General features: G+C 31.4%; 18 protein-coding genes across 24 annotated transcripts; 11 read left to right on the top strand and 7 right to left on the bottom strand.

Annotated features, from left to right (window-relative positions):
* The first annotated feature begins 116 nt into the window (after positions 1–116).
* Positions 117–896, top strand: LOC101214414 (disease resistance response protein 206). The gene has a single exon (XM_004146491.3). The coding sequence runs from the start codon at positions 212–214 to the stop codon at positions 770–772; it is 561 nt and encodes a 186-aa protein (XP_004146539.1). The 5' UTR covers positions 117–211; the 3' UTR covers positions 773–896.
* Positions 897–3,937: 3,041 nt separating this feature from the next.
* LOC101214174 (ubiquinone biosynthesis monooxygenase COQ6, mitochondrial) lies at positions 3,938–11,757 on the bottom strand. 2 transcript variants are annotated; one of them, XM_011654894.2, is made up of 10 exons: positions 11,637–11,757; positions 9,455–9,566; positions 9,228–9,327; positions 8,446–8,589; positions 8,096–8,154; positions 7,254–7,321; positions 7,124–7,181; positions 6,553–6,726; positions 5,865–6,464; positions 3,938–4,393 (listed from the first exon to the last, which is right to left on the bottom strand). In XM_011654894.2, the coding sequence occupies exons 1-10, from the start codon at positions 11,642–11,644 to the stop codon at positions 4,178–4,180; spliced, it is 1,539 nt and encodes a 512-aa protein (XP_011653196.1). In that variant the 5' UTR covers positions 11,645–11,757; the 3' UTR covers positions 3,938–4,177. The 2 variants fall into 2 exon arrangements, with proteins under 2 accessions (XP_011653196.1, XP_004146538.1); XM_004146490.3 differs by having other exon boundaries at positions 7,124–7,175.
* A 2,696-nt stretch (positions 11,758–14,453) lies between these two features.
* On the top strand, positions 14,454–18,894 carry CDPK5 (calcium-dependent protein kinase 3-like; the record flags this gene model as incomplete). The annotated part of the gene is given in 8 exon segments (NM_001280785.1): positions 14,454–15,100; positions 15,652–15,795; positions 16,447–16,599; positions 16,780–16,895; positions 17,356–17,523; positions 17,627–17,754; positions 17,860–17,959; positions 18,474–18,894. Coding segments are annotated over 8 exon segments (1,540 nt in total), but the record flags the coding sequence as incomplete, so codon positions are not given.
* Positions 18,895–20,871: 1,977 nt separating this feature from the next.
* On the top strand, positions 20,872–27,083 carry LOC101213686. Its single transcript, XM_004146488.3, has 16 exons — positions 20,872–21,540; positions 22,384–22,505; positions 22,722–22,810; positions 22,927–22,962; positions 23,072–23,168; positions 23,339–23,381; positions 23,549–23,649; positions 23,855–23,919; positions 24,013–24,509; positions 24,581–24,668; positions 24,743–24,868; positions 24,949–25,517; positions 25,632–25,770; positions 25,865–25,933; positions 26,046–26,171; positions 26,611–27,083. The coding sequence occupies exons 1-16, from the start codon at positions 21,326–21,328 to the stop codon at positions 26,722–26,724; spliced, it is 2,496 nt and encodes an 831-aa protein (XP_004146536.1). The 5' UTR covers positions 20,872–21,325; the 3' UTR covers positions 26,725–27,083.
* A 7,518-nt stretch (positions 27,084–34,601) lies between these two features.
* On the top strand, positions 34,602–36,918 carry LOC101222734 (probable membrane-associated kinase regulator 2). The gene is made up of 2 exons (XM_004146526.3): positions 34,602–36,321; positions 36,423–36,918. The coding sequence occupies exons 1-2, from the start codon at positions 35,043–35,045 to the stop codon at positions 36,506–36,508; spliced, it is 1,365 nt and encodes a 454-aa protein (XP_004146574.3). The 5' UTR covers positions 34,602–35,042; the 3' UTR covers positions 36,509–36,918.
* Positions 36,919–40,471: 3,553 nt separating this feature from the next.
* LOC101222495 (respiratory burst oxidase homolog protein A) lies at positions 40,472–50,446 on the bottom strand. 2 transcript variants are annotated; one of them, XM_004146525.3, is made up of 14 exons: positions 49,406–50,443; positions 49,126–49,288; positions 48,020–48,068; positions 47,122–47,235; positions 44,383–44,805; positions 43,678–44,061; positions 43,471–43,566; positions 43,206–43,321; positions 42,567–42,734; positions 42,311–42,467; positions 41,978–42,163; positions 41,751–41,879; positions 41,494–41,572; positions 40,472–41,408 (listed from the first exon to the last, which is right to left on the bottom strand). In XM_004146525.3, the coding sequence occupies exons 1-14, from the start codon at positions 50,073–50,075 to the stop codon at positions 41,299–41,301; spliced, it is 2,844 nt and encodes a 947-aa protein (XP_004146573.1). In that variant the 5' UTR covers positions 50,076–50,443; the 3' UTR covers positions 40,472–41,298. The 2 variants fall into 2 exon arrangements, 1 of the variants encoding a protein (XP_004146573.1); XR_004216122.1 differs by lacking the exon at positions 40,472–41,408 and having other exon boundaries at positions 41,553–41,572; positions 41,751–41,904; positions 49,406–50,446.
* Positions 50,447–57,945: 7,499 nt separating this feature from the next.
* Positions 57,946–59,038, top strand: LOC101213452 (protein LURP-one-related 17). Its single transcript, XM_004146487.3, has 2 exons — positions 57,946–58,332; positions 58,460–59,038. The coding sequence occupies exons 1-2, from the start codon at positions 58,066–58,068 to the stop codon at positions 58,844–58,846; spliced, it is 654 nt and encodes a 217-aa protein (XP_004146535.1). The 5' UTR covers positions 57,946–58,065; the 3' UTR covers positions 58,847–59,038.
* Positions 59,039–61,837: 2,799 nt separating this feature from the next.
* Positions 61,838–67,838, bottom strand: LOC101222259. The gene is made up of 7 exons (XM_011654893.2): positions 67,401–67,838; positions 66,083–66,394; positions 65,246–65,392; positions 64,134–64,483; positions 63,257–63,779; positions 63,113–63,145; positions 61,838–62,694 (listed from the first exon to the last, which is right to left on the bottom strand). Exons 1-7 carry the CDS (start codon positions 67,576–67,578, stop codon positions 62,159–62,161), a joined length of 2,079 nt encoding a protein of 692 aa, XP_011653195.1. The 5' UTR covers positions 67,579–67,838; the 3' UTR covers positions 61,838–62,158.
* Positions 67,839–69,126: 1,288 nt separating this feature from the next.
* On the top strand, positions 69,127–80,833 carry LOC101221785. Of its 3 annotated transcripts, XM_031884032.1 has the most exons (10): positions 69,376–69,432; positions 69,748–69,832; positions 69,936–72,426; positions 72,515–72,618; positions 73,005–73,074; positions 74,786–75,592; positions 75,944–76,146; positions 78,029–78,152; positions 79,514–79,723; positions 80,112–80,833. In XM_031884032.1, the coding sequence occupies exons 3-10, from the start codon at positions 70,234–70,236 to the stop codon at positions 80,253–80,255; spliced, it is 3,855 nt and encodes a 1,284-aa protein (XP_031739892.1). In that variant the 5' UTR covers positions 69,376–69,432; positions 69,748–69,832; positions 69,936–70,233; the 3' UTR covers positions 80,256–80,833. The 3 variants fall into 3 exon arrangements, 2 of the variants coding, with proteins under 2 accessions (XP_011653193.1, XP_031739892.1); XM_011654891.2 differs by having other exon boundaries at positions 69,131–69,432; positions 69,748–72,426; XR_004216019.1 differs by lacking the exons at positions 79,514–79,723; positions 80,112–80,833 and having other exon boundaries at positions 69,127–69,432; positions 69,748–72,426; positions 75,936–76,146.
* Positions 80,834–80,974: 141 nt separating this feature from the next.
* On the bottom strand, positions 80,975–82,946 carry LOC101221558 (probable WRKY transcription factor 24). The gene is made up of 2 exons (XM_011654890.2): positions 82,492–82,946; positions 80,975–81,358 (listed from the first exon to the last, which is right to left on the bottom strand). The coding sequence occupies exons 1-2, from the start codon at positions 82,914–82,916 to the stop codon at positions 81,181–81,183; spliced, it is 603 nt and encodes a 200-aa protein (XP_011653192.1). The 5' UTR covers positions 82,917–82,946; the 3' UTR covers positions 80,975–81,180.
* Positions 82,947–86,533: 3,587 nt separating this feature from the next.
* Positions 86,534–87,861, bottom strand: WRKY26 (WRKY transcription factor 22-like). The gene is made up of 2 exons (NM_001280603.1): positions 87,503–87,861; positions 86,534–86,984 (listed from the first exon to the last, which is right to left on the bottom strand). Exons 1-2 carry the CDS (start codon positions 87,859–87,861, stop codon positions 86,534–86,536), a joined length of 810 nt encoding a protein of 269 aa, NP_001267532.1.
* Positions 87,862–96,332: 8,471 nt separating this feature from the next.
* On the top strand, positions 96,333–101,078 carry LOC101212970 (2-C-methyl-D-erythritol 2,4-cyclodiphosphate synthase, chloroplastic). Its single transcript, XM_004146485.3, has 3 exons — positions 96,333–96,771; positions 97,385–97,515; positions 100,549–101,078. The coding sequence occupies exons 1-3, from the start codon at positions 96,435–96,437 to the stop codon at positions 100,780–100,782; spliced, it is 702 nt and encodes a 233-aa protein (XP_004146533.1). The 5' UTR covers positions 96,333–96,434; the 3' UTR covers positions 100,783–101,078.
* Positions 101,079–111,662: 10,584 nt separating this feature from the next.
* Positions 111,663–114,200, top strand: CS-ACS2 (1-aminocyclopropane-1-carboxylate synthase-like). Its single transcript, NM_001280660.1, is given in 5 exon segments — positions 111,663–111,907; positions 111,996–112,127; positions 112,237–112,397; positions 112,623–113,214; positions 113,310–114,200. Coding segments are annotated over 5 exon segments (1,470 nt in total). The 5' UTR covers positions 111,663–111,724; the 3' UTR covers positions 113,712–114,200.
* A 4,403-nt stretch (positions 114,201–118,603) lies between these two features.
* Positions 118,604–119,793, bottom strand: LOC105435346 (heavy metal-associated isoprenylated plant protein 39). The gene is made up of 3 exons (XM_011656038.2): positions 119,625–119,793; positions 119,303–119,378; positions 118,604–119,139 (listed from the first exon to the last, which is right to left on the bottom strand). Exons 1-3 carry the CDS (start codon positions 119,631–119,633, stop codon positions 118,883–118,885), a joined length of 342 nt encoding a protein of 113 aa, XP_011654340.1. The 5' UTR covers positions 119,634–119,793; the 3' UTR covers positions 118,604–118,882.
* Positions 119,794–123,582: 3,789 nt separating this feature from the next.
* Positions 123,583–125,269, bottom strand: LOC101212488. Its single transcript, XM_004146483.3, has one exon. It carries the CDS (start codon positions 125,195–125,197, stop codon positions 123,986–123,988), a length of 1,212 nt encoding a protein of 403 aa, XP_004146531.1. The 5' UTR covers positions 125,198–125,269; the 3' UTR covers positions 123,583–123,985.
* Positions 125,270–130,442: 5,173 nt separating this feature from the next.
* LOC101212088 (40S ribosomal protein S10-1) lies at positions 130,443–132,823 on the top strand. The gene is made up of 5 exons (XM_004146481.3): positions 130,443–130,602; positions 130,846–130,894; positions 131,004–131,283; positions 131,474–131,609; positions 132,416–132,823. Exons 1-5 carry the CDS (start codon positions 130,600–130,602, stop codon positions 132,494–132,496), a joined length of 549 nt encoding a protein of 182 aa, XP_004146529.1. The 5' UTR covers positions 130,443–130,599; the 3' UTR covers positions 132,497–132,823.
* A 968-nt stretch (positions 132,824–133,791) lies between these two features.
* Positions 133,792–136,702, top strand: LOC101211845 (general transcription factor IIE subunit 2). Its single transcript, XM_011654889.2, has 5 exons — positions 133,792–134,036; positions 134,167–134,458; positions 135,023–135,154; positions 135,278–135,394; positions 136,116–136,702. The coding sequence occupies exons 2-5, from the start codon at positions 134,201–134,203 to the stop codon at positions 136,440–136,442; spliced, it is 834 nt and encodes a 277-aa protein (XP_011653191.1). The 5' UTR covers positions 133,792–134,036; positions 134,167–134,200; the 3' UTR covers positions 136,443–136,702.
* A 439-nt stretch (positions 136,703–137,141) lies between these two features.
* LOC101221322 (stress-response A/B barrel domain-containing protein UP3) lies at positions 137,142–140,908 on the top strand. Of its 3 annotated transcripts, none has more exons than XM_011654888.2 (11): positions 137,142–137,440; positions 137,528–137,636; positions 137,738–137,865; positions 137,953–138,092; positions 138,203–138,271; positions 139,051–139,189; positions 139,396–139,458; positions 139,542–139,585; positions 139,955–140,056; positions 140,142–140,178; positions 140,498–140,908. In XM_011654888.2, the coding sequence occupies exons 1-9, from the start codon at positions 137,356–137,358 to the stop codon at positions 140,039–140,041; spliced, it is 864 nt and encodes a 287-aa protein (XP_011653190.1). In that variant the 5' UTR covers positions 137,142–137,355; the 3' UTR covers positions 140,042–140,056; positions 140,142–140,178; positions 140,498–140,908. The 3 variants fall into 3 exon arrangements, with proteins under 3 accessions (XP_011653190.1, XP_011653186.1, XP_011653188.1); XM_011654884.2 differs by having other exon boundaries at positions 140,142–140,183; XM_011654886.2 differs by having other exon boundaries at positions 139,955–140,178.
* Positions 140,909–142,344: the final 1,436 nt, after the last annotated feature.

The following is a 142,344-nucleotide window of genomic DNA, read 5'->3' as shown; positions in this document are numbered from 1 at the left end:
CAAATGTGACACAAAAATTCTTCAATCTCTCTTAATTATTCTTTGTTTTTCTTTTCACTTCTATTCCAAGTTAACATTAGACCCCTCCATTTTTCTTTTTAACATTAAAAAATCTCAACTATTCTCCTTCTATAAGAACATGAACCAACCCAATCAAAAATTTTCAAATCCCATTCCCCCCAACAATTAATTCCTTCCCTTTTCAACAAATATGTCTCTCAAATCCCCCATTTCCAATCTCTTCTTCTTCGTCTTCCTCCTCTTAATCACTTTCTCCGTCGCCAGTAAACACCGCTTTCGTCGCCCCTGCCGCCACCTAGTCTTCTACTTCCACGACATCATCTTCAACGGACACAACGCAAAGAACGCAACCTCAGCCATCGTCGGAGCTCCAGCATGGGGAAACTTGACGGTTCTAGCTGCACAGAACCACTTCGGTAATGTGGTGGTGTTCGACGATCCGATTACACTTGACAACAACCTGCACTCGCCGCCAGTGGGACGGGCGCAGGGATTCTACATTTACGACAAGAAGGATATCTTCACAGCTTGGCTTGGATTTTCGTTTGTGTTTAACTCGACGGAACATAGAGGGAGTTTGAACTTTGCGGGGGCGGATCCGTTGATGAATAAGACGAGAGATATTTCGGTGATCGGAGGGACGGGGGATTTCTTCATGGCGAGAGGAATTGCGACTCTGTCAACGGATTCGTTGGAAGGGGAAGTTTATTTTAGGCTTCGGACGGATATTAAATTGTATGAATGTTGGTGATTTTTATTCTTCGTTTTTCTTTGCTAAGTCTTTTTCTTCGAAATCCCAACCTGTTTGCTTTTATTTTTCATGAAAAATAAAATGCAATGCAATAAATTTGAGTGGATGAGCCTTTAATTTCTTACTTTTATATTTCTATTTCGTACTTATATTTTGTGTGTGTATGTGTGTTTCTTTCTAATTTAATATTTTACTACATGAATAAAAAGAAATAAAATATTTTCGAAAAATAGCTCTCTGCTTGACGAATAATTTATGTTAATGCTAAATTATGGTCAATGAACATGAGCGTGAAGGTGTGATATGTGGTTGAAGATAGATGAAATTGACGTACAAAGATTAGAAGGTTTGCAGATGGGTGCGTTGTACATCACACCTAAAACACAAGTCAAATGCATAGCACAAGACCACCTACCTTAACCTTGCCTCCCCCATTTAGTTGCATAAATGGCAAAAAGGCATAAAATAATACTGCATATGTATATTGTATAAAAACAAAATAATTGCATATATACCACGTAAAAAATAGTGAATATCATTTATAGTTGTTACCAATTGTTATCGATGATAATTTATCACCATTAATTTTTTTTTCTTAAATTGAAAGTTATCATTGGTAGCAATTCATAGTTATGTACATGTCTATCATTGATAGCTGCTATCATTGATAGTTGCTATCAATGATAGCTTTCAATTTGAGAAATGTGTTATCAATTGCTATCATTAATATCTTCTACTATTAGCGATGTTGCTATCAATTAGTATTTCCGATAGCTACTGTAAGTAGTTTTTCTACATTGCTATCAACATAAAATGATATCACTAACATTATCTATCAATGATTGCGTTAGAAGGATATTGCCGATAGCAATTAAAAATGATATATCATCATAAGAATATTTTTTTTATAAGTGATATCTCCTTGGTAAACATATCAATTTTGAATTGATGAGGTTTAATTAGACTATCAACCAATATTTTTTCTATCTACTATCAATGATATTCATTTATTGTTATCAGTGATAGCAATAGAAGAATATCATTGATAGCATCTATAAGCAATATTCGTAATAGACTACTTTATATCAAGGTAATGCTACTATAAAGTAATATAGTATAGTGGTTGTTTGTTTTTAGCATAAATGGACAAAGAAAATAGATCAGGTTAGCATGTTATCCACAATAGCTTTGAATTAATAATAACATATTATCCATATGATAACTTCTATCTTTGATAGTATAAATGAAATTGGAATATTTGCAACTTTTGTTGAAATCAGTTATTGTTATCATTTAGAAATTTAAAGTTCAAGTTATCAGTAATAAACTCATAAAAAAGATATAGACATATTAGACTTGATGTCATTGATAGAAGTTATCACGGATAGCATGATATCAATGATAGTAGAAGAGGAAGGAAACTAAAGGGAAAAATCGAGAATCTTAAAAAACTTACAATATGATCGTTAAAAAATTGTCGTTTTTGCAAATATGTTCCTTGTGCTATATGTTATATTTATTTTCTAATTATGTGCTATTTGATGCAATTTTCCTTCTATTTATAGGGTCCTCCCTTTTATTTTCTAATTATGTGCTATTTGATGCAATTTTCCTTCTATTTATAGGGTCCTCCCTTTCATATTCCTATTAGATTTTCATCATTCGCTATCCACATCAACATTTGGGATCCAAACCCTCCTCAACATAAGGCTTGACCTCGTCATGGCCGAGGGCAACCCTTCTGGTATAGGCCTCAACCCATCTCTTCTGCCTTGTTGTAGTTGTGGCTCACTCTACTGATCTGAGCTTCGACCTGTCCCTTTTATCTTTGTTATGGCCTTGTGATATAGAACTATCCTAAACAATTAATTTGTTATGTATTTATTCATTAATTTGGAATTACTTTCGATTCGTAGAATGTTTCTTTTGAATATTCGGAGATTAAATAAGCATTACCATTAAATTTATAAATTTAATTAACAAACTTTTGTCATAACTCTTTCACGCGATCTCATTTAAACCAAATTAAAAGCATACGCATAAATTAGAAAAAAACTATAGTGTAAAAACACTAGAAAATATTATATATTAAAGTCTTGGAAACTTGTTATATTAAATATCCAAAATTATGTTGAATTTTCTACAAAGTTTTCTTCAACAAAATGTTCTATGAATCTTAGGATTAATTTTGAACATTAGGATATAAATTTTGGAAATACACTTAACATTATAAATTAATTAGTAGCAACTAATTTTGTATAGATAAGAAATAAGTTGGATCAACTACTCAACATGAAAGACATAAAGAAGAACTATTCTTAGAACTTTCCACTGCTAAAAAATCAGCGTCACCATAAAAATGAATATTTTTGAACATATAGACCCTGGAGGCAATAAAGAAAATTAGACTAGAATTTACAATGAACAGAAGATGATAGAGAAAATTAAGTATCACATTAGATAAATATTTTGAGTTGTAATATCAAAGCGATGCTCTTTAGATTCAAATTCTATCTTGCAAATGCAATTAAATCACATATAATGCTTTAAGCTCGGTTTGGAAATATTTTTTCAAGTTATTATTTTAAAAAATAAGTTGTTTTTGGAAACCATACATTTGAAAAATATATTAAATAAGTTGATCTAATATAAATACTTGATATCAACTTTTATTAAATTGAACTTTGAGTACTTAATGGTTAATTTCTCCCTAATTTGTGTATGAAAAACTCTAGTCAATACCTACCAACCAATTTCAATCACCCCACCAACGACCAACCTTTAACCACGCACATCCGACTGCCAATTTCATCAGTCTACCTTCGAAAACCACATGACAAACAATAAACTCACTCTTTCAATCTTGTGTAGGTTTTTTCGTGCTACACCAACATTATCATTGCATTCCATTGGAATTCTAGTCAATTGCTTGATGTTAGTGAGGCAATTGAATGCTTCCACTTTTAAATAAAAGATTGCTACATTCGAATAATCTATCAGTTGTCAATCTGATTGACAACAATAGACTACCATTACTAATTGAAAACAATAGACTACTGTATAGTATATTTGATTTTCCATATCTTCCTATTTTTGCACTTTAATATAATTTTCCTTTGAATTATTGTTTTAATGTAGAAATAATAATTATTAATATTTCAGGTATTTGTACTTAAGAAAAATAATCAAATCAAAGTTTCCAACTCTCAAACTTCTTAACATTCATACTTGGCAAACAATTACGAAGCCTCATGATGCAAACACATAAGAAATTTCTCTACAAAGAACGAATTTTATTCCAAAGCATTACAGGGGAAAAAAACTATTTCATTTTGGCATGAGAATTTGTATGTTGCTATCTACAAAATTGCCATTCTTTTTTTTTCTTTTTTTTTTCATTTCCCCTCAAGTGAAGAGAGGGAGCCTCTGATCTCCCGACGCATATGAAATAATACTCTTTTTGAGAGGAGAAATATAGTTAGCCCCATGAAAAGCAGCAGCACGTAAGATGTTGAGAGGTCCAAAATCCACAGAATAGGCCTTCTGAAACCCATCCAGAATAGCCATCATAGCAATATTGGCAGGTTTTCTCTCTGCTTCATATTTCTTCATCAATGTCACCTGCACAAAATCAGTTAAGCAAATTCGAATTAGAGAACCACTGAAAATGATGCCCTGTCTGACAACCATTTTATTTCTGTTTTGTTTATGAATAGTATAATTTTCTTCATTCTAGAAGTAGTCTATAGAAAAGAATAAAATGAAACTAAAACAAAATCGTCGTCGAACGAAAACGACTGTTTGTGAGGTTCTAATGAATCAAATGTCAACTGACTTTTTCTTCAATTCTGTTGGAGGGTCGAGTGCCTTGCAACTCTTCACTAACAGAAAACTTCAGGAAATGGACATATGCATCATCCCTTAAGTTTAAAGATGAAGGAACTTCTTTACCAAATATTTTGGGTGGTCAAAATGGATTGGCTTGTGATTAAAAAGGCAAGATGAAAACTTATATGCCTCTGAAGGCTTTCTGTTCAAATTTTGATACTGATACCCACTTTCAAGAAACATAAACTAACCTGAAAGCTCAGATTTGTATACATGTGATTGTATAACAATCACTTTCATGCCTCAAACTATACGTTTGATTACTGTTGTTATCATGTATAACAAACAAAAAATATGAATTTTTCAAGAATCTTGTATTACAAGGATTTCATAAACATTGTGTAAACGTCAAAAACTGTTCTCAGAGAAGTGCAACTTGTCAGTTGTCACATCAAATTACCACTATTCTTTAAGTGTAAGGATTAAGAGAATTTTTTTAGCAATTGATAAGTTTGAGGATGTTAGACGAACTTAAGTTTTTGGGTCAATTAGTGACTTAAAGAGAAGGCACTACTAAAACTTCTGAAACTTTAAGGATCAAATTGAAAATAATCGTATGCATGTTAGTTGGTACAAAGGGTATAATTTGGATCTAAAGGCCCACTCCCACATATATATGTCTGATGACAACTAATGATTGTGGCTTAGACAAGCTACTGTACAAACTCCCATGTGACAATGAAAAACTTGATTGGTAGGAGATGTAAATAAACTTCATATTGTGTTAGACACCCAATCCAGAAGGTTTGTTTATTCAAGGAAGGAAAAAAAGGGAGTTGTTCGGTATTTCTAACATTTAGAAGTGTTGGGTTTAGTTGGTTTCATTGTTAAATTGTTTTAGAATTAGGGTGTTGTAACTAGCTCCTTCACTTAGTTATGTAGCTTTGGTTTGTATGTTGTGTTTTTCATAAGAACTGGAGTTCTAGTATTCGGATAGGTCTAGGATATTTTGGGAAAGAAGGATGATCCGAATTGATCTTCAATGTAAGTTGTCAAATTACTACCTATCACAATGGTAAAAGAAACGTATTTGATACAAGGATCAGATGCTGATCTAGAAGAAAGAAATCTAATAGAAAATCGTATCAGAAAATATATCAAAGAAAATCACGCTCAGTACTATAACTTGGGAGCAAGAATTTACAACGGCTAGGACTATGAACAAAAGAATATTAAGACAGAATATAAAAGAAAAATACCGCACCTCTCCAATGTCGGATCCAAGCGCAACTCCTTCAGCAATTACTTTAGAAAGTGAATGGGCATCTCCAAAACCTAAATTAACACCTTGACCAGCCAAAGGATGAACAGTGTGTGCTGCATCACCAATCAAAACCACACGCTTGGAAGCATAGTTCTTGGCGTGATTCAAAGACAATGGGAAGACCATTCTTTCGGATGCTAACTTGACCACCTTTGGAGGGACTTCAAATCCTTCATCTACTGATAGAGTGACATCCGGTTTCAGCCATGAAAAAAAGTTTTGACTTCCAAATATGCTGGAATTTGGAGGAGGACCGTAACTGGAATCCAAAGCAGAATTCACGTCCTTCACAAAATCATCCTGATCCATTGACTTGCGGTCTGTGGCCTCTTGTGGGTTCATAGTCCAAACTATATTACTATAGTTATCCCCAATTGGTAAAAGTGCAATTGGTCCAGAAGGCAAAAATCGTTGCCACGCACAACGGTTTTCCTGTGTGTGCTCCACTGTACAGATAACTGCATTCTGGGAGTAATTCCATCCAGTTGTTTTAAACCCAGCTAACTCTCTAACACGTGACTTGGATCCATCTGCACCAACCTGCAACAAAACTCAGAAAAAAAATTTGATATTTGCCCAGCAACTTTCCTAAAATTCAAAGCATTTCCTTCCTACAAAAGACAATTACCACTAATTTTGCATATAAACTGCTGCCATCACTCAGGTCCAATTTTGCTAAATGACCTGGATCATTCAATGTTGTCTTCGAAGATATGTTAGCGGCCACTGTCGGCGAACCACTTGGGTGTAAGTCCATTGAGGTTAATCTGGAAGAGTATATTGTTGTTTGAGCATCTGTACACTGTTGAAATTTAGATACTCAGCATCTGAAGAATCCAAAGGTAACATGGATAGAGGGGATAACGACATGATGATTGTTATTATTCAAAATCGAGGTATTTTAGAATTTTAAAATATTACCATCTGGTATTGTGTTGAAGTATAATACTGAAATAAATTGAAATCAGTTGTGGTGTGGCTTAACTTTCTGTGATAAAATCTTGTCAAACGATATCTCTTAGTATTGCTCGAGAATATTAAACTCTCTCTTAGCATCTGACTACTCTGACGAACCTTTCCTCTTTATACAAATGAATTATAGTGAAAAATTTAAGCACAACAGACCACTGAACTCAACAAGCAACTCAAGAGATTGGAAAGTCCATTGATCAGCATAGGAAGTTAACAGTGTATGATACCTGTACGCGCGATAACAAGGAACTTTGAAGCACTTTGTTCTCCACCACGCAGCTGTAACTAAAGCCAAATGAGTGTCACCTCCAATAACTATTTAATTGAGTTGCTTTCAATTTGAATGCAGGTGCTTACCCTAAAAATTCTTTATTAACATCTCTTGCATGGTACTTTGTGTAACCTAAGCCTGTATAGTCCCAAACCTAAAAAAGATTGAAAGATGATAGGATAGTTCCAATTAATTTTCTTATCATGAAAAATTCCCAGGCTTAATTATATGTATTACGTTAGCAGAATATAACATATTTCCATCAAGTTAATACTCAGAAAGCAAAGTAGTTATATATGAATGACAAAGTTAGAAAGCACAGAACCAATCCAAGAAGGTCGTGAAATATTGTTCATGTCTGCTGCTTATAAAATATCATTCCAAACAGGATTTTAGAATTAAAAACTGCCTAAAGATGATAGTAATAGACCAAAAATCCTACAATGTTGCCTCCAAGCTCCAACCACTAATGGTTGGTTAGTGAGCTGGTGGGACGTGCTTAGTAAGGTTAAGAAGGCCGAAGAGAAAGTTGTTTGGTTGTGTGTGTGTGTGTTGGTCTCTGTTTACAATGAAAACTTTTTTCTTGTAGTTTGAGGAGTTAGCTTCAATGGAAAAGTGCTGTTTTCTATTGAATTTTTGCTGTCTTTGAGTTTGATTGAGTTTCTCAGACCTGTGAGTCTCACCTGACACCAACCTTCTTCTAGAATGTATACAAGCGCCACACACACAACATCCAAATTGCAATTATTAAAGCAAAAGAAGGGATGAGATATTGATTTTAATAAAAATCACTAAATACCTTTCAACAGTGACTTGAGTGAAATTAGCAACTACAAGGGAGATGGAGCTACTGATAAAAAAAGTATTTAAACAATATAGTCCTTTAATTAGAATTTCAAATGGATTCTTTACAAATTACAGTCTATACCTGCATCTTGTCAAAGTATGCATGCCGTTGTTCTTCAACATATTTCCATGCATCAATGTCTGGACAACGAGAATTCTGTTATTTCAATCCAATACTGTTTTTAATTATGAAGAAAATGAAAGCTAAACCAACTTTCTGTGTCAGCTTCAATGTTAAAGGACAATAAATGATGCATAATGGTGGTGTAGTACAGTGGTACAACAAAAAATATGAAATAAAAATGATATGCTTTCAGACTTTCTGACAAAGTTAGCCCAGATAACAGTGTTATTCAATAATTAAGATTGATTCTAATGGAAAGAGCCCAATACAACTTTAGAATATGTATAATAACTTCATAAATTCACTACCTCTGAAGAAAGATATAGTTGCAGGAGTCACCGTGCTCACTCTTGGATCGGGAGGACTGCCCTTCTTAATGCTGGCTCCACCCTTTAAAGCTGGATTGCTGTCAATAATGGCAATAGTCAACTGCTTAGTCAATGGCATGCTTGCTGCAAATACAGAACAACAGTGAGACCAAATTAGAGAGTAACATCAGTACATCAGGATTCATGATTGAAAATGTAAGACACGTTGTTATGAGGGATTAGTTGAGGTGTGTGCAAACTAGCCTAGACACTCACATATATCATAAAAGAGAGTATTGTTGATACGTAGTCCAATTTTAATTGCATTACTTAAAAGTTGAAATTGCAAGACGAAGAGGATTCACCACATATATAAAGTCTAGGTTTTTCTTTTTTTAATGAAATCAAACAACTTTCATTGAGAAAGAATGAAAGAATACAAGGGCATAAAAAAAAAACCAGCTTGCCAAAACACCCCAACTAAAAGAAGGGGGACCAACTAAGAAAAATCTTACCAATGGAATAATTACAAAGAACTTTGAAATCTAGATAATCTAAGATAATCAGAAAATTATAACAGAACACACAGAAAAACAACAGAAGAAAAGCATTTGACACCAACCTACATTAATAACTCACGGTATCCAAAAAGAAAAAGGAACTATTAGAACAATTCTGTCATCCACAGTACAACATTCTAAGCGTGAAGACATGAAAAGTGAGTGCTTTCTGTATCTGCACGGTAAGAATTGCAGAAATTATTCATCCAAACAACCGCCTACCTAAGGAGCATGCTAAGGCCATGCCAACCATGCCGCCTCCAACTATAGCAATGTCATGTTGAGGAAAGTTATCTACGGAACCTGGCTTCTCCCCTTGTACCTGAGATTTGGGTGCATCAAATATATGAATATTCTCATGGAATTAACATATTGAAAATTGAAGTCACTCGTCTGGGAATAATTAAATCAATATTACTCATTTATCAGATGTAGTATTAGAGTATTACATAGCTATGGTTTCCATTGGATCCAGAAACTTTAGCAGCTGAATCAGAGCAGAAGTTTTTCCATCGAGTCTTCATTCCAAAGACATTAATAGTAAGGTTTCTTCTAATTAACCTGTTCCAGCACATACTATATCAAACTATAATCAAAAGTTACTACAGTGGTTTTTAAAGCTCAAGGGGCAACAAAGCGCAATAGTCTTCTGCGGCTTAAGTGCAAGGCGCAAAAACAAAAGGCGCTACGGAACTCCATTGAGTTTTGTGAGGTGCACTATATATAACAATATTACATAAGAAAGAGAAAGCGTGGTTGGAGTGGGAATATGGAGGGGGGAAAATAAGGAATTTTGTATCTAAGCTTAGTGAAGTTTATATTTTTGGTTAATAACGAAGGAAGAACCAAAATTATTATTATTTTTTCAACATATTGAAAAATCTCAAGGCTCAGGTATTTGGGCCTTAAGGCTTCACATAAAGAGTGCACAGAATGCGAGCTTTAATTTATGTGCCTTACCTTTTCAAGACTAGGTGCCAAACTTGTGCCTAGGCCTAGGCTAAACACTAGACACAACAAAACAATAAATGATAAGTGATAGCCAATTATATAATATGACAAAAGGTTTGTTAGTGAGCCATCCAAAATTTTGTCAGCACAGAATTTTCTTCTTCGTGTAGACATAGTTCAAATTTCTCCTCAACCTCCACCTCCAGCTTCTAGCATTAGGTTCAGATAGTTCTTGGTAAACGAAACTTGATCTCAGTAAATCTCAAGCAAGATGCTTTTACATACTGTTGCACCTCTAATAACACAAGAGGTGTTAGGTAGTGAGATAGTTAGCAACAAGGAGTCTATATCAGTGGCTGCCATTTTCCAACGCACTAAGCTCCTTTCTAGCATCAATATGAAGTCCTTCAAGTTTAAATTTTCTTTGTTCTTTTTATCTCTCTCTCTCAACTTTTCATCTTGAAACTGCCTTGTTTACAAATCTAAACGATTTCTATAAGCTTTCCTTTCTCTACACAATCCCTTTACTGTTTGACTTCAGGCTATTAAGTATCTTTTGTTGCCTAGTAGACATTGACTATTCTTCTTGAATTGCTTGCCAGAAATCCTCAGTCTTTCTCAGGATACCTAGTTCACAGATTATATCATTCACCATATGGATTGTAAGGGGGCTGTTTTAAGTTAACTGCTCTTTCAGTAAAAAATAACAACCTAAACTAAAACAAACTTGAGTTTCAGAATGCCACTTCAAGTGATTTTCTGCACCAAAATTTGAATCAAAATCACTATGAGAATCAGAGAACTTTACATTATTTTAGAGTTTTCCAAGACAGCCCTTCAAAATGTACACGATCAGGATTATCACTTGCCAGTATTTCTAAAAGATTTTGATCAGGATCATCACCTTCCAACAAATTGCTGTCGCACATAAACTAAAATGATTTCAAGCAGGTACTTCCCCAAAGTTGCTTTGCCCACAATTATCCATAAGAGATACATATTGGTTTTGTGTGATATTCCAACAAAAATTTGTTGAAAGGATGAAGAAGGAAGGGCTCTTGAAAAGTTGAGCGACATCTCTATGACTCTATCCAATTCACAGCCATTAAGACATAGATAAAATGGCCATTTTCTGCTTTCCATTCACATATTGGACCTTCAAAATCTTATTGGTTACCACCCAACTCAACACATAGCCCTCTTCCAATGGAAAATCAAAACGAATCATTTCTTCCAAACAAGGCAAATAACCCTACAGACGCAAAGAGGAAATATTGGGAATATCAAAAGAGTTGATCACCCATTACAAAAGCCAATGCATGGATACCAGAATTTAATTCATCTACATTTTTTGAGTCCTAGGATGGAGGGTAGAGAGAAGCTGCCAAATGATAGTAAAACTGGGTGTAGCCGTGGATTGCCAACAGGAGCATTTAGTGGGGTAGATCGAAATGAAATCAATTGAAGGCTTTTGAATGAAAATTTTTTACACACTACCAATTGGGTTGCATTATTGATCGTTGGGCACATTTTTTAACCGAACTTCAATGAGTTGGCAACCATGAGAACTTTGGAATAATACAAACAAAGGTCAGGTGTAATAACAGGATGATGTCAAAGCACGAAAATCCATATTTCCTTCAGTTAAAGCAGAGTGGAAGAAGAAGAAGAGTGACATACCTGTTCATTCTTACTCTTTGCAGACGCTAAAGAAGAAGAGGAAGAAGGCACACGCAGAGAGAATTCTCCCCCACTATTTCGGCAAATTGCCCAATATAGTCCCCTTTTCGTTTGGAAAAATAGACCATTTTGAAAACAATTGTTCTTTTGACCCTTTATAAAACTAAACTACAACTAAATTTTAAATTGTTCTTTTTACATTTAAATTTAAAAAGATGCATTTTTTAAATATAAAAATATTATAAGTACTATTAATATATGTATTGATGTTCATTCGTGTACTTAGTAATCATAATCAAATATCAATTTTTTGATAATCCAACACTTATGTTATATGTCTATAAGAGATTCACTTTTAGTCCACTCATGCTCGCCAAATTGCATAATGACATTTCGTGGGTTTGTAAGTATATAATATCAATGAAAGTTACGTGAAAGAGGGAGAAAGTGGAAATATATATATATATTTTTTCATTTATTTCATTTCTTTATATTATATATGATATTTTAATATTATATTTTTCATTTCCATATTCTATTTGGGTCCCATTTTCACGACAATACAAATATTTTATTATAATGATATATTTAAAATTATATTATATTTTATAACAATTTTATCATTTATCATTTTTTATTTCAAAATAACTTTATTCCTTCTCTTTTTTTGTTTACACTTGTGTGCATTTTTTCGATTATAATTTTTTTTCTTTTTTTGTATTTTATGCATTGTTTTAAAATATATAGTTAATCTTTATTTACAAAATTTAAAATATGACATTTTTTATCTTTTGATATTTATTTGATTTGAATTGCTATATTAGTAAAGAAGTTGGTCATTTGTTGTATATGACCAGACTTCTAAATATTTAAAATTGAGAAAATACAACTAAAATTATTTTGTATTCTAAAATACCAAACAAAATTTATTGTCAGTAACTCTCAAAAGAAATGACAAAGGACGATTTTATGAATCCAAGTTAAAATTAAATAGTAAAACAAATATTATCTTCTTAGCCAATCTTCAAGCTTTGATTTAAAGTAACGATAGATGTTTAGTTTGTTTTTCAAGATCATTTTGCCTATTTATTTGAAGTTTGTTTTAATATTTTTTTGTAAATAAGAAGTTTAATATAAGGGGAGAAAATAGCAAAAAAAATAAAAATAAAAATTATGTTTATAATATAAGTCAATATACTTGAAAAAAAACAAATATAATACATGGAAAATTTTAATTTGAAAGCAAATAATAATATGTTTATAATCTAAGTCTCCTATTCTTTTAAATATAAATTTACTTTGTTGATCAAATTTGTATGTTTAAAAGTTATTGTATTTTCCCCCCTAAATTTTAGCTGTATGATTTTTTAATTAAGACCACAAATTAAATCATCTATGTTATTTTGTGTATGCATTTCATACCTACATGAAAAGAAGAATATGTTGGATGGGTGACCACCCTATGAATAGTCACATTTTCTATGTGCATCAATTAGTCCTCATCACATCAACACCAATTGCACGTATATTAGATGATACTTGATTTAAAAATTCATAAATATAATTTGTGATTTACATTTATGAAAGTCATATCTATTTTCTTTTCAATAGACACCTACACTCAAAAAAAAAAAAAAATTATTCTTATCAACCGTGTAACGTAAGGATTTGTAAAAATAAAAGGGTAAAAATATAGACAAATCATCTCTTATTGTCATTTTCACGCATAGAATATTATATAGTAAACTAAGTAAATAAATATGAATATTAACAAATGAATGCAAATACCTTGTTATCAAAATGTCTTGGAATGCCATGAAATCTTATCCAATTATATTGGTTATTCTTCTTTCTACCAAGGATCAAATGAAAAAAAAAAAAAAAAAAAAACTCTCCATTGAAAAATATAATCAAATGGAAATTGCTAATAGAAAAACAAAAAAGGCATATCTAAAAAAACAAACAACAATCAAATCAAATGAGTGACTGTAACACTTTCTAAAACATTTTGTTTATCAACACATACACAATGTAATTCAAGAAATTTCTCACATTTCATCCTATATAAAAATTACAAGATCATTAACATTTTCTTCAAAAAAGAAATCGTTCAAGTGCTTAAATACAAAAAAGGTGTTTGGATGAAAGAGTTTGATTGATGAGGTGGGAAAGATTTAACCGAATGGACATAATAAAGGGCAAAATGAGAATTGTAAAAGGTTCTATTGGCAAAAAAAAAGAAGAAAAAAAAAAGGAAGAAAAGGATTCTTTTTTTGAAAATTTTGTTTAGAGCAAAATGGAAATTGTAAAATGGTATAAAAGAGGGATTTGAATCCAAGACATTTGTGTTTGTAGACAGACCGATGTTAAGCTGAGCTCACAAACAAATTCTTCCTTATCAACCCTTTTAAGGGTAAAGATGAGAGAGTGTTGCGTAGTTATTATTTGGTCGATTAATAATATATAGTTAATAGTTAAGAAATAAGGGAATATAGAAAATTAATTTCAATAATATGGAAAATAGTTTATATTTTAGAAATGTTGATTAGTTTGTGTATTTATGAGAATTTGTGTAGAATGTGGTTTAAAGTAATGTAGAAACACTATTGAACGGAGTTCATACATAGAACACAACAGTGTGGAAGGCCGTTATCGTCATTTCACAGCTCAAACCATTAGCTGAAGTCTCTCAATTCCGACAAAGACTTGTTCAACGACTTCACTTCATCTCTCACATGCTTCTTCATCTCACTTCCATTTCATCCATTACAAAATGGGAAACTGTAGTGGCCTGCCGGCTGGCCGAACCTCCACCGCCCACCCCCTCGATCACTCCGACGCCCACCACCGACCTCCCTCTAACGGCGTCATCAAAGTTCTCCCACCCGATTCCGACCCTTCTCTTCCACCGCCCCTGCCCAAACAACTTCCCACCTCCTCCGCCCCGCCCGCCCTTGGCCGCGTTCTGGCTCGTCCCTTTTCCGACGTCCGCTCCTTTTACTCCTTCCGCGGCGAACTGGGTCGTGGCCAATTTGGTGTTACTTACTTAGTAACACACAAGGAAACGAAACAGGATTTTGCTTGTAAATCAATCGCTACTAGAAAATTGATTGATCAGGACGATGTTGAAGATGTTCGTCGTGAGGTTCAGATTATGCATCATCTTACTGGCCACCCTCACATTGTTGAACTTAAAGAAGTTCATGAAGACCGGCATTATGTCAATTTGATTATGGAGCTTTGCGCCGGCGGTGAGTTGTTCGATCGGATTATTGCTAAAGGCCACTATTCTGAATGCACCGCAGCCTCCCTTTGCCGCCAGATTGTGACGGTAGTTCATAATTGTCACTCCATGGGAGTTATGCACAGAGACTTGAAGCCCGAGAACTTCTTGTTTCTCAGTGCTGATGAGAATTCACCTCTCAAAGCTACGGATTTTGGGCTTTCCGTCTTCTTCAAACCAGGTCTTTGTGAATCTTTTTACTCTGATTTTTTCCTTGTTCTTCCATTCTTCAGCTAAAATTTTATAGGATCAGAAGTCAACTCAATTTCCTGAGTGGGTTAATTGGATATTTAAGTTGCTTTAACTGTTCAGGTTGATGGGTTGGATCTAAAATGAAAGAACAGATTAACAAAAATTTAATCCTCAATTTAATAGTATGTATGTCAATTGTTTTCTGTCAAGTCCTCTATTGTTTGTCTTTATAGAACCATAATGCTAAGTTTAGGACGCCGTTAAAAAATTTTGGACTAAATTTATCAGTTAACCTTGAAAACATATACGGTCTATTTCGGAAAACGTAGAAATTATATCCTGATCATTACATTTCATGACAAGAAAACAGAATTACGTGCATCCAAAATTTATAGATACTTCGTAAAGATGATAATAAATTCTGTTTTTTCACTTTAGATCTTTCAGCTGTGAACTGTGAGAGGTTATCAATTATTGAACATGATGAAAATCATTGGTGATGATTGGTTTGAGTATGACATTTTGCTTGCTAGGAAACAGGTGATGTTTTTAAAGATCTAGTTGGAAGTGCATACTACGTAGCTCCAGAAGTTCTTCGACGAAGATATGGTCCTGAGGCGGATGTTTGGAGTGCTGGTGTCATACTATACATTCTACTCAGTGGAGTTCCTCCTTTCTGGGCAGGTTCCTCACCATGTCTCTTTTTCAAGTCTGAACATCAAGTAATTTTTTGGTGTTTATGTTATTTGAAAAAAATATTTGGTTTCTCTATCTTATCCTAATAGTTCAAGGAAAATATTTCTATATCTTCTGTTGACTACCGAAAAGTTTTTGACTAGAAGGTGAGAGAAATGCAAAAAAGAAGAGTAAAAAGTGATATTTTAGCTGTTTTATAAATAAAGGAAAATAAAAAGAAAAAGGTTAAACCATTTCAGCGGTGGTTAATAGGAAGGTATTTGCTGACTGGTGTGTAGGTAAGTTCTTTTTCCCGATTCAATAGACGATGACTTTGAATCATACATTTGATAGATTTTAATAAAGAATGATCTTACTTTAACAGGATCTGTTCGGTAGGTTGTGAATCTGTGTATTTGGGATAGTTTTTAATAAAGAAGAGAGAAGGCCCTTTTTAGTGAAAGAAAAGTACTAAGCTATTAACTTACTCAATTCTAAGAGACCTGCAAAAAGTTCTCCAAATGGGATGAATAAACAAACAGTTGTGATTAGAGTAGGATTTTTAGGATGTTCCAATATTTTTTTGCATAATATCAGTTGTTGATCCCATGTTCCCTGGGTTTCTTATCCTCAAAAAAATTTGGTTTGATTCATTTACAGAGAATGATCAAGGTATTTTTGATGCTGTTCTTCGGGGACATATTGACTTCTCATCAGATCCTTGGCCTTCCATATCCAGTGGTGCCAAAGATCTGATAAGAAAACTCTTGCATTCTGATCCTAAAGAGCGATTATCCGCCATTGAAGCCCTAAGTAAGTTTCCATCTTCAAGAAAGTAGCCACATAGCCCCAGCAAATGTAACTGAAATATGAAACTATAATAATTAAGTTGCACCTTGATGAAGGCAATAAAAATGTATGCTTTAAATAAACATGGGTATTTTTTTTTTCTGTGATGCCTAACTACTGATATTCAAATGTTGTAATATGCAGATCATCCATGGATGAAAGAAGATGGGGAAGCTTCTGACAAGCCTCTTGATATTGCTGTTTTGACTAGAATGAAACAGTTTAGAGCAATGAACAAACTCAAGAAAGTAGCTCTTAAGGTGAGAAAATTTTCCATCATGACATCAGTTAAAGAGTTAATTTTTCTATAAACAAAATTTTTATATGAGAAAACTAGTGAAGGAGGAGCTCTCCATCTCCTGAGGTAAAAATTTGTTCTTCCGCCTTCATGAAAAACTGTTCTAAAAGGTTTGAGAGTTCAATAAGGCACTGGTGTTTGCCCTTCTTGTTGCTGAAAGATTGTAAGAAAAGGTAAAAATGAGTAAATTGCTATGAATCGACAAACAAATAAAACAGAAAACGTCATTCACACATAAAGATTTACATGTTTACTATTTGTATGTTAGCTATGTCCATGGGCAACGAGACCTTGTGCTTGGTCATTCAATGTGCTAAATAACATATACAAGACATTCTAATATAAATAATAATAATGATATAATATTTAAAACTGCAAGTACTGCAGGGACATATTTTGAAATGTTATTGCATTTGCTATAGGTGATTGCTGAAAATCTTTCTGAAGAAGAGATTGTGGGACTAAAGGAGATGTTCAAGTCGATGGATACCGATAATAGTGGAACTATCACTTTTGAGGAGTTAAAGGCCGGTCTTCCTAAGCTGGGTACAAAGCTTTCTGAGTCTGAAGTGAGGCAGCTGATGGAAGCGGTAAGCTTCCTATGGATATTTTTCTGCTCTCAAATCAACTTACTCTGTATTTCTCAATTTTTTTTTGTCATTTCAACATCACAATCTTCTTTGTATTTTCCAGGCAGATGTGGATGGAAATGGGTCGATCGACTACATCGAGTTCATTACTGCTACTATGCACATGAACAGAGTAGAAAGAGAGGATCACTTATTTAAAGCTTTTGAGTACTTTGACAAAGACAAGAGCGGGTAATCTATGCTGCTTATTCCAGTCTATGATTTTTGCCTGGAGTTCATATGCTGTTTCCATACATATACGTCATGTTAACTTTGCTATTTCATGCTCTCATTTAGATATATCACAATGGAGGAGTTGGAGACTGCCCTTAAGAAGTACAATATGGGTGATGAAACAACAATAAAGGAGATCATTGCAGAAGTTGACACTGATAATGTACTGTTTCTTCTTTCTCAATTGCATTTTTCTTGGTTTATAGCTTATTGGTCTCTACAACATAGTCATACCAGCAGAAATAAGAGTTTATAATGTGAAAATGGTTATGATAGTTTAACACTAAATCATCTTTCATCAGCATTTCCTTTATTTTCTAATATAGCAATGTAGAGAGGCTAGTTTGGACCGATTTTCTAATTGCTTAGAAAGAATATATTCCACTTAAAAAGTTGTTCAAATAGCCCTCAAGTGTCACCTATATCATAATTGGCCAAGTTGTATGGTAGACGATTGAGATATCAACTCATGCATTGATGGAACTTCCTTCAAGTGATGGTGAGGGTGAGCTTAATTTTTCTATCGCATAGCATGTACGGATACTCCATGGAAGATGGAAATGTTCCTAGAAAAGAAACTTGTTTCATATCATAGTCAGGTCCCAAACAACATCAAAATTTTCAGATGATGCTTTGTTCTCTTGTGAATGAACTGTTTCTGATTGCTTTCACACCAGGACGGACGCATAAACTACGATGAATTCGTTGCAATGATGAGGAAAGGCAATCAGGAATTGACGACAACCAGACGGCAAAAATGAAGCTGAGTTCCTCTATATATTGTCTGCTTGATTTTATGTGCTTCTTTGGCTGTTTCTTTGTTCAATTTGAGTTGAGCCACCTGAAGAGAGAGAGATTGGATGTTCTGGTTGCCTCATGATTCCATCCAAATGGCTGCACTCAAACAGGAAAAATGAGCTTTCCTTTGCCCCGATATACTAAAAATTTCAACTATTCTGACCTTGTTGTTATCTGTTTGATTATTGGTTATAAATTGAGTGTATTTATAGAAGATAATGTTTTTGAGAGTGTGGAAATGTATTCGTTTGTCTGTAATCCACCAAATGACCAGAAATAAATATGATGCTTTGTAAAGTTCAAAATATGTGTTCTCATCTTTAGTTATTGAAAAAATAAACAACTTTATTATTTTTTATTTTTAATGATAAAGCTGAAAAGAAAAAGATAAGTTATCAAAAGGTATGCTAACTGCAAAGTCTGATTGCTTTGAGTTTCAAAAACAAAGGCAGTGGCAGGGAATTTGGCAACTTGGCCATTTGTGATGCAATAAGTGCCTGCATTTTCGTTTTAAAATTTTGGTACCACGATTACCATATTCTCTAAAAATCTATCCTCATAATATTATAAGAATATGATATTCCTTTTCCTCGTAATATCGTTGGAGCATAGTATGTATAGACTGAAATTCACACAACTTATCTTGTTTAAGAGTGGGTTATATCTCATTTTTAAAACTACGTTGACATGATAACTAATTAATAAAATTAGTTATAGTACAATCGTAGTATTAACTACTTTCATTCATTATTTAACGTTTCACTAAATGATTTATTCATTTATTTGTGTGAATCTCACCTCACTTTTAAAGTACTTTTGTGGTAAGCAATAAATAGAGATGGTATTAAAAATAATTTTTAAATACTACTTTCGTGGTAAGCAAATAAGGGAGATAGTATATAAAACTATAAATTTTCTTCTATTACATTAGACAGTATAATTTTCATAATTTTCTTGTGGATCTCACCTCCCATCATTAATTCTCAAGTGAGCAATACCTTAGGTACATTGTAAGATGTATAACTTCTTTTACACTCTACACTCATCCTAAACAATTTTTGAAAAATAAATAAGGTAAAATTGTCATGCAGTAATTTATGATAGGATAGGAGCTTTTTTTTTTTATAGAAAAGAAGGTGATGCCCTATTTGGCAAGTAGTTAATGGAAGAAGATATAAAAGTTTTCTTTCTCCTCTAAAATCATATGCACATTTTTCCATAAGTCTCTGTTTTCTCTTTTTCTTTTCCCCCATTTATGGATCTCAAAATTTGTTCCACTTGATTATATAAAAATAGCAATGACCGTGAGAATAAATAATTAGAAAATGAAAAGAAACAGTAAAATATTATGAACTACAGTGACAAATTATCATTCATATCTATCAAGTTACAAAATATTATTTGGATAGTGGTCAGTTTCAAACTACTCTAAAATGGTAGTAATATTTTTTTATATTTTATAAATATTTTAAAATAATTACTTTAGATATCAATTTTTAGATTTTAAAATAATTATTTATAAATATAGTGAAATCTATTATATTACTGAAATGTTTTTACAAATTTTATTAAATTTATAATTTTTAAAAATATCTTTATATATTCAAATAGATATTGAGAGAAGTCTACCAATTTTTCTCATTAGAAAGGTTATTTATTTAAAATGTTATATTTTCAAATATCGGAAGGGAAGGAGTTGTAAGTGAATTATGTTTGGAAAAGTGTGCAAAATAGTGTCCTACGTGGGTTATGTGGGCCCTCTTTTTGTTCACAGTAGGCCCAACTTGCAATTACCTCATTTTACTTCTTTTTCTCTTGTAAGACAAAATTTACATAATGCCTAAACATTTTAACTCATTTAAATTTAAATGTATCAGTCAAACACCGACCTAAGAAAGCTACATTCTCAGGTGATTGTTGTAAATGTCTCGTAAGCCCAAGACTCTTCTGTTATTTGTGAGATTGAAGGTCGTGGAAGTTAAAAAATAGGTGGTCTTTCCCCAGTTGTTGTTGAAAGCTTAACGTATAGATGCCTTGTATTACAGTGGTGTTAAAGATTGTGAGAGTTAGATTGGACGACTCGTATGATTCCTTCTATCTGCACAAGACGCAAGTAGTGGTTTGATCCACGAAAGTGTAATTGGAAGGAAATGGCATGAAGGGTGATTAGGGTAGGATCCAATTACAAACATATACGAAGTTAAAAAAAAGCTTAGGGTATACAAATGAATGGGTATGTCGGTTTACATATTATAAATAAAAAAGAAAAGTATAGTGAAATTAAAAGCTTAAGGAAAGGTTAGAGCTTATCTGAATGACACAACATTTCGGCGGAAAGTTAAAGAGAGAGGGAGAAGGGTGAGGTAGGGAGCGTGAAAGCGCGTGAGAATAGTGAACGAGTTCCCTCCAAAAGAAAGAAAAGAAAAAGAGGAAAAACCGTCTGTGCCGATTCTTACAACCGTCAACACAATGCCACGTAAGTACTCCAAAAAAAGAAAAACCCGCACTCCGATGTCCAAGCCTTAAAAAACTAGACCCATCCATTTAACACAAACGCACAAATATGAAATCAAATCTCCTCCGCCCCTCCGCCGCCGTCACTTCATCAGATCCGCTTCTACCGCTACCGCTTGTATTTATATAAGAAAAAAGGAACACACAAGAGAGAGTTTTATGTTCATCCCCTGTTAAACAGATCCATCAAACCACCAAAACAAAGGAAATTAATATAATGGAGCAGAAGGGTTTGTTGCTGTCGGCGTTGAGTGTGGGAGTCGGAGTTGGGGTAGGGCTCGGACTAGCCACCGGACAAAGCGTGAAGCAATGGTCCACCTCTCATTCATCAAATCTAATCACCGCTGATAAATTGGAACAGGAAATGCTTAAACACATTGTTGATGGCCGTGAAAGCAAAGTCACTTTTGATGATTTCCCTTATTATCTCAGGTTCTTAATTTCTCTCTCTTTTCTCCCTTTCTAACTGTCATATATAAACACATCTTTTCATTTATTATTTTAAATATTAAATTAGTCATATCTTTCCCAGTGATTTTGAATATGACTATAACTGATGTTAATTAACAATATTAAATGTTCTTATTTTCATTTCTCAAATCTTGCAACCTTATCATTTCCCATGATTCAATATATGAAAGGTTAACTAAACAAATTATCAACGTAGAGGAATATATTCCTCTTTTTGTTTAAGAAAAACAAAACTTCGAGTAATATATTTAAATTTTGACCAAAAATATTTTCGAGTATGTGAATATATTTATAATTACATATTTAAGATAGTAGGTTGAAGATTTATTACACTTTTTTTTTTTTTTTAAATTTAGCACAATTGTTTCCATCACAAAACTTCTTAAAATTTTTTTAATTACATCAAAATATCAAGATCTATCAAGTAGATATAGATTGTAGTAAATAGAATGATATATTTCTATACTTTACACGTCAATTTACATGAATATGTTTCAATTATTACAATAATTTCAATCTTTTTATTTTAATTATAAGAAAAATCGTAGGTACATAATTGATATTTTTTAAAAGAAAGATGTAATGAGTGAGAATGTTTTTGTTTTATATATTTAGAAGAATCATAAAAATTAGAATATCGAGAAAATATTTAGAAATATGTAATGAATTTTGTTTTGTGGAAGTCAGTTAATTTTTTCTATTTTCGAAAAAGCTCTTCTTTTATTTATTTATTTAGAGAATTTATTGATTTATTTATTATATGTGAATATATTTCAAAAATTGGGAAATTGTTGTTATGAACAGTGAACAAACACGAGTTCTATTGACAAGTGCTGCATATGTGCATTTGAAACATGCTGAAGTTTCTAAGTTCACTCGAAACCTTTCTCCAGCGAGTCGAGCCATCTTACTCTCCGGACCTGCTGGTTTCATTTCTCTTTCCATTTTTCCCCTTTTCAATTACCTTACATATGTAATTAACCAGCAATACTCGAATGCATCTCACAAAACACAAATATGTGTGTTGCACAAAGATTAATTAGTATAGCTCCAGAATATGCACCAAGTACTTTTCTTTTTGAGCAAAACAGTTTCCAGTTAATTTATTTGTTTTTGTTTTTGTTTTTTTTCTTTTCTTGAAGAACTCTACCAGCAAATGCTTGCCAAGGCATTGGCTCACTATTTTGAGGCTAAACTATTGCTTTTAGATATAACTGACTTTTCTCTAAAGGTGAAATTTCTTACTTTTTCATCCCAAGTTCTATTTTTTGCTTTTAAAAGAAATATATATTTTTTCGTTGATTTTTCTTCTTTCAAATTACTAACTAAATTATTTTGTAATTTCAGATTCAGAGCAAATATGGTACTTCAGTCAAGGAATCTGTAAGAGGCTTTTCTAAATCTAAACTTAAAAATATGTGATTTTTTTTTTCTTTGGTGTTTCTTAATGCAATTAAATCTCTGATCCCTTTTTGTTCAATACTATTTGAAGTGTTTTAAAAGGTCTACTTCAGAGTCAACATTGGAGAGATTATCTGGCTTATTTGGATCATTTTCAATGCTTCCATCCAGGGAAGACCAAAAAATAGGTTGGTTTTTTTAGATTAGATTTAGTTTACATTGGGAAAGTAAATGTTTCTAATTAATCATCGATATGCATCCAAGTTCTATTGTTTATAAAACGACCATATCGTCGATCACCTTTCTCCATCATTACGATATTATGGTAACCAGCATGCATTCGTTCATACCGTTGCAGGTTCATTGCGAAGGCAACGTAGTGGTGTGGAACTTGCATCGTGGTATGAAGAAAGCAAATGTCTTACTAATGGATCGTAGTATATCATGTGGATTTACTGTATTAATTACTTAATTTCTTATAGTTGATCCAGTTTATGTTGACGGATGAGTTTAGTTGTTACAGAAGAAGGGATCTCTTGTAATATATCTAGTGCTTCAACTTTTGTAGGGGAAACGAAGGATCTTCCGTTCTTCCAAAACTTCGAAGAAATGCCTCGGCTGCTGCTAACATTAATAACCTTGCTTCACAATGCAATGTTGACAAATCGGGTATGCTAATCGAATCTTCATGATTAGTGATTGGGAAACTTAAACAACTCAAACGAGTCTATGAATACTTGCCCCATGATTTTTAAATTCCTTAAATCGATTCTTTTATCATTGGCTGCTGAAGATGTTTTGCCACTCTTTCTTTGCTTGTAGAATCTGCTTTTGTTCCGATTTATCTAATTAGTTTAAGTTTTATTGTTTGCAGCTTCCCTTAAGCACATGAGCAGCTGGGCTTTTGAGGAGAAACTTCTTGTGCAGTCTTTGTATAAGGTAACAATGAGTTGCATTATTCTTGACATATTGAATTAAAGTTTTGATATGATCTTCTCTAAGAACTCAAGTTATTTTATTATTTGTTTTCAGGTTCTTCTATACGTGTCGAAAGCAAATCCCATTGTTTTATATCTTCGTGATGTAGATAGGTTTTTATCCAAGTCAAATAGGGTGTATAACTTGTTCCATAAAATGCTACAAAAATTGTCTGGATCAATTTTGATTCTTGGTTCGCGTACTATCGATTCGAGCAATGATTATATGGAGGTGGATGAGAGGCTCTCTGCTCTTTTTCCTTATAATATCGAGATTAGACCACCCGAAGATGAATCTCATCATGTCAGTTGGAAGTCTCAATTGGAAGAGGATATGAAGTCGATCAAGGTTCAGGATAACCGAAACCATATCATGGAAGTTCTTTCAGATAATGATCTTGACTGCGACGATCTCGATTCGATCTGTGTTGGTGATACCTTGGCTCTCAGTAACTACATAGAAGAGATTGTGGTGTCTGCAATTTCTTATCATCTAATGAATAGCAAGGACGCTGAATACAGAAACGGAAAACTGATTATTTCGAGCAAGAGGTGAGATCCATCCTTTGTGTTCGAGTTCTAATTGTTGATTATAAGTACTCATAGTTTTAGCTATTGAGCAGTTTGTCCCATGGACTGGGCATATTCCAGGCAGGAAAATCCACTAGCAAAAATAGTGTACAGCTTGAAGCACAAACTGGAGCTTCAAAGGTTAATTATTTTAGTTTGACCTTTTTGTGCGCCTTGCCACTCTTTTATTGAGTACTTTAACTTGTTCTCCATAGGACTCGGGAGCAGTGAAATCTGAAGCAAAAGCTGATACCGCAGCTGCTGAAATCAGAAGTGAAACAGCACCTGTAGCTGCGGCAAAAATCGATGGAGAGACGGCTGCTCCAGCTGTAAAAGCCCCAGTAAGTCTCTTCTTTTAATCCTTCTGCTGACTCTATGAATGGCATTGCTGATGTTTGTATTACAATCACATGTCACGTAGGAAGTTCCACCAGATAACGAGTTTGAGAAACGCATTAGGCCAGAGGTCATACCTGCGAATGAGATTGGTGTTACATTTTCTGACATTGGTGCGATGGAGGAAATAAAAGATTCTCTTCAAGAACTAGTAATGCTTCCTCTTCGAAGGCCGGATTTATTTCTTGGAGGGCTTTTGAAGCCTTGCAGAGGCATATTGTTGTTTGGACCTCCTGGAACTGGAAAGACTATGTTAGCTAAGGCCATAGCAAAAGAAGCTGGAGCAAGCTTCATTAATGTATCAATGTCTACCATAACTTCCAAATGGTTTGGCGAAGACGAGAAGAATGTTCGGGCTTTATTCACACTGGCAGCTAAAGTCTCTCCCACCATCATATTTGTAGACGAGGTAGATAGTATGCTTGGGCAGCGAACAAGAGTCGGTGAGCATGAGGCAATGAGGAAGATAAAGAATGAGTTCATGGCTCATTGGGATGGACTCTTGACGAAGCCAGGGGAGCGTGTACTTGTTCTTGCAGCAACAAATAGGCCATTTGACCTCGATGAGGCCATCATACGGCGTTTTGAGAGAAGGTATCTGCTCTTATGATTCGCCCCATGTGCATATCCCTGGCTGTCCAAAATGTTCAGAGGATTTTTGGATCAACCTTAGTTTAATTCTAATAAAAACCAAACTCTTATGAACAGAATAATGGTGGGGTTGCCATCAGCAGAAAATAGAGAAATGATATTGACAACTCTCTTGGGGAAAGAAAAGGTGGAAGAAGGGCTAGACAAGAAGGAGCTGGCCACAATGACAGAAGGGTATAGTGGAAGTGATCTCAAGGTTTGTTTTCATAACTAATCATTCAGATTTCAGTTTTTGGACCACCTTAAAAGCCTTAATAATTTCTTGATTTATACATTACTTTTGAAACCAGAACTTCTGTATGACGGCTGCATATCGACCTGTTCGAGAACTAATACAGCAAGAAAGACTAAAGGATGTGGTAAGTATGAGGGAATCAGTTGAGGCATATTTAAATCTCCTTTCATTTTCTTTGCATTCAAGTAAAGATTCAGGACAAACCCCTTTTTATTGTCCGTTTTCTTGCATTGAAGGAGAAAAAACGAAGAGCTGCCGAAGGACAGAATAAGACAGGGGATGGAGCTGGAGAAAGCAAAGAAGAAAGAGTAATCACCCTCAGGGCACTAAATATGGAGGATTTCAAACTAGCAAAGAATCAGGTAATATAACTTATCTCGTTTTTTACCACATTCCTTTACATTACATCTTTTCTCAAATCCACCAAAAAAATTATTTTCTTTGCTTCCATATTTCTTGAGTACCTTTTATGTTGTCACGCCTGCAAATCCATATACAACTACCTTCATTTGAGTAAAAAATTGACATTTATTGCTTGTTTGTTCGAACTTCTTAGCCATAGGAAGAGACCAAACCAATTTGTCGATATACACACACTTGTATTGGGGCGAGCTTGACTCACAAACTATCAAGAAGTACCAATCCTTTTGCTAGTACTGTTCCAATATTTGTTCAAACAAAAGACAGCAAAAAGAAAACAAACCAACGACATGAATCTAGTTGCACAAGTTGCCCGAAAAACAACCTTTAAATTCACCAAAAGACTGCTTTAACGAGATCATTTAACATGTTGGTTTGCAGGTTGCAGCAAGTTTTGCAGCAGAAGGAGCGATGATGAGTGAATTGAGGCAATGGAATGAGTTATATGGGGAAGGAGGATCTAGAAAGAAGCAACAGTTAACTTATTTCCTGTGAGCTTAAGCCATCGATATCATAACATACATATGTTACAATAATATGGCTATAATATTTTCAATTAATGAGAAGCACATGAAGGTTTTCTTGCAAGTCTTATTAGGGTTCTTTTTCTTTTTTCCATGTGAGGAAGCTGTGTTTGTGTAAATATATATGAGGGTAAGTGTTTGTATGAAATATTTGAATGTTTGATTTGTTGTTCCATTTCTATGGAGCTATGTTGTGTGGGGGATTAAATTACATAGGCAGCTAGTTTCTTTGAATGGGCTGGTGCTGATCTGACAGCAAAAAAGAAAAACAGTCTATTTTTGTTTTTGTTTTTGTTTTGAATTCATTATCTTGCTATATTTTGTATCAAATTGTTTCTCTACTCCTTTCTGTCATCTATTTTCTTTTGGTTGGTTTACATACATTGTTGTCCTGGTCGCTTACACATGGAAAAGGGAAATAAAGATCTTAGGTTAAAGGACAAAAATATCTTAGTGGATGGTTGTCGTAGTTGTTGATAGGAGTGTAAGCGGTTTGGTTCGGTTCCATTTTCTTCAAAATTGGAATCGAACTGATTATTTGGGAAAGGAGTTTTAGAAACAAAGTTGAACCGGTTTTAATGAGAAACCGCTCATATCGAACCATTCAGATCAACATTTTGGTCGGCTTGGTCTCAATTTACCAAATAAATGTAGGGGTACGTGCATGTAAGATGAAAAATAGCCCAGTGGATTGCTTCTTCTGTAGTAGATTATAGTTGTGTTATCATATCATACTTTGAGAATTGTATGATTAACGACAACTTGAACACTGGGTTATTTGTTAAAAAAGAAAAAAGATGCAGTAATAGTTAAAAGAGGAATCTTACATTTTTTTTCTCTCTACCTTTTTCTTCTTTCTTTTGATATCAAACAAGTGAGATAATGAACTTAAATTGAAGGGAAGCAAGTACTGAATACATAAGGTAAATAAATATGTTAATTAGTGGGAAGGATAGATATGATGAATTGAAGGTAAATATACAATATATAATGCTACCTTTAAAGCTATGAATTACAATAAGAAAAAGATGTATTTGAAAGAATCCCACTCTTATTGTGGCAATATAATAAGAAAAGAAAGGTTTGATTGTTTGATTAAATCTCCAAATAAGACAAAAGGAGTTGAAAAAAAAGTTACAAAGAAGACTAATTAATTGTATTGATAATAAGAAAGGAAGAAAAATTGTGATTCCCACTAAAAATGCCAAAAATTGTGATTACCAACATCATTTTGTCTCTATTGCTCAAAATATTGTACCTCTCCATGGTCCCACTCAAAACTAAAGCATCTTTTCTACATACTTCAAATTAATAAACATCTAAATATTAACTTACACAAATTCATTTTTTTCACTCTCATTTTTAATACCTCTTTATTATTTTCAATAAAAAAATATTGAAAATTTGACAAAATATTTATCATTTCTAGAAAAATTGAAATGTAATAAATTCTCTAAAGTTCTTAGTTCTATTGTAGAACATTTTATCTTTTTACGTGAATGATGAGTAAGGATCCATTTAAAATATATCTAAGTCTTATCCTTTTGTATTATCCAATGGATAGATACGAGAGTGATGTATACGAGCTTAGTTTTTATAAAAAGTTAAAAACAAAAGGATCAACGCTTACCCAAAGTAAATGTTGATTTTTGGTTTTTAGGTTTTGCAATTTAAGCTTATAAAGTCTAAATTTTCATGGTATATTGTTCCTATTCTACTAATATTTTTTTAAAAATCAAATCAAAATTTAAAAACATTAATTCTATATCATATGAAAATCTATAATACAAAATAAGAAATTGAATGAATGAAATGAAATGGCATGAAATATATTTTTCCTACATCATTTTTTTGTATCAATTATACAATTGTGATTTTTCTCACATTTTGTCGTTTTAAAAGAAAAGGAAAGGAAAGGAAAAAGAAAAGTTGTGAAGTGTTGAAGTGAAGATGTTTTGTTTGGGTATTTCACTTTTCGGCTACTTTTATATATTTTGTGCTTTCGGCGGCTCTACATTTGCATTGGAGTTTTCCTCACTCTTCCCTTCCCTTTTCTCATTTTTCAATCTAAAAATAAATCACACATCCCACCACACACCATGGTAATAATAATAAACCACCAAATCCTTCAAATTATTCCTAAAATATAATAAAATTTTAAATTCTATCTATACAATTTAGGATATAAGTTTTAAGTGTTTACTAATAATATACTTAAACTTTGGTTATATTTTGATTTATTTTTATATGCTCTCTATGAATAAATAAAGTATTATTGGTTAATGGATTTTAATTTAAAGAGACAACTGTTGGAGTCCATATATTTTCCTACCGAGTTCCTCCTCATTCTAGAATTCTAATTTTCTAATTTCATTTGCCTCAAAAGAGAAACTAATTTCATTAGTAATTCCTCTGTTGAATGGTTCTTGCAGATTCTCTCAAATATAGGTTTACTTTGGAAATGGTTGGAATTTTCTTATTTTACTCTAAACAAAATGAACGAAGAGAAGAATTTTGTTCTTAGTTTTAGATTGAGCTGCCTTGATCACCATTATGAAAACTGTGTCAGAATGTATGAATATATTATACTCTTTATTCTCAATGTTGTGGTGTATTCTTTTATTATTATTATTATTATTAATTGATGTTGTAAATTAATTAATATATTCATACAAGTTTTAAAGTTTAATATTTACTTTTTGGCAATGAAAATCAGTGGCAACAAACTTAATTAATTAATTAATTAATTATATACCTTGTTAATATAAAGATGGATTACATAAATTGATAGTATAAAAGAGAGTTTGGGAATATTGTATTGAATTTGATGGGGGTGAGATTTTTGCAATTATTGGGCCATTGAGAAAAGAGCTCTCCTTTGACTCTCTTTTGAACATTTTTATTTATACATTTTTAAGTGATTTTTGTTTTTTTATATTATTCATTTCTCATCATCATATTACCTACAATCAAATCAATCAACTAAAGTGGATGCTTCTCCCTTTAATTTCTTTCTTTTCTTTTATTTATCTCATTTTTACCAATAAAAAAATTAGTTTTTTTTAATATAAATTAAGAGTGGGAAGATTTAATTAAGTTTTCAACTTCAAAACCTTGAAATTTTCATCATTTTTTCAAATAATAATAATAATAATAATAACCCAACTTCTTCCTCAATGGGTTTAAAATGCATTCTCAAATATGTTTAACTAAAAAAAAATGGTTCTTTTGAGATGTAAATTTTTATAAAATCATTTAAAATAAAGAGTTTTTTTTAACTAAATTGCTGAAGACAAACTAAAATTTATATATACAACACAATTTCTTGTTTTATTTTCCTTTTATTTAAGAAAACTAGATTAAAGTTGAATTTTGATTTTAAAAACTTGATGGTTGAATATATATACATCCTCCATTTAGTTTCTATACTTTGCTTTTTTAAGAGCTTGGTTATGTTCTAGCACGAATCAGTAGATGTTTTTTTCTAAAGTGATATATTTTTTATAACGAAACACTTAAAAATAATTTATTGGTTACACATTCTGAATTTTATTTGAAGGGGATTATTGAGAAAAACATGACAAAAAACTTCTCTCAAATTAAGAGAATAGTGTAGTATTTAAGATGATGTATGTGATGTGAATGATGACATTATTTATTTTTAATAAAGACATTATTGAATTTATTGTTAAATAAAAAAGAAGAAAGGAAAAGAAAAAAAAAATCGATATTCCTAAAATTATATATTTAAGAAACGAAAAAGATCCGACAATGGGTGGATATAAAAGAGATATGTTTTGAACTTTATGATCCCAATCAAGGAACCAATTTAACTCTAATTAACATTCTTTTACCCTTAAACTTACTTTCCTTCTTCTTCTTCTTCTTCTTCTTTTCTCGAGGCTTTCTCCAATTAATGGCTCAATCACCTAAAATTAACCCCATCCAATATAAATATTTTTAATAATTTTATCAAGAATATAAGAGTTATAATGTATCATATAACCAATTAACTCTTATATGACTAAATTATTGAATTACTTAGTATATACTAATATTGAAATTTGAACTTGAAAAGGGGAGATGTATATGTTCTATAATAATACCCCTATTTATTATTATTAGTATTTGCTGTTATTTAAAAATAATGTGAACTTGATTTAGGGTTCATCCTTCCTTTCCTTTTTTTTTAAAAAAAATCACACATTAATTACTATTAATATGGGCCATAGAGAATTTTGTTGGATTATATATCATTTTGTTTGCCCCCACATGACTTGTTTTGGTTTCATTTCTTCTAATACAAGTCAACTCTTTTTTTTTTTTGTTTATTTGAACAATAGTATATAATAATTAAGTACAAGCCATTTTTCTTTTCTTCTATCAAATGTTTTTATAATGTGTCACTGTATCATTTCCATGCTGAAAGTATATATTATTAGAGAACCTAATATATATATATATATTTTTTTAAAAAAAGCATATATTAATATGGGTTTTTTTTAGTAAATATAATGTTTATTTTTGTATATTGCAAAACCATAATCCTTAGTCGGACCTTCAGAAGGGATGGAGTAAGAATTCTTTCCTAATTAACTTCTTATTGGGTTTGATCATTTATATTTAGACTTTTTTAAAAAAAACATTAACACTTTATGTAGATTTTATTTGATTAAAAAGATGAAAATCAGAAAAATGAATTGAATTTTTGAAAAAGGAAAAAGACAAGAACAGAAAAAAAGAAACATTGAAGGTCCAAGTTCCCATCTTTATCCAACATATGTTATGATATATTAATTTGGAGTATGTGTTTATTTCATTAATTTTAAAAACAAATAATTTACATTGACATTTGAACATAAGGTCACCATGACAACACAAAACAAATCTATGTTTGGGACAATGACAACTAATGGTGCCCACTTCTACATATATATATTTCCATCAACAAATTCAATTGTTACTATTATTAAAATCCATTTTGTATGGTGGTGGTTAAGCTAAGCAGTTCAATTTCTTTAAAATTCTTGTTCAAAATAAAATCAAACAAATTAGAAATCTATATTAGGGAAGACTAATTAAACATCTTATTTGAAGCAACACATATAAACTCGTGTGTTAAATTTTGTGAAGTCAGAGAAAGGTTTTAATTTGGATGAGGAGGATTGTTTACTAAATAAAACATTTGAAATAGAAAAAGAATAAAGAAGGATATAGTATTATGATGATATTTTTGGAAGTGTAATATCATGAATAAGTCAGAAATGGAGGTCTAGGTGTAGATTGGGATTGGAATGTAGTAATACATAGAAAAAGAAAAGGAGAAAAAATTGGGGAATTTTATGGGTAATGTATTATATGTTTGAGAAATGAATGAGAATGGGATGCGATGTGTAACGTGTAATGTGAGGCCGACCTTCGGAGGCCCATTTAAGATTCGGACGGTGTCGTTTTAGAACGGGGCCACACCAATCATATTTATTATTTATTTATTTGTTTATAAGGGTGATGATGGACCACTCTCTCTATTATTTATTTATTTGTTTATAAGCTTTCCTATTTAAATTATTACTATATATATGTATATATTATTTATTAGATCTAAGTGTTCTAATCTTTGAATTTTGCATTTTGATAAGTTGTGTTAAAGTTTTAGTTTTAACAAGAGAAGTTCAAATTTGTAGTTGATTGAGATCATGGGGTATAAGCTGGTTTTTTATTGTTTATTTTAAAGAATGTAAAGGAAAAAAGAAGTAGAAAGAGAGTGCAAGAAAAGAGGAGTAAAAAGGGAATGACAGTGGGATATTGATAGAGTTAAGAAAGGAAAAAAAAGTTTTAACTTTTTTTTTATATATATAATAATAAAAAAAGAGACAAAAAGGGGTGACTTTCATAGTTTAAAATTTAAATTAGAGAGTGTGATGAGTGATGAGTTCATCTGTATATTATATGGGTAAACCACAATTGAGCTTTTGTTCTTCCAATACCCATAAATCTCTTCATCACATTATATTTTTTTTTTTTCCAAATAGATTTTGGAGTGGTTTGTTTTACTTTTTCTATTTTAGAAAAAAAATCCCATTTAAAAAAATTATTTATTTTCTTTTCCTCTTTGTTGGATTTTAACTAAAATAAACTGATGTATTTTAGTATAACATTATTGGTATTATAACTGTTAGTAAGTGATAATTATTGATATATATATATATTCTCTAAAGTTAAGTATACCCTATAGCATCGTTGCATTAAGAGTAATTGTATTAACGGTGGGCTAACAAAATATAGCTCAACTCATTAATGCATTATTATGGTCCAACATTGGAGTCTCTTCATCTACTAATGTCATACTCAAAATAACAAAAAAAAAAAAACAATATTAACGTCACCAAATCACAATGTGATTCTTTTTCAAATTTATAGAAAAATCATCAAAATGAAAGTGACTGCATATGAAAATCAACATTAAGTAAACACAATGAATACTTTCAAAGTTAAATACCTATTAGACAATTCTAAGAGTTCACAAATCAAATAAAACCGAACTTAGAGATGTATAGACTAAATGTATAATTGAGAGTAACAACTGATGTATATAAAGAAAAAACACATTAATATTTGAAGAGAAGTATTGTGTTGGGGTATCAATAGTCTCTTACAAAGAGATGTATTATTGCCTTCATTTTAGGAGAAATTCCTCAGCTACTTTCTTCAGAACATTATTAACTTACCACCATAGAAGAGCAAAGAGAAACAAGAAAAAGACACTGATAACCCTAACCTAGAAATAGAAGTTTGCTTTTGAAAATGGGTCTGAAAGGGGAAGTTAAAATTGACAAATTAATGAGATAGAGAGTTGACATCTCTCCACCAATTTATTTTATTTACCCCAATAATTCCCATATACAGTTTGGGAGTTGTGAATCAACAATGAAAGTTAAAAAGTTGTGAAAAAGAAAGAAATCAAACAACTTCTTTATTCTTTTACCATTTAAGAAAATGACAAATTATAAAAACCATGCCTAAAATAGGGCATTTACTTTAATATACACTCATAATTTGCTTTCTTGTATTAAGCCGTCAAAGTTATTGTTCCAATCTTCAAATTGAACTTTTAAATTTACATAATAGTGTGTGTATATATAAATAAAGGCCAAAATTGTAACCAATTCAATTCATTCAGTTTTAAGTTTCAATCTGAAAAAAAAAAAGAGTTTTAAGTTTGAGTGTGTACATGAAACATAGAAAAATACCTTTTATCTAGGTTATATATAATGTACTAATCCTTTTAGTTTTGTTTAATTTTAGTTGTTGTACTTCCAAATTTGGTTAATTTTGGTCTTTACTTTTCAAAATAATAGTTTTAGGTTTTGGTTATTGATCTTATGGAAAAATGACCATATTAAACTCGTCATTTTTACTTCGTATTTTTAAGAGATTAAAATTGTCATTTTTAAAAGTTTAAAACAAAAATGAATTAATGTTAAAAGTATAAAGATCAAAATAAACATTTTGAAAATACAATACTAAAAGCAATCAAAATTGAAAGAATATGAAAAGTGAGCATAGTAGTAACCAAAATTAAAAGAATATGAAAAGTGAGCATAGTAAAAAAGAGGTAAGACGTAAGGGTAGTATTTAAATCAAAGCAACACAGTAAAAAAAGTAAGAGAGAAGGGTAGTATTTAAATAAAAGCAAATACAATTATAAGTAAAGACTCCAATAAACCAATTTAATGTTCAAACCAGTGCTGTCATTATTGTTTTTTTAAGAATAAGAGTACTTCTAGAAATGTTTTTTTTCTCATATATAAATGAGGGAGAAAAAGAGAGAGAAAAGAGTTGTTTTAGTAAAGTTTTGAATAATACTTCTTCTTCCTTCTTTCTCCCTCCCTCTCTCTCTCTCTCTTTGTGTGTCACAGTGTTTTGTAGTTCTGACGCGAGGACTGGGCTCTCCACATGACTACTCTGCAAACCACGTATTGAAGAAGAGAAGATGGACAAAATAAACCCAAAAGATCTTCTCTTTCTTCTTCTTCTCCTTCTCTCTCTTCTTTGGTAAAAATTAAAAAAAAAAAGGGTCTTTGTTAAGTCTGTCACTCACTCCCCATTTTCAGTTCTGCAAAGTCCAACAGCCATTACCATCTCGTCGTCCTTCTCCTGAAACCTACCCTGACTCAGCTCTTTCTCAAAGTGTCCTCTTTTTTTCTCCTATCTTTACCTTCTCTTTTTTCTTCTTCTTTTTCTAAAAAAAAATCTCTTCCCCATTCCTCTATTCTGGCTCTCCCAACCATGGAAAGCTTCAGCTTGCTCAAATATTGGAGAGGTGGCGGCGGCACCGGTGCTACTGCCGCCGCTGATTTTGCTTTTAATAGCAACTCTTCTACTTCTGCCACAGCTACTGTTGTCACTGCTGTTCCGCGGAAAGAGGTGGATACGGATGAGGAGGAGAATGATAGTGATGATGGACCGTTTTTTGATTTGGAGTTTGCTGTTCCTGACGAGGACGAGGGTCGAAAACAGGGAAGAAACTGTATTGATGGAAGTGAAGAAGAAGAAGAAGAAGAAGAAGAAAATGATGATGATGATGATGATGAAGAAGATGAAGATGGAGATGGGGATGAGAGAGAGTTTAACTTCACGCTCTCATCTGGCTCTAGCAATGAACATTCCGATGCCAATCTCACGTTTTCTCCTTCTGATGACTTGTTTTTCAAAGGAAAGCTTGTTCCAGTTGAAGCTTCCTCCAACGGCGGTTCTGAACCAAACGTCAGGCCGCAACTTCGTGTCACATTGTTGAAATCAGCAGCTAAGTTTAGGGTCTTCATGTCGGGGTTGAAGAAATCGAAATCCAACGTGGAAAAGAAAACAGAGACGGATGGATCTGTTGAAGAGACGGCTAAAAGTGAGACAAAAGAAGAGACGACGGAAAACCCATTGGTGATAAACGAAAACCAACCGGAAAAAGATCAGAATCAGGCTAAAAATAAGTTTTTTGCTGTGAAATTTAAGGTCGAGGAAGTTCCGATCATGTCTCTGTTTACTAGAGACAACAGTTCAAGAGGGTCCGGAGTAACAACCAACAACAAACCCCAGAAACAAACCTCCGATGAATCAACTCCGGAGGAAAATCGTTTCTCAAAAGACGTATTAATGCAAAAGTACTTGAAGATGGTGAAGCCTCTGTACATTCGGGTTTCAAGAAGATACGGCGAGAAGTTCAAACTATCCGGACAGCTTATTTTGGGTGCAGCTGGAGCCAAGTCAAGTGCGCCGCCGTCTATAGCGGCGCCACCCACCTCCCCGTCGGCGGAGAAGTCCCTGGTAGAGACAGAAGCTGTCCAAGTGAAACCACCAACGACTACGACCAACAACAGCAAAGGCAGGAACATGCCAGCCAAGCTAAGAGTGGTTTGTAAGCATTTGGGAAAAAGTCGGTCAGCTTCCTCCGCCGTAGCGGCGGCGCCACCGGGGGTAGCACCGTCGAGAAGAGACGATTCGCTTCTGCAGCAACAAGACGGAATCCAAAGCGCCATTCTCCATTGCAAGAGATCCTTCAACGCTTCTCGAGGTAAAAAAAAGAAAAACAACTGTTCACTCCTCTGTTACAAGTATTAAAAGTTAAACCAATTTTGTTCAACTTCATTAATTGATCATCTCTTTCAATGACAGGTTCAGAGTCTTCCTTATTATCAAGGTCAGTAAGCGACACTCTGCGTGAGAAACCTTCAGATTTAACAGAAAAAGCCATTGGTTGAAGGTAAAGAACACAATGTTCAGATCGAACCAAGAGAAAAATTTCAAGCCAAACAGAAACGGCGGGAAAATTTTTGGTCAATATCCTGAATATTTCTCTCGTTTTTACATATATATATATATATATATAGATCTTTGTGTAGTATATGTAAATGTGCAGGTGTTAGGTTAGAGGATCGAATTTCTGGGGTGGGTTTGGCTTCTAAGTAAAAAGGTTCAATCTTTCCAATGAAGGGAAAAAGAAGAAACATTGGTTGTATGTGTTTTTTTTTGTAATCAGTAAAAAGTATTTAGGAACTGATACATACAAACCAAGAACAGTTGCCCCCAAGTATGTGATTTTTCCTTTGCCTAACCCCAAAATGAAACTTAGAAACCACTGAACTCAAGTGGGTGCTACGAAATTATGTTACTTTTTTTGGCTTTTTAGATTGGTAAAGGATGTGGGACTCTTAACTAGGCTGTTCTCTGAGGCAAAAATGGTGTCTTTAGTGGTCAGAGAAGTGGGGAAAAGTGAGTTTTACTTGAACAGTGAAAATGAGTTTCTTTTTTTTTTCTTTATTTTTTTTAAGGTCTAGAGAAAGAAGAGAGATGCGTTATCCTTTTTCCTCTCTCCATCTCTTGTTTTATTCAATGGGTTATGGTCTAAAAGTAAGAACAAAGGGAAGCATGTGGGGGTTTATTGAATACCTTTATGGAGGTTAATGATGATGGGTCTCCATATTCATGAATCAGTCGAAATCTTCAGCTAAAGTTTTTAAAAATATTAGAGTGTTTATAGATTCAATTCTGTCTTTTCAAGACCCAAGGTTTTGATTTGGTCCCATGAAAATCGCTGCCTCTTGGGATGCCTCTCTCGTTCCTTCCATACCAAATTGTTGTCATGTTGTCCATATTATGGTTCCTTTTTTTCTTTCTTTTTAATTCATCATCTTTTGAAGTACATATAATCGTATTATTGTCTTAATGGATTGTGGAGAATTTTTCCAACAAAGGGTTTGGACCTTTCTGACTTAGTTTTTTTTTCTCCTATTTTTTAAAATACTAATTTATCCATCTTCCCACCCTCTAAGCTCTATGTCCCAAAAAAATTCATGCTTTGGTTCATTTTTATTACTTTACTCTTGAATTGTTCACTTTAGTCCTAAACCTTACAAAAAACTGTCCATCTTGATCTCAATTTTAAAGAGATTTATTTGCAAAAGGATGACTTTTTAAAAGTGGAGAGACCAAAACAAACATTTTGTAAGTACAGAAACTAAACTTAACATGTATGAACCCAAATGAACGTTGTTAGTTTAAAAGTATATAGATGCAAAATAAACTAAAGTAAATGTTCATAAAATTGGATTTTAAATTATATGGGAAAGTTAAAATCTTCATCATTTATTAGAAGGAGAAGAGTTCAAGTGGGTATTTTTCAGTTGACTGAAGGAAGGAAGGCACAAACTTCCAAAATATCATGAGTAAAGATGATTCAGATACTCCTTTTAATCGTAGTAATGGTCTCCTTTTTCAAACAGTTGGCTCAGAATATGGCTTTTCTACCTCTCTTTCCTTGTCTGTGTTTCCACTCCAGTGAAAAATAATTCCCAACTTGATGAGGTGTAGAGGGCATAGGCATCATGTGACACATTTATTTTTGGACATCTTTGTAGTATATAGACAAGGGTATTTTTCACATCTAAATTTGCCTGTTTTCTATTTTCCATTACTATCCTTTTTTGTTTTGTTTTGCTTCGTCAGAGAGGGAGACAAAGAGATTAGGCAGATGATTAATTGTAATAGTAATGTCTCCTACATGTGCAGCTACAGATGTTGACCACCACTTCTTCCCTTCTACATATAAATTAATTCATCATATATTAGAAATGGAATTGCGGGTTTCTTTCTTTCGACTAGGATTTCTTTGAGTCATGTGACAATTTGGAACTTTTATTTTTGTTTTAGATTTGTATAATTTTATTTGGGTTATTGTTACATGTGTGTGTCTAGATCTAGGGGAAAGGAAACCTCTTGTCTCTATCCTTTTTGTCTTGTGATTCTCCTAGAATTTTAAATGAGGATGAGAGAAACAACTTTAGTATATTTATTGGGAGGATCTTGAATAGCTTTTGATTTGAGTTGTTTTAATGGAGATCTTTTTACTTTAGATTTAGAACATTTTTATATTGAGTTCATATAGGCTGTGGATATATTTTCCAAAGACTTTAGACTTATTAATTCAATGAACCCACTTCATTCGTGATGATAAAAAAAGTCTAGGGCAGGAGTATTATGAAGAACCTAAAATTGGTTGATTAAATAGGATAATCAGATTTAAACTGATTAACACATCAGACTTCTTCAGCTGGTATTTATTAATGTATAAAGGCTTTTAGTGGAATATGCAACTCATGCATTCTCCATTGCCAAATGGCAATCATTATTCAAAGTCAAAAGTTGTTTCTAATCATCCTCATTACAAGTTTGAATGTTCTATTCACACGGAAATTATCCACTAACTACAGTGACTTCCGGAATGATACAAATGGTCTAACAAATTACTTAATTATTATTTAAGTGGCCGTTTAGAGCGATGATTATACAAGACTATGACAACTACCCCGGTTAAAGTAGATATTAATTAAAAATCTTCTATTAGCTTTAGTAAATACTATTTCTAACCTCTCAACTTGCTACTGTATTTACTATTTGCTACAAATTTTACTATTTATTATTATTTTTATTCATTGCTACAATGTTTACTATTTTATTCTCAAACTAAAATATGCACCATAAACACATACTATTATAATTCAAACTAAAATAATCTACACAAATAAACACATACTATAATATAGCTTAAACTAAAATAATTTATACCTTAAATACAAACGGTTATAACTCAAATACAAACTGTTATAACTCAACTACAGTCAAATACACTTCTTACCTAAACATCCCTTAAATGACTAACAAAACTAGGGTCATTTTGGAAATGACCCAAAAAGTTTACCCCAAACATCCAATAAAAGACTAACAAACTTGAGTAACTGTGAAAATGACCCTGAAAAGTTTTAAGTTTAAGCCTACATAAATGACCAATTTTCTAAAATGCTTTTCCCGCTTCTTCTGAACCCACGGATGTCATCTGTACTCTTCATCTTCATCCCCCTATATTCTTTATCTTGTTTTTCCTTCTCCTAGTGAATATAAAATCTAGCATAGACTGCGATTTATTCATTCTAAATTACAAAAAAGGAAACGAATACTTAGAAGTGAGAACCCTCCTGACTGGGAAGGAAGACTGCTGGTGGCTGGGAAGGAATCCAATCCTTCTTGACCAACCATTTGTCTTCCTGTTGTTCCATCTCAAACAAGAAGACTGCTTACTTCCCAATTGGAATTATTAACACAAAAATGTATGAAAATTTGCTTGCCCAAAGCAAGGCCCAAAGCCCAAACGTATAATCTAAAACTTTTCAGATCATTTTCAACAATTACTCAACTAACTCAATATATTACCCTTGTAGTTTCACAACTAATGATATGACAAGTAATGCATCTAATCCTTTTTTTTTTTTTTTTTCTCTTTGTAACATAAGTAGTTTTCCCTTAATAATTAGTCTTAAATTTATGAATGTTTTCCCTCAAGGTTTTTCTATCAAAATCTTAGTGTAGTGTGAAAAATAGACCTAAAGAAGATAATGTGGCTCTGCAGTGACATACCACAACGCTTGCCATGCTTCAAGATCTTAACACTTCTCTTCATTCTTTCTGCTTTAGTCCTCCAGTCCCAACTTTGACATTTTCTAGAAAAAGTAGATATAGTATAAGATATGACATTGACAGGAATGCATATCACCACGATCCTTTTTCCATAATATTTTTTGCGCATCAGCGTTGGGCCGTTGGCTTTGGCAGGAAATTTTGACTACGGGTATTAAGCAAGCAAAGTAGTAAAGTAGACGTATAACATGATCTTAAATCAGAGAACCACAAAAAGCATAACCATAGGTTCAATGACTATAAGATTAGAAGTATACAATAATTTAAAAGGAAAACTGTACTTTTATGGGATGCTCACATGGCATTCAAGGAATAATTATAGTAACAAAATCTGCCCCTCTAAATATACAAGAAAGAATGGTCCAAAAATAATTATAAAAACATTGAAGTATAGCTATTATTCACAGATATATTGGTAGGCAGGAAACCGAAGTTGCTGGTGTTGTGAACTTCTCCATCAAAGTATATAAGAACTTCTTTTACCCATTAGAAGAGAAGACTATAAGCTACCTTCTTACTCCCACTTTCAGAAATCCATTTAATCCCCCATCCACAAGTCAGAATGGTTCCCTTTTGTAACCTCTTTTATAAAATTCCAAATGCTCAAAATATTTACCACAATTTGGTGATCTTCTTTCTCCTATGTAATTGTATTGTATCATCGGTTCAGCACTAGGTTAATCATATATACAATGCAGAACCTCGGCCTGTTTAAATTTCCTAATCTATTAAACCATAATGTTTATTTGTGATTGTGAGTGGGCAAATATGGCTAAATCTTCAAAGTCACTTGATATAACTCAACTCCTTCTGTTTTCTTTTTTTTTTCCCTCTCTGCTTTCCTATCTAGTCTCTACAAGTTATCGATGCTATTTATTTTATTTATGTTTTTTTTTCCATCTTGAGGACTTCTACGATGTTAATGAAGAAAATTTTAATCTGGAGATATTTTTGAGATAAGAATGGAGGACTATGAACGAGGTTGAAAGGAAGGAAAGGATGCATCAAAACCAAACTTATCTTAAAAATGCTCCTTATGAAAATCTAACTTTGCTGAACCCTTTTGGTTAATCTCATGGCAGAGCTCACCAAGTTCTTTGGCCAAAACTGGAGCTCCGCAATAGAAGACACCTAGTAGAAAATGTCAAAACCACAATAAAAGAGGGTAAGATTTCATTAATAAGTTTGTACTGTTATATAGTTTAAATCAACCAACCTATCCTGGCACCACAGTGCTTGGAAGTGATTTTGCTGAGAACTTTCTTCCAGTTGGGCCTCGCAAAGTGGGTTCGCACCTGCATTGGAGCCAATAAAAGCTTTAATATGGGGATGTGAGTCAAAGACCAATATGGCTACAAAATTTGTAAGCCAATATAGTACTTAAGATTCCTCGCTATTTTTTCCAAGGTTTGTTGGTTGCATATTTGGCATAATTTTCAAATCTGACATGTAGTTTTATAACAATAATTTTACCCTGGTGCCAGATACAATATCTACTCCATTCTTAGCATGATTGAGGGCTTGAACCATGGTAATGAGAGTTGAACGAGCGTCTCCTTCCTCATACACACTAGTCAGATAGTTATGCATCTCAATTAACCCCTAAAACTCAAAACAATTGAAATTCCTAATTAATAGTCATGGGATGCAATCCAATTGCAAGAGTATATTACACCTAAGGAAATAAAGACATGAAATACCCTTTGATCCAGCTCGGAGATTTCATTCATAACGCCTTTGAACCAGTCAAAGGAGCCCTGCTCTCTAGTTACCCAATAAAAGTAGGCATTTGTGGTCTTCAGATTAGTCTTTCTTTTAGGAGCGTGACAATCTTTGTCCAGATAATTGATGTCTCCAGAGCTACTGATATCAGTAGGTGAATCCAGCTGAGAAAATTAAAGTGTATAAGCGTATTTGTATTGTTCTTTTCAAATTACTGAGATTTTGACAAAGTAATTCATCAATCATCCAAAAGAACCAGAAAGACAAGAAAATGTCTCTCGAGTTCAAAATACAGCAGCACAAGTCACCACCTGCTCCTCCACTTTCACGATGTTATTCAACAAATCCTTCAAAATGCTGATGAAAGGTGTAGCCCCAATGCCTAAGCCAACAAGTAGTAGCACATCATATTTATGGTAGTCCTGTGCTGGGGCACCGTATGGTCCATCTATTGAAAGCTTTGGCAAACTGAGATGGGCAGAGCAAATTTCCACCATTAACATGAAGGAAACGCAGTATGCTAAAATGAGGTTTAAGAAAGGTATAACATAAGGAAAAACATTAAACCTTTTAGTTGTAGTTTCATCCGCTCTTAGAAGGCCACTCTTGCCGGGGACGGAAGGCTCACAAACCTCGGAGAAAACCCTTTTAAGCTCTTGGGTCCAATCACCAAGCTGCCGTACATGGATGCTAAGGTAGTCATCTCCAGGAGCCGAGGTAATTGAAAATGGATGCCTGCATGCAAAGTTTAGCATTTGATGGTGACTTAAAGTGAAAAAAGGCACCTTATTTGAATTTAACAAATTATTATAACTCATTGAACTTAGAAAGGGGTTGTTCTTTTTCTTAAGAATTAATAATAGGGCATTGACCCATAAATGATCTAGGATCCATTAGTTAAACTGTGGTAGTAACATATTCTTTGGGCTCATCGTCAAAACTAAGATTTACTTTATCGTTTTAAACATCTGATTTGTTTCTTCCTGAAACAGACATTTTGCAGAGGTATATAGAGATTGATAGAAACAAATGCAATCTAGAAGAAATTGAGAATGAGAAGTGAAGTCAATATGGAGGATATGTGTCAGTTTATCTATTCCTGTGAAACAAAATTCTTTTGAGGTACTTATTTTGTATTTAGCATACTAAAGCATACATTGGAAGCTTACTCAAAAGCAAGTGATAGCAAATTTAATCTTTCATTACCATTCAAAGGGAGAAACTGCAGGACACTGAACAAACATGTACTGTCCACTTTTGTAATGAAATTGGGGCGGCTTGAACATTTGCAACTTGAGAACATTTCCAGGATAAATGGCAACCTAAATGTATCACAAAGGAACGATAATCGATGGGAAAGCCAAGCATCTCAGTGATAATTGATAAACCAGAAATACATTAGTAGAGATATGGACTAAATATAAAACCAATAGTTCTTATTGTTGAATTTTATTTCTTAATTCAAATTAACCTTTTGGATTTGAACACTATATGATCCAGAGCGGAAGAATCTCAGGATCCTCTCTCCAGCATACAGCAAAACTGGAACAGCAATATACATCCATGTCTGAAATCATGAAATTAGTTTGTGTTAAGAAGCCCTTTAATCTAAAATAACGTGATAGAGGACTTAGTTTAGAGACATTAGCAAAAGCTATAGAAAACCATAACTGATTACCGTCATAAGATACCATCTGTGCACGAGATACAGGAACAGGCCATGAATGATGAGCAATATGTAAACAAGAATGAATAAGTGGTGTGAATACCAGAAGGCATTGTATCCAGTGAGCCTATCAAAGGGGTGGGGTAGCTTAATGAGGTTTCTCCGAAACCATCGTGTTGCAAGTATGAAAGCTATTGCCATGAAGATCACCATTAAGATTCCCGTAACACCTTCACACCCTTTAACAAGGTCCATATAGCTGGGCTTATTCTTACCAAAGTCATCCATTACATACGCATAGTCAGCATCGGATGATTTTAGCAGCCTTGGAAAATCACATGCAAGATGGTTTCCAGCATGGAGAATGATACCAACTATAATAGCCACCGCAATTATCTACATATAAGTCAACCAAATGATGAATGAAGTGTTACTATTATTTTCTTAAAAAGAAAATCAAATTTCTAGGGGAACCTGTGAGGACTTTATGAACATTATTCGAAGAGTTTAGATATTTAGGCCAAATAAGAAAAATCAATCCAAATAATCACAAAACACTAATTAATCTTAAACTAACAATTAAACTAGATATTAACTAAAACATACTAATCATTAAATAATTCTCATCAAATACTATAGTTGATATTGATGCTTTTGAAACTAAGATGAGTGGACTAAAATCAAGCAATGATGAGAACGCCTTGGGTCAGCGTGTACCTTGTGAAAATTGATGTTGTCATCAAAAGGTACGTAGTAACCTATTTTGGTTTTCCTTAGCCAAGTAATAGTATTTCTACAAACTGGCAAAAGAATGAGTGCCATGTTGAACTTCAAGGTCTCAGCCGCACCCTTTGCCGTGGTGAGACAGTATCCCATAATTTTGAAGGCGTTTTTATTTCTGTACTGAAAAAACTTCCATATGAAAAGCCCAACCATGACCATAATCCAAAGTGTCAAAACCCAAATTCGCTTCCAATTCTCTCGCAGAAAATAAAGTACTTTGGTGCCAAGTCTTTTAATTGAGCTTCTTTGTCTAATGCCCTGTAGGTTCTGGCTCAAGGCTTGGCTGGTAAAGCTTAAGGCACGACTGTAGTTCATGTATGTGTCCTTTTGCAGCAGAAGTGTCTCCAATTGCCATAGCTGAAACATTGTTCAACAGAAGTAACAAATCAGTAGTTAAAACCATGTCCAATGTTCTTGTTAGGCTACTAGCTACTACATGAGCAAATTTTCACAATTTCCCCCAAAGATGAGCTCTATTTTACCAAAAATCAGTGGGAGATTTGATTTTCATCCCTATATGTTTTACTAAAAAGAGAAAAAAGGAATATGAATAAGTGGAACATAAGTATCCTTATCAAAAAAAAAAGAATAAGTGGAACATAAGTAAAAAAAATATTTTGGAGTAAAACGTTGCATGAGCGCTTTTATTTAAAATTGACAATATCATAACTACGGATTTTCTTCCCACTTTTTATAAAAAAACAGTTATCAGTTTGTTCATATTTTATTATATCGTATCGTTATGTAGCAGCTTCTAAAAATTGAAAGGAACCATGTTCTATAAATATAGACTTGTCCACTATATTTTCTAGGTAATTGGTCGATGTATATAACTTTTAGAAGGGTATGTTTGAGCTTGCATTTCCACTTGTTTTCGCAGTGCAACAATTTGCAGTGAAAAACTATTCCAACTATTTCACCTCGTGGCGAACTCGTGGCAAAGGGTGTATAGTATGTCAATTGAAATTTCAATCTAACTCCATTAGGAGTTGGGTTGATTTTGTTCTTGAGTTAGATTAAGTTGAACATTGAATTAGACCAAGTCTTAGATTGAATTAATATTTTTTTTTAATTGACCCAACTAACTCCAACTACATACTTATTAAAATATTTATAACAATTTTGTTTTGTTCAATTTATTTTCTTTTTTAATTTTGTTTGTGTTAAAACTTATAATAAATATTTGGTATTTACCATTCGAATTTAATAACATTTAAGTTATTCTTGGAGTGATACACATAAATATAAATACTTTAGATTAATAAAAAAAAAACAATAAACCAATAACCAATCCGAATTTAACCATCCAAATTTCTCAAAACTTTCTCAAACTCAATCTTACCTAGGTATACTCTTTTTAAACTATTTTTCTTTTATAAAAAAAAAATGTTAAATAGTCTAGAAAAACGAATAAGACAAAAATAAATAAGATAGGGTATATGAGTATGAAATAATTAAACTAGATTTAGTCGGTATTTGTCATATGATTCTCTAATCCCCAGAAACTGAATGTATTAGACGTGGTGTAGTGGAAGCACGGTACTAACCTCTAACGTCTACCCACTAGCCACACACAACCCACAATAATGGAGATATGTATCATACTATTATGATATTTTATCAAATCATATGTCCCTTAGTCAATTTGTTACAACAATCCGTTTATAAAATCTAAATATCAACCCATTTGGCCATCAAACCCCAAAACCCAAAAAAATGAATAGTTCAACCACCACAAACATGCTGATAGATATTAATATTTCAGTTATTTTTATTTGAAGGTGTCCAATCTAATTCCAAGCAACCTTACCAAATGAAAATGGAAAACCCTTTTCTTTTTGCACGATTAAAAATGCAATTAAAAACATGATTAGGTTAATAATTACATTAGAAGTAAGATCGTTATCCACAAGTTTCTCTATTTGTTATTGTTTTTCTTTTAAGAAACTTTCAACTTAAAGACTAATTAAGTTATATATATATATATAATATATATATATATATAAAAGACAAATTAAGTATGGATTTTAAAAAAATAGACTAACTAAATACTATACTTTTAAGAAATAAATTGTCAAGCAACTTGTTCAAACATATCATCTAAAAATTCAAAATTTTAACTTTCATCCATTACATACGATAATCTGGTTGAACTAAAAAAGATTATTTTCTTGACACTTAAGACTTAGTATTAATTATAATTGTATCGATATATTAATTTAGAAAAGTTTAACATCAAGGGTTAATCGGTTGAAATTACATGTGTTGAAAACAAGTAAAATTTTAAAAACTAAAAAATTAGGTTTATTTTGGTAACTATTTGATTTTTAAAATTTTTTTGTTTTTAAAAGTTATTAATAGAATATGTATATTTTAAATTCTCCAAACATTTTAAAGAAAAACAAGGGAAGAAACTTTTTATTTTATTTTGAAATTTATATAAAAACCCAATTTTCTTTAAACTGAAGGTTAGAACTCGAAAGAAAATAAACTAAGAAATAAAATGGTTATAATCAACCTAAATGTTACCTACTTTCTCAAAAATCTATTTATGTTTTCAAATCTGCTATGAAAAAAATATGGAAGATATAATAAAAATTCACATGCTATCAATTGGGGGTTAATGATATAATTTTGTTTTTACTGTGCGGTAGATAAAATGAGAGAACAGACCTCAATATAACCTAGTCTTTCTGGGTCTAATTCTTCCATGATTAAGGCTGCATATTCCTCTGCTTGTTCCTTAAGTCTTGACAGCTTGTTGGCTGACGCACTTAGCATGATAATCTACCAATATCCCAGGAAATACAAAGTTAGACAAATTAAATTAAAAACAAATTATTGTTATCGGTAAGATAATTAAACATATGTATATTCAACTCCTAATTAAATCATCATAATTATGAAACCATTATAATTATAAACACAGAGAATAATAGAATATTAGGGTCAATACAAATGTCACGTCTGACAAATTATTATAAGTGTTAGAAAATTATATCTCTCAGAGTTGAAGATGCCCATTTCTCCTACTTCACAATTCTTCGAGAAACCGTGGCGACAGAATTCCAAGAAAAAATAAAAGTCATAACAGTAGAGTACTAACTCTTGTTTAATTGATTTAATTCTATTATTTTAGACGAATGTCAATGGAAATTTACTTTATAATATTAGGGACTTTAATAATAGCTATACCGAATCCCACCAACCAAGGAGTCACTTTTGGTTTATCTTTTAGTTGAAGTTGGTATCCAAAATGTTAATAATATCGTTGAAATTTCGACCAATGAGAGCTGGCCATTTCATAAATAATATACAAGCTGCTCTATTAAAAATGATATCATTTTCCCCTTTTGTGTAGGTTAAAAGTAAATGAAATATTTGAATTTTTCTTCCTAATCTAATCATATGCATATGCATGTATAGTTTTATTAATATATACAGAAAAAAAAAAAGAAGAAAAACAGGGCTTTGGTTTATAAGTCACTTTTTAATTGCCTAAAATTCTATATCAGCATCATAATCCATTAGAGTGCTTGGAGAAGTAGTTAAGCAATAGAATTTTTTTTACCTCTTTTACTTCTTCTTCCGTGACATGGCCATCTTCGTTCTTATCGACCCTGAAATGTATAAATATTTAAGATGACTAATTCAAGGTGTTTAACTAAAAAAGTAACCTACTAAAAAAATACTAAAAACAGTAATCATGAATATATTTCTTTGATGAATATAGTCAAATTATAAAAAATACTCATTAATTTTGAATTTTGAGATATGTTCTTTTTTTTTTTTTTTTTTTTTGAATTGATGAATAAAAATAGATACTATAAATAGATATAATTTACAACATGTAAATCAATTTGGCAAACTGTGTAAAACTTGATTTTCTGAAAAAGATGTGATAAATGAAATCTGAAATCTGTAAGAGTTGATATAGACAAAGGTAACAATGACCTTCATTTTTATACAACTAAAACTGAGTTGTATAAAACTTATACCGTCTGTTTTTCAAATTTTATTTTCATTAGCACAGCCGGCATGCTAATATTATTTATGCCCTTTAATTTAATTAAAAACACACCAACGATGTTTTTGAAATAATTTCAGTTTTCAAAAGTTAAATGGTAGATGAATAATAGTTCTTTAATAAACGGTTCAAATATACTAAAATATTAACTTATACAACATTAATATAATTTTTTTTCAAACATAGTAAAATTTAGACTATCACCATCTATATTACTAACGAAAGTCTACCAATCATATAAATTTTAGAAAAATTATTTTAAATGATAAAATTTGAATGTAATAAAATATTACTATTTATTTTGTGATATTTTGGTATAATTTGTAAATATAAATATATTTTTGTGTTTGTTTTAGTGTATGTACTATTGTTGTTAGTTTTATAAGCATAGTAGTTAAAAGAGAAATGGTATTATAGTGATGTAACTTTTGTTTTTATATTACGAAAAAATAGAAATTGTTGAAAAATGATTCGTTAGAAATTAGTAAACAAATCGATGTGCTAACTGCCAGACTGCTACGAAGCTAATATACTTTTTTCTACAGATCATTCTAATTAAGGGGAGAATAAAATATTCCGATCATTCTTCGAAAAAAGGAAATGGCGATCATAATTAGTATGCTATGATTCTATATATGAGTATTACTTACATGTCGAAGAAGATCTGAAGCCTGGAATCAAAACTTTGATCTGTAATTTGCAACCAGAACTCAAACAAATCGTCTCTACTAATTTGATCCGAGTTATTGAGTCTTCGTCTCCGACTTAGAGCATCGAACAACTCCAGAGCAAACTCTTTTGAATCCTTCATTCCTTTAATTCAAATCAAAACCAAAAAAAAAAAAAAAAACGAAATCAATTGAAATTTTCTCCAAAATATATACTGAAATTATTAGTAGCTGTGTTGACGGCCAAGTTTAAAGTTTATACCTATGCATTGCGCGAAATCGGCGCGGCTGAGAAATCCGTCCTTGGCAAGCTTATTGAAATTGCTCTCAAGTTCACTATACGAATCGACGCCAGTCGTTTTGTTTTTTTTGCTTATGAATCTTAATCCATATAAAGCCTTCTCGGCCCCGGAACGAGTTCGATCAAGCTTTGCTCGTTGCCTTCTCAAATCTCTAGCAGCTAATGCCGAATCCATTCCGTTTTGCTCTGCTCCAACACCACCGTTCGAGTTCACGGTTGAAGATGACGCGGGGAATGCTTTCGACACATGGCTCCGGCTCCATGAGAATTTCCTCAATTCGGTCTTCAATTCGTGAGAGAAATGCTTCGCCTTAGCTCTGGCTTCCACCTTGAGTTCATGAGAGAACTGCCGAAACCGATGCGAAGAACTCCGCTTAACCGAGGTAGATCTAGAAGTCGAAGGGGAAGTTAAGGCCGGCGTTGCAGAACCACCGGAGACGCCATCGTCGATATTGATTATAGTGGCTGGTTCAACACTTCGAAGCACAACCGTGTTGTTTTCTTGTACATCAAGCGTCACCTCCACAAACTCCTCCGTCAGGTTGCTGAACTGTGATCCGAAAATCATCGTGTCAAGCTGTGTAATATCGTCCGATCCCCATCGGCACTCCTGCTCTGGAGTCGTGGTCATTGATTAATTATCAAGCAGACCGAAAATGTACGACAGTGTGTCTGCAGGCCGCGTTGGTGATCACACGAAACTAATTAATCATCAACAGCTGAAGAAGCTAGCTAAGGCTCCGGTTGGCGTCGTGGTGAAGCTTTGTGGGTGGAGTTGGAGAGAAATTTGGCGCTTCCGAAATGTGAACGGAGAAGACAAAGATTTGATGCAACCAAAAAGTATTTGTACCTAATCTTGCATAAACGGAGAGATCGTGGATATGAGCTCCTCTTTATTCCTTTTTTTTTTTTAATCTTTGCATAAACGGAGAGATCGTGGATATGAGCTGCTCTTATTATTATTATTTTTAATTTACCATTTTACCCTTGATTTCGACTCCTTCCATTCTCTTCTATTATTTTATGCATCACACTAAAGTTATGTATAGGCGGAGAAATATATTGTTCTTCTTTTTTTATTAAAGAATGATTAGCTACACTTCAATTATAAATTAAAACTAATTAAAATTTTCTTCCTCCCCACGTAATACATGAAGTTGGTGGAAATACTTTCATACATCTCCACCCCAATTCAAAACTATACAAAAATATTTATAAAATGCAGTAAAATTTCATATTCTATCAATGCAAAAATACTAATAGAACTACCATTCGTGTCATCAATATCATTAGTAAATTTTAAAAAAAATATCGTTAATAAATTCTAAATTTTCTTTTAATTATTTTAATTCACTTTGAAAATGTTCCTTTCTTTCTTTTATCTAAAACCACTTGTAGTAGGGTAGTTGACTTATTTATATGTCTATGCATGTTTATTTTTCAAAACAATTATTAATATTAAAACAAAATATAATAAATAGATATGTTTTGGAAATTTTTTAAAATAAGGATACAATTTCACAAACTATTTATACTTTATAGAATAAAACCTCTCAACATTAAAAAAATTTACCATGTATGAAGTGTAAATATTTTGTCAAGTATAATGTTACATTTTTTTACAATGTTTCTATATTTTTAGATAAATTAAAGTTTCTATAAGTAAAATTAAACTAAGTTAACGTGTGTATATTTTATATATATTAAATAAAATATATCAAAAGTTTTGATGTATTAATATTTACTTTAACAATTTCTATCTTAAAATGGAGTTATCTCGACATATTGTAAAAGTTATACTGGCCAGGAAAAGCATAATCCTGTACTCTAAGCTAGAGGTAATGTTAAAAGAAAGTGTCCCATGTGGGTTTCATGTCACAAAGAGGAACATTATTTTAAAGAGTTAGATAAATATAGCCTACTTACCTAACTAATTTTAGAACCACTTGCATTGTAGAATTTAATCGCCTAATCCATAGTTCTAATTAAAAGGAGAACTATACTATATATTGAAGTTTATATCAACTTTCAAATTCATTTGGGAGAAAAGTTTATGTTATATATTATTGTGATGAAATAATAATCCATAAGATTTTAATATTATGGCTATTGAAGAATGAAACTCTCATTTACTAACAACTTATTGAGAATCTCATCAACAATATACACATGACTGACTGTTACTCATTATTCTCAAAACATTTACATATAAATTTACTTATAGTACTTTCTTCCTAAAGTTATAGTTTAGGTTTTATGTATTTAAAGTTTAAATTTTAGTTCTTGTTATCCAACCATATAGGTTAAATTTTAACATTCTTCAAACTCCAAGAATGTAGCTCATATAAGACGAGAAATAGGATAAGAACAACAAAGAAAATCCATCACTAATAGACTCGAAGATAATTACATAAAGTTTTTCTTATGTAATTTAATGTATTATATTGTATATTCTTATTGGTATTATTGTATCCTCAAAGGCCCAATAAAAAGGAGTGTTATGGACTTAGGTTCTTGTTGGGCTCTTATCTTATTATGGCCCAACTTTGTTTTTCATATGGATTCATTTTAATTTATCTTCACACACACAATATTATTTTCAATGTAACAAAACTCTATAGTAGTTCTCATTTATTAGTTTGAAATTTTTAATTATTGGAATGTAATTTCAAGATTGAATTTTACAAGTCTTTTTTTAGTACGGTTTTCATTAGTCAAATTAGCATATATGTGGTTGAATTTGATTAGTAACGACTTGACTTAATTTTATTACTATACTCTTGTTGCTTATGATAATGGTGTCAATTTGATGTATTCAAAGTAGTCGAGACTTTTGATTAAACCAAATAGTTTATTGTTCTGCTCTCCACTCTAGTCCCGTGGTATTGGTCAATCCATAAAGAACCTATCAATTTTTTCTTGAGATTAACTTGTGGTAAAGTAACGAAATGGAGTTGTTGAATTGGATTCAATTTTAGTTGAATGAATTAAAATGATGGCAAGAAAACACTAATGGAAAGATTGTTGGGTTAAAATTATCAATAAGAAAAATAGGTTGCTAAAGATTTGTTTTAGTTTACTTTTGATTTACTATTCACTCGAGTTTTCTTTCTAATTTGTTGTCTACCCTTTATCAATATTTTTAGAAAACCATTTTTGAAAGCTATCAAAAATTAGCCTATTCAACCATGGTAGATACAAACTATTGTAAAAATAAAATAAAATAAACTTAAATTTCAAAAATAAAAAAAATGAAAGGGTTATCCAAACGCATACTTTTTTCACCCAAAGTTTAAATACTAATTAGCCAACACATTCTTAATAAATTGAACAAAAGTAAGGTATTAGACCAAATACAATTAATCTTTTAACAAATCACTTGTTTTATTTTCTGGTGACCATGATCTACATCTTAAAAAAAGGAACACTTCCTCGATGCAAAATACCACGATATAATAAATTTCTTTAAATATTATTTTAAATATCAATAAAATAAAGCCGTTCGTTGTGAAGTTTTGGTTTAATCTTCTAAGATGCGTCGTTTTTTCTCCATTTAATATTGATTTTCACTTATTTTGATATTTATTCATAATTCAAGCTTACAATTAACTAAGTGAAAGAGAGCTTTTAGATATTATATTAAATTTGTTTAAAATTTTGGATTGAATGAATGAGATAGGATAAATGTAAATTTAATATAATATGTAAGGATAGTGTAGAGATAGTAATTAACTCTTATTTAGCTAATTTACATATTCTTTAACTATATTTTAGTATCTTTAAAATCCATCTAATTCAATAGTGATGTTTGTCCATATGGGTTATCTTTCCTAAATTAATTTGAAGGTATACATTTTTTTAACATTACATTTTGTCTTTAAAAAATTACACCTACTAGATGTAGGGACTATTTAATATAAATAGAGGAGGGAGAGGAGTAAACCTTACTAGATGTTTTTCTTCAATTAACCTATAAATATCTCAACTAATATGGTTGACTAATAATAGATATGGTACCTTCATATAAAAAGTTAATTAAAACATTACATCGTCAATATATATTATTCTTTATTTTAATAAAAAAATATATTTTCTTCTTTTCTTCTCCATTTATAATTTGACCAAAACAACCAACCAGATTGCCATTATATTCATAGTCAAGCTTTGGTAATTCAAACGTCGAAGTCAAGATTTGGACATCCACATTTTTTTAGAAAAAAAAATTAAATATAAGATGTAGAAAAAAGATTATAGTTACGTTAAGTTAAATCAATGTTTTAATATTAGACCATTTTAGTGAAAAAATTGTTAGCTAGTTTAAAAAATTTAGATGAATATTGTGTTAAAATTTAGCACAAAAGGAATTACACTATTCATGTTTCAAGAAAGAAAACTTTTATTAAAAAAGAAGAAAGATAAACACTTATTCAGAGAGAAACTCTTTTATTCTTGAGACACTTGCTCATTTTTGGGCCTAGGTTTCTCTCTAAATTCTTGCTTTTCTTTCTTCCTCTCTTTGCTTGTTTGGTTCACAAATCGAGTCACACTTCATTAGATCCTTGGTGTCTAAACAAAAAGTCCTTTCTAGATTATTCTTGAATTGTATTTATTTCATTTATATTATTAACCTAAAAAAAGGTAAGATATTTTTATAGATTTTAATTTTTTTGAGATATTTATTTGCATTCTTCACCTAGGCAGTTAATTATATATTTATAATACATAGTAGACACTTAATCAAGAACCTTTTAGAATATAGTTAGGGTTGTAGTTTAGTTAAACAAATGTATCTTTAACTTACACGATCAATCATATAGTCTAGAAAGCTAAATTTTGATGATGTTTTGGTATGTCAACTAAACTGTGGACTACTTCAAGAATGGTTTAACAAATAATTTTCAAATACCCCACTACTAATTAAAAAGAAAACTCAACCTTTTATGCATATATTCAAAAGGAATAGCATAAATTTAGAATAAGTTGAGTAAGCCGAAATGTCACCTTAGTTTTTGTCCACAAAACAGATATTTATTGAAAATGGTTTTTGAGAAAAGCAAGCAACAAACCAGTATAGAGACAGCAAGACCGTATATATCGTTGTGAATTAAAAGACAAATCCAATTAGAAATTCATCTCCATCAGTAATGAGAATCAACATCATCTGCAATAACCCAACAAGCTATTATCGTTGATTATGGTGACAAAATTGGATTTTCTCCTACAACCTATGAATAGAATATCTTCCACCACAAATTTTACTAAACATCAAAATTGGTTATTGCAGCAACAGAAAAGAAAGACTGAATATCTATTTTAAAGATTTATTAATAGCAAATAACTTTTTTTAAAAGAAAAGATTAATTATAAACTACTTAAAAATCTAAAATAGACTTATAAAAGTAGAGAGAAATTAAAATGATGACCTCGAAAGAATATATATTAAAAGAGATGATGAGTGTTAATATGAATGAAGTACTACAGCCATAGGCCCACATGCATGCGTGCATGCAATTTTCTCGGCGGGCAACCGACCATGCCAATTTGCTTATAGAAGAGTTTAAATTCCCCACGTCAAACAAATATTTATTAGGAAAAGTAATTTACTTTTCCCTTTTAATTACAATTTGTTATAAATCTTAGTAGGTGAAATGAGTTTGCTTCTCCAATCTATAAGAAACATTAATTGTTCTTTTTTATATTATTTTAAAAAAATGATTTAGAGGTAAAAAAATGATTTAGAGGTATTAAATTAAAAAAGATTTATAACTTTTTTAGATTAGCAAAACCAAATTTCAATATAGTGTAAAAACATATGAAATATTGTGAGATTTTAAACCTTTTTTCTCTTTTCTTTTTGTTATTATTAAAGTGGGATTACTAAATGTAATAATGAGAAACAATAATAAGTTACCAAAAGTAGAAGACAAAAAGGGGATAAGTGAATAGAAAATGAGAAGTTGTACATGTTTGAATTAAAAATATGGAAGAGAGATCTTTGTATATATACTATGTTTGATTGGCTTACTTTTTTTGCACAAATGATTGACTCTGATATAAGAATAATATTGAATGTCATTCTTCATAAAATATCTAAATTCTTATTATAAATTTGTGGTACAAAACATTACGAGTGTTAAAATACGAAAAATAGTCCACATTTATAAATGATATGTATCTATTAAGTTCATGATGTGCAATAAGTCTACATATTAATTAATTAACAAATTTTTTTGGTAAAATATTATTTGAACTTAATAAATATTATTTGAATATTTTTTTTGGTGAAATATTATTTGAATATTCTAGGGGTTGTTTTGAAAAATAAGAATATAATCATATTACTAAAAATAAAATAAAAAATGTTGAACACGAGAATGAAATCACGAACAATTAAAAAAAATGTTAAGATTTATATTATAAATCAAAATGAAACACTCAATTATATATTTTGTGATCATAAGTATAGAACTTACGACTCAATTATATATTTCATCATTCTATATTCGAGTGATCTTATCTTATTAAACAGCAAATCAATCGTATCATTGATATTTCAAACATAATATAAATAAAAATATTTTCCTTAATTATGTATCTGATCAATCAGTAAATTAAAGTGCTTTTAATCTTTATCATCGTGAAGGAAGGCTTTTCTTTGTACTAGGAACTTACAAAGATTAATTCCATGCAATCAGCGGAATGACTTTTTTGCTTCTTTAATTGATTCACAAAATCAATACCAATAGATAGAGGAGAAACAGAATCTTAAAAAACAAATCTGTGCACGAATAAATAATATTTGAAATAAAATAATAACTTCAAATCCTCAACAATAATATCTTTACCACGATGATTTTGAGAAAGAAAATCTTAACAAATATTTAGAAACGAAAATCATACACATGGTATTTGATAAGTAATGGAAATGAGAGGAAATGGATTGAAATCAAACAAACAGTACTAATCAATGAATATCCAAATTGATTTAAAATTTTGAAAGAAAAGTCCAATGTAGAAAAAATGAGGAAGGGGACAGGAAAACCCACCCACCGTGTTAAGCAAAATAATGAATTTTGAATTTTGAAGAAGGAAAAAAGAAAAAAGAAACCACGTGGTGTATGGGGACACGTGTTCACTTGTTGTAGAGATTACCCATAAACGTGGCTCATTATTACTCACTAACTATAAATTAAAGAGGAATATATTATTATGATCAATCTTTTCTTCATATGCATAATTAAAATGATCATTTCTCTTTGATTCTTTTTCACAAATAAAATAAATCTATTTTATTTTTTATGTCATATTTATGAATGAGTAAAGAAACATTTACTCTTAAATTTTAGAAGTCGAATTACTTAAAATACTAAAATCAAGGAGACAATGATGCTAACTTTTGATTTTAATCTTCTTATCTTTCTTTATATAAATAATTTTTTTGAACTTGAAATTTATGAGTTTAGTTATAAAAAAAAAAAAGAAATTGATAATTGATTTGTTCACAGGCATGTGACGACCCAAGAATAGACTATCATCTTGAAAATAATATGGTTTTTTTCTTCTCAAGTGTCTACCTGTCTACATCAAAGGAAGTATATTATGAGTTTCAGTCAGTCTTACCAATTATAGCAATGCGTGTTATAAATGGGTTTGGACCTTTCTATTATTTTGAAAAAAATTAAACATGTTTAGGAAATGACATATGGGGTATGCACATTTTTAATACATTGTATATTCATTGTATTGGATAATTTTGTGGATGGCAAAGACAATGTTCTATGTAGATTTATCGAGATTGGTTGGACTTTTAAAGCAAATCTTATGCTTAAAGAACTATGCATGAAAAGCATGTAAGAGCCTAGACATAAGAAGACTCAAATGGCATAAATCTAGAGAGCCTAGACATGAGAAACCTAACCCTAGAAGGCCGACATGCAAAAGGGGTAGGAGGCTAGAGAAGCTAATTACTAGGAGCTTTCTGAACCTCGGTGATAATATGAAAAATTTTGGTAGAATAAAATCTTTTTCCCACCGTCTCTATTTATTATATGTCACATCAACATACTTTTCAAATATGATATAATTTATTAACATCGAGTATTTATGAAGACAAATTTTAAAGTACAATACTTAAAATAACTCAAAGTTAACATACAAAATGATTATTTGAAAATATAAGAATGTAAATGTACAAACATAACATAAATTTATATTAAGAATTTGATTACTTACTATTTTGTGAAATTCTTCTATGATAATTAACATGATCTTTTTTTTTATATTAAATCAATTCGATCTCATCCCTAGTTTGATCCATCCTTAATTAAATTAGAGATTTCTAGCTCGATTTGATCGGGTCCACTCACAGATTTTTGCCAACCCTAGTTCGGAAGTCAATAAATAAATAAATAAAAACAATAAATGTATAGTTCAAAATAATAACTTTAGAAAAATCGTGTGGAGCCTACTCTAGTGAGGCAGAGTCATCGTTTTCACTTTTCATGGAGTATCGAAGCTCCGTCCGACAATGAGAGTCTATAAATATCTTCTTAGTTCTTCTTCCACCACTAAACAATCTTCATTTTTTTAGAACAATTCCTCTTTCAATTGAACAAATCAAGATGCTCTTCTTCAAATCTTCATCCGGAGCAGTGCACCAAGAATCCCAGCTGCCCCCGGAGGAGCTCAAGGAAACCTGCGCCGTTTCTGGCTCACCTGTCTCACTGACGGTGTGGAGGAAGTCACTCCTACTCTCCTGCAACGGCTTCACAGTGATCGATCGTAACGGAAACATCGTATACAGAGTCGACAATTACACCGGACGACCAGAGGAAATGATTCTGATGGACGGCCTCGGAAAATCCGTCCTCACAATGTGCCGTTCCAAGGTCAGTCAACAAATTTCCCTCCCGATTCTTCTTATCTCCGATGAAATTGATCTAACTGCTTTGATTTTGATTGTAATTTAAAACAAAATTGGATTATTCTAATTTGTGAATGTTTTTGGTTAATCAGAAGCTAGGATTAGGGGAAAACTGGTGCGTATACGAAGGGGAAGTAGAAGGAAAAACTAAGGGAAGAAAGAACAAACCAATATGTCGAGTGAAGAAGAACATAAACATACTACATGTGGATCCGAATAGGAAAGTACTAGCGCATGTATACGATTACAGAATATCGAAGAAGAAGTACGCGTATAGCGTGGAAGGTTCATACGGAGAGCGATCGTGCAAGGTATTGGATGGTGCGTCGAGGAGAGTGGTGGCGGAGGTGAGGAGGAAGGAGGCGGTGAAGGGCGGGGTTTGTTTTGGGGGGGAGGTATTCGTTCTGGTGATTGTTCCTGGTTTTGATTGTGGATTAGCGATGGCTTTGGTTTTACTTTTGGATCAAATGTTCTCTTAGAATTTGAATTCGGTTCTTCTTCTTGTTCTTAATTAATTGGTGTCCTTCTCCATAGTCCATAATTTCTGGAAAGGGATTTTTAATTTTTTTTTTCAAAATCCTTTTCTTTAAAATATTTGAGTGTACAAAATTGGTTTGTTGAAGAACAGAGTAGACGTAATAACATTTGCTTTTGTGTTTGTCTGTCTTTCATTCTCAATCCCAAATTTTTGGCTAAACTTTGTTAGATTCGTAATCAACGGTCAATATACTGGTGTGTATATATATTGAAATATCGCCAATCTCGTGGAGCAAATTTTTATACATTTTCGTATTTTCTTTAAATATTCATTAATACGTCCAAATTTCTATTTTGATTTGGAAACTTTAAAATAAAAAAAATCTTACTTTGGTCTTTATTAGAATTTAAATTTTTCTAACTAGGTATTAGATTATTTGTTATATTAATTATACCTATAAATTAATGATCAATAAATCTCGTCAATTTCTTCTATATGTTAACACATAAATATAATCAACACAATTTAAATAAATTTAAATTAAAAACATTTTGATTTTACGTATGACAAGGTAAAATATACTAGAAAAATAAAATAAGTATAATGTAGATATAAAATAAGCTTACAAAATTGCATATAAATATTTTCACGATGAATCGCATCTGAAAAAGTAGAAAAAATTGAGAGGAAGGGAAAAAAAGGACTCAATGAATCACAAAAGATCCCAAACTTGAAGCACTGAACAAACTTGTATGTGAATGCATCTTGAGCATATTAGTTGAGAAAGTGAAGAACGAGGGTAATGCTAAAGAACAGTCACATCAAAGTCTTGAAGATAATTACTTCTTAAGTTTTATGATAAAATGTCAATTTATCACATAGCATTTAATTAAAAAGTTAAAATAATTAACTTATGATAAAATGTCAATTTATCACATAGCATTTAATTAAAAAGTTAAAATAATTGCTAAAGAACAGTCATATCAAAGTCTTGAAGATAATTACTTCTTAAGTTTTATGATAAAATGCCAATTTATCACATACCATTTAATTAAAAAGTTAAAATCTTAAATTATTTCTTGATTATCTTATTTGATATGCTAACCATCCAAGTATAGGAGTCACTTTATTATTTCATTAGAGAATTAAAAAATTCTTAACAATAGTAAATAAAATACACATATTTTAAAAATTTAAGAAATAAAACAAACGTTTTTAGAAATTTCAAGGCCAAAATAGAATTTAAACCTAATTTATATTATAATATTTAGTGATATATTCATAAATTGAATTATTGATATTTAATTTTCATCCCCTTTTCTAACTACTTTAGAAAATATGATCCGATTATTTTCAAGTAACATAATATCACTTGGTATTGTTTTAAGTTAAATGTAAATAGCATAAAGTTAAAAGGGAGTTTGAGCTCGAGAGGTCTATATTAAATCTATCGATGTTTGTGTATACTTTGTATCAATATAAATATAGATAGTAATATATCATAATTTATCATAGATAAATTATAATATTTTTCTATATTTATAAATGTTTTTCAAAAGTTTTGAAACTCGCTAATGTCTCGATAAGGATACCTTCTTTGGTCATTATACTATTGTTGTATTTGAATATCTATTTGTATACTCCAAACTTTATCAACAACGTATTCACTTTTATAATATATATATATATATTACTCTTATCTATTATTCTATTTTTAATTGTCACATTTAATTATTGATTTATACTTTATAGGTTTTAATTTATAACTATTTAAATAAATAAATGATAATTTATATGTTTGAAATTTAGAGGTTATATAATTTTAAACATAAGTTTATCGATTACTATTCATGCATGATCTTAGAATTAAGGGTGAATTGTTAATGAAAATTCAAAAGCTTAATTAAGTTAAATTATAAAATTTAATTTAGTAATGAGTATATTCCATTACCATACAACTTTTCTACCAAGGACGTTTTTGTCTGGATTTGATTATAGAACTTTGTAGACATAAAACTAAAGCTTAAATTTTGATATATAAATAAATAAAAGGTTACATTGAAGTTTGAGCCCAATCTTTTTATTTTGTCACTTCAGAAATTTTGTCCATGCATTTCCATCAAATATTAAAAACTTAAATAAATGCATCAATGTTGTCAACCATATTAATTAGCCTAACAAATTATCGCATTAATGTGTAAAGAGATCATCAATTTTATTTTGTTACTATCTACTGATTTAATTAATGTTGGAAATCAAATCAATTCAATTTGATACTTTCAAATAAATTGTGCACGTTATCTCCATCCCAACTAATTTTACGTAATAAACACCAAATTTATAATAAAAATCATACCTATGTAGTTCCAAACTTCAAGTTTGATGTCTAAACGTTGGCTCAGAAGTTGTGAAATTTTAATAATATAAAACCACAAGCATCTGTGTCCACTAGATCTAATTCAATAATATAATTTGTAATTTAGGCAATGAATGGAATGAGCAATTTTTAATCATATCTACAAATATGCCAAATATAACAATCAGACCTAAAAATTAGTAAATATAATACAACAAAATACAATTTTTTTTAATGTAAACATGGTAAAATTTAAATTCATATGATTAACAAGAGCCTATCAACAGTGATAGAATCTATCATGGTTTAGACTTTTCTATATTAATAATTTAATAAAATCTCGCTAATAATACATTCAACTATGTTGGTTTCCAACAACAAGGTTTCTTGTCTTCCCTGAATTTCATAGAGAAAGAGGACAAACTTGGTGATAACAATTAAAAAAATACACTAAGTGACAATGACAACTATGAGAAGAGCAGTCTGTTGTCGTCTATGTTGCCTCCATTGCTTTAGCCATCTCTTCGGCACTAAAAAACAGAAACAACTCGAACTTTCTCGTCCTATTAAATAGATGTGACAATACTAGAAAAGAAAAAGAAGGAAGAAAAATATTGGTTGAAAGGACAAATAAGGAAAGCAAATAGTTCCGAATAGTAATAAGAACTAAGAATTTCTATTGCGTCGTTAAATACTTTTCACACAGTAGCATAAGGAATTTGCTACTGCGTTCTGGAATGAAGTTGATGTTACAACAATTAGAAAGCGTGTCACTTTTTATGACGGACAGTTACAATACAACCTATCAATCAACCACTTACAACAATATTATGTACACCCAACCAACCGACCAACCATTTTAGTCACTACTACACACTATAGAGCAGTGATTCTAATTTAATAAAACATCATTTTGTTGGGCATGGATATAAAAACTAGAGTTTTATTCATCAGAATCTAACCTGTTCCTCCTCCTCCTCTTTTCCAATCCATAAGCATTAACTTTCGCGTCTTTTGTTGTCCGTCGCCAGCTTTGCACAAAAGAGTTGTTGCTGGAGGAGGCATCATTGACGACTGTTTCACAGTACCCACGGTTGACTGTTTAGTGTCTGAAACTGAATCTTTAATGAATTTACTGGGCGAAGATCTACTTGATCTGGGTGTAGACCAATTTAATGGTCCTCTTCTACAATTTGTTTGCGCAATGTTGTCTCTTCTGTTTTCTGTTGTTGTTCCTAGCTTTGGCTTCTTCAAGGGATGTGGGGTTTGATGGCCCTCGTTCTTGAATGGATTATTGGACCATAATCTGTATATAGTCGGCTTGGTATATAATTCTTCTGTTTCCTCTGATTTCAACTTGCGAGCTTTCATGGACTTTTGTGAAGGCTTTTTTGGCCACCTTACTATCCCATCTATGTTTTGCCTCAATGAAGCAGAAGTTGCAATATCGCATAGCGTTTGAGCAGCTGCCATTACTCTTGGACAATGCTGCTCTGTAGAGAAGCAATATCAGCAACAGAAGACCAAAAAGAAAAAGAAAGAAAAAAAATCTAAAGGAGTTGAATTTCTTAAGCGATAAAAATCAGTCATTAAGAGATAAAAGAGGGACACAATGCGAATTTCTTAAGAGACCACTGGCAAGTCATCAACAGATAGAGTTTTAACTTTACTTTTTAAAATTTAATGGATCTTAACTGCTAACTTTATAGAAAAATCAAGAATAAGATTTAAATAATTCAAAGAAGTAAAATCAGGAGATCGATAAGAAAATACACAGCATTCAAAGGGCTCCCATATTTATTCCATAATTAATATTAAAGCTAAGAAAGATGTGCACTCAAGTCTTAGTCTCAGCCACGGCAATCAAACATACAAAGGTACCACAACAGATAGGATAGTTGAAACTCATACCATTTGCCTCATGATTGATCTTCCCTCGTGATTCTGTATGTAGACCAAAAGCCACTTAAGTAAAATGAATAAAAATAGCAGAATGGTTCGAAGGAGAATATTGATTTCAATTACGCACAAAAATGCCTTCCGTTAAATCCTTACCGACAAGCACAGAGGAAGTTTTCGAACAAGTTGCAGAAGACAGGGAATCCCATCCACATTGATTATGATTAACAGATACAAAGGACCCTCCATCTTTAGAACCAACAACTCTCATTGTTGAAGGAAACAAATTGTGGTTAAACGTCAATGATTCCAAGTCTTTCGTAAAACAATCAGTAGTAGCACTGGGGATATTGGAAAAGTTACCAACTCGCCACCACCTACCCGGACATGTCGTCCTATTTGCAGAAAGCTTGGATGAATCAGAACTTGCTTTAGAGTGCCCATTAAAAGAATGTGACCATGGAAATGGTTGCAACATCGCTCGACGAAATTGTTGCTTTGCTGAACGTAAATCTGTTGCATTCTTTGATGGTACAGACGATTTACTGGCATCCTGGAGCAAAGATTCCAAGTCCTTTGGTAGAGGAAGGCCCAATTTCACAAACATGTCATCAGGTTTATGCAATTCAAAATCAAGCGCATTGGCCAAAGGTTCCGAATTGCTGCAGGCATCTTGCACCTTCATGGAAAGAACAAAAAGAAATTTAGGTCTAAATATGCACGTAATTATGGGAAAAGAATTCCGTAATTTATATTAAAATTCAGAGCACTAGTGGGAATCCTCTCAATAAAGATTTGACACTTTTGTCACAGCAATTACCACGTCGAATAGAATCAGCAAAAACAGATTCCATCAGGTGGTAGACAGATCTCAAATAACTAAAGAGATGGCAAAACAGTTTGGAGCAACTTAGTAAAAATATATGGTCAGCATACAGATCATAAAGTTCAAATCAACAAACATAATGGTACTGTGTATATATACAGGTACAGCTGACAGAAGAGAGAATCAGTCAAATTCTTACTGACTGACCTTGTTTAACGAGGGTGAATCTGTTGCCCAACTTGCACTAGTTCCTTTTGCATCAAAATTTGCCCGTTCTTCCATGCTTGAAACTGAACTAACTAAACTTGTGGATGGTTTGCTGTTAGAACAACTCTCTGACTCTGGCATATTTTGTGGGTGGACAGGCAGTGGGAGCTGAAGAACAGAACAAGCTTTTCTAATTGACTGCAGAAAACATTCATTTACATTTGTGTCTTTTCTACCTTTGTCTTTACTTAAATTAGCACAGTCATAACTACCATCAAGAAGACCATTCAATGGTGGATCATCTGTAAGCTTTGTAAAATCATGAACATCCGATTTCAGCCCATATAATCCTGTATTAAATTTCAGGAGTTCCATAAGTGATTGTATGCTGTGTATTGTAAAGCAAGGCACAGAAACGTGAAAACAAAAGAGAAACTTTATTATAAATCATTTATGAAATAGTGGCTTGTTTCTTTAAAAGTGTCGTAATTGTAAGCCGTAACAATTGATGGATTTAAGCAGACAAACTCCTTGCAAAACTGAAAATAAGGTACAGGTATGACCTAGAGTTATGGAAGAAAAAAACGATCAAAGAAAGGTTTCATGGGATGCAACTCATTTTTATAGAGCAAGATATACTCAAACTACAACTCTTGTTGGAAGACAAAAAAAAGGTGCTTTAAGAGAGTTACATCCTATAATGTCATTAGATAGGTGGCCAGTTGCAATCTGAGGAGTTGCATACAAATGGCTTATTACAAAGGCTATTCATGTGATTATAGCTATCCAGGGATATCTTAATTAAAAGTATAAACTAACTCGTATCTTTACAAAAATTCAAAAAATATATTCAAGTGACATGCAAACAAACATGTACTCAACAGAACTAGAACTGTCCTGAGTTGATTACACTTGAGTTTTAAGTCTGTGACAATAATGAAAATTTTCCTATCAACAAATGAAGACTATATTTACAATTGCAATTTAAAACATCTGCATTATCCAGTCGAGACCGTCTTCAATACATGTTAAAAGCTACTCAAAAGACCATATAACCAAATAATGCAAGTTTCTGAGCAAATTAATTAATAATTCATATGACATCATCATACCAGAAAAACTGCTCCCTGGTGCAGCTGAGCCATTTCCAGCATTTGTAGAAAGTGACTCCAATTTTGTCTTCAATGATACTTTGAGATTTCTCTTATCACCCCGCTTGCTGCTTAGGCTACTTTTTTGTTTCAGCAATTGAGTTTTCTCTGTTTTTTTATTTTGGTTATATCAGTAAACTAGCTTCAGTAAATTCCTCATTTCCCATCAACTTGCACTACTCAAGCATAGAAATGTACTATAGAAATTGCAAAATGATATCCTACCTCAATCACATAGATGCAACAAATATTTCTCATTTAATGTGTGTGTGGAAGGTTTGAATGACCATTGTAGCACCAGTTTCTCAAAATATTACGTCAAAAAACATGAAAAATAGAAAACTCTCAACTTTACGAAGAGAAAGCATGCGATACATTAGACTAATCAAATAATAAAATTACCAATTTGACCCAAATAATTCTCCCTAAAACGAAATGATCACAATTTTCTCTCAAATATCCTCCTCTCTTGCAACTTTATAACAAATGAAAAAAATCGAAATATTCAACTAAATGGACAAAGAAGAAAAAACCCCAACATGAACCAACAGAGAGCAAAGTTCTCTGAAAGGCCTTTCATGAATTTTTTTTGCTCTATATTACATCTACAATCATATTTCTTGTGGAATAATCAACTTGTTTTATCAATAAGACTTAAAAGTTATCATTTCCTATCTGAAAAAATGTAATATATGGACTGCATAGGAAGAACACTGCGATTTGGGTTTAAAAAGAATATTTTAATTAATAGCAAAAGATGAACATTTATATCATTAATATAAGGCTGGTCTACATTACCATGAGAGTTGCACTTTTTAAGATATGATCCAAGCTTATCAGACGCATCCTTTGCGTCATCAGCTCCACTTAAGAATAAAGAATCTTCCAATTGAACCACACGTGGCCTCTTAGAACATAAACTACTACTACTACTCCTTGGCACCTTTAATGATTTACGTGGATGTACTCCTGGACTTGAAGTGGACAATTGACTTCTTTTGTTCCTACTTTCAAAATCTTCAGATGCATCTTCACCATCCTTAGATACTGCTCCATCAGGTATCTTATCCAAAGGAACAGAACCCAAATCATTGATAGAGCTTGTCCCAGCTGGCATACCAACATTTATAGACAATTAGATCATCATAGTATGCAACATGATGAAAGAAACAAAATAACAGATAAAGGAGAAGATGTGCAAGAGACCTGTGAAAAAGTAAATTCTGTAAAAGTCAACTCGAAGTTAAATAACATGGATTATATGTGGCCAAGAGTGCAAATATAATGCTTACGAAGTCTAAATATATTAAATCTATGACGATCCTTTCACAAATACAGAGGCCAGAGTAAGCTACCAACATCATTCATAGAAGTACGTTAAAAAAGTTGCAACCTTTACTTCAAGATTTTCCCAATTCACCATATAGACCTTATTCCATAATCAGAACTTCAGCAGACAGATGATAAAAACCATCCTGTGAAGGAATAAGATAATGTTTCTTCTTATCAAAATATAATACGTTATCCCAGGGGCAGGATTTTCTCTTTATCATATTTCCCATTCGAAGTAACAAAAGACAAGCACAAATTGCTGCCACCGTTTTAGTAATCTGAATGCTGGATCCCAATTCAACCTCACTCCAAATCCACTGGCACGTGTTGATAAAATGAATCTTTCATTAATAATGACAGAGAGCAAAAGAGAGAACAAGAGATCCTCCAAACGCCTAGGGTAAATAAAAAGCACTTCGATTGGCAAAATCAGCCGCATTTACAGAAAAAGGTACATCAAAAGTGGCAGCTATCTTCATCTTCACAGTGGTACAGAAACTCATTGGTTTTCAACAATAATTGACAAAAAAAAATCTGTTTAAGTTTCATCCTGTTGCATACAATCAGTTAATCCACAAGCAATGCAGCGAAACTCCAAGCACGATATTCATTTCATCTCTTTCGCAAAAAAAATCAGCAGTCTCCAAAACCTCACGTAGTCGCCAATTGGAATGCAAGTAGACGAATATGATATCACATGCAGGTAAAGAAAAACCCCCAAAACCAGCAACAAATCTAAAATTAAACAGCAGTGTTGAATAAAAAAAAAGTGAAGCTATTCCACCTTTTAGACTACCGTACGAGCTGAGATGCTGAAATGAAAAGCTAGAAGGAGCAGAACCGCGATCCGCTTCGCACAACTCAACTTCCTCGATTGTTAGCTCGGTTCTGAGAGAGCCATCTGGTCCCATGAGCTTCAGCGGCGCCACATCAACCGGAAAAGTGAATTCTAGAGCATCCATGGCCGGAGCCCTAAAAGAAGTGAAGTAGAAAAAGAGGAGGATTGAGTGCAGCCGCCAAACATTTCAAAGGATCCTAAAACTCCATGGAAAGAATAGAACAATCTGAAGGCAGAGAGGAACATTTGAAGATGGTGGATCGGAGAGTGAGTGAAGAAAAGTGAATTAGGTGGGGGAGACAAGGAAGGGAATATGATAGGAAAACGGGGAGTGTCTAAGCAATGTTGCGGCTAAGAGTAGAAGAAATCAGAGTTTTTAGGGCACGAATTGGGAACAAAGGTAAGTATATATAGTTTTCGGGAAAATGTGTGACATATTTGGAAACGGACCATCAAGAGGGGAATATTCCGTTCCGTTATCCGTCAGAGTTCGTCCGCGAATACACACTTTGCGTGGAGATGGGGCGCGTTGTCTTTTACGGACCTTGACGTGGCATTATCCTTTTAAATAATTAAAATCAGTATATAATTATAAATAAAAAGGATAAATCTGGAATCCCCCCAATCATCATTTGCCACCTGTTCCTACTTCGTCGATAATTATGAATACATTCTACATAAATCAAAATCACACACCGTCTCACTCACTCACTCACACCATATTTTCTTTGTTCAATTACAACAATATTCCACTCTCTTTTCAATAAATTATCAATTTTGTTCCTTTTTCTTTTCTTTTCTTTTTATTTCGACTTTATTATAAATTGATTTAGTGATTTTAAAAGTTATTCTATGGCTCCTCTTTTTAGTTCTTTTTTCTAAATAATTTGAAAAAAAAATATTTTTTTAATACGTGAAAAATCAATGCACTAAAAACCAATATTAAAAAGCTGACCACAGTTTTAGTTAGCAAAATTCAAGTTTCTTCGTCAAAATGGCAAACATAGTTTCTTGTGAACAAGGAATATGTTACTTTTATAATCCCTAATGAGGTATATTGGGACAGTGAATGAGTTATTATAGTTATGTGTTATTATAATTTGATTAAACTAGTTTGTGCTTACGGCGTAAATTATTTTAATTTTGGTTATAATAATATGTGTTTGGTATGTATATTATTTTAGTTTGATAGGTAAATAGTAAACATTGTAGCAATGAATAAACGATAAAATAGTATTTCCTGTTGTAAGAAGTGTTTATCATAGTCCTAAATAATGTGTCCCAAATGGTCTCTAAAATAATGATTATTTCACGTAGTTAAATAACTATATTTCATATAAATTTATCCATGATAATAGTGATTAGATTTGACATGTTTAAATTTTCAAACGGTAAAAAAGTGTGATGTTTGCATATATTTTGGGATTCTTTGAAAAAGTTTGGGGTGTGTTGAATATGTTTTTTTAGGCATAGAATATTTCTGTCCAATAATTATTCATTGAAATAAATGTTGGTCTTATAAACGAAACTTTAAAATGTGTTATTCCTCTAATTGATTTTTAATTACTTTAAGACACAAGGTTATCTGTTGGGCCCAATTGGGCCGATATAAGATAGAGTTTGGGCCGGTTCCTTTAGAGGTCGATTACGTCGCTCCATGTCATCAACATATTTCCGATTAAGTCCACACCAACCGGCTACGGCCACGGCCACCTTGCTCCGCCACTGCGTCGTCCCACATGAAGAGCTCGTTCTGTGGCTCACTCGCTCCGTCTTCTCTTGCGAGTGCAACTACAAGGTGGTTTTCCCGACTCACTGAGTCATGAAGTGCCAGACCGTAGCGTGCATATGGTCCGGCACGCCTCTGTCGCACAGAGTCACCGCCACAGCCGTGCTGAGCCAACCTCCGACTCTGTACACCGGCGGATCTGATGGCTCAATCATCTGGTGGAAGATTTCAATCTCCGATTCCAGCACGGTAACTCAAGTAGCTATTAGCTAAACTCGGCGTTTGATTATAATCTTTAGCTGGTCATCTTTCTAAAGACGATTTTAACTCATTAGCTTGTCTAGATAGATCGCTCAACAGTTTTGTTGTTCTTAATCTTCACTGCATTTGATTTCTCTAGTTCGACATTATAATTCAGCTTATCCTGGTCAGCTCGTGAATGTTCGTGTAATTCTTCGCGGACTGTTCTATGTCTGTTTTTTTAATTCGTTCTCCGAATGATATACTTTCTGCGTGGATTGATTGTAAATCATGTAGCTCGATAATTACTTCTCCTTTCGATAGGAAATTGAACCGGTTGCTGTATTGTGTGGCCATGCTGCGACAATTGCGGATCTTGGCATTTGTTACCCTGTTATTTCAGGGACGGGTAAGACAGATATTTCAAGTAATGCCGAGGTGAACTCGACTTCAGAAATTTGTGGTGCTCTAGTAAGTGCGTGTTCTGATGGTGTGCTGTGCATTTGGAGCAGGAGAAGTGGACATTGCAGGCGCAGGAGGAAACTACCTGCATGGGTTGGGAGTCCGTCCGTGGTGCGTACAATTCCGTCGAAACCAAGATATGTATGCGTTGGATGCTATTTTACTGATAGTGTTCATTCGTCTGATAATCACTCAGTTGATTCTGCTGAAAGGATCGATGTTTCAGCTGATAGAGAACATCAGCATAAAAAGCATTCCAAATGTTCCGTCGTTATTGTTGATACATATACTCTTACCATTGTTGAAACTGTTTTGCATGGAAATTTGTCTATTGGCTCCTTGAGGTATATGGCCATAGTCTCACCTTTAACTGGTGAGGGAAATTATTCAGCAGCTATAGTTGATTCATTTGGTCGGCTGCAGATGATTTCATTATCTAAGGAATCTGACCAAGAAGTGGATCAGGCGAGCTTGCAAAATAGCTCTCAAGTGAATATTCCTGTTTGGACCGATGTATTGAGTGAGAGAGGTCAGGTTGTGTCAGTTGCGATCCAACACAATGTCATTGCCTTTTTGTTGCCTGATCATTGTGTGTTTAAGCTTTTACTCAGTGGTCTCGTGGTTGGAGAGCTTTCTTTTACAGACAGTATCTTTGGCATTAATGAGTTTACCTCTGAAGCTCACGTTTCTGGAGCAATGTTTCTTGATGGTCGAGATGAATTGAATATCAGGAATAACCAGGAGTGCCACGAAACATTTGTTGAAATTTTTGCCGTGTGGAATTCCATAGGTCATGCAGTTATCTACACGATATCAATTACAAATAAGATATTTGAATACAAACCACTTTACGAAATTCCCGCATCTTGTAATTCCTCAAGTGTGGGATTTTCAATATCTTTCGTTCAACTAAATCAACATTTCATTCGCATTGAATCACTTAGCTCTCAAATTGAAGAGCCTTTTCACTGGACTTCTAATATCACAATCTGGGCACTTCAAGAAAAACAACCTACTCATGGAAAATTGCTGAAATGCAGAATGGTTGGTGAATCTAGTTCATTGACAGAATGGATTCAAGATTCTACTTTTCACAGTGAATTTGTAGGGAAATATGTCGTTGGATCTGGGTTGAAATCTGACTCTAGTTCTGATAGTGTAAATGATTTATATTTTGGTGACTGTAACAATTTTGTACAGAAAGGACAAATTATATCTTCTTCTATGGTTATTTCTGATAGTTTATCTACCCCATATGCAGTTGTCTATGGCTACTCTAGTGGTGATGTACAAATTTTAAAACTCGATTTGTTCCAAGGGTTGTCTTCTCATAGAGCAAGTCCACACTGTGAAGTGAATCATGTACCACAACTATATCTTTCAGGACACACGGGACCTGTACTGTGTTTGGCGGTTCATCGGTTGGTGAGCAAAAATAACGAACAATTTCTATTATCTGGAAGTATGGACTGTACCATTCGAATTTGGGGTCTTGAATCTGGGAATCTTGTTATGGTAATGCACCACCATGTGGCTCCTGTGAGGCAAATTATTCTTCCTCCTGCTCATACCGACCATCCTTGGAGTGATTGTTTTCTTTCAGTTGGGGAGGATTCTTGTGTTGCTCTTGCTTCCTTAGAGACTTTAAAGGTGGAGAGAATGTTTCCCGGACATCGCAACTATCCTGAAAAAGTTGTGTGGGATAGTGTAAGAGGTTATATAGCATGCATGTGCAGTAACCATTCCAGTACTTCTGATACTGTTGATATATTGTATATTTGGGATATTAAAACGGGTGCTCGCGAGCGGATTATTCCTGGGACAGCATCTCAGTCAGTATTCGATAATTTTTGTAAAGGAATTGGCAAGAGCTTTTCTGGTTCTATTCTGAATGGAAATACCTCTGCTTCATCTCTACTCTTTACAACAATTGAAGATGGGAGTGTTTCTGATTCTCTTTCAAGCAATGGTAAGTCGGCTAATACATTAAAGGCAATGGCAGATTTGAGTAATAAGGTAGAATCACAGACGTCCAATGGACAGGCTAGAAGTCGAAAGTCTACTAAATCATTTCAAAACTCGCTCTATAATTTTGAGAGTGGAAGGCAGCCTATCAAGTGCTCTTGTCCATTCCCTGGGATTGCTACAATGAGCTTTGATCTTACACCATTAATGGGTTTCAATCAGAAGTTCAAGTCATTTGCAAATAGAACTAATCTTCAAGATACTGCAGTTCTGAAGGATCAGCAAGCTAGAATGTCAAGTCCCAGTGCCAGGGATAAGAAAATGGACGATTCTTTGGTCCATGAAATTTCAACTGGTTCTAATGAAGAGCTTAACTGGATTTCTTTGTATGAAGAATGTTTAATTCGGTTCAGCTTGTCCTTTTTGCACGTATGGGGTGTTGACAGCGATCTTGACAATTTGCTAGTAACTGACATGAAATTGAAAAAACCAGAGAGCTTTATTGTGGCTTCTGGTTTGCAGGGGGATAAAGGTTCATTAACAGTGTCATTTCCTGGAATGAGAGCTGTTCTTGAGGTAGTCTGGATGATATTTGTTGAATAATGGGGCATTTGTACATTTGTTTCCTGCTATATTTTGTCTGACTCTTGAAATTCAATTTCAGCTTTGGAAGTCATCCGCAGAGTTTTGTGCTATGAGGTCACTCATGATTCTGTCTCTTGCTCAGCACATGATTAGCTTATTTCACTCAGGTTCATCTGCCAGCAGGTTAAAGAAATTACAGCATAAGCAGTCTAGTAATTAATCTTTTATGAGCGGAATATGTGCCCAAATTTAAAATTAGTAATTGCAACCCTGAACTTGGAAGTTGTTTACCTGTATATTGCTATTTTTTGGTTTAATTACTACTTTACCTAATAAATATAGTATTACAAAAGTGCATGCAATCTTTAATATCATGATAGGAAACGTTACTAATAACTACATTCAAAGTACTATGAAAAGGAGTTGTCGGAAAGGGCAAGTCTCTGTTCCTAAAGCTTATGAAAATGGTGTTGCATGTAAAGTGATACCATGCAATTCTCTCTGCAGGTTTTATAAACTCACATGGAGCGTCTAGATTTGTTTATATTTCATTTTCTCTTTCTTTGTAGTGCGCTGGCAGCTTTCTATATGAGGAATTTTGTGGACAAAGTTCCAGATATAAAGCCTCCTTTACTTCAGGTACATCTTTGCTTTCCTTCCTCAATTCATATGTTGACTGGGACACTTCATGACCTACTTCATCCTTATAATTAGAAGAAGGTATTTAGTTACTTTTGCATGACATTGCTGGTAGATCTGTACACTCGTGTAGTAGAATTGGTATACTTGTTCCTTTGGTTAATTTTTTACTTCTTTTCCCAGTTAAAATATTTGGAGACCAGTTTATATCAATAATTGTGCAACTGAAAATTTTGTTCTTGGGGTGACATGCATTTTTTCCCCTGAAACAGCAACTTTCGTTCAAGTAATAAAAATGTAATTACCAACTTCCTGCCCGCTACATAAAATGGTCCCAGTATGTGTTAATTACAAAACAATTATCTAGGTTAGACCAATTGGTAGCACTTTTGTTTTGCTAACTCGAAACCCTTTCCTTCCTAAATATTCTCCTATTTACAATCACATATTGCTTTCTAATCAAAATTCCTGTGTATCATCTTCAGTGAGCAGCTGATCCAATTTTCCCAGCATTTTTTAAATACTGACCTCTTCAATCACCAATTTACCTAAAAGCTTAAGCTGATAGGTGAGGGTAAATTTAATATAATATCCAACACTTCTCCTCACTTGTGGGCTTGAAATATGAAGAAAGACCCAACAAGTGGAAATTAACATATTAAATGGGGAGGAAATAACGTTGCAGGGGCTTGAAATCCATGACATTCTGAAGCAACCTGCTCTGATAATCTTAAATCACCAATTCACCCAAAAGCTTAAGCTGATAGGTGAGGGTAAATTTAATATAATATCCAACACGACTCAACACATGTTGAATAATTTAAATAAACTCCATAATACCATAAACTATGGGACAACTCTAACACATTCTTTTAAACATCAGGCTCTATGAAGAAACACACTTCATTATGTAATCTTAGTCTCCCAATCATTGTTCCTGCCCTACTATTTCCCAATTAACCAAGTGAGACCCTCCTCCTTCGTCAATCCCTTCTCACAAAAAGTTCCTTATAGCTCTCTCAAGGCGCTTACTAACAGACACCTAACTTCGTGTAAGCACACATAGGTCTCATTTATCACAAAGCCAACGATACCTCTTTCATGAAACTTATTGCACAATTTCCAAAGCTTGTCTTTAATGCATTCCCAATTATATTAAAAAAGGCGATAGCATCAAGTCCAGGGGACTTGTTCCTATCAAAGCCAAAAACCTCTTTACAAATTTCAGTTTGGGTAAAAGTGGTTTCCAAACCTTCCCCCTCTTTCCTAAATGGGACTCAATTCCAAATCATTCACAAGCAATCAATCTAGAGGTCAAAGGAGGGGAATAAAGCAATTGTTTCTGATCTCTCTTTGTATTTTTTCATCTTTTCTCAATGAAAGCATCTTTTTCTATAAAAAAAAAAAAAAGGAAGAGGGATATAAAAATCAGATAAATAAAAGACAACCTCCTCTTGCCACCTTATGAAAGAAAAAGGAATTATCATCCCCCTCCTTTAACCATTTTGATTTTGATCTGGTATTCTGACATTACAATTAGTAATGTTCTTGTTTTACTTAATTCTGATCTCTCTTTGTAGCAAAAAGTTGACCAAGAAATGTAGGATGCAAATATCAAGCCTGAAGACAACTGAAACAGAAACAATTAAATTATTTGAACTGTAAATCTGTTTCTATAATTTAAACATTCATTATGGTTGTTTATTTTCAGCTTTTAGTGAGCTTCTGGCAAGATGAAAGTGAACATGTACGTATGGCTGCTCGTTCTTTGTTCCATTGTGCAGCTTCACGTTCAATTCCACTATCACTAAGAGGTGGAAAATCAATTGAGCACGGAAGTTCGAGTGAAATTGGAGATATTGACACTGAACTTAATGGTTTGAGTATGAATGAGAAGCCTGATTACGGAATATCATCAGACTGCTTTCCTAAAAGCGAAGAGGTTTCTCAGGTTGAAGAATTCAACATACGCACCTGGTTAGAATCTTATGAAATGCACGATTGGATTTCTTGTGTAGGGGGAACGAGCCAAGATGCAATGACTTCTCATATTATAGTTGCAGCAGCACTAGCCATTTGGTATCGCAGTCTTGTGAAGAAAAGCCTTCCGATGCTTGTTGTCCATTCATTAGTGAAGTTGGTAAAGTCCATGAACGAGAAATACAGTTCCACCGCTGCAGAGCTCCTTGCTGAAGGTATGGAGAGCACATGGAAGACTTGTTTGGGCAATGAGATTCCTCATCTCATTGAAGATGTTTTACTCCAGCTGGAATATATGAGTGGTCTGTCTCAAAATCAGTTAGTTCAAAATTCATCCCTTTCAGTGGGCATTCGGGAAACCTTGGTTGAAGTTCTTCTCCCAAATCTAGCCATGGCTGATATACCAGGATTCTTGACTGTAATAGAAAGCCAAATTTGGTCTACTGCATCTGATTCACCTGTTCATCTGGTGTCACTTAAGACACTGATCAGGGTTGTGCGTGGTTCTCCTAGAAACCTGGCGCCATATCTTGACAAGGTTGGTTCTAAATTTATATTGTTAATTGCATTGGAACCATGATTTTTCTGTGCATTTTCACGCATACTGGGATTAGGATGAAGGACACCTCAGCTCTGAGTTATTGTTTTGGAGGGGGGGGATGCTACCTTCAAAAGATAAATTTACTGAATGAGGAGAGAACGTGGTTTCTTTTTTTGGAGGGGGAAGAGCAGGCCTTCCAAACTTAACAATAATTTGTTAGGAATGTAGGAATTTGTTTATCACGGATGGTAATTTAAAGGCAATGTACTTTGTTTGACCTTATTGTACCTAGCTACTTTTGGCTCCACAATTATTTCCATTGAGATCTCATCTCATTCAGTACTGCAGGCTGTTAACTTTATTTTGCAAATCATGGACCCCAGCAACTCAGTCATGCGCAAAATTTGTTATCACAGTTCAATGGCTGCTCTAAAGGAAGTGGTGCATGTCTTTCCAATGGTATCGTTAAATGATTCTTGGACCAGATTGGCAGTTGGTGATGTTATTGGAGAGATTAACAGTGCTAACATTCGAGTGTATGATCTACAAAGGTCAGAGCTAATATGTGTATTTTTTTGGGTTTAATTTAACATTGATCCTGGACTCTCATATAGGCCTACGACATACATGCTTTTTAGTATCAATTTGTTGATTTTATCATCACTTCCTTATCATTTTGTTAGACCCCTAGTTAGGGAATAATAGGATTATTGGCAGATTATTAATATGGTTATTAGTAGGGTATATCAGTAAATAGTTAGTAAGTTGGTTAGGTCTTTTTGCCGTAAATAGAAGGAGAGGGGTTGGGGAAAGGTGTGACGAATTTTATGTGGGATTTCCAAACTGGGGTATTTGAGAGAGTCCAGCCCCCTTGAAAGGCAAGTGCTTATCTTGTTGCTTTGAGATTATAGCATATATTTCAATACATTTTCACATTCTGTGTTGGAATAAAATTTTACAAATATATTTATTTAATAATGAAAATAAGGTGCCACATCTACTTTCTATTTGTAATTAACAAAAATTAATGCAGGGACCAAAATGGAACCAAATACAAACCTCAAGAGTCAAATTGTTGAGAGTGAAAATTCAGGATCCAAATAGGGGTGTTCATTAGTAGGTCAGAGTCAGTTTTGGGTGAAACTTGATCCCGGCAACCAACATGTTGGTTTTAGTAAGTCGGCAATAGAAGGTTTCAAGATGCTTCATCAAATTGATTGACCGAATATGTGGTTGATTGGTCAATATTGTCAGCTTTGGTGGTTTGGGGATGCTAAAGAGTGAGATGAGGGAAAATGTTGAGGAGAAAGAAGAGATCTAGAGGAGAGAAAAGAGAAAGGGAGAATAAAGAAGGGTATACTTATTTATTTAATTTTGACAGAAACAACTTTCTTTGAGAAAAAAATGAAAGAATACGAAGGCGTACATAAAAATAAAAAGTAAAAACCAAGACCAAAAAACCCACTAAAGCAAGGGTTTTCAACTAAATAAGATATTGTCTTGGCATAATTACAAAGTCTTCGAAACCGAAAGCCCAATGAGCAACATAAAACCTCACCCAGTCACCTAGTGTTGGGCTCGTGGCGTAGTTTGATCTTCTTAGTGGGTACAAAACCACCTTCCTTTTCTGAAGCTCATAGGGAAGGCTCTCTACCTTTTTTGCCACCCATAGCAATCCATCATTGGCACTCTGGACAATATCTAGTCATTCAAAGATTATAGATGACATTTGTTGGAAAGTTGTAAATTTATATTTTGTTTTAAACAAAAATAGGTTCCGTTGAACGTTAAAAGTTTTTAGTACTTGTTAGTGATATATAATTAAATTTTGCCTTTAACCACAAGATTAAACTTTTGGGTGAATTGATGGTTTAATATGGTATCAAAGAAGGTGGTCTAGGGAGGTTCTGTGTTTAAGTCCCCCACATTGTCGTTTTCTCTCCAATTAAAATCGATTTCCACTTGTTGGGCCTTTCAAATATTTCAAGCCCAGAAGTGAGCGGGAGTGTTAGTGATATATAATTAAATTTGCCTTCAACCACTATCTTAAGCTTTTGGGTGGGTGGTTTTATAGTACTAAACATAAAATCAAAATTTATGTATAAACTAAAAGTCTAAATTACAAAATGTTGTGAGAACAGCCTATGCAAAAAAAAAGCCAAAATTAATTAAGAGGAATGTTCTGCAAATAACCTTTGTTATGTACTGTCCTATAACCTAGAGAAAGGCTCATATCTGACTGGTTTATTAGTGTATATAATGTATTGCTGATTGCACCATTATGGCATAATTTGTTTCAGATAAATAATAAATGATATATAATTCTGTTTCTAATCACATAAAAATAGTAACAATTTTTGCCTGGTGAAGGATGCAAGGAACTGACCAGACTGCATGAATATATTAACTTTTTTTCTCATTTTTTCGAAACAGTGTTACAAAGATTAAGGTTTTGGATGCAACTGGACCTCCTGGACTCCCAAGTTTGCTTCCAGCAGGTTCAGAAATGCCATTAAGGATCTCAATATCAGCTTTGAGTTTTTCCCCTGATGGCGAGGTATGTTGTTCCATTGGAAAACTCATGATCTTCTAGAGATTTGATTTCATTGTGGAAAATAAAATTTATTCCAGTTAATTAATCGACTGTATTTTTCTTTAATTGATCCTTGATATCATTTTGGACTCGAGAATTTTCTTCTGGTAGTTACACACGCGAAGTGTTTATACTTTGCAAATCTGAATTATAAATTTATATCTTTTAACTGGTTCCTTTTGATTGAAGGGTTAAGTAAAAGTTAACCAGGCTAAAGCAAACCCTTCTTATTTCAATTATAGAATCTGAGTAAGATCCTGATCCCGGATTAGGAAATTCAATCTTTGTTATGACTTTAGTTTACAGAAGAAATTATGGACAGCGACTACGACTAGTTTCTCTTCTATCTTTTCTGGAAGACTTAACTTTTGGTGTTGATGACCCCACAAATTAAAATTTGATTAGAAGTTTTCAGACTTTGTTTTTATTTAGAATCACCGGTAATTCTTGATGAACGAACACATCCTAAAGATTTTGGATTATGTCCGACATACACAGAAGTTATTTAGTTTCATATCGCAGATATTTTTTTTAGGAGTATAGAAGCCTTTTTTGCAAAAGAACTAGAAGAAATTGACACAGAGATTTACGTGGTTTAGTAATAGTCTGTTAACTACATTCATGGTAGAGGAAATGAGCAATTTTATTATTAGAGGAGAATATCAAATGATATAGATACAAATATGCCAATGGGATTTGAGGGTTTATATATAGCACCCCTCTAATCCCTATGCCCAAATTCATAAATAACATATTATGTATATGGAACCTGAGTTTGGTCATTTAGAGTATCAGATAACGTATTCAGGAGAATCCAACAAGCTTGAGCACAATTTACTAGTTATTATTTATATTTATGAGAAATTATATTTTCATTTAGATAAAAGACGAAAGAATAGAAGAGAGGTAAAATAAAGAACTAACCCAAACATGCCGCCAATTAAAGCTGAAAAAAGCTTTAGTCAATCAAGATAAGACCTAATAAATAGTAAAAATTCTTAATTAGTAGATTACATCACAAAATAACTGTCATATGTTTGAGGCTTTCGTGACTGTGAGGTTAACTGAAGAGAGCAGCAAGTTGACGAAGCCCGCCTGCTCAACTTGCCTGCCTGCTCTTAATTGGCCGAGTAAATCAATCATGTTCTTATTTTGTATCCATGCCTTTATGGGTGGTCACAATACGGTCTTCTATATTTAATTTTAAAGAATGTAGAATTAATGCATGGTGTATTTTCCTATTTTACCAGAATTTACTCTTATTATGACATCTTGTGTTCTATTGTTGGAGTGTGCTTAAAGTTGCACGGCTGGATAATTTACAGGGGGTAGTTGCCTTTTCTGAACATGGCTTAATGATTCGATGGTGGTCAGTGGGATCTGTATGGTGGGAGAAACTAAGCCGGAACTTTGTTCCTGTTCAATGCACCAAAGTGATATTTGTTCCTCCATGGGAAGGATTCTCGCCCAATTCTTCGAGGTTAAGTATTATGGCAAGTGCAACGGAACGTGATACTCAAGCAGTAGACGTGCAGGTAGTTTCTTCCCTTTGGTGATTTTCAAATAATATCTAAATTATGTAAATTCCTTAACTCAGTTTCTCTTTACCTCAGTCTTAATTGAACTATGCTTGAATTTTGTTCTATTATGACTTTTTTTTTTCTAGCTATCTCATCTATTATTTGGGAAATGCACTCATTCTTCTTGCAAATTGTTAGATCGTATAGAATCTTCTTTCTACATCGTAGTTATACTTTTTTTTTGTTGGTGTCTTTCCGGGTTTCTTTGCCAATACTTTCTTGGAAGGTTAATCCCTTTACCATAATAAGTAATAGATCGTTCAGTTTGTAAAATTTTCTTTTTTCAGGCATTTACATTTGAAATAACGGGCACCTTATAAGGGGAATTGATTTTCTTTGGCAGGACAATGTGAGGGGCTTGAGTCATGCAGATATTTTGAAGATTTTGATTCAAAGTCTCGATCTTTCTTATCGGCTAGAATGGACTGACGAAAGGAAAGTAAAACTCACACGACATGGCAATGAGTTGGGAACTTTTCAAATATAAGCATACTTTTGTGCAATACCAATCGGTCAAAGAATCATCCTAGAATATTCAGACTATGAAGTTTCTTGAGGCCATCACGAACTTCCCGGTTGCATGCTTATTGATAAACTCAAGACTTCCGGACTGAATTGCTAATCAGCCAATGCTCAACAAAGAATTACAAGGATACATCTTCATTTGATGTTGTTGCTTTTGAGGGAGGAATGAAAGAAAAAAAGAAAATGATATATATGCATATTTTTTGGTCTGCGCAAGTTACCAATTCATTCTTCTTCATGACAGTTTTCGATCTTCACCTCGTGAGTTACCGATCTGAAATCTGCTTTCTTGGAGTCTCCATGGGTAGTCTCCATGGGTATTCATTTGATTTATATGTTTTATCAGTTTGTTTATAGAAGTTGCATTTAGTGTTCTTTTATTTTTGTCGTGAAATCCAGCCTTGCCATTTTAGATAGGAGTTCACTGTTGTGTTGGATAGATTGTAGATAATATATACTCAATACTTGATTTTTCATTTTTGAAACTTTCATTTCACCTTTTTGACAAATCGCACGTAATGTATATCTATTTCCCCTTTTTTCTCAACTACGTGGGAGGGGTAATTCAAACATATTTATTATCTGTTTTTTAATTTGTAATATTACCAAGTACTCGACCTGTTGTTTGAACATGAAAAATGAAAAAGAGAGAGGGAGCGAGAGACTTCCTTATGAACTTGATAACGGAAAAAGAAAAAAGTTAACATTGTTTTTACAAACAAACAGAGTTTAGAAGCCATTAATCAGAGAAGAAAGTGATCTCTTTCCCAACCTTAACACTACTAGGGTTTTCCAGTGGCATTGGAGAAGAAAGATTGAGCAGAAATACATACACAGAAAAAAGTTGATGAAAATTGAAAAGGAAAATTATGATTAATTTTTAAATTCTAAATGCCTGAAAGGAATTGCAATTGCTTGAGAAGAGGGGTTAGAGTTTCCATTAATTTCTCAGATGGATGATTGTGAATCCCTTCATATGTTGTAACCACTATAGTTGGATCCTTTGAATGCCTTTGAATTTGTTTCTTAACATTGCATGTGTGATGTGTACACCTGTAATAGCTCCTAAACCAAACAGACAACAAAATAATCATCATAAATTCCATTTATAGTTTTAAAAGTTCAAAAACAATCTCTAAAATCTGTCGTCTCTATTGTAGTTGGGACTATTTTATGATTGTTTAATCAATATTTCAATGAAATAATTCGAAAGGATATATTTTTTTAGAACAAATCTCAAATTTCAAGGAAAGAAAATGAAACATTTCAAAGTTATATTATAAACATTGAATATTAGTTTAAGTGAGTGATATTGTAAATGAGGTTACATGTATCCTTCTTATTTTAGTGAAATAACGTAACTCATCACAAGATCAAATATGAAAAACGATTTTATTTTATTTTTCGTACTAAAAAATGTTATTTATGGAGACTCAAATATTGATTTGTTTCACTGGGAAGTTAAATGACAAATTAATTAATAAAAATATTTTTAGTTAAATTAATAATAATAAAAATGAAAAAGAAAATTATAGAAGATATGTACGTGCTCATGACCTACTAACTAATATGTTTTTCTTAATGTAATATATAACTATACATCAAATTAGGAGAGATCCAATATCAATGTTCTTTTAAAAAATAAAAGATAAAAATCATTAAAAGCAGGACGAGTAATTTCGTCTCCTATATTGTAAAACTTAAAAGAAAATCATTATGAGAGATGGACAAGAGTACTTAAATATAAATATATATAAGTTGAATCTTCTGTATGAGCATTTCTCCTCTCCATATTTGTGAAATATTGTCTATATATCTAATATATCTAAACAACACTCAATTTCTTTTATATATGTTTTTCGATCCTCCTCAAATCCAAAATAAATAAGTACTTATAATCATATATTTAATAAATGATTATTAAAAACCACTTGAATCTATCAATTCGATTGAACTATAACTCAACGAGTATATAAATATACACAAATTATATCCATATAAAAAGTTTATATGATTCTATCTCTCACATCACAATCATTGAATTTCAAAAAAAAGAAGTCCCAAAATCTTAAAGCAAATTAAAGCCTTCACAATTAGCTTATATATAGTAATATAATTTCTTCCTATTATATATTAAATAGAAACAAAATTAAAAACAAATAAATAAGAACAATATAAACAGGAAAAGGAAAACATACCTAGGATGGTTGCTATGTTTGACAGCCTTCTGACCATATTTCCTCCATCTATAGCCATCATCAAGAACATCCTCAACACTTTTTGTTTGAAAAGCAATTCTTGGAGAAGCTATTGTACTTCTTTTACCCATCACCATTTTCCCTTTATACTTACAATTGTTGTTGTTGTTGTTGTTATTATGCCCTCCACCAATAATAATATCACCCTCTTTTACTCCTCCAATAACAACATTATTATTATTATCTCCCATTGGATAATAATTATTATCATCCTGATCACTTCCACAAATTCCCTTCTCTACCATCTCCAAATTATTACTCAAACAAGAACTAGAAAATAGCCCATCCCAATCAATAATCTCACAATTATTCATCATTGATGATGAACTAGTACTTCCCATTTGATTAATATTGTCATCACCCATTATTATCTAGGGTTTCACCAAACAAACTCAAACTCAAATTCAAAACTCATATATCTATATATTCTTTCAAAGTTAATTGAAAGTGTTGTTTGTTTTAGGGCAGGGCAGTTGAACAAAATTAGTTGGTAAGTGTTTGTTGGGGTTCTTAACTTAGTTTCTAACTTTCAAGTTATTTCTTAATTTTGGCCATGCATTTTTTAAAAAAAAAAATTTCCTTGTCTCTCTCTTTTTCATTTATATATGTGATGGCTTGTGATTTAAGGATGTTGATAATGTTGTTAAACTGCCTAAGGAGGAAAAGGGGTTGTGGGTAGTTTTGAAAAATTAAACCTTTTTTGGTTTCAATTCTTACAAGTAATTTCAAGAACTTTTGTGAGATCTTCATCGTTTTGGTCAAAGCCCATCTTCTCCAATCATTTTTTAAAAATTCATTTAGGTTTCTTTATATGTTTTTTTTTTTTAAGATTTTCATTTAGTTTAGAGTTTGTAAATTAACATCTTGATGATGTTTAATTAAGTCTTACTTTTGTTTCCCAATTTTGAAATTTATAGCATTTTTCTTTCAACTTTGTAGCCATTTGTATTTTCCTAATTTGTAATTTTAGGTTTATATATAATAAACTTTTATAAATGTTTTTTTTTTCTTTATCATCAAATAAATTATTCAATAAGATCATGACCAACATTTTTTCGATACTTTATCTAGTTATTATCACGAAGATGTAAATTTTTAATCCAATTTTAATTTACTTATGCGATAATTAACTCATTGAATAATTTTAATCTGTGTTATGGTTGGCATTTACCATTATTTGCTATTGAAATGTGCATTAATTTAAATTTCCTATAAGCACATAAGGTGGGTTGTTGAGACAAGTATCAGGTAGGTGGGTGGAATATACTATAGGAAAAAACAACAATTTCAATTGTCAAAATAATAGGCTTCTTTTTTTTTTTCTTTTTGTTAGAGCAAATATATAGTTACACAAAAGAAATAATTTGTGAATATATGAAAAAAGAAATTCAACCCAATATATATATTTTTTCTCTTTTATGATAATTTTCTCCCCCCACATATCACACTTAATTATGTTGTTTCCATTTTGTTGATAAAAGAATGTAATATCACAATTAACACCAATTTTATATGATTGATCAAATACTCTCTGTACTAATATCATGCTACTATATACTAATAAATACTATAGAAAAAATTCTTAATATAACTTAGCTAGAGATAATAGATGTTTAAGATCGTCGATATTACATGGTTTATACTCAAAAAAACATTTAATTAAGTATATATATGCCCAATTTTAAACCATGTGTTAAACTTTAGTTGCACTAACAATATTCATTAGGAGGAATGTTTCACTAAGATAGAAAACATGCAACAAAAGTCTAAGAAAAACCACAAACCACCAAAGAAAACTATATCGTTCTTACGTTTGATCATAGCTAGGTACGTGGAAATCGCCATCTTCTAATGTTTTATTTTACGAAAACCTTATAATAAATATTTATAGTATAGTTGTTGACCTCCTGCTAAAATTAAAGTTCCATATATAGCATACACAAATATGTACATGCATGACCATTATTATAAAACGATTTTGGTTTGATGCAATGTTCACAAGCTGTGCTACAAAGTCTTATTTCATCATAAATTAACATTGAATTGTTTGATATATTATAATTTATATAAAAGAAATGTTAACTTTATAATGATTGAAACTTGAGTTTAGGGTTAAGTTTCATAATTTGGCTAACTACTACTCTACAATTAACTTCTGCAAAAATACAAAATTTCTCTTGCATGCTCTTCCTTTGATGATGTACAAAAATTCTAAATGAATTATATTAAATTGAAAAAAAGAATCTCTACATCTTAGTTTGGTCAACTAGAAGATCCAAAATCAGATTGATCTCCATGATAAATTAAAAACAAACTCATCCTTAAATCTTCAACCCAAAAGAAGTGGTTTTGGTTATTTTTCCAAAGAGACATTTTAGTCCATAGTTAAAATGGTCAAACTAATCATTAAAGCCTTAAAATGATGATCGTTTTCTAGAATATATATAACTTGAAGTTTCCACATTCTTCAATATTTGATTAATTGAATAGTGTTAATATAAATTTGATAAAAAGACCTTAAACGGTTAAATGAAAGTTCGTGGAACCCCATTTTAAATGAAATGAGGAATCTTCGATTAAACAAATAAGATAAGAGAGATCGACTAAAAGGGGAAGAAGATAGCATACCCGGCCCTTCTCCCATCCTCGTACCCACCTCATTTCAACGACGATGATCATTGTTATTGTTAGTAAATAATATATATATATATAATATTTCTTTTATTAAGTAAGTCGTAGGATACATTGTTGTAATGTTTAAATTTTAAATTTTAGAAATTATGAACATTAAATATTTTAAATATATATTTATTACATATGAATTAGATATTTAAATATTTGAGTGAAAATAATTCTACTGAACCGAATACGCAAATTTACGTGGAGAATAGAATACCAATTTCAGTCTTCGTGGAAAACTTCATGGAATGGTGAATGAAATGGTTAACGAGGACGGAGACGAGGAACCCATCTCGATTTGGCCAGGACATCTCTAATTATATCACATACCATGTGTGTAATTCATATTATATATATCAGTAATAATTAACTCTAATTTTATTCAAAATTGACTCACTTAGATAATTTAATAGTTTTGATTGAAAAACGTAACAATATAATTTGGAGGATATTATAAAAGTTTAATTGATATAAATTTCAACATTCAGGGATCTAAATAGTTTTTTTTTTTTTTTTTATCGAAAGTAAATTTGAACATTGGATGTAAAAGTATTAAGAAATTGATAAGATACAAGACTCTATCCTCTATTGAAAAAAAAATTACAAATCCTATTGTGTCCTCACATTTAATTCTTTGTATTGAACTTATATCAAAGTCATGAAAAATTTTCAATTCAAGAACAAGTCTAAAAATCCCAAAATAAATTAAGAAAAAATTTCTTCATAAATGTATTCTCAAATTAACTTTATTCTAAACCTATTTTCACACTTTCATACATATTCCGTTGATTTTCTTCATTTCCTTTTTCGTTGTTGAGTGTGAACTTTTTATGAACTTGACTAATTCAATTAGTTAATTGACAAAAATATTACTCGTTTTCTTGACTTTAATCCACCATTATTTGACAACCAATAAAAACTTGGACAATATTTATTCTTTCTTCCATATTAATTACATTATACCAAATTTCATTAATATAAACATTATACTCCAAATTTTCACAAGTTTCATTCGGACATTAGCTTAACTAAAATGAACTCGTAGTACATCAATTTTATGTCATTTCGATTCTCCTATTCTGTCTGAAAAACCCATCTCAATCTTTTTTTTTTTTTTCTTTCTGAAAACATCTATCTATACCATTTCCATTTTCTTTCTCAATAATTCACCCCCTCTAAACCCTTAATCATCGTGATCAAACGTGCTCTTTTCCAAGAAGAGGAGATCATAAGTTTTACAATTGCAATTTCATATTCATAAAATGAACAACAATAATCACTTTTAATTTCCCCGAAGGAAAAGTCATCCAAAAAGTAAATCCTCCAAACCAGTGAAGAATTCAAATGGCATATCAATCAAAACTTCCCCATCTGTCACACCTTCCATTGGATGTTGATCTTCTTCAATGGATGCCACTGAAGTTGAATTATTAGGTGAGAGAATCATGTCTAAATTCGGGTTCTCAAGTGCCGGAAACTTCTTCCGGGTGGTCCCAGCAAGGGCGTTGCGGCGAGTAGGCTCGGCATGGTTGTGCTCCGCCGTGTAGGTTACGATAAAGACTTCGGGATCGGAGAGGCTACGCTCGACTTGCTTTCGAGCAGAACATCCTTTCGAGGAGCTGCATCTATAATAGCTTCTTGGGTATGGAGAGCCTTTGATTGGTTTTTGTCCGTATTTTCTCCATCCCCATGAATCTGAACATACTTTATCTGCTTTCACCTCTTTCACTACCCTATTTTGTCTACTTTTCTTGCTGAGATATCAAAATATATAAAAAAAAAGAATCAATCTCGGATTTGAGTTTGTGGGTTAAATATAATTTAAATAGCTTTTAATTTCATCGACCTAAATTTCATATTTAATTCCTGAGAAGAAATAATATGACAGAAGATTACTTCGTATTTTGTTAGATGAGATTCCAACATTTGTTCTCTAAGTTGGGAACATATACTATATGACACAGTTAAATTTTATAATTATGTTGATAAAACTTCATACTCAAATTACCATATTAAAGTGTAACTAAATCCAAAAGTTCAAATTGATGGAGACTGGTTTGCCTAAATTTAATTACATCAAACTTTAACCAAATCATACAAAAATCAATACTAACCAAAATATAATAAATATACTATTTATGTTTATAAGTTTTCATTCAGAGTAAAAATTAATAATTAATCAAACGTTTTTTAGAAAAAATACCAAGAAATTAAACAAGAAAAGGGGGGAAATAATTAGTTTGAATTGAAGCTAAGTAAAGTAAGTATATACCTTTGTTTCTGTTTAGTTGGTTGGATAATTTGGTTCTTGTGATGAAGCTTTTGATCTGCAGGTTCCTTAAAATCTCTAAGAAGATGAGAAATGGAGGCAGCTGCTGAATTATTAGATGAATTTCTTCCAAATAATCCTTCAAACTCATCATGAAATATTGAAGAACTTGAAATTTGAGGATTATTATAACTACTATTATAAACACAAGAAGAAAAAAATTCATCTTCTTCTTGATCTGATCTCAAAAAAGAATACCAATTTGAATCTTCCATAAGCCTTGTTGTTGCTGCTGTTGTTGAAGAACCAATTGGTATTCCATTGCACCCTTTTACAATTGCTTGCAAACCCCAATCCTCCATTGATATTGCAGGTAATTAATAATAATTCTCAAAAAGACAACAGATGAAGAATTTAAACTAAGAGAAAGAGGGAGCTGACTTTGAAAAGTACTACTAATTCTTAGCTTTTGAGCAAATTAAATCTCACCAAAACCCCCCTTTGTTTAAATAATTGGAGAAATGATGGATCTTGTGTGAAACTGCTTTTTCATTGACTTTCTTAAATGTCAACACCTTTAAAATTTGTTTTCTTTTAGCTCTTAACTTGTTTATCATGGTGTGGAGAGCAGAAATCTAATTAATAATTCTTTGTTGCTTTCTTTCTTTCTTTCTTTCTTATATATATATATATATATATATATATATATATATATATATATATATATATATATATATATAAAACTATATTATTGTATTAACATAATCTTATATGTTATTTTCATAACTTTTTATTTGATGTGTTTTTTGTTTAATAATGAGTGGACATAGATAGATCAGTAGTTGATGATGATTCTTAAGTTGTCCATATTAACAAGTTTTCCACTTAAATACCATCAATAATGGCTTTTTGAAAATAAAGGGTCATATATTGCACTTTTTCTTTTTCTTTTTATTAGCACGGCCTTTCAAACATCTTCACGTTGATATGATATTATTTATTTTCTTGTCATCATTTTTCTGTTTCGCACCCAAAAGTCCCACTCTATGTAGATGTAGTTTTTAATTCCTCAATCGTATTTTTATGATAATCTCGTTATTTAGTTAAGTATTTTGGACTTTGGTTGTATTTATCAACAATATGCTACTATTTAGGATCTATTATTTTTGTACTCCTCCAAAAAGTATGAACTCATTCCTATTCTTTTCAAAAGTAGGGAACTAAAAAATTAGGCAGTGATTAATTAATTTTCAAGATTACGTTAAGTTTTTGTACCATCATCTATCAATGATATATTTTATATTTTGATTAGGTAGACATCATAAGATTTGAATTATTGGGTTTGTATCTCCCAAACTCGTTTTATATTCTTTAGTATAACAATTCAGAGGTAGGAAGGTTCAGGCATTTTGGCTTTTCAGATTGAACTATATTTAAATTGACTTGATGTCAGTTTACAAAATGTATTTCAAGTAAAATTAATTAAATTTCAAGTACTATTTCAGTACGAAATTTTATTTGAATTTAGATATGTTTTTTTTTAATTATTATAGAAAAAGAATTTAAAATTAGCTTTCAATTTGTTTAAAACAGTGATTAGCACATCTATAAAATTCAAACTAACATTACTTTTAGTCACACCCAAAACACTAAAGGATATATACCAAACTTCTACCAATTAATTACCTCCTTTGAATATCACTACTTAGATCTAAAGTTTTAATAGAATAATTTGAAAGTATGTATTAAGGCTTCTTTCCCCTAATAGATTTTGTCTACATACCACACAGACACCGTATAGATTATATTGTAAATTGTATATAGAAGTGTAAAAGTTCAAGTTTCGTGATTGGATACTACACATTCAATCAAAACACCAACTCAAACTTAGCATTCCAAATGATCTCGCTCGAAGGTTCGAAACATTGCCAATTACCCGAAAACCTAAACGGTATAAACTTAATTTGTCCATAAAAGTAACTAACATACTGTTAATTATATTTCCAAACGTAGATCATTACCGCCAATACAACCACAATTTGAAAGCTCTTAAATAAGTCTTTGTAGGTAAAATAACTTTTCACCAATTTGAAATCTTCCAATATGGGACAAGGTGTACACTTTTGTAAAACGTAAGAAAAACCCTAGTCATTTCCAACCACTATATGATCAACACACAAAATCTCTACATTGATGTATTATTCTTGTTCTTTATTCTTTACTCATTGATTTCATTTCTGTCATACCACTTAAAATCTGAACAAAATTGACAAAGCAAAGCAAATTGAATAGAGAACTTATCGATATATTATTCCCAATACTTCTTTATATCGACGTCGACTAACAAAAAGTTGTATCAAATTGATGGACGGGATAATATAATATCTTTAAAATATATATATATAAGGAGAGATCAACATCATAGGTTGCTCCCCCTCCCTTTGGCCTTTCCCACGCTTGCTCCCATTGCCTATAATATATATATACACACACACACATAATTATATTACAAAGGCCATTATTGCTTTCATTTCCGACTTTCCTTACTTTTTCAGTCAAAAAAACCCACTGCCTAATCTCAATCCTGTTTTTCAAGAACCTTCCCAAAGTCAAACATCACACAAAGAGGAATAAAATAAACAAAAGAAAAATTAAAGTCCTCTTTTGCAACTTGGCACCTTCAACTTGATGAGCCTAACCCTAATCTACTTTCTCTCTTATTAATAACCAAAAAAAAAAAAAAAAAGGAAGAAGAAGAAGAAAAGGACTACAAAAGTTTTAACCCTAATCCAAGATTTTATATGTAAATTTAATGTGTTTGGTGTTATTCGGAGTTTGTTTGTATATGAAATAGATTCTAAGAGTTGTATTGTTATTGTAAAATTATTCTTAAGCAAGAATTTCTTATCCTATTTCGAGTAATTTATTTAGTAGTATTAAATTTCGTCTTTAATTTTTTTTTTCTTTGATTGAAACCCTTATTTATGATTATTAATTCTTCTTCTTTTTCATTTTTAATCATTTGATGGTTTTCCTCACGTTAGAGGTTGCTTAACAAAAACAATCATAAGGATAATAAATATCAACCTAAAAAGAGCTTTTAAGATATTTATATATATACTATTCAGATGGATTTTATGGCTTTTCTTTTTGAAGATGACATCACTTTAGCATCATAATTATTCTCAAATATCTCCTTCATCATTTACAAAAAGGTTTTGATTAATACAAATAATAGAATTAACTAATTAAACGACGATGTAAAATACTTTATATGAAAAAATGGCTAACTAGCTTCAAGCCAACTAAAAAGATCTTAATTAACAAAATTAATTGTATACCAATAACAACTTAGCTAGACAAATATAATGCTTCCCTTTTGGGCATGATGAATGATGAATGTGTCAACTTTAGGAAGATATTTTAGTGTGACCTCCCTTTATCCCACCTTCCACTAGTACTTTATTTGATTTTAAGAAAAACTAGGACGAAAAAGAACTTTTTTTGTAAAATTAAATCATGATAGTCGATAATTTAAAATAGTTACTCTATTTTATTTTAATCAAGTTAAATAATTGTGTAAATGATAAGTAACTACAATTAGAATAATAATCATTTTAAAGAATAATAGGGGTTATGTACAATTCTGATTTTACCATATAGTTAATGGGTTACGTGATGGGGAGGGAACAGAGAGGAAAATGGAGGAATTTGGGACCAAATTGGCACTCACAATCATATTATATAATTTTATAATTGAATATTCATAGGAAGGTATTTATTATTATTATATAGTTTTGTGATTTTGGTAGGGTTACATATTGCATAGTATGGGCCATTTTAAAGTGACGTCTTAAGAGAATTTAGAAGGGATGTTTCATTTTTTTTCCCACGCGGAATGGGCAACTTGGGATAATATAAAACGGTGGATTTGAAATGGTCTTTTCCTTTGGCTTCTTCTTTTGTTTCTTTCTTTTCTAAGAATTTCATATTATTATTATTATTATTATTATTATTTCTATTTTTTATTTATATATTTATCAATTATGAAGGGGACATTTCTTTCTTCACCATATCAAAATGGGCAAATATTGAATGTATCCATATTCTAATTTCTTCAACTTGTATATATACAAAAAAAAAAAAAAAAAACCATTTCATTTTTTAGTTTTTATTTTTAAAATTAATTAAGTTTATTTCTTACTCATTCTTTTACTAGAAAATTTAGAGGTAGAATGAGTGTTTGTAGACTTAATTTGGTTTATCTTTTTAATTGATAAATTTGTGTACAATTCTATTAATAATTAAGTTCATAAAAAGTTGTACATGTTGAAAACATGCTCCATCATTAAAGTTGTATTTAATAGTGTAAAATTTATTATTAAAAAGAGATTAAAATATTTGTTTTTTAACGAGATCTTAATTCATGGTAGAATCATTTTAACAATTTCAAAATCATCCACAAATCTATATTAACTAGAATTGTAGTTATGTTTTTAGGAAGAATCACAGTATTTAATTCGACCCATATAAAAACGGTTGATTCCTAGGGGTCTTATAAATGAATGTATAATATTGGTTTTAAATTAAAGAGTCATTTAACTTTTTGAGTTTACATAATGACCCTATGCTGTGATGACATTCTAGATTATTTAAATTCTAAATAGAGTGACTAACTAAAGTTGATTGAACTCATTTTCTCAATTCTTTTATTAAATGTACAGTGAAATTCATTTTTAAAAAAGAGACCAATAAAGTGTCTAAGAAATATATATTGTTGGATATTTCTTAAGAAAAGTGAAAGGTTGGGATATACTTTATGGACTGAAACATCAATTATTTATTTATCTTTAAAAAAAAGAGAGAGATTTGAAACATTGTTGTTTGGTGTCATAATATCCATATTGAATTGAAACACCAAACTGGGTGATGTTTCCTTTACAAATTTATGTTTGATACATTCAAATCAGTTCTCTTTCTTTTTCGATCTTTTTAATCTTGAGTTGAGTTGAGGACGATGTTCAAAAGTTTTCCAAAGATGAGTAGTTTAAGGTCACTATTTTGTTGGAATTAATCTTCATATCCCATTGAGAAGATATCTTTCTAGTATGATTGTAGTTTCTGTGGAGTGAATACTTGTTTTTAAGACAACAATTCCAGTAAATGAATTGGATCAATTTAAATATTTTTGTTGGATAAAAAACTACAATTATTATTATAGAAGAAAAAATGACTTCCAAGTGTTTAACAAGAAAATCCTAAAAATATGTGGTTAGAAATATATAAAAAAAAAACAAAAACATTTTTATAATTATTAGAATCACTTCTACATATAGTGCAATTCAACAAGTTTTGATTTAAGATATAACAATGTTTGAGAAAGTGTTAATTTAAATTAGAAATTATTTCAATCTTGAGACTACTAAGTTAAGTAAAAGTTTAGGGTTTTATTAATTACTAAAACATAAACATAAATGTGAGTCGTGACAACAATTAAACAACCTAATTTGAAAAATGACTAAATTAATTAAGAAACGAAATAAAAAACTAAACAATTAATTTTAATAGAATATTCAACTTTAGTGTGGAAAATACACTTAACATAGATTACTTTTCTTTTAAATACAATGTTGGTAAGTATTGATGATCATAATTCAACTATGTATGGATGTGTTGCTAACCCTACCCCTATGGTAGGTAAAAGAAAAAACTTAACTATATAGAAACGAAAAGAAATTAAAGATTATTAATGAAGAAAAAGAAATACAACACAGCCAACAACGAAAATAAGCAAGCACATAAATTTAAACCATTTAACATTAATTCCTATTATATTTAGGCCCCAACGATAAAATGTAATCGATAACGGGTCAATATATTTGCTGCAATCAACGTTACACTCATCTTCATGCATCCTTATCAATCACAAAGGAAAAAAATAATATAAAAATAATAGGTTAATTTTAAAAATGTCGATGAAACTAACCATTTTTTTTCTTTTTCTTTTTTACAATTTTTTTTCTTTTATTCGGGACAGATTTATTAAGGGTTAGGGGTAGTGTCCCTTATATTATCAGTTTTTGTATTTTAATATTAATTTAGAAGTTTTAAATTACAATATATATTAAATTTAGCTTTATTTTATTTAAATTCTATTTCTCTTACCGTGGTTGTGGCTTTGCACAATTTTTTGGTTGTGATTTCAAATCTTGGGTAAACGATCGTGTAAAAAAAAAAAAGTCAAATCCAAAATATTGTATTCTAAATATAAACGATTGTGTCAATTCTAAACAATCGTGTGCAAAATCTAAAAATCGTCGACATTTGGTTTTCTAAATGTATACGATCGTGTACCAACAAATCTTGAAAATAATCTTTTAGTTTGACGATAAAAAGTATGTTGGAAAGAGTAAAATATATTACACGTTGAATGTGCCAAATGTCAATTAATGGTGGGGCATTTTTGGTATTTTTAATTAATTATGGATATGTTAATTTTTTTTTTCGTTTTCAAAATTGTTTTATATAGAATGTAAATATTGGGAGGGTTGTTATATATATATTTTTAAAGAAGTTCAAAATAATATATAGTTTTAAAAAGGATGGCATTCAATGAATTGCACAAAAATGGATGTAAAACAAGATAGATCACACCAAGTATACTTTTGAAAAGGGAGTATCAACCGTGTCCAAGTATGATCAATTAAATATTATCTTTTTGTACGCTAATCTTAAACTTTGAAGTCAAGGCCGCATGATGAGTTTCATGGGATTCTTTTAGGAGATCTCATGATGAGTTTAAGACAATGAAAATGAAGAGTTGATGAAACCCTTTTACGAGGGATGAGGGCCTTCCTGTTATGAACGAGACAGGGAGTTTTGTAAAGTGAACTTACCTGATTTGGGCCCATGGGCTTGGGCTACTATTTGGACCATGTGTGTATTTCTGTCCAAGTCTCTCTACATTGGGCCCTTCCAATTAAGGATTTTGGGTCCATTCTGCTTCTTTTGCAAATCCTGCTTTCAACTTTAGGTTAAATGTAAGTTAAAAGGATAATTAACTAAGATAGTCTAAAATATAATATGATTGATCCAAATTTTTAAAATTTTCGAGAAATGTTTTAAATTGACTCATATTTTACATGTAAGATCCAAATAATCAATTTATCCATCTTTGTCTTCAAAAAAAAAGAAAAAAAAAAAAAGGAAAGAGAATTAATATTTACGTTTATTAGATATTCCATGTAAATATGATAAGTGATTAATTATATTTTTTGTAAAATTATAATAAATTTCTTCTCTTAATTATTTTTTATTTGGGTGATTTTGTTCAAAAAAAAATATTTCCTCTTGATCTCTCTCACTTTCCAATCTCTCTCTCCGTCCATTCTTTCTCTTGTTGTGCATTTTTTCATATATTTCACACAATTATAGTATATAATGAATAATATGATGTATATTTTATGAATGAAAAGTTATTATATCAATTTATTTATAGAAGGTAGAACGACAATGAGAGAAATTAGGGATGTGGATTACATTTTAATTTTTTTAAAAAAGTTTACTTTTTCAAATACGTTGAATATTGATTCCATTTTCTTCACAAAAGACGTTGAATAATAGAAGATTTGAGGAAGTATAAGCGGTGAAGAAGAAGAACATCAGCGGTCGACTGGTACAGTGATCTTTTGAAGAAAAAAATTGGCAAAATTTTATGGTTAATAAGAATTTGTATTTTGTATTCGAAATACGTTATGATAGATTGAGTATATTGAATATAACATCATTTATGTATTGTTGAATATATGAAATAATATATATGTAACAAATCACATAAAATATATGTATTATGCAACAATATATGTGTAAGAATTGAAAAAAAAATATATAATCTATGTATACAATGATATATAAATGTAGTAAGAAAAAATCACAAAACATGAAGAAAAAAAAATGTGTATGTATTATTGAATATATGCAGTAATATATATGTGACAAATCACAAAACATAAATTTATTATTCAATAGTATACTGGTATATCGAATGACGAGACATTCAATAAAAAATATATGCCGAACATGAGTGGAATATAGTCTATGAAATGGAAGAAGAAAGAGTATAAGAAACGAAAAATAAAAGAAAAAAAAAGTAATCGTATATTCTGTACCAAATCGAAACAAAAGAAAAAAACAATTATTTGAAATACAAATTGGAAAAGAAAGCCAACGCCATAATAAAGGGAAGAAAATAAGGAAATGGAATGTTACAATTGTCTTAAAAATATAATAAATCTTAATTAAAAAGATTTGTGATATTTTAGGTTAGATTTAGGTTTTTTCTCTAAATCTTTCTAAATTAAAGGGTGGTACTTTACCGATTATTAACCTCATTTAAAAGTTTTATTTTGTTGAAAGAAGAAAATTATATATTGAAAACTCTCAAAGTATACACAAAGCTCTTCATAGAAAATCCCACCAACTTCTTTAGAAAAGGAAGAAGAGAGATTGGGAAAACAAGTTCCAATATTACCATCTAACACCCTTGCATTGCATGAGTCAAATGGTAAGCCACCTCATTTTCCATCTTAGACTCCACACAAAACATACAACTCAGGATAACCTCTTACAAATCTACAGAATTAAAAGAGATTTTTTCTACAACAAAATGAAAATATCAATTCATTGAATCTAAACAAGATATTAAACGAAAATATTGAAATAGTGATGGAAATAAAGCATTAAACAATTAAGATTAAAGAGAATGTTATAAATAAAATTCAAGAATTTGTAATTTTAAAAGATGAAAGAAAAGAAGTGAAGTTAATAAGGGAATGTAATAAACGAGGCAATTACATATTTTTTGTGACACTCTCCACGCGCCTTGCTGGCGCCAACAACAATACAATTCAACCACACAAAACACACTCTCCTTTCCATGGCCCTCTCCGCCCCACTCTTCGCCTCTCCGGCCGCTGCCACTACTTCCCACCAATCCCTTTCTCTTTCTCTCTATCCTCCTTCCTTTCCCACAACAAAATTTACACCACTTTCCTCCTTCTCCTCCTCCTCTTCTCTACCTTCTTTCCGTGTCAATTCCGCCGCTTCTCACTCTGTCTCCTCCACTACCGCCATCAAATCCGATTCTCCCTCCAAAACCTTGCCGTTTCGGGTTGGACACGGCTTCGATCTTCATCGCTTAGAGCCTGGGTACCCTTTGATTATTGGGGGGATTAGTATTCCTCATGATAGAGGCTGCGAAGCTCATTCCGATGGTAATTTTATTTGGTTTCTCTTTCTTTTTTGTGTTTTTGTTCCTTGCTATTTAATTGTGGGTCTTTAAATTCTTTCTCAGTTTTTTTCTTGGCTAATTATCCCTTCAATTTAACATTTGCATAGTTCTGTTTTAGTGTGTAATTGGCCGCTGTTGATGACGATACTTTTTTACTTAACTGAGAATTCTATGGACTAATTTGATAGAAGTTTGACATCTTTCAACTTCTTTTTACGTAATAGTTTTAGTTTTTAACCTATGAAAAATGGCAGCATCTTGTGTTATGTCAAATTCTATTATAGATTTGAAAATCCATGCGAAGCTATGTTCTAATGTTGGTGATAAGACTTGGATCTTACGGTTATTATAGTTTACTATTATTCAATTGATTTTGTACATTTGAAGTTTGGAGTGTCGGAGATCAGCTTATTTAAGCTCAGTTACCTGCAATTGATCTGTTGAATGGAGCTCCCATCTCGTCATGTTTTTTTTAGAAGTGTATACTATAAAATAAGTAATAACCCAAAGTTTGGTTTTTTTGTCTCTGCAGTTTAAATTTTCCTGCAACGTACTCTTGTTAAATTTTGAAGTGTTTATTTCTTTTGTTGATTTAGGAGATGTTCTACTGCACTGTGTGGTTGATGCAATTTTGGGTGCTTTGGGGCTTCCTGATATTGGACAGATCTTTCCAGATTCAGATCCCAAATGGAAGGGTGCTGCATCATCTGTTTTCATAAAAGAAGCTGTAAGTAGTTACGGCGTAGTGAACTCTTACACATTTACCAAAATTTGTTTTTATATATGAAACTTGTCCTCCTTGACTTGTTTAATATGAATCACTTGGTGCATTGTACAGATGATCTAGGATTCTGTTGTTACTTTCGTATGGGATGTCATGATATCTTTTTGCTTGCTTTGCTGTTCGCTTTAGAGTTCCTCAATAGCATAGTGTGGATAAACCAATCACATAACCCTTTCTCAGGTTTTCGCAATTTTATTGGTCTCTTTGATGTGTATATGTTATGTCACATGTTGAGTTTTTACTCAGGATCGAAGTAGTGGTTGTGTCAAATTTGATGCATCTCAATAAATTGAGTATATTCAGTATTTTCTTCCTTGGAACTTTATGTTTATCTAACAAGTGAATGTTCGTTGTACCATTGAAACTGTTAGGATACTTCCTAACAAGAATTAATATATTTCATATATCGAGAATTAACTCAGAACTACAATTAGATCCAAGTTTATGGCACTTGGGACCCCCTCTCTTGAGAATACTACTCAAGACCTATCTACTCAACAACTCCCCCTTCTTCATTCACCAACTTCTTATTTATAACCACTACTCTTAGTAACTGCTTAAATATCTAATTACCATATACCCCTAACCATATACCATTCTAGGTATCTAACAGAAACAAGTGTTGAAGTCTACTAAGTGAACCTTAGATATAGTTTCACTTCCTCATAATCAACTTATTCAACTTCAACTATATTTCCTGAACTGGAATGAGACTGATGCGTTTACTTCTTTGATTAAACCCTTTCATACTATTAGACCATTTTCTGGTTCCTTTGTGTAGCTTTGTCTCTAATTACCTAGAAAGAATAAGCTTCTGCAATAAGTCATGTATCTGCATGAAATGATGTCGGTTTGGGTGGAGAATTTAAGAATGTATCTCGGTCATGAAAGAAGAATCACTTTAGAACAATCTTTTAACTGAGTTATATTAAATATCTTTCACTTTAATGAATAAACAAAAACTTTTATTGAGACAAAAGAAGCGATATACAAACAGGGGAGCATGAAGCTCTTGGAAACCAAAAGGAACTGCAGAAAGGTTTTCCAATTCACTTGTATCAAAAGAGAAGAAAAACTGCTAATCTTATACCTCGGGTTTCCCTTTTACGTCTCCCTTTGAAAATGCATAGGTTTCTTTATACAACCATTCTCACTAAATGTCATACACCAAAGTCCAAAGGAATCCAAAGAAGCTTTGTCTTCCTGTTGAAAATTCACCCAACAAGCGTTTGTGTAAAAGAATCTTGGATATCATCTTGGGGACTCTATATGCAATTATAACTATTGAAAGGGAAAAAATATCCTAAAAATGAATGGGGCTCCTGAATCCCCGGGTCTAGGGAACCTCAGGAAGCATGATGTTGTTATCTTATGAATTTCAAAATTTTCCAATGAGATTAAGTCTTGTTGAAGATTATTGCCAGCAATCATGAATAAGGCTTCACCTGCCATTTCAGGTGCCTCTTGGAGTGCGCTACTTCTCTTTTTTTCTTCTTCTGTATTTTATGAAACACTTTAACGCTTCTTATAAGAATCTCATGTAATATTTAGATTGTGAGGAATTACAGAACTTTAAGAGGGGTTGAGAGTCATTAGAACTTTAAGGGGGTTGAGGGTCATTAGAACCGTGGGCTAGCCAGTTCACTCTGGCAAAATTTTAAAAGGATGCAAGGATATAATTAGTCAACTTGTCTGAGTTGACTGACACTGGGTTTTTTCATTTGTTTATTTATTTATTTTTTGCTAAACCAAGCATTAATTGAAAGAGAAAAAAATAATTAAAGAATAGAGTTGATCCAAATTAAACTAAAATGAGCTCCAACCTAACAAAATATGCCAAATCAAATAATTTAAGTTGCAAAATTCTTGCACACTGAAAGCCCAAAGATATGTGTGGTATCAAACCACGAACCAAACCTCTTCTCAAGTAGTCTCTGTCAAGTAAATGTTATAACAAAGATATACATAAAATTAGAGATGGATGCTTTAACCAGCGTGTCCCTGCTTCCTATATTATTCTGTTACTCTCAAATGCTAGGATAAGTTAATGGATTTACTGCTGCTCTTTGCAAATGCTTAGAGAATGCATAGAGTCAGTATTTACATGGCCCGGGACCCGGGTGTAACTTGTACAAATCATTAATTCATGCATTAAATAAAAGTTACATCAACTTAAGTTTTCCATCTTTAGGTTTCATAAATTCAGGCTTATTAATCGTGAGGTAAACCCAAGTACACAACTACAATAGTTTGGCCTAGTGCTCCTTGGTCAATTAGAGACAATATAATTAATAAAGGATTCTGCGGAGATGAGTTCAAGTCATAATGAGTTCAAGTCATAATGACCATCTATTTAGGGATCTAGTGTCCTACAATTAATCTTGGCAACTAAATGTAGTAGTGTCAAGCAACTATCCTCAAATAATAATTGGGGTACGTGCAAGGTGGTGCAAACACTCATAGGTAAAAGAAATTATGAGATGAAGACCGTCGAAGAGAAATGTTAATCAATAATGAGAAACTATCGACTCACCTACACCATGCTGTGTAGTTATGAAATGTTTGTTGAACTATCACTAGATTTTAAAATTTAAGTTGATGGTTTATAGTGAAGTTGTCATCTTTTCTTTAATTTCAATCGGAGTTTGAACACATGGGACAATCATGTAAAATGAAAAGAGAATAGCATTATAGGGTAGGGGGTATGAACTTTGCAACACTGTATTTTAATATTAAAAAAGTGACTCTGATAGGTTGGGTACTTTTATCTTTTCAACATGTGATTAGTCAATAAACCTAATCGTAAAGGCTAAATCTCAATCCATATGTGAGGAGACAATAGGTCTGTCCCTTGAAAATCTGAGGCAAGTGAATCCATTTACCAAACCAAAGTCGAAATAAATCATTCGAATTCAGTTCATTTTAGGTAAAGTTCAATTATGTGATTACTGAGATGAAATCTTTGGTTGATTCTAGGTGAGACTGATGCACGAGGCAGGTTATGACATCGGCAATTTGGATGCCACATTGATACTTCAAAGACCAAAGCTTAGCCCTCACAAGGAAGCTATCAGAGCAAAGCTCTCTGAGCTCCTGGGAGCCGACCCCTCTGTCGTGAATCTGAAGGCAAAAACGCACGAGAAGGTCGATAGTCTTGGTGAAAATAGAAGCATTGCTGCTCATACTGTGGTCCTGTTGATGAGGAGATAGAAGCACTGCCCTCCCATTAGTACTGCTGTGCAAGTGTCATAACAACAGTGTTCTCCATTTTAATTGGAATATGCTTTATTGTTAAAATACTTTGAATTTTCCCCCATCACCTCCACAGTTCCCTGCAAAGTGCAAACGATTGTAAGTTGGGTTGTTACATTAAACGTTTTAATCATTCAACAACATTGAAAAGCAAAATAGTTTGGTGGGAGAATATTAGAAATTGCGTACAATTATTGTTTCTGTTCCTGTTTTCCCTTGGCCTCATTTTCAATTTTACTTGATCATTAAATTCTTGTGTAATTGTTGAGTTGCTATCTTTAAGAATATTTGTTACTAGGATTGAGTATCTTTGTCAATGTCGTGATATGTTCAAGAACTAACTTTTATGTGAACTGATTCGTGGTTTTTTTTTTTTTTTTTTTTTACGTTCTTATGCTGATTTGTACTTGTATTGCATGGTGGTTTTCTAGCTATTACATTTTGTGGGGAAGTGTGATGATCTTAAAACATAATTTAAAAGGACGTACACACATTTCGATGATTTAGTAAATCTAGAATAATCATAGAAAACATAAAGTATAAATCATATTGTTTGGTGACTAATTAGTTGGTTTTTTAGATAATTTTATAATATGGTTGTATTATTTTTAGTGGGCTAAAAATAAAAATTATTATAACAAACAAAATTTGTTAACACCCTTTTGAGTAAAAAAAAGTTAAAAAATACTCCAATTACTAATTTTTTATAGGTAAATCAAACACCCTTAAATTTAAAAATACACACATGTTATGTTTTCTACATATAGTAATGAAACACTTGAAAATCTAAACAAATTAAAAAATTCAAGAATATTTTCTATAAGCATTAGGTATTATTGTTAATTTGATATATAGTGTAATTTTTCAAATTCAAAATGTAAATAGCAAAAGTAAGGTTTTGATTATTTTTGTGAGAAATATGAAAATGCATGAATGTACTGATAGTTTCAAAAAATCACAATATATCAACACCCTCTAATCATTCTTTTTTCTTTTTCTTTTTTTTTGTAAATTTTTTATAGAATCACAATTGAGTCAAAATTTGTACAATTCCAAATCTTTTGTACTAATTTTAAAGTTATCTAAAAAACAACATTTGGGGTGACAAAATATTTAAGTTTCTAAAGTGATTTTTATTTAAAAATATATATTCATTTAAAATAAAATGCATTTGATCATCTAAAACCATTAGTAACATTGTTGAAAATAATTTCCACATTTATTAAATACAATTGATGAATTATTGACTAAACTTTAAAAACAATAACTTTTTAAAGCTAATTTCTTCCGTATTAAAATTTTAGCTTTGGTTTTTTAAACTATTAAAAAAAATGTAAATAACAAAATAAGAAAATTGAGATAGACTTAATTTTACCAAACAAAATATATATCAAATAAGTTAGTTTTAAGTCTTTTGCCTCGTTACAATTATTTGATCAAAATGGATACGTGATGAAGTATTATCTCTTTTATTTTTTTTATTCTTTTAAAAATGTCATATCCTTTAGCTAACATTGTATGATCAGTACACATGAAACATAATTGTATTTGTTCTTTTAAGTATTCATAACTTTCTTATTTTATCTACCAATAGTTATAATTATTGCTCCATTAAAACATACATTAAAAATTAAACTATTTCATTAATTAGGATTTTTTTAAAAAAACCATTTTTCTAAAAAAACATAATAACGATGTTATGGGCTTATATATATATAGACACACACAAAAAATAGCTAATATTATGCATGGAACATGTTTGTACATTTTCTTACTATTGGACTCCCATATATATTATTGTGTGTGAAAATATAGAAAATCAAACAATAGTGTTTTCTAAAAACCAGATAGGTAGGGTTTTTATCATTTTACACACATATAAACATATAGATATACAATACATACATAAATATGAGAAACGTGGGTGGTAAAGATGAACAAACTTGTATGGTTCATGTTGATCAACATTAGCCAAAGAGAGGTATTTGATTTATAGAAAAAAATATTAGATAATACAGATAACATATAGGCAAATAAAAAATTTTAGAAGGTTTAGTCAAATATATATATCATGGGATTTGATATTTGGTCATTCATAGTGCTAAAATAACATTTATTCAAGTTCTAATATATTGATTTATTTTTTTTCTTTTATAACATGATTATTTAAAAGTTGAAATAGAATTTTCTTTTTCTCTCTTTCACATGAAGTCATGATTACGATTCCCTTTCACATCACACAAAAACATTGTTGTTTTTAACACCAAATAATAGTAATAATAATAAATTAGATGGTAAAAACAATTTTATAGATAATAATCAAATATATAATAATTATTTTTTTAAAAGAGTAAATATTTATATTGTTGTTAGACTTATAGTTCTAAAAATGGTAACATAGTCTTTAAGTGAATGGCATCGACAAATTTTGTTATATTTTCAATATTTTTAAAATATTACATTTTAGATATGTAATTATTACATTTAATTTGAGAAATGTGACTAAAAGCAATGTCAAAATTCTCTAACTATCAATTGATGAGTGTTGAATAATTTCATTTTTTATCACTCTCCAAAATCTTTCACAAAAGTAAACGCTTCATCTTTTTCAAAAAGAAGAAAGAAAATAGAAAGGAAGTAAACACGTATTTGATGGACAATGCAACGTTTTCAACGTTGAGTTATGAAACCATTACTAACATTTACACAATGAAGTGAAAAAAATGGTAGGTTTTTTGGTTGAATTTGTTTACTTCAATGTTAGAAGGTATATATGTACACAGTTAATTGAAACTATTTTCATATTTGGTTGACTATAATTAAAACTATACATGACAGTTACTTGGAGTATTAAACTTCTTTTTTTCAAGATATATTAAGATTATGTCAAAAAGCAAAAACAAAAAAGACTTTGGTAGAACAATTAATACGTCAAATCCTCAAGATAAACGATTGCTACATATTTTCAAAAATGTAATATAATCTAATTATTAGTAATCTACATAGTCGTCTCGTAAAATTCGCCAAAAAGATAAGGAGTCAAATCAAAATATAAACATAGGTATATTTAAGGCTCCAAATAAACAGTGAGTTGAGTGGATTGTGATAACCCAACGAATGTTTTTGGAGTATTCATTCAAAAAGAATTATCATGCGTAAGGGTTATTAATTCTAAACCCTTGATTTTGCTACAACGTTCATGACTTCCCTTCAAATATTTTCAACGACACTGCCCATTGGCTATCAACTTAAAAAAAATCATATTTGTGGACGATATATGACTAGCTACCTCAAGTAAATTATAACAAATTTTAACATTCATTCACCTTTAACTTAAATATATAATCTAAACTACGTGCGATTCGAAGAAGACCCGAGTATTAAGTTAATGCTAAAATAACAAACATGTTAAAACAGAGTTTACAAGTGTAGAAATAATTACCAACTTGATGTATTGTAATAATGAGTATAGAGATTTTTTATTAGAAGGGTTGAACACAACCACAGGGCTGCCCGAAGTAAGTATTGGGCAAGTCCACGTGTATTCCTTTTCTAATGCGAATCCCACGTGTATAAATATATTCAACATATTTTAAACCAACAATTTTTTTTTACCTTTGACTTCTTTTCTCTTTTCGTTTGGCTTCAACTACGTCGTTTTTGACAACCTTTGTTTTCCTAATAATTTTTATTTTATTTGTATTATAGCTTTTGATTTTGATTTTGAATAAGTCTTCTAAGAAAATCTCACTTTCTTTTTTCTTCTTTTCCTCCAAAAAATTTTACTTCTTCAATACTATTAGGCATGGACGCACCATATGTATCCTTTTAACAATAGCCACCCACATGTTTTAAACACATTATTATCAATTTATTGCTCATTGTATCTCAATTTTAATTTAAAATCTTTTCTCCAAATTTTAAGATATATATACATATTATATTATATTGTTTTATGTTTCATCTTTATCATCAATATCTGAGTAAAATTCATTGAACCTTTTGACACTTTGGAATGTTTTTCCAATATTATCAAAAAGTTGTTGACTCAGTGCGCTCTCTGTTCTTTCTTCTTCTTTTTTTACACTCAAATTGGTCTTCTGAATGCCATCTTTTCTTTTTTGTATGTTGGTTTAATTTATTCACATCAAATAATGTGTTTTTTAACTTCTTCCTATTTTTCTTTTCTTTTATATATATATTATACACACGCGTACCAAGAAGGAAAATCAGGGTAAATAAAAAAAAAATCAAATTTTATCAATGCACTAATAAACAATAAACAATAGTAGAAATCTATAACAATATTTTTTCAACAACTCTAAATTTGGAGAGAAAAAATTAAAAAGAAAGTTGTTTGGAGAAATTAATCACAATTCACAAACAATTTTCTTCGATTACGATTACAATAACATTTTTTTGAAATTTTTATATCAACGGATTATACCCATTTTTCTACTTCCAATTTTTTCAAACTAAACTTAGCATATCCAAACTTGAAGGGTTTATAATTTAGAATAATTTAAAACCATATATATAGTGGTTTGAAACTTAATTACGTAGAAGAATATATTTAATTAAAAAGAAGTAAGGAAGTTGAAAAAAATATAGTTTTTTTTAGAAGAAAAAGATGAAGGGAAGGATGTTTTTGTTTTGAATGTTGGAAAATGTATGTTTTATTTATGGAGGATGAAGAAATGGATGAAAATGCATGGTTTTTCTAGGAAACATGATAAAAATAAGGTGTGAAAAAGACTAAAGCTTCAAGGAATATTAATACCCATAATATGTGTTGAGATGTTCACATGGCACACACACACAAAATTAAAACACATTTTTGTAATTTGTGGAGAGGGTTTAATTCAATTTAAGTAACATACATTGAACCATATCCATATCCACTTAGAAGATAGTCTAGCTATGCTGGTGTGTGTAATATTGCTTTTCAATAAAAAGAAAACCCTACACTAATAATGATACCCTTCTCATTATTTCCATTTTGTTTATTGGTTTAATTGTTATGATCTAATATAAATAAATCAACTATTTGTTTGATTTTGAATTACTAAAATCATCATTTCAAATCAAGAGAGTTAAAAAAATAATACTAAATACAGTGTGTAATCTAAAATTTGAGAAATACGATATGTTAACCTTTTCTTTTGTAATTTATTTAGAATTCCTTAAATGTTGTGTTGAATTATTACAAATGGTTTAATTTATGTTGACAAATTTAATGGAAATATTAAATGATTTTACAATGTGTTGAATTATTACAAATGGTTTAATTTGTTGACAAATTTAATGGAAATATTAAATGATTTTACAATGAAAGTATATTATTTTCATATATATAATTAGTTCAAAGCTAGGATTAAAATATCATCTTCAACAAATGAAAATATCAATATATTTTTTTATGATAAATTTATAAAAACAAAAACCGTTAGCTATCTATATCCATTATTTTGTGTTGTATTTATGCATGAGATTTTGTAATATTTTTGTACGATATAAAATATCGATCTATTACTCACATCAACGATGAATTTATGAAAAAAAAGGTAAAATATACCGATAATATACTGGAAAATTAATATTATATTTAAAAGTTAAAATAAATCCACGTATCCTGATGTATTAACAAATTGAAATATTTAAAGGTAGGATTGATCGAATAAAAAAATAGAAGAACTACATATTGAAAGGGAACTGACCAACTAATTTTTAAAGAATTTAACAATTTGGTCGATTATTCAAAGAAAAAGGTGGATGACTTTATTGCCAATCCATTTTTTCTCTTCCAGATAATAATAATATAAAAATAAAAATAAAAAGATTTTCTTTTTTTAGATGAGGAAAATAAATATGGGGTTCAAAATTGAGAAATCAATGGCATTTGGATTATTATTATTTTATACAAAACATCATCAAATCATAGGATATTCTCCACACGCGCGGTGGGGATTTTATATATATACAATATTATTTCTTTTTAATATTCATATATTATTTTTAAAAATCTAAAATTTAGATTTTATCAACAAAACATATAGATAGATTTTTTTAAAAAAAATGCCAATTTATCGATATCTATAATACAATAATAAAAATATAAAATTTTACTATATCTTGTTTTATTGGGTTATATTTAAAAATATTTATGTATCATATAATTTTATAAAATAAACTGACATAGAGTAGTATTGGTATTGATATGTCTATGACTTATGGGTTATGAGTCGGTGGAAGAGATTCAATTCCTATCCCATATTTATTATACTAAGAATAAAATAATTACTAGTCTCATTTTTTCCATTATTTGTCTTCTTATCAACTCATATATAATATATTCTATTTCTGGTATTAAAATTATAGAGGACGTCTCCAATTAACATATTTGATATTTTTACGATATTAATGATAAAATATCGTAAAAGATTTGTAAAATATAAAAAGTAAGTAACAAAAATAATATTTATTTGAATCTATAACACCTAAACAAAATACTACCTTGTTGATTTTTTTTTATTAATGTTTTTGTAAAGTTGAGAACTACCCTTTTCGTATGAACAATTGATATTCAATCTTAATTGTCGAAGAAAAAAAGTATATAAAATTATCAAAATATTATTTTATAATAAAAGAGAGAATTGTGAAAACATGTTTAAGAAAACAGCATTCAACGTTTTTATTTTCTCTCATGTTTCGATCAATATTTATTCCAAGTAATTAGTAGCCGATTTTTGGATAGTTGAAATCAAAGTCTAATTCTCCTTTTTTTTTCTTTTTGAATATTATTTACAATGCTTACTTTGAATGTGTTTTAATGTGTTCATATATGAAAATTGAAACCCATAATCAAAACTTACATGTGTTCCTTTCATTTAGTTTGGAGAAATTAATTATAAAGACGAATATGTTTAGTTCTTGATCTTCTTCTTTTTCTTCTATTTAATTTTTCCAAGTTTTAATTTAATTCTTCTTTTTTTAATAATAAGTTTTTGAAATTATATAATATTAAACAATCACTTCCTTTGGATTGTCTCTAACCTTTTTGTTTTGTTCCCTTAGACAATTAGCTTTCATTTTACCTTTCATTTTATTGGTTATTTCAATAATCTTTTTCTAGTGTTGTTTGCTTCTTTTTAGGATTATTGTCCCTTACCTTCTCTTTTTTTCTTTTTCAATTATCTATCATCTATCATATTTTTTTTTCCCTTCTTGAAATATATATAAACTTCTTTTTTTTAAAAAATAATCCTTTTTAAATTTTTTCTCTTTTATTATTATTATCATTTCTAACTATATTAAATGGTTTTAAAATAACAATTACACTATCATCAACATATAACTTGACAAATAATTAACATTTATTTCTTCATTTAATATCAAACATTCAAAACTTCCTTCTTCTTCACATTTTATTATATTAGAAAATATATAATTTGAATTAATAAAACATCACTTATCATCTCAAAAACTAATAATTCAATTCTTTCTTTCGTGATGATTCAACTTATTTATCCTCCATATTCCACTATTTATCATCAACACTCACTTTAACTATACACATATATATATATAAATAAAGTATAATACAAGAAAATGAAGTTGTAATTAGAGAAAAAAAAAAACCAATAATGTGATAAAGAACAGAAGCACCTTTATTCATAAAAATAAAAAAACAATTTAATTATGTGGACAAATTGAATTGAATTTTCTTTTTTAATAATTCCAGCGATGCCATTTTAAAAATAAAAGTTGATATCACTATGAAGAAACATATTGCATAAAATACAAAAAATAGAGACATAAAACTATTTGTAAACGTGAAATGGAGGCGACAAGAAAACATTAATGATTTATTTTATAATTGATCACCGAATGATTTTCACAAATAATTCGAAACAGTGTGAAGAAGCTGTATCCCATTCCCCACAAAAACTACTTTATTTATGCATAAACCCTTATTTTTTAAATGCATAATTACGTAAGAAAAAACCCTAAACCTTCTGGCAAAAAGGGATACACCAACAAGAGATTCTATATTTTATCAACTTATATTTTTTTTTTCCATAAAAAATAAATTATTGATTTATATATTGGAAAGAGTCTTATCGATTCAAATCATAAACTACAAATTGTAGCATTATCTAGCTTTGAGACTTACGAAAGTGTACCCTTTTGTTCTATTCTTTAGATTTCTTTTCTTAATCTAATGAATATGAAATGTTTGGGACATCATGAAGTCGTTCTTATTATAATCTTAAGTTATAGTAGTTTGTGTCTCGGGTGTAAATTATTTTAGTAGTACATGTTTGAGGTATAAATGATTTTAGTTTGAGAATGAAATAGTAAACACAGTAGCAAATATCACAAAAATTGATGAATTTGAAATAGTAAAAGTTGTAGCAAACGAGGGATATGAAATAGTTTATTTTAGTGGTTAGTACAAAATAGTATTTAATATAACAAGAGGTGATTATTAATAGTCTTAGGATAGTCCTTGTCTCAAACGCCACCTAATAAGTTTTCATTAGTGATTCAATTTATCGAGATAAATTGTTATAATAAGATGTTTGAGTCGGATCCAAATTAGTAAGACCCAAAGAGAAAAATTCAGAACCTCGAGTTTAGATCAGTTGATCAATCAAAAGCTAACTAAATAAACTTGTTCGTTCAACGTCCTACACCTTCAAGCATAGTAAACTACTCTTACAATAATATCATATATATCGTCAGAATGCCCTATTATTCCATCAACCCAAAAAGGAAAGCCGTTGATGTTTCCTTTATTTGGTTTAAACTAAATTAAATACTTTATATATATATATATATATACTAGCTTAAACATCAAAATTACGGTAAACTTATCGAAATCACACCAATGTAAAGATGTTTAAGAGATGTTAGTTTGAAAAACAAAAGAGACTAAACAAAGAGAAACAAAACAAAAGTAAAAGGAAGGGCCCATGAAGGAGGAGGAAAGAGTGTGTGTGCTATAGATGAAGGCAGGAAGAGAGAGGTATATAAAAGTCAGATCTGCCAACTGTGCATAAGTATGTGAGAGAGAGGGGGGGAAGGAGATAAAGGTGGATGGATATTCGGAGTGGGGACTGTTTTGAGAAAAAATGTGTTAGTGTGGGACACTCAGACCCTACACTCTTTTGTCTTCAAGGGTACCTGCCCATTTTGTATCTTCAATATCAAAGCCGAAGGCCACTTTTTGGATATGTTGTACCTAAAGACTTTAAAGTAAGTCCCACACATCTTTTTATTTTATAGGATCCTTCCGCGTTTCTCTTGGCTCCACATACACAATATACACACATATACACACATACACACACATATACACATATACACACACCTTAAAAGCCTTAAACAATACTGGTGAGGCTATCAGATTCTCCCCCATTCTCTACTCTTTTGGATCCTAACAAGCTTCGTTACACTATCCCATTCCCTCAAATGTCGGTTCCGACCTTTTCTTTCTTAATTAAATCCAACACGTGTACTACTATCAATATCATCTCCGGAATATAACTTCATATCCCTTCCAATAATATAAATAAATAAATAAATAAAACCTTTACACAAAGTTATCTATTTTATAAAAAAAATAAAAAGAAAATTGACGTAATTGTTTTTAAAACTTCTGCAAAAGATTAGAAAGAAAGTGAACTATTAGACAAACATTAAAGTTCAATAATTGAACATAAAAGTTAATAGTTTAAAGACCTTTATATACAATGAGGTTAACAAAATAAACACAAACTTCAAAATTTATACTCTAATCTTGTAATAAAATAAAAATTAAATTAAAACTCAGAGGGCTAAAGATTTGATTTGATGTTAGAAGAATAATATGTATAATAATTGATTTAGGGAAAGTATAGGAAGTGAGAAGAAGCGAATTAAATTAAAAACTCTTGTTTTGTCTTTTCAATTACTATTTTTCACATTTTTTACGTCACCCTCTCAACAATTCCAAAGACGGAAATTCAATTTTATAAATTGGGAAAATGAGAAAAATAGTGTTCCAAAATAATTAGTGAGCGTGTTTTGTTTTTTTTCTTTTTTAAGTAAATTAATTACGTGATGTTTAATCAAACTCAAGTTTATACACCATGGAAAAAACATGTTATATATAAACGTTGAAGTCTAATATTCATTGTCACAACAAAAAAAATTGAAATTCCTCTATTTATTCAAAAACTTAGAGTTAAGGTTTAAAATAAGAGTGTGACTGGCTTATGTGGTAATGTTGATTTATAGTTTAATTTTTAGAAAATTATAAAAAATAGTAAATTTGACAAAATATTTACCATATATCACATCATTTTTAGATTCTATCAATGATAGACGTTGATAGCACTGATATGTTTCTATCAATGTCATCATCAAAAAAAAGTTTCATTTAAGTTAATAAATGAAAGCAAAATTAATTAAACATCATGTAATGGCAATCAAAAATATGTCCTAACCCACTAGAACAAATGGACAATTTATCACTTGAAAAAGACGAGAATTTATTTTAATGGAAAATCAAGTACCTAATTAAAGATGTAGAAAAATGAAATTGAATTTGGGTAAAGTGGAAAAGAAAAAAAAAAGGTTAGTGACCATCAAAAGAGCCGACAATTTTCACCAGCTGACATTGGTGATGTCTCTCTAAATATTAAACAGAACCTTCTTCTCACTTTCCCCTTCAGAATTAAAACTTTGATTTCCAACGCTGACCCAACTCTCATCTTCCACACACACACACACAAAATCTATATATATATATACTCACACCACATACACATAAACACACACTCAAAAAAAGGAAAGAAAACATTAATCTCCTCATAACTCACAACCACACACACCCATTATTATTCAGATTTTAAAAATGGTACTTGTTTCCAGCAATGATAATGGAAATGCAAAGAAAGTTTTGTCCAAATTAGCCAAAGGAAATGGGCATGGTGAAGATTCCTCTTATTTTGATGGGTGGAAAGCTTATGATTCTGATCCTTTTCATCCTATTATCAATCCTCGTGGTGTTATTCAAATGGGTTTAGCTGAAAATCAGGTACTTATATGTCAAAATTCAATTCAGTTTTACATTTTTCTTTCCGATTTCATGTTTTTGATTGGTGGGTTTTCTTCAAAAACTGCAGCTTTCTTTTGAATTTGTGGAGAAATGGATGAAAAACAATCCAAGAGCTTCAATTTGCAGTGTTGAAGGAATTGATGAGTTCAAGGATATTGCTATCTTTCAAGATTATCATGGATTGCCAGAGTTTAGAAACGTATGTAATTGTTAATTAACTAATTAATCCATTGTTTTAAATTTAATTAACATTTAAAATCTCTAATTATTTTATTAATTTGGGGTTTTTTTGATATATATATATACAGGCTGTAGCGAACTTCATGGGAAAAGTGAGAGGGAACCGAGTCAAATTTGATCCTGACCGAGTTGTGATGAGTGGTGGAGCAACTGGAGCTCACGAAACCATGGCGTTTTGTTTGGCTGATCCTGGTGAAGCATTTCTTGTTCCTGTTCCTTATTATCCAGGGTATTTATTCGTTTTTATTTCCTTTTTCCTTTTTTTGACTTATTTATTTTTTTGATTTGACCCATAATTGACTTTTCTACCATCTTTAATTAGAGATAAGTAATGGAAGAAATTTAAAAAAAAAAAAAAAAACAATTAGGGAATTGAAAGCGATAGTTTTCCCAACCTCATCAACAAAATATTTTCTAAATTTGAATCTTAAATTTCAATTGAAATTGTTTGCAGATTCGACAGAGATTTAAGGTGGAGGACAGGAGTGGAAATAGTTCCAGTGATATGTGAAAGTTCAAACAATTTCAAATTAACAAGAGAAGCCTTAGAGACAGCATATGAAGAAGCTCAAAAATCCAACATAAAAATCAAAGGTCTACTCATAACGAATCCTTCAAATCCACTCGGAACGGTTTACGATAGACAAACACTTGAAACTGCTGTATCGTTTATCAACGAAAAGAATATCCACTTAGTGTGCGACGAAATCTACGCTGCCACTGTCTTTGCAGAGCCCGGTTTCATTAGTATCTCTGAAGTGATCGACAACAGTGACATTGAATGCGATAGAAATCTTGTCCATGTCGTTTATAGCCTATCCAAAGACATGGGATTCCCTGGATTTCGTGTCGGTATTATCTACTCTTATAACGACGCTGTTGTTGCATGCGCTCGTAAGATGTCAAGCTTTGGCCTCGTCTCCTCGCAAACTCAATATTTGATTGCATCGATGTTGTTGGATGATGTGTTTGTCGACAACTTTCTTGCTGGGAGTGCTGAAAAACTCGCTGCGCGTCATCGAAACTTCACAAAAGGGCTTGCTCAGGTTAGTTAATGGGTTGTGATAAATTTATATTTAGATGCAAAGGTGTTACACTATACCGAATTCAAAATGCTAAGTTTTTTGTTCATGATGTGCAGGTTGGAATTGGATATTTGAAAGGAAGTGGAGGATTATTTTTATGGATGGATTTGCGTCATCTTTTGAAAGAGAAGACATTGGAAGCAGAAATGGCATTATGGAAAGTGATTATCAATGAAGTTAAACTAAATGTTTCACCAGGTTCTTCATTCCATTGCTCAGAACCAGGATGGTTTAGGGTTTGTTTTGCAAATATGGATGACAATACAATGGACATTTCCATCACCAGGATTAGAAACTTCGTGCTTCAAAACAAGGAGGTAACAACTAAGGTCAAGAAACAAAAATTCTGCTGGCGTCAAAGCAGCCTCGAACTTCGATTGTCATCTCGAAGACTCGAAGACATCATGTCACCACACTCACCGTTGCCTCAATCCCCTATGCTTCGTGCAACAACTTAAACACAAGACGACCGTCAATCAGTCATATTCTGGCAACCTGATCAGATGAAAATTTCCATTGTTTGACAAAAGTTTGTTTTAACAAGTTCTTAAGGCGTAACTAATCAAAAAGCAAAAACTCTCAAATGTGAGTCGTGGGTTTTTTCCAAAGTGATCATCTCGTGAGGTTGTTGTTTTGACACTGTTAGGGTTATGGATAAGTGTATTTCACTATATAGAGTTATGGCCTTTTTTGATTCCCAATAATTTGGGAAACTTAAGGGGCTGTTCGTAATTGCATGTGTTGTGAGGGTTTTATGTATTTGCATGCATTTGCATTTGTTTCTCTGTCTTTGTCTTCTTTTTCTTTTTCTTTTTTTTTTCTCCTCTAGTTTTTTCAGTCATCAAAATGGATGGGTGTGGAAAGTGAAAGAGGGTTATTTGTTTACTACTACTACTACTTGTAAGAAACATTCATACAAAAGAAATAACAACCAAGTTTGTTTCTATATATTATACATCTATATTCTTATGAACTACGCGTATAAATTTGATTTTAGTTCTTCCAGTGCAATATTATTACGAGAATTAGAGAGATTATTGTTTAAATATATTTCGACTGTAAGAAATAGTTCATACTAAATTACCACTTAATTAAAACTCAATTATTCATTTATTGGTGGTAGAAAAGTGAAGCATCGAAGAACATTGCTATAATTAAGATGTGACAATAAATATCGTGTTCGATGTTTCAATAAATGAAAAACTTGTGGCTTTTTAATAAGGAAAGATTGTGAGATGCATATATTAATTCAATTCTTGTTGAGACATAACTATGCTCACCCTGCATGGAAGAAGTCAACTTGTATCCCATTTATGGTAGTAGTTGTTTGGTTGGTGTATTATTAATAAGCTACGGTTACATCAATGAAAATGTAAATACATCCATGCTTAATTACAAAAATTTATCAATGAAATTATAGATAAGATGTTGGTATTGTAATTTTTGTAAAAGTTTTCAAACAAAAAGTATTTAGATTAATGTACATATATGGTATACATATATAACTAGAAGTTAGATAATGGAATAATTTTTATATTAATGTTTTCTTATTATCGTCTTTTATAAAAAAAAAAATATTCTATCTAGTTTAAAGATAGAAAAGTGTTTTAGTAATTAAATTATTGAATTAATATACTTTAATATTCTACTCTTGTAATGTGTATATATAATGAAATAGTTTTTATTATTTTAATACTTTTAAATTTAAAATATTATATTATCTACGCAACTTTAAATTTTGGATCTGTCTCATCAATGTATCAATGGTAATGCCCCTCTACCTCAAATAGATGCATTCTATATTAAAGAGTTGCATTCCATCAATAACAAATGTGGTTTAAGTCTAATTCAATTTTGATTTAATTAAACATATATATATATATGATATAAATGTAAAGTCTTTATATACATAGGCTGACTACCAATGTAATAATACAAATCAAAATATGTATGCATGCTCTTTTGATTTCCAACTCGAAGGCCCTTTGATTATTAACAAAGTATAAACACAAGACCCATTAATTGTATGATATAACTAAATCTGATAGGGACCTACTAGAATATATAATAAGTTAAAGTATTGATATGGTTTTGACAAGTGGGATAAGAAGAGGTAAAGGGCAATTAATTATAAAGTTGTAAGAGAAGAAAGGGGAAGCCAAAGTCCATAGTCCGTTAGAAGTTAATAAAGAAAATCAAATTGGGGTCAGGATGGGAACTTTAGAGGGGGAAACAAAAAGATAAAGTAAGAATGGGTGGGCTATAATTTGATTGTGTAATGTGACATATCCATTTATTTAATTCGTTTTATATATTATAATTAGTAAGGTAATTGAGGTAGAGAATATTAAAACCACAGAACATTATTTGACAAGACTAATCAGAAACACAAACACCTAAGCATTGAGGAAATTAATGGTTAAATAATGCAATTGGTGACAGAAGCAATTCTTTATATTATATATTATACTTATTCTATGTATATTGTCTAGGTTAGGGGACCAAAGCTTTTTGGTCTGCCATGGCTGAAAGAACTATTTCTCAAGTTTCTTTTCCTTTTCTCTTTTTCTTTTTCCATTGGGCTTGTTTTCTTCTTATCATTATTTTAAAAGACTACTTCAAGTTTTCAATAGTCATTTGGTCAAGGGTTTTTATTTTAATAAAAAAAAAAAGACGAGGATTAAAAGACCCTTTGAATTGATCAACTGTAATAGTATTTTTCAAAAAGTTATTTTTTCAAATATATATATATATATATTCATGGTTGTAGCTAGCAGTTGGAGATAATGGTCATATGTATATTTGAAGTTGGTTGTCAAATTGGTCATCATCTCTTGAGGGGATGATAATAGCCGACAATAGCATAATATTTTGATCATTTCTTATATATATATATTGTTTAAATTCTAAATAACATTTTTTTAAAGTTATATTTCAAATGTTTCTTATGTTTTTCAAGAGTTATTTAGAGTAGTCGTAAATCATTCGATAATGTGTTTAGAGTATATTTTCAAGTGTTTAATTTAAAAATAAGTTATTTTAAAAAATTCGAGTATTTCCAACCATTCAAAATAGCTCTTGGAAACGTATTTTGATTCATTTTGAATAAAAAATGCTATATTTAAAAGTTGTTATAGGTTCTGTGATAAAGGGTTGAAAATTTTAAAAATAACATATTTCATACTAACATATATTAAAATCTTAGTTTATATTTTAATTTTAGTTTGAGATTTAAACTAAATTAACACATGCTAGGAGATTTAAAATGCTGGTTTAAATGGTTTAGATAATATTTTTTGTCATTTTTTAATAAATATAACTTAATATAAATTAAAAGAAAGAAAATAAAAATGGTTATGTTTTGTAATTTTTATGTGACACTTTTGAAAATGCAATTAATTTTATGATATATTGGTAAACCCTTGATTTGATATATTTATGTTTTTGAGGGTTTTCCAAATTGGACATTTCATTTGAAAATGATTGGTCTTTGGACTTCAATGTGCAATACCAAACTTCATATTTTCATCTTTAATATGGGCTCCATTATTATTCAAAATTATTTTCTTTTGTCTCTAAGCCCAACTCTTTGGAAATAATACCATTTGTTTTATTGTTCTAAAATACTTTTGTAAATATGTGTTAGCTAAATCAGAATTGTCAAGAAAAAATATATATGTCAAAATTGCAAATTTGTGTGTTTGAATTGTAAATATTTGGTTTTTTTTTTATTAATATTGAAAAAAAGAGCATTTACAAAAATAACAACAAAAAAAAATTATGATAATAAGGTCCAAACCCTTATATTTTATTTTTGTCAAAATTGACTTAATTTGAAAAATATATAACTAAATTAAAATTAATTAGAGAATTGAAACTTTTTGAATTAGTTTGGATAAAAGATCTTAGAAGATGTAATGTAATTACTCTATATCAGTCCGTAGCATTGACCGATTCAAAAATGTTGTTAAATGAAGCTTGAACCTAGTTCTAAAGAAGGATAAAAGATTAATAATGATATATTTACTATTTCTTTAAAAAAATCTTGCTCCAACTAATTCATGAGCAATATATATGTGATTTTAATATTAATGGAGAATGGTTCTTTACAAAATATGTATTCTAGTAATAAAAATAAAAGGATGGGCCTCACCCTAGAAAAAGAAAACAATTTTAATTTCTTTAAGAAAATGGTTAAGCTGTTGTTTTCACGTTATATTTTTATAAATATTTGCCCCAAGTGTACTTGGTTTATATATAATTTATAATTAAGTGTATCTTAGTTTACTAAATAAAATCATTGGACACTCAACTTAACTCCCAATACTATATTTAATACTTCATATTCAATGAGATAAAGATGGAATTATATATCCATCTAATATACTAATAAAAAACAGATACATTATTCTCTAATTATATGATTATATTGTATGATGAAAAAGTCGATCTAATTGTGTGTATTAATTTTTAAAACTGTATATAAAATATGTAAAATTTATATATGCATTTTTGTCCATCTTAAGGAGAACATTATTAGAGTATAAAAAATCTTGGATATTGAGCAATTTAACAAATATTTTAATTGACGTATTTTTCATTTTGGTTTTTCTTTCTGTTTGTTGTTGATAGGATAATAACACTTCAAACTATAATTATTGTTGAGGAAAGAAAATATAAAATTAAAATTAAAATCAGAAAGAAGTTAGTACAAGAAAAATATATATATATAACTTAGAACTAATAGAGCAATAATTTGCTTCTGGTTTATCTTGTAAATGTAAAATATTTTTAGAATCTTAGTTATAAGAAAATTATATATCTAAAAAGGTTAAAGAAAAAAAAGATAGAAATTAGGGCGAAAAGGCTTATTATGTATGACTTATGACTTATGAGATTTCAAAAATTGAAGATTTCCAAATGAAAAGGATTGGTTTTTGGGAGTGTGATGTGGTACCAAACTTGAAAATTACATCTTTTATTATAATCCCTCCATTCTCAACTATTTTTCTTTTTCTTATTATTCTTCCAAAAATCCATATAATTAACTTTTTAAATTAATACAAATTAAGGTGGAGGATTTGACCTAATTGATTAACCCTTCTATTACTAATATATATTCAAATGATTATGGGATGATTTTGAATGTAAATTATGAATTGATTCACCCAAAAAAAAAATATTAATTAACTACAAAATTTATAGTTTTCATACATAGTTATTAAATTCTTTTCCCTTAATTTTAGTATAATATCTTAGTTTGTTCATATCAACTAATGTTTAATAATAATGTTTTTTTAAACAAAAAAAAATATTTGGTGCAAAAATAACTTTGATCTGCAAGAACATATTGACAATTCATTCATTATATTATATCAATAAAAAAAGAGATCCTTTAAAGTACACAATGTAAAACACACTAACACAAATAAACAAAAAAATTACATCGATATCCGATAAATAATATGAAAAGGTGAAGGTGAGATATGTATTTTTCTTCGACAAATCGTAACTAAAAAGATTTTTTTGAAAACGAAAATTTAGAAATAAAATGGTTATCAAAATGGGTTTGGTGAAACAGACTGATCAATGATCATAAGTATATTTATATAGGAAATTAACAATATGATTAACACATAACACAAGGATTTGGGTTTTCTTCGAGTATGATATAATTTGGATAGTAATATGGATAGTAATATGGATAGGGAATACATTCTTTCGTTGGTGATGGTGGTGGTTCTTTTTTAATTTCTTCTGGAGGTCCAACTGTGAGAATCTCAGCAAACCAGGATTTTCTAAGCTTTTCAATTACTTCAACTGGGTCTACTTCTCCGATTACTGTCATCTTCCTCTCATTCATATCCATCATTATGGAATTTATCCCTACACGAACAAGAAGTTACAATATAGTTGATTTCAACTTCTAACTTTTAAAACAAGAATCAATGTCAATCTACTAAAACTAAAAAATGTTTCATTTAATTATCACCTTAACTAATTTTTGGGTTAACTAATAAAAAGCATCTTGTGAAAGAACTAGTCGTACCTGGGAGGGTGGAAACTAATTTCATAGCCTTCTGCTTGGCTTTTCCATCTTGTACATCCACTTTCAAGACTACTTTCTGCATCAAAAAGCAAATAAATAAAATGCTTTGTATATAGGGGAAAAAAAATTAAGGAGTTTAGGGTTTTTCTCCATATATATCTTCAGTAAAGCTATCATTTCTAGGGTTTCTGTATATATATATATATGAAGATGATGAGACAGAAAAGGATAATAATGAACATCTTTACACAATAGAGATTATTTTTCAAAAAACATTATATATATATGTTGAGATATTAATGATGTGTAGTTAATTAATTACCACAATCATGTTGTGTATTTAGGGCTTTGTGGAAGGAACAAGGAAGATATATGGATAACAAAAGGGGTTAGACTGCAACTTAAAGAGAAAAAGAATGGAAAAAGATTTCAAAGACCAGCAATAGTTGAGAGAAGATCAGTTATTGCAAAAGATATATGAAGAGTGTGAATTTCTTTGGTACACTCTTTTCAATATATAGAGGTTACGTTGTGTCAAAACCAAGTGGAATGTATTAAAAGAACTTCCTAATGACTTTCCTATATTTAATGGACAAACTCACTTAATCTCCATATTCAAACCTCCACACCTCCGTCATGTTATTTTCTTTATTGTCAATCTTAAATCATTGATAAGCTTAATATAAAGCTTTTAATTGACAGATATATTGAATGAAAATTTTAATGTTATACCTCATCTAACAGTCAGAGTTTTCTAATTCTTTTTTATGTTTTTTACTAAATTTAGGTTCAAGATATGTGCTTAAATCACCAGCTGCTATATAAGTTCATATGGGAAGTAGGGAGAATATAGTATTATGGTAAATGTAAATAATTAAAAAAGGACAATTTTTTTTAAAATAACAAAACTATTAAAAATGTTTTTAAATATATATATATATATATATAATACAACTGTCTATTCATATTTATATATATCTGTGCGGTGGTTTGTATTAATTATATGATACGAAGTTGTAAGTTGGGAGAGTCAAGTTGAAGAAAAAACGAATAGAAAAAGACCTTCAAAAAAACCTAAAACAAAGACCTTGCTTTTGTTAATTGGTTAAAGAAGAAAGGCCTAATAATTGGTCTCTCCATAACAAGATGTTAATTGATCCGTACAAGGAAATTTCTAATAAATTAGGAGTGGAAATGCATAAACCAAATAATTATTTAAATTAGGTTTTTTAAAAAAGATAAAACATTGATTTACATGTATTTTTTGGTTGATATAACGAAAAGAAAAACATATGTTGCCATATGATATTAGAAACGTTGGTAAACTCTAAAATTTAGATTGAGGCTATGTTTAATTTATGGTATTAGTCGTTTTTAGTTAATTATATATGTTGATATAAAGGGTTTGTTTGTTTTAGGCAGTGTTATTATCAATTTAATTTTGATATACATATATATTGATTTGGACTTCAAATATTATGTATAATTGAGAATAATTATTTTTACATGGTGTTGAGAATGATGCGCACGTTTTAAATTTAGATTTTAATGTATGGTTCAATTGCCACTCTCAAACAAGATTTGTTGTAAAAGTTTATCATTCTATAAAAGTTCGATCGGTTAATTTTGAAAAACAAGTGAATTACAAAATAGAATAAATTAAGATGACAACAACAATGAATAATTAGCAAGATAAGAACACATGGAATTGTTAACGTCACCTACGTTTGGAAGGACTATACCCTTAATAAGGTAAAATATAATTCATTAGTACTTAGCTAGGGTTAATTGAGAACTTTGCAATATAGTGAGAAGATTAGGCTCCATCCAAATTATGCTCTTGAAATAAGTCGGACAAATCCAAGCTCCCCTTAATTTGATGCTATTTACACGGACTTCACTTTTGTTCACCCTATAAATGTTACCAACAAACATTATTGTCAATGACTTGGTTTTGCGTTCACAATCTCACAATTCTTTGAACACTTTCTCGAGAGTATTACCATTCACACAAATTGAATAGCAAAATGGAAGTGCAATAACACAAATCTTTTTATGGGGGCTAGACATAGTAAGGACGCCAACCTCTTCATAATAAGAATTCTCAAAAAGGCAACAACACCGATAAGGAACGAACACGTATAACACATAACCCTCTAAAAGGCAAAAGATCAAACGTACCAAAATGAGGCATTAATTGAAGATTGAGACGACCTAACATCAACACACATTAGCAATACAAAAAATATTAAACAAATTTGTAGGGTTTTAACAAAGTTAATTAGAACATTTCTCAAGTTGTGTGTACTGTAATATTATAAAAATTCTAAAAATTAGGTAGATTGTGAATAAATCTCCTTCATACAAGGTTGTATGGTTGGGCCATTTTTCACAATGCAAGAGACTTTAGGCCTTACGCTCTAACTTCTCCACCTTTCACGAACTAAACTTTGGGCCTTGGGAGTGCCCCATTTAGACCCGTCACTTCAGCCAATATAAAATGTCCAAATTTATAAAGTATTAACATCAAGGCTAATGCCTTATTCTTTCAATTTATTTTGTCTAAAAATTCAAATTAGAAGAGTACATCTTAAGGCATTATTATCTTACCTCCAATAATAAAAAGAAGAAAACATTACTATTTAAAAAGATAGAATTAAAGATTTGTAGTTTTTATTTTTTCAAAGTCAGATAACATTTGACATTTTCACAAGACTTTCAATACTTTGAAATTTTGGATAATTGGGTTAAACAAAAAGTACTTTGTTTCAATGGTTGACAAGCAAGAAATGTTGTCCATATTATACACTACTTGACATTTATGATATAAATAGCAAAAAGAAAATTATTTATTTCTATTGTGAATTTTAGGAGAACTATGGCGCACAACCAAAGTATTGATATAAAAGAAAAGTGTTTTTCTAAAAAAACATATTTCATATAATCAAACCACCATAGATATTTTCTCAAATTTTCTATTTTTTACAATTTTACTAAAAAAAATATAATAATATGTAGCACTAAAATATAGAATTTTGACACTTGACAATTGACACTAAAATAGACATCATACCTATATTATAATATAACTTGCCATAATTTCTTTTTCATTTTTAAATATAACAAAAACAAACTAAAATATTTACCAAATATAAGAAAACTTTTTATGATAGATAATATCTAAAAGTGTTTTGTATATATTTACAATTGGTTTGTATTTATAATAATTAAGGGGAAAAAAACTACTCAATCATACACTATTTTCTTTCTTATTCTTCTTTATTTGATGCCAATGGAAATTAACATATCCTAATATTATTGAAGATGAAACCTTTTGAATTCATATTCACACATTCAAACTTTCATTCTCATAAAATAAATAATTAGTTTAGTTTTCAATTATTGCTCATGCAGTTCTTTTTCTTTAGCTAAAAGTTGACCAGTTGACCTATCAAAACTCTCTTTAAATATTAACATTCAAACGTTCTTTTAACCTATTTATTAATTTGTTACAAAAAAAATTATTGGTCAAGTTTATTGTCCTTTTATTTTCGTTAAATATAATCTTTAGATGTTAAAAATTTGATCTAATGGAATATTAAATTAATTTTTTTATGTACATTTTATAATATTATTGAACATATATATGAATCTATTAGATATTTTTAAAAACAAGTGAATTGGAGGATATAAATGTAATTCAACCAACCAAACCATTCTAGTTAGAAAAAGGAAAAAGAAAGGACTAAAAAATGTTAAGTTGAATGAGTTTTTGATAATATAGATTCCTTCATGTTTATAGCATTAAAGGAGTATTTAATTAGGCCAATGTAATTATTAGAATCATAACAAAAACATGGTTAGCATGTTGTCATTCATCTCCCAATAATCAATACAACAAATCGTGTTTTATGTATTAAATAAAAAAAATCCTAACTCTTTTCGTATTAAATAATTCTCTCTCATTTTATCCACAACCAAACTTACCACATTGACATTAGAAACACAAATCATGGAACAATGTGGCCAAGGACTAAGGTGACCCTCAAAATATATATATAAACAAAATTATAAGTTTTGGTAAAAATGTCCGATAGAATATTAAAGCATAAATATAACATAAGTAAGTCGATTATTAATGTAATAGTTTTAATAAATAATCTAAATTGATTGAAGAAGCAAAGTCCATATTTAGAATTCTTTTTTTTTTTTCTTCAAAAGAAAAAGTCAAGAAAGAATCAAGATTGTCACAAAGACAAATTAAGGTACAAAAATCTGCAACAGAAAAAGCATCACATGGGTAATTATTAACTTCTTTTCTCACCTTATTCCTCTTCAAATATCTCTCCTATTCATCATTCTTCCTAATAAATTCTAATCACACCTAAATTTAAAATAAAGAAATTAGATATTTCATTTTCAGCAAACCATATACTTTCATCACAATTACATCTGCAGATTACCTTAAATCTTGTTTCTAACACAAAAAAAATATATATGTATATATATTTTTAAAAAAGAGAGAGAAATTAAACATCAGTGAGAAAATAAATACCCAAAATAAATTAAAAAAGAGAGAGAGAAAAAAAAGTCTTACAAAATCTACATGGGTGCTTGGAGATTCTTTAAGCTGTAACAATGGCGTTTTGTTAATGGCCTTTCTTCTTCCTTTGATTTGTGTGTTTACACAATTGGAGAAGATGCTTTTGCGGTATACTCCAAAAGCTCAACAATCTCTGTCCTGCTTCTCACAACCCTATGAAATACTTCTCTGATTTGTTGCTGTAATGGAACCAATCCTTCTTCCAGTTTCTTGCAAGTCTCAGACAGCTCCGCCACCTGCGCCGCCACCTCCTCTGCCTTTTCCGTCTCCAATGGAAACGTGAATGACTCAGTGAATTCCATCAACGATTGACTCAGTTTCTCCATCCTCTGCATCTCTTCCAACAACCCAGCACTTCCTTTCTTCTCTTTCTTCTTCCATTCCTCTGCGATTTTCTCTTGCAGTCCGATCATCGATTGTGCCCAGCTCATCTGTTTCGACACCGGGAAGTTCGTCGGCAGTCCGCCTCTCTCTTGACAAGGCAACGCCGCCACCAGAGTCCACATTACAAACAATAAAACCGTACTCATCAGATAAACCGTCTGCGGCAAACTTGACGATTCGCCGCCGCGTGGTGCCGCTAGATTCGATGACATCGCTTGAATCTGCTTTGCGGCGGACCAGCCTTTCGCCATACTCCAAGACAGAGATCGAAATTGTCCGGCGATTCTGTCCTTATATTTCGGTGTGGCGGTACCGGTGCCGGTGCCGGTAGCACCGCCGCCGCGACGCCCGAAAGACCAAGCCCGTTCGGTGGATTTACTGTTGGTGAAATCCTTATCCTCTACAGCCATAGACGTAATCAAGGAATTCAAAGCCCTACGTGCTCGTTTCACCTGTCCATCTCCAATCGGGCGTTGTTCGAGAGCGGAAATCGCGATTTCGGCAAGTTTTTGAAATTGTCTTACGGATTCAATCCCGTGGAGAACGGCATTACATATATCTAGAGCTTTAACGACGCGATCAAGGAATTCGGGGACGAGACGATCGAGAGGGGGTTTGACGATTTGAGAAGGGTCGCGTCCCATGATGAGGAGAGCTTTAAATTGAGCCTCGCAACAAAGGAATTCATCGAGAAGCTTTCTAAGCCAAGCGATGGAGAGGATTGCATCGGAAGAAATGTCGTCGGAAGGTGGAGGAGGTAGTAAATCGGAAAATCGCTCGGAAACATGTTTCTGAAAAAGCTCGAGATCCTCGAGCTCCTGCTCGTGAGCACCGTCCATGGAGATGACTTGGTTTCTTCTGATGCTAATACGGCCCAGGAAGGAGCCTGGGTATTCTGTGGCCGGCATAGTTTCAGATGAATTTTCGGAGGAGGAAGAAGGGGAAATTGGGAGTGGAAATGAAAAGGGAAGGGAATGGAATTCTTAGAGAGTTTGTTCTTATTTTTGAATTTACTTTAATTTTATTTATTAGTAATAATAATAATAATAATAATAATAATAATAATAATAATATAACAAATAGATAAATAATATTAATATTATCGATATTTAATTTTGTATAATCGGAAGCGAAGTTTTAGGCAACGGCTTGTACGGCGCGGGGCGGGTGAGACCATTTCTTTTTACTACTTAACTATTTATTTACTTGTGAGGAACTTTCTGAATTAGTCATTTACCAAATTGCCCTTTGTTTCTTTACCCTCTATTTAGTTTCTGTGGTTTTCGTTTCTTTTTCACCTTTGTGGTCCCCCGGAATCAAAGGTGGCATTATAATTTATTTATTTATTTTGGCTTCCCTTTTTTTAGATATTTTTATTTTTATTTTTATTTTAGTTTCAACTCAAAAACAATTTCATCCAAACAAAATGTCCTTTTAGTTTATGAATCTAATTGTTTCCTTCAAAGTTGATGGAGCTTTAATACATGCATACATACACACTTAATTTTATATTTTACTTCATCTCTACACATTCCATTTTACTTTTTATTACTAAATTTTAGATATTCAAAACAAGTAAAAGAAGACGAAGTTTACTATAAATAAAAGAAGACTAAAATAAATTTGGCTTTAAGTGTTTTTTTTCTTCTTAAATACTTTTATTGATTTTATTGTCCTCCTCGTTGTAATTTCGCTTCGACAAAAGTTGCATGCTTTTTTTATATACATTTACATAATCCCTTATTCAGGTTGTACTAATAAAAAGAAAATAAATTTTATTCGATAATTAAAAATGTTTTCATCATGTGTCTAATTCAGTCTTCGTCAAAACAAACCAACTTAAAAATTATAATGACTAATTTATTTTTAAAAACTACACATTTTTTGACTTTTGACTTTTGATTTAAAAGTACTATAAATTCTTCTAAATTTGCAATAATACATTTTTAACCTTTATTAAAAGTTTCAAAATTAACAGTGAGATCTAAATTTTATAAAACTTTGAACAAAAAAATAACACGATTTTGCCTATAAATATATTTGACCTAATGAAAGTTATAATTATTATTTAATCAATAACAATCAAATATTTAAATTTAATTTTAAAAAATACTTTGAATAGTTGAAAGTACAGCACTAGAATAAAATAAAAATTAAAGATAATGTGACCAAAATGGTAGTTTTATACTTTTTTATGTTTTCTTGTTCTATAATTATAATCAGCCGAGCCGAGCCGAGCCAATTCAAGATGGAAGGCGCGCCCCAGACGGACTATCTTAGTTGGCCAAGGTGGGAATAATCTCATTTTCAAAAATAATTAAAATAACTGTTTTGACCGTCAGTCTGTTTTAACGCCCTCTCCGCCTCCTTCGTTCTTCCCTTGACGCCGTTAACAATACTCCCATTTTAACCTTTTCGTCGTCTCCATTCTTTTCCTTTTCCTTTTCCATTTCCAACTTACAATTATTATAATCCAAAGCTCTAAAATTAAAACTAACCCTTCAAAATTACAAAATTTAAAATCCAATTTAACATTTATAATTTTTTTAATAAAAAAAATACATATGTGTAGGTGTGTTATATTTATATTATTTTTTAAAAAAACGAATACATTTTAAAAGTTTAGGATATGAGTATATTAACGAATAGAGAAATCATATATGACAATTTCAATGGATTCAAGCTTTGTCACTCTCGTCAAGAAAACATCACTAGCAATAATTAAATGCATGTTTTTGTAATTACCCAGTACATAACAAACTTACAAAACACCATAGACTTCTGTATAGAACTAAGAAAATAAGAAAAATTGGGGAGAAAAAACATGTTTACTATTCATTTTTTTTAAAAAAGGTAATTAATGATTAATAATCAAAGTGAGCCCCAAACTCAAAGCTCCATAAATCGAGCAATTGGTCAAGAAATTTCAGCCACTGCTTTCTGTCCCCATCACCTCTCTCTCTCTCTCACCTTATTTCTCTTTCCCTCTTATCTTCATCAAACTTTCTTTGAAAACTTCACTCCAACCCATTCTATTTTTTCCTTCTTTATGTCAATGGTCTCACTTTCCACTAACATATAGTTTTATTTCTAGACGAAATTTAATTAATTCAGCTAACCACAAACACAAACTCTCCTCAACAAAACAGAGAAAACCCAATCAAAGAATCACACCCTTCTCAATTGCACGAACAAATATAATTAGCAAAATAAATAACCACTACGTTGTTTTTTCTTTCCAAAATATCGTCAATTGAGTGCATTAAAAAAATTAATCGACGAGTACAACTTATCAAATCTGAATATTTTCTTTCATCATTTAACATTGACAATTAGATATAACTATTAAAGTCTATTAATGATACCGTGATATAGACTAAATCGACAAATTTTGATACTAGGTGGACAATCTTCTAAAATAATTACATAGTAGAGAAGAAAATTGAGATATTGTCAAAAGGGTCAGAACTTTTTACTGCCACACACACATGTATTGACAAAATTTTGAACAAACCGCGTTTTTTATGATGGTCTATGTATGTGTATTATATATATACAATGACACCTTTTTGGCCTAATGTTACTATATTATTCACAATACTCACTTAATTATTAATTTTAATTTTAAAACAAGCAACTTACTTATTTTAAAAAAAAATTAGTGTTCTTTTTAAGAAAATTAAGAAATAAAAATAGCTTGGTTGATTGTGAGATTTTTGTAAAATAAATAAATATCAGGAATTGAAAATAAGACACCATCTATAACATTGTGATCATTTTATTATAATTTAAATGAAGATCAAAGATGGACAAACTTTTAAGCTGTAGGGTCACCATTTTAGTCCCACCTTGTAAAGGAGTTGGGTCTTCAATGTCATACATATATGTACATTATATTAATTCTATCAATCACTCATACCTATGTGATTTTAGTACTTATAACTCATTCTTTTTCCCATTATAATTCATTCAAGTACTATAAATATGGTAATGTATGTGTATACAAGTTTTAATTTTGTTTTAGCTATTAGGGTTAGTTAAATCATTAAATGTGTAGAATTAAGATAATCTTTATATAGATATATATCTATGCATGAGAATTTGAAATTATAAACTTAGACATCATTTTTATTAATGGGGATGGAATGTTATGTTCCAACTCTCATTTTTGCTGTTTAATGGTAAATTATTAAAAAATAGATTTTCATTATTTATATTATTTTAATCGTCAAAAGTCAGATTAAAGGTAATTATTGGTAGGAAAACTTGAAGTTAGATCATATTCTCTATAAAATTTATTTTTGTAATTATACAATCAAATCTTAACATTGTATAAAACAATAAAGGATAACACAGTTTTTCCATCTACAACTTAATTGAGTTTCTTGATAGGAAAGAAAAGAACTACTTGAATGAGGCAAGAGGTGACCGATCCAAAAGATAAGACAACATATATCATGCATGTAAGCCACATTAATAATATTACTATATTTAATTTAAATGAATACGTTTTTATTCTAACCAAATGATCTGTAGGCCAATAATTACATATCTATTCTAAAAAAAATGTACATATTTATTTTAGTTTTTAGACTAGAAAAGCAAATTATATAACACAATTGAAGTAAGGAGGAGAAAATGATAGCGTAAAAGGATATGAGTGTGATTTTAGTGCATACATATACTTATCATATACATCACACATCCTTCGTCACCAAACGCGTAAAAGGCAAGTCATATAGCAATCCATTTTGCTAAAGAAAAATCAATAATAATTAAACAATACTAATACCCACAAATAAAAAATAATAATCTTAAATTTTAAAGTTTGTATTTATCCAATGTATACCAAAAGTTCAAATACTTACCCATAAGAAATTTTATCTTTTATCTTTCGTTACACTAAATAACAAAATTTTAGATGATGTTGTGGATTGATTAACCTATGCTTCAATGACACAAGTTTACTTGGTACACTAATATGTACACCAAACAAATGTTACGAAGGTCATAGAACTAACAAGTTGAGTTAAGGACGTGTTTTACAATAAAATTTTGATAAACCAACTTGGGGAATTTGACACACACATATATATATATATATTGAATATTTTAGGATTAATACCTAAAATTATAACTTGATAATACATTATTAAAATTGAAGGAAACAAAAAACAAAAAAAAGGTGATTTTTAATTCTATCTATTTATTTATTATGGATACCGACATCTAAAAATGAATATTAGAAAGTGAGAGGAAAATAATAAAAATAGAAAAATAAAAGAAGAAGAAGAAGAAGAATAATTGGAATAGAGAAATCCGACAAAGGAAGAAGTGGATGCGTGTTAGTACTATTGACATTGGCATATCAACGGTTGGGTTGGGCCTCTAATTATTTGCATCTTTTCTAACTTCCAAACTCCCACCATTCTCTCTCTTTTATCCATACTTCCAATTATACCAATTACCAATAACAATCAAAATATTGCTATATAAATTATTCTTAATTTTAGTACTCCATTGTTTCATCTAATTTACTACTCTCTAAAAGTGGTAGAATAGGAAAAATAAAAGTAATGCAAGAATGACCAAAAGTTTTTTATTATTCGTCCCCTTACTATTCTTAAAATTATTATATAAATATCAAGTTGTGTCTAATGTAGTATAGATTAAACTCAACTAACTTTGTAATGCTTAAGTAACAAGGTAACGAAGAAATAGAGTAACATGGTATTGAAAGAAGAACGGAAAAAAAAGAACAAAATAGAAAAACATTAGACTAGGATTGAAATACGGAAAAAGAAATTCAATTAGGGTGGAAAGATGTTTTGAGGTAAGTTTTGTTTTTTTCTTAACGAGGTATAAATAGTTTATGATTAAGCATATTTTTTAATGTTTTGAAAATACACTATTGTATTTAAAACAAAATATGTTTCAGGGAAAAAACCTAATAGTAAATTTTTTTTTGAAAGTTTTTGTTGGACAATAATTCACATGAGAAATTTGTAGATTTCAATTGAAATTTTCAAAATTTCGGGATTTCGATCCGAAGATTTTAATTTTTCGCCATCTTATGACACGTGTGCCTCGCAACCATCTCCCTACTTTATCCCATAAGTAGCCCAATCCCATCGGCCCAAATCCAACGTAGCCCATTGGCCCACTCAACACCCACAAACCCTAGCCGCTACCTCATCCTCCCTCTCTTTTCACGGCTGCTCACTCCCTCTCTTTTTACACCTGCCCGTTCTCCTTCTTCGCGCCTCTTCCCTTTTCTGCTACTATCTTCAGTACTTGCTGAGTTTCAACAATGGTACATCTCCTCTTCTTCTTCTTCAACTCGCTTCCTCTATAACTGTCTCTAGTTTGTGTTTGTTTCTGTTTTCTGCGTCATAGAGTAATGGGGTATTTGAAAAGGAATCGATCTGGGGGTGGGAGTTGCTGCCCTTTTGTGTATTTTTGAATTGCTGCAGTGGGTCAAGTTTTATTTCGTATGAGATGGCGATGTTAGGGATTAGTGGTTGGTTTCTCATATTCATTTGATTCTTTTCTTCAGATTATTTCAGAAAAGAACCGTAGGGAAATCTCCAAATATCTCTTTCAAGGTATAACCAAACTCAAATCAATCTCAATCTAGTGTTTTTCTTTCTTTCCAATTTTCTGATTTGAGGATTTTCCCCTGTTTTTATTTATTCGTTACTATTTTATTCTCAGAGGGGGTTTGCTATGCCAAGAAGGATTACAATTTGGCCAAGCACCCAGAAATCGACGTGCCTAACTTGCAGGTTATTAAGTTGATGCAGAGCTTCAAGTCCAAGGAATATGTGCGCGAGACATTTGCCTGGATGCATTACTACTGGTACCTCACCAATGATGGTATTGAGTTTCTTAGGACTTACCTCAATCTCCCGTCTGAAATTGTCCCTGCTACCTTGAAGAAACAAGCTAAGCCCGCTGGTAGGCCCTTTGGCGGACCACCCGGCGATCGTCCACGGTATAAACTATATCTATAGTGCATTCAAGTCGTTAATTTAGAAATTGATGTGTATTTATAATGTATCATATATAAGAACAAGGGCTTATTTGAGTAGCTGTTTGTGTAATTGCATTTTTTTAATTATTTACTAAGTTGTATTGATTCTCGTTAGCAGTGTTATTGATTTGTGGCAACTCTTATGAATTAGGGGTCCACCTCGTTTTGAGGGTGGTGAGAGGAGGTTTGGTGACCGTGATGGTTACCGTGGAGGTCCTCGTGGACCTGGCGGTGAGTTTGGTGGTGACAAAGGAGGAGCTCCTGCAGATTACAGACCTTCGTTTGGGGTAATTTTTATACTATCTCCATAGTGGCTTCTGTAATATGGTTGATGCTCTCTGCATAAAAATGCTGCTTTCTACTGGTTTTGTACTTCTCTTGGAGTTGGTTATTGAAGAACGTTATTAAGAGCGGTGCAATCATTGCTCATATATCTAATTAGAATTTTATCAAGTTTATGGCCTTGGTCAGTAAGATGGTTAAGCAATGGAATCGATTGAATGACATCTCATAGTCATAGATTAGTCTCTTCATCTTTGATACTTTCCTCCAAAAGTGCTTCCTAATCAACTAGTCTGCTAATAACCTAGTTTACGTATTTAATAGTAGGTCTTTTTTTTTTTTGGCATTTGCACGCCATGTTCTCTGTTCATTTGCAGTCTAATGGTTTTCTAGGGCCCATGTGATTACTGATTTGGTTAGGCATATTTAAACCATTTACTATTTAGGTATTAGATGAGCATGAGCCATGGAGGGTTGTGGCTTAATTTAGTCAAGGTGCACGTAAGCTGGTTCGGACATTTGCTGATATAAAGAAAAAACAAAAAGTGATAGAAAAATGGGTTGGTGAAATATTAGAAATGTCACTAGATTTGGAACTTTAATGCCCCATAGTATGTCATCCTTGTGCCAAATGATATTCTGATTAAGGTATTTTATGGTTGATGATGAAGTCATTTTGAATGAATTTGAATTTTATGATAGTCATTGATGTGTGCTCTAGATGAAAGTTCGGTTAATTTATAAAAGGAGCTTATAATTGTCGTTTGTTGGTTGTTTATTGATTGCTGTGTCATACCTGAAAATTTCTCAGGGTCCTGGTGGAAGGCCAGGTTTTGGCCGTGGAGCTGGTAGCTACGGCGGAGGAGCTGCACCAAGCTCAAACCTTCCTTGAAAAGTATGGTCATACAAGCAGTTCAATGAATTTTCAGTGGAACGAGTTAGCAGCTTGAGTGAAGAGTTTGTTAGCTTTTTTTTCCCCCCCTTTCATTTAGCTTATGGGAATTTTATAAATTCAAAATTTCATTGTGCAAATTGAAGTTTACAAGAACTACTGTTTTTCAAGTATAAATTTTGTTCTTCTCTTTGAGCGCCTTATTATCGTTTGTACCATTTTAGCAAGATTTAAATTTTAATGTTTTTGAAGTCTGATTGTCTCAGGAAAAAGGGAACAAGCATTTTAATCAATTTCTTATAATTATAATTAAACTATTTTCTTCCATATGTGCCTTCTTTTTTTTCCTAGAATGCATATGGAATAGTTTATGCAAAAGTGAGATTTATAAGTTTTCTTTGGCTCATGAATTGATTTAATAGGTGAGATTTATATGTTTCTGTAAGTATTGTTATTGATTGCTATTCTAACATAATATTTTTGTAATTAATTAAATGATTTTTAATCATATATACATATTTTTTAAATAGTAACCTCGTGTAAATATTTACCAATAAATGATTATATATTTTGAATAATTTTGTTATTAAAATCGTGGTATGTCTTTCTCATTGATTACTGTGTGCTTTTATTGTAAATTAAAAAATATTGCCAACAAAAATGATATTTTGACCATAAATTCACCGCTTCGATTACGAACAATGGCTCCAAAACACTTTCTGTCTCATGGTGAAGGAAGCGTAGGTTAAGGTTAGCAGAGTTATCATTTGTAAGTTAATAATGAAAAGAGAGCAGTGTGTTTGGATTGTGGCAAACTAACTTGATCTTTTTTAGACAAACATACATTTCCATCTCCAACTCCTAATTCCAATAGATAGGTTCAAACTACATCTTCATGGGCGTTATGTTGATGACAACAATCAATGAGAAAATGCAGAGCTTAACGTGCACCAACAACCATGGATGAGCAATCATGAGAGAATCAAAAGTTTAAAATGAGTCTAAAGCTAAGTTTGGAAATGTGGCCATAGAAACAAAAAACTAAAACAAAGATGTAACTATCTGTTTTTTTTAAAATTAATTTTACAAAATACTCTTATCACCTCTAAATTTGTTTTTTTGTTATCTACATTTTATTTTAAATTTGGCTAAAAAAAAAAAAAAGATTCACTTTGAAACAGCAAAGACAAAAAAGAAATAGAGAGATTAAATGAAATTAGATCTTAACTGCAATATTTGAAAATATAGGGGTCAAAGTATAAACATTCTAAAACTGAGGTACCAAAATGGAAGTTGAGTTCTTTCCAAGAACCTAACCCCATTTCTGATTTTAACCTTCCTCAAACGCACTCGTTCCTCAGCTTTCTCCCTCGCGCTTTTCCAATTCATTCTTCTCGATCTCCATACCTCCACAAACCCAACTCCATACAACAATCACCTCCATTACGTACACTACAGATCATTCGACATCGACCACCCATCTCACCGTCGTCTTATTCACGGCGGTTGATTTCGGTCTATCTAACCGATGCAATTTCTGGTATTTTACTACATACCCTTTTCTTTTCTGGGTATTTTCAATTGTGTGTTGGGCTTGATGGGACGCCTGGCAATTTTATTTTATTAGTTGAATCTATTTTGATGATCTTTGTCGTTATTTTGATTGTTAGGGTTGAGAATTATTGAAACTCTTAAGGGGATTTAATGGCGTTGCAAGAACAATTAGATAGGTTTAAGAAACAGCAAGAACGATGTCAGAGTACCTTGTCTGGCATTGCTGCATCCAAGTCTGTATCCAAGTCTACACCCAAGTTTACGCCTGCACCTGCTGCTTCCATTGCAAGACCTCCGGCTCCTGCTGTAAAATTTTCAAATGACACTGAGAGACTTCAACATATTAACAGCATAAGGAAGTCTCCAGTCGGGGCTCAGATCAAGAGGGTTATTGACCTGCTGCTGGAGGTTCATATCCATCACTCCATCTTTCTTATATTTCCCCGTTTGTTTTTCTCCTTCTATCTAATCTGCTGTACTTGGTTTCTTGTGTTTGACCGGATTCTTCAATGTAAGGCTTTGTATTGGATAGGATTTAATGGACCGTGTATTGATTTGAGCCGTGTAGACCTTATGCTGCTGAAATTTTGCATTTTATTCTGTCCAAGTTCCATAAGTTGAATGTGTGTTTTTTAATGGATACCGTTTTAACTGGGGGATTTTGCTGGAATGAGGACTTCTTCAGGTAGTGAGGCTTGTGATTGGCATTAGATGGCAAGAGGAGCCAGGACCCTCTTGAGTGGCTTTTGGGTGGTTGTTTTGCCTACATGTGTTGGTGCAAGATTGTATTTTTACATCCGAATTACATATGTTAATCTAATCCCTTCCCTGTAATCTTCTCTGGATTTTCAATTGGCTGTAAAAAAGCTAAAAAGAAGGCCTACTGAAATGCATTTTCTACTTACTGTTAGTGAATTGGAACCTTAGGGATATGTTACAAGCTTACCGCTTGCTTATTGTGCATGTTAACAGACAAGGCAAGCGTTTACACCTGAGCAAATCAATGAAGCATGTTATGTTGATATAAATTCCAACAAGGCTGTCTATGATAGTCTGCGGAATAACCCAAAGGTGCACTATGATGGGAGGCGTTTCTCATACAAGGTAATTTATATTCTCAAATACCTTTATTATTTACATCCTTGTACTTATTTGGTTTAAAATTTTGAACCTTAAGGTTGACATTTTTCCACTCCTTTTTTTCCCTTCCGTTTTTGGTGTTTTCAGTCCAAGCATGACCTGAAGGATAAGAATCAACTTCTTTACTTGGTACGAAAATTTCCAGAAGGCATTGCTGTCATTGATCTCAAGGATGCTTATCCAAGCGTTATGGAGGACTTGCAAGTATGTATATATATATATATATATATATATATATATATTTAATTTTTTTTTCCAATTTTGAATGCAAAAACGTGAAAAATAACAAATGACTCTTGAATGATGCTATCATTAATATAACTTATTCAGCAAAATAACCTTTGTAAAGTTTAATGTATTGGCTTTTTGGACATCAAATGTCTATATGGCTTGCTCACTATTTATGTCGATGTTCAGGGTTCTTGTTCATGCTATGCCTCAATAAGTCTATTCTATTTTCTTCCTGGTTAGACTTTGGTTTCTGTTATAGACTAGAAGGTTTTGTTCATCCAACAATTCCTATCCCAAAATAGCAGCTGAAATTTGAATTGAAGGATTTAACTCATGATTTATAGTCTTGTCAAAACAAATACAAATTGTTTTTCTAATTCAGAGGAGGAAACAAAAAGAAAATTCAACAAGAGGAGCCAATCTGAGACTAATGAGACGTAATGTCTCAATCTAAAACTTTAAGGTCTGACAAGTATTTACAATTCTTTGAAAAGAATATACTCAAGGAAGTATTGAACTTGGGGTTGTTGCATCCAAATTGTAGTTGATCACCGGCCCTCAAAATTATTACAACTTCTTTGCTTATATAGTGAATGGAAAATACACGGCTTTACTCTTTGTTTATGAATGGAAAACAGAGTCCGTTAACTTTAGTTTTTAGCTTACATTTTATTTTCCTCTCTTGTTTGTTTAGGCCCTAAAAGCCTCAGGCCAGGTTTGGCTTCTCTCAAACTTCGATTCACAAGAAGATATTGCCTACCCAAATGACCCACGAATTCAAATCAAGGTAGACGATGATCTGAAGCAGCTCTTTCGGGAGATCGAATTACCTCGTGACATGCTTGATGTCGAAAAGGATCTGCAGAAGAATGGAATGAAGCCTGCAACCAACACGGCAAAGAGGCGAGCCAACGCACAACACGTAGCATCCTCAAAACCCAAGCCGAAGAAGAAGAAGCAAGAAATCAGCAAGAGGACTAAGCTCACTAACGCACATCTACCCGAGCTCTTCAAAAACTAGAGAACCGTATAGACTGGCCTGCAACAATATAGTTTGTATGGATAATTCATGGACTCTGTAGATAGGATTCAATCATGCCTTCTGTTTGGTGTATTGCTATTTGTTTTCCATGATCTCATCATAGATTGAAATGCTCCTGTGATTTACTCTTCTTTGTTTACATCAATTAATTGAACAATTTGAAATGTAAGATATAAGTTCAACTAAACTAGATATATGGTATTAGAAGTTTTAGCATATATACCAACTTTTGAATTCTATTGTTTCAAATTGATACGTGTAACATCACTTCTATCCCCTGCTTTGCCGCAGACCTGTCCTTTGAAGGAGGTTATACTCTAATGACTAAATGAACTCTTCACTTCAATTTGGTGTGTTCTAAGTTTAAAATGAATTCTCCACGCCACTCCTGTTTTAAAGCTTATAATGATTAGTTTGGTTGAATTTTAGATTCACAAACTTAGGGTGCGGTCTTGTGAAATAATAGAATTAATTTAACTCAATTAGTTAAAGACATTCATGAATTAAAATATTAGAACAAATATTAGGACTTTGAAAACCGATGATCCATTTCGATTAATGTTCTGCTCGCCATAAATGTATAAAATTTATATTTTGCTTAAATCAGAATACACCAACAAACTATACATATATTGGTATATTTATACGTCATCAAACAGAAAGGCATGAATTTGTCCAACAGACTTGTAAAATCAAAGGGTCCTGATTTGATGAACATGGTGTTGGGTTGGTGCCAAAAAACTTAAGGCGCCAATTTGTTGTTTTTCGTAGTCCACCCGTTTCTTCTGCTCCATAGCTTCTCATCAATGGCTATCAAATGAAGGATCTTGATACTCAAACTTCAACTAACCCAAGAAATTTCAGATAGAGAGACTCCTTGTTTACCATTGCAATGCTGATTCAAGCTTACTCCCAGAACCCCCATTTCTTCTTTCTTCCCTCAAACCCTTCAATTTCCCCCCACCTCTCCTTCAATGGTGAGATATCCCTTCCAACAATCCTGGGTTTCCTTCCCTTTTCTTCCTCTTTGAACTAACTGTTCTCTCTTGAATTTTCTGCTGCAGTTTCTCATTCACCTAAACTTAAATCGCCGGTGGGTCGACGATATGAATCAATGTCCAGGATTTCAGCTTCTGGGGAGCACAATCCCACCATCATTGTGGGGAAGAAAAGGTTCAAACCTGCCCTAAATTTGATATCCATTTTCATTCTTTGTGATGCATTGTTCTAGGGTTTTATTTTACAAGTTTTTATATTTTTCATATTGTATGTAGAAAGGTTTTCGAACACATTTCTTTGCTTAAAGCCAAGGAAAATATTTCTGAAGAAGAAGAGAATGATATGCTCGATTATCTCTATACCACGCAGTATCAAATGAGGGGCATTGTGGCCGTTTCATTAGGCGAGTTTCTGGTACTTTTGCTTTCTATTATAACTATGGAACGTTCAGAACTTGCTGTGAAGTTTTACTTCCCTGTGAATTCTGCAGGACGTGCTTGTGATCAAAATAATGAAAGGTATACCCATGGTGTGTATATGCGTTTCCAAAGTAAGGAAGACCTTGAAAAATTCTATGTGAATCCTTTCTACTTGCGAGTACTAAATGAGCATGTGATGCCTTATTGTCATGTATGCCTCAACATGTAACTACCAATACTCTCAATCTATCTTCTTTTTCTTCCCAAGACAGTCTTGCCTTATCTGGTTGACTCATGGATGGGTTTTGTTGTCTATGACAGGGACTGGTTCATGTAGATTATAAATCAGAGGTGGAAGATGACATGCTTCCCATATTTCGGAAAGGAGAGGTTTGGACCCTATCTAACTTTCTTGCTATGATATTTGGGTAAAAAATTTAGATCTCTAGGTTCCAAACTTATTGTGATGTATGCCATTATTTAGTTCATTGATGAATGTTGCTTAGGTTGGTTTGATATCATGTGTTTTTTTAGCTTTTATTTCTTGAATATCTAGATTTTTGGGAGACTCAAAATCACGTATTTTAGAGTGAGAATTTATTTGACTTGGGGTAGGGGAGTATCACAATCTTTAGAGAGAGGAGAGCCTTGATCTTGATATACCGAGCTGAATTGGGTTGCTGAATAGACCTCTTTCAGGAAAATTATGACGAAGTTAGTTTTTTTTTCTTTTTTCTTTTTTCTATTATTATGTTCTTTTTCTGTGACTGATACAATATGCCAAATTTGAAATTCAAGGAGGATAGTATGAGAATAGTGGGACTAAGGACTAGGTGTTTGAAGGAACTGCTTGTGTGGTAAAGCCAGAAAGCAGAATGTTTTTGGAATGATAAATCCTCTAAATCATAATAATCTTAGTTTCCTCAAACTATTATCTGTGGCATTAAAAACCTGATTGTTTGTGTAATGTTAATTTGAGGTTTTGTGAAGTTGTTGCTTTGAGATGTTGACTATGTCATGCATAAGGGGGAGTTTGCCTTCCTGGGTAAATTTATATTGAACAGTAGAATTTGTTTCCTTATCAGTTTTATGCCTTCTAGTGATCTTTGGAAATTTGGAGTTGATAATACCTTAAAAAATTTAGTCGTTAAGAGCTTTGATGATGCCAGGAGTTCAATTATGGTGTGGAGTTTGTGCTTCTCATTAAATTTCGTCAAGATTCATTTGGCAAACCTTTAGAAGATGCATTAAATTCTCTCGAGAGACTGACAATTGATAATCCTTCCTTAATTGTCCAGTTTACTCAAGGTATACTTTTATATCGAATTCATTCTGAAATTTAGAAAGGTATATCAACTCGTATTACTATAGCTGTCGAGAATGAACTTGACGTAAATTACTATTGACATGCATCCCAAAATACGTGATGAGATCATCTTTTGCTAACTTGTACAAATAAGTTATTCTTTTCAGATATCAGTTTTTGTGATTTTTATGTTTTGAATTCATATCAGGTTTAAATTTTAATCCTAGTTGTAAGGAATTCACACATGGAGTTGTTATACGATTTCGGTCAAGTAAGCACTTGTGCGACTCTGTTTCTTTTATATCCATCAATGAGTCCTTTAGTGGCCTCACCTCAATATAACTTCTTTTGCAGTCAATGCCTTCGAGATATTTACAGGCAGCTCACAATACAAAGATGTAAGAAACCACATTGATTAAGTTATCATATTTGCTGATTTGGTTTTTCTGTTTAACTCAATTTGTTAGTGAAACCATCCGTTTGTGCTTTTAAAATATCTTCCTTCATCGTTGAATTCTGTAATACACCCACAGGGTTTTACAACTGCTCCTACCTCCTGATTCTACATTCTACCAATTCCTTTATTTTATTGTTTTCTTTTTTGAAATAAAAATATTTGTATGCACCGAAACTTACTAATGTTTTGACCTCAAATTATGTGTATTAGCTATGTTTTTCTCTGAATCGTCTGAGAAGTTGCTTGAATATGACAACGTAGCTGTTATATTTATAGTAGATGTTCTAATCAGTTTTCTTTTCGAAACTAGATATGGAAATCTAAATTCCAACCAATCATCCAGAAGACAGTGGCTCTTCACTTCTCTGTTGACCCAGTAGGGACGGAGATCATGTAGCAAGGAATATTTTTGGTTTGTTCCCCTATACATCATCCATCCCAAGTGACCTGTTGAAGATGGTAGGCTCAATATGATTTGAGTGAACTCTTTGTTGCAGGTTTTGGCACCAGATTTCGTTTTATATCCTAACAAGCGTAAGGCATGTTCATGTCTTGTATTTTTAACTTATATTTCCTAATCCACCCTATGTTATCTTTCTTCATCTCACCATAATTTATCTGGAAAATAGGTTTACTGTATTGTATTCTAGAAATTGTTCTATGTTTATGGAAACCTGAAATAGGTTCTGGACTTGGATTTGTTCCTAATCAATACAACAACTTAGGTGAAAGTAAAAAATGATGTAAAAACCTCTTTAATTTTTTGCATATAGACAAGCAACTCATTTTGTTAACTACTTAACTAACTATGATAAACTTTTAAATGACTTGAACTCCATCTCATTGTGTCCAGGGCCTCCAGGCTTGGCTACCATTGATCTGACATGAAGGTGGAATCAGGAGGTACAGATTCTGGCGTTTGATTTCTAGCTTGTAGCGTTCTCTACACCCACTCACTTGGATGGTGCGGCCATTTTATACATGTTCTGGATGCTACTTTTCTATTTTGTGCAACTCATATGATAGTAACTTGAGATATTTAATCCGCTGTTGAGAAAAATCTGTATACTGAACCTTTAGCCATGCGATATTTGTATTTATGATTTACCATTACCTTTATTGGTACATGTTTTCCCCGCTAGGCTTTCAACTTTTTTTTGTGCAAACACAGAGAATCACCAGGGTAATATGAGTATATGCTCTAGTTATTGTCTGGACTAATGAAAGGATCAATGTAGCTGAAAGAGGAGGCAGTTTCCTTCAATACTCAGGCTGCTGCTAAATCTTGAATCGTTTCTATCAGTTCTCTTGTTCTTAAATGCAGCTCATTGAAGAACTTCATGCAAATACGATATATATATATATATATATATATATATATATATATATTTCATATATGTGAAAGGACATCACGTGCTTTTGCATTTATCATTTTAATTTAGTGCAGGATTGGTAATCAATAACATTTCATTTTACATTATGTTAAGATTTCCCTGAATTCTGTAGGCTTAACTTCCAAAAATTTGTTATCTTCATGGTTGTATCTATCTTAAAATTTGCTTCTATCCTGTAATGTAGAGTGAATTTTTTTTCAAACTTCTTATATTACCTCGTTTACTGCATCATTTATATGAAGATAACATTTTATGGGATTTACATTTATCTGGGGATGAAATAATGCTCAAAACCCAACAATAAAAGAACAGGACATTCCCATCCTAAATCTCTACATTGTTTAAGATCCGGATGATTATTTTGACTAACAATCATTTAATTGTAATTCTAAATCCAAGTTAGAATATAAATAGCTTAGTGAGATGAGAACAACTTGCTATCAAATTGGTCAAGAAACTCCCACTGCCCCACCCCAGCTAACACTGAAAAACATTTCTTTTTCACATTAATTAACTACCCCCTGCCCATATGGCTCTTGTCGCCTGTCAGTCGTTTTCTCCTCCTGCTTCATCTCAAAAGCAACCAAGAATTCGAAGATAAATTTTCCATACACACTAGATTCATTGTGTGCTATGTTAGTCATACTTGAGTTGAGTTCCACCAATGTTTGTGCTGTGTAACACTCATAAAAACGGTTGGAAACCAATGCCAATTATTGTTGTGTCATGACAAACTACTAATTTGAAAGCAAAATTTGGTGTCGATGGTAAATCGCACGTGTCGATTGCTTCCAAGGTTAACACAACTTTTCAACTCAAGCGTGCACTTGGCATAGTAAGATATATAATCAAGAAAAATATTACTCAGAGAAAAATCAAACTTCCCGATATTCTGTCACCTCTGCTAATTTTGTTCTTCTACACATGGGGCACGCCCAAAAAGTTTCTGCTACACTGAATATCAATGTTTCTTTTTGTTCCACTCCCAAAACAGATCCAAAACCCATATGTTTTCTGCAAATTGATATGAAATTTCGTTAAGATCTGAGTTACTTATAAACCCTTTATCTCTTTACATCCTAGAACAGGTAAAAAGTGTAAGGTGTGAAGTCTAAGATTTCATTGATTTCCACGTGAAGAGATGTTACACTTTTTGGCTGTCAAAGCATATGAATTCTTTATTTCATTTGCTGTTATTTTCACTAGATATTTTCCTTTTTATCTTTTCTCTTTCTCTCTATTGTTTTTTCTGCTTTGTCAGTATGATATGTTGTAGTTTTCCTGGCTGGCATTTTTTAATAAATCA

Source organism: Cucumis sativus, chromosome 4 (genome assembly GCF_000004075.3).
Source record: "Cucumis sativus cultivar 9930 chromosome 4, Cucumber_9930_V3, whole genome shotgun sequence".
Taxonomy (NCBI): Eukaryota; Viridiplantae; Streptophyta; class Magnoliopsida; order Cucurbitales; family Cucurbitaceae; genus Cucumis; species Cucumis sativus.
The sequence above is the reverse complement of the archived record's forward strand: the minus strand, read 5'-3'. Positions and strand labels throughout refer to the sequence as shown.

Bases quoted from the DNA above. Each gene is read 5' to 3' on its own strand.
- LOC101222495 (XM_004146525.3), bottom strand. From the start codon at position 50,075: ATGACCACGACTCCAGAGCAGGAGTGCCGATGGGGATCGGACGATATT. The intron at 44,806-47,121 runs GTCTGTTCTCTC...ACAATGTTTCAG, and splicing joins AAAGACTAGGTTATATTGAG to CTATGGCAATTGGAGACACT. The intron at 42,164-42,310 runs GTGGTGACTTGT...TAATTTTCTCAG, and splicing joins TCGTGAAAGTGGAGGAGCAG to CTGGATTCACCTACTGATAT.
- LOC101222259 (XM_011654893.2), bottom strand. From the start codon at position 67,578: ATGGATGCTCTAGAATTCACTTTTCCGGTTGATGTGGCGCCGCTGAAG. The intron at 66,395-67,400 runs GTGGAATAGCTT...TTGGTATGCCAG, and splicing joins CTCGTACGGTAGTCTAAAAG to CTGGGACAAGCTCTATCAAT. The intron at 65,393-66,082 runs GTAATGTAGACC...ATAAAAAAACAG, and splicing joins TAAAAAGTGCAACTCTCATG to AGAAAACTCAATTGCTGAAA.
- LOC101212488 (XM_004146483.3), bottom strand. From the start codon at position 125,197: ATGCCGGCCACAGAATACCCAGGCTCCTTCCTGGGCCGTATTAGCATC.
- LOC101221558 (XM_011654890.2), bottom strand. From the start codon at position 82,916: ATGGGTGATGACAATATTAATCAAATGGGAAGTACTAGTTCATCATCA. The intron at 81,359-82,491 runs GTATGTTTTCCT...TGTTTGGTTTAG, and splicing joins AAACATAGCAACCATCCTAG to GAGCTATTACAGGTGTACAC.
- LOC101212970 (XM_004146485.3), top strand. From the start codon at position 96,435: ATGGCCCTCTCCGCCCCACTCTTCGCCTCTCCGGCCGCTGCCACTACT. The intron at 96,772-97,384 runs GTAATTTTATTT...TTGTTGATTTAG, and splicing joins CTGCGAAGCTCATTCCGATG to GAGATGTTCTACTGCACTGT. The intron at 97,516-100,548 runs GTAAGTAGTTAC...GGTTGATTCTAG, and splicing joins CTGTTTTCATAAAAGAAGCT to GTGAGACTGATGCACGAGGC.
- LOC101214414 (XM_004146491.3), top strand. From the start codon at position 212: ATGTCTCTCAAATCCCCCATTTCCAATCTCTTCTTCTTCGTCTTCCTC.
- LOC101213686 (XM_004146488.3), top strand. From the start codon at position 21,326: ATGGAGCAGAAGGGTTTGTTGCTGTCGGCGTTGAGTGTGGGAGTCGGA. The intron at 24,510-24,580 runs GTGAGATCCATC...GCTATTGAGCAG, and splicing joins CTGATTATTTCGAGCAAGAG to TTTGTCCCATGGACTGGGCA. The intron at 25,934-26,045 runs GTAAGTATGAGG...CTTGCATTGAAG, and splicing joins AAGAAAGACTAAAGGATGTG to GAGAAAAAACGAAGAGCTGC.
- LOC101221322 (XM_011654888.2), top strand. From the start codon at position 137,356: ATGCTGATTCAAGCTTACTCCCAGAACCCCCATTTCTTCTTTCTTCCC. The intron at 137,441-137,527 runs GTGAGATATCCC...TTTCTGCTGCAG, and splicing joins CCCCCACCTCTCCTTCAATG to TTTCTCATTCACCTAAACTT. The intron at 139,586-139,954 runs GTAAGAAACCAC...TTTCGAAACTAG, and splicing joins GCAGCTCACAATACAAAGAT to ATATGGAAATCTAAATTCCA.
- LOC101222734 (XM_004146526.3), top strand. From the start codon at position 35,043: ATGGAAAGCTTCAGCTTGCTCAAATATTGGAGAGGTGGCGGCGGCACC. The intron at 36,322-36,422 runs GTAAAAAAAAGA...TTTCAATGACAG, and splicing joins ATCCTTCAACGCTTCTCGAG to GTTCAGAGTCTTCCTTATTA.
- WRKY26 (NM_001280603.1), bottom strand. From the start codon at position 87,861: ATGGAGGATTGGGGTTTGCAAGCAATTGTAAAAGGGTGCAATGGAATA. The intron at 86,985-87,502 runs GTATATACTTAC...TTGATATCTCAG, and splicing joins CCAACTAAACAGAAACAAAG to CAAGAAAAGTAGACAAAATA.
- LOC101214174 (XM_011654894.2), bottom strand. The intron at 7,182-7,253 runs GTAAGCACCTGC...ATTTGGCTTTAG, and splicing joins GTTAATAAAGAATTTTTAGG to TTACAGCTGCGTGGTGGAGA. The intron at 4,394-5,864 runs GTGCGGTATTTT...GATTTTGTGCAG, and splicing joins TTGGATCCGACATTGGAGAG to GTGACATTGATGAAGAAATA.
- LOC105435346 (XM_011656038.2), bottom strand. The intron at 119,140-119,302 runs GTACGACTAGTT...TTGTTCGTGTAG, and splicing joins ATTAGTTTCCACCCTCCCAG to GGATAAATTCCATAATGATG.
- LOC101213452 (XM_004146487.3), top strand. From the start codon at position 58,066: ATGCTCTTCTTCAAATCTTCATCCGGAGCAGTGCACCAAGAATCCCAG. The intron at 58,333-58,459 runs GTCAGTCAACAA...TTGGTTAATCAG, and splicing joins TCACAATGTGCCGTTCCAAG to AAGCTAGGATTAGGGGAAAA.
- LOC101212088 (XM_004146481.3), top strand. The intron at 130,895-131,003 runs GTATAACCAAAC...TTTTATTCTCAG, and splicing joins CTCCAAATATCTCTTTCAAG to AGGGGGTTTGCTATGCCAAG. The intron at 131,284-131,473 runs GTATAAACTATA...CTTATGAATTAG, and splicing joins CCACCCGGCGATCGTCCACG to GGGTCCACCTCGTTTTGAGG.
- LOC101211845 (XM_011654889.2), top strand. From the start codon at position 134,201: ATGGCGTTGCAAGAACAATTAGATAGGTTTAAGAAACAGCAAGAACGA. The intron at 134,459-135,022 runs GTTCATATCCAT...GCATGTTAACAG, and splicing joins TTATTGACCTGCTGCTGGAG to ACAAGGCAAGCGTTTACACC. The intron at 135,155-135,277 runs GTAATTTATATT...TGGTGTTTTCAG, and splicing joins GGAGGCGTTTCTCATACAAG to TCCAAGCATGACCTGAAGGA.
- LOC101221785 (XM_011654891.2), top strand. From the start codon at position 69,277: ATGAAGTGCCAGACCGTAGCGTGCATATGGTCCGGCACGCCTCTGTCG. The intron at 75,593-75,943 runs GTTGGTTCTAAA...TCAGTACTGCAG, and splicing joins TGGCGCCATATCTTGACAAG to GCTGTTAACTTTATTTTGCA. The intron at 78,153-79,513 runs GTATGTTGTTCC...GATAATTTACAG, and splicing joins GTTTTTCCCCTGATGGCGAG to GGGGTAGTTGCCTTTTCTGA.